Source organism: Neomonachus schauinslandi, chromosome 7, assembly GCF_002201575.2.
Source record: "Neomonachus schauinslandi chromosome 7, ASM220157v2, whole genome shotgun sequence".
Taxonomy (NCBI): Eukaryota; Metazoa; Chordata; class Mammalia; order Carnivora; family Phocidae; genus Neomonachus; species Neomonachus schauinslandi.
Window position 1 is genome coordinate 102,973,237 of NC_058409.1, and position 144,179 is coordinate 103,117,415.

The 144,179-nt window shown below is 45.5% G+C and overlaps 2 protein-coding genes across 2 annotated transcripts; one reads left to right on the top strand and one right to left on the bottom strand.

Annotated features, from left to right (window-relative positions):
• The first annotated feature begins 33,045 nt into the window (after positions 1 to 33,045).
• Positions 33,046 to 111,324, top strand: ADAM19 (ADAM metallopeptidase domain 19). Its single transcript, XM_021695569.2, has 23 exons — positions 33,046 to 33,112; positions 35,780 to 35,865; positions 40,098 to 40,168; positions 63,949 to 64,027; positions 69,932 to 70,008; positions 77,764 to 77,956; positions 78,616 to 78,681; positions 83,403 to 83,474; positions 87,051 to 87,217; positions 89,357 to 89,441; positions 90,572 to 90,711; positions 92,447 to 92,624; positions 95,205 to 95,294; positions 98,690 to 98,885; positions 100,197 to 100,305; positions 101,596 to 101,800; positions 102,542 to 102,619; positions 102,733 to 102,841; positions 103,892 to 104,036; positions 105,113 to 105,197; positions 105,517 to 105,741; positions 110,279 to 110,437; positions 111,181 to 111,324. Exons 1-22 carry the CDS (start codon positions 33,046 to 33,048, stop codon positions 110,390 to 110,392), a joined length of 2,637 nt encoding a protein of 878 aa, XP_021551244.2. The 3' UTR covers positions 110,393 to 110,437; positions 111,181 to 111,324.
• A 5,190-nt stretch (positions 111,325 to 116,514) lies between these two features.
• On the bottom strand, positions 116,515 to 129,750 carry NIPAL4 (NIPA like domain containing 4). The gene is made up of 6 exons (XM_021701135.2): positions 129,608 to 129,750; positions 126,153 to 126,392; positions 123,268 to 123,324; positions 121,815 to 121,905; positions 119,716 to 119,876; positions 116,515 to 118,881 (listed from the first exon to the last, which is right to left on the bottom strand). Exons 1-6 carry the CDS (start codon positions 129,642 to 129,644, stop codon positions 118,253 to 118,255), a joined length of 1,215 nt encoding a protein of 404 aa, XP_021556810.2. The 5' UTR covers positions 129,645 to 129,750; the 3' UTR covers positions 116,515 to 118,252.
• Positions 129,751 to 144,179: the final 14,429 nt, after the last annotated feature.

The window sequence follows — 144,179 nt, forward strand, 5'->3', positions numbered from 1 at the left end:
CATGAGCTATTTTTCATGCTCTTTGACTTTATAATTGATTACCTTTCATGTTTGCACAATATTGCTTCAGGCAGATGTGCCATAATTAACCACATGAAAGAGTTAGGATTGTAGTTTTTCCAAATTGGTTTCAGTAATCTGTCCTGGTAATTTCAATGATGTGATTTCAAAGTGAGCTCTCTTACAGACCAGAAGGAGTGTGTGTGGGGGGGGTACCTTTGAGCAGCCATTATTCCAGTGACATGAGGGGTTTTAATATCATTTTAGAGGTCATTTTAGAACTGAACACTGAATGGCCACGGTAGGTAGGCTTATTCTAGGTGGACTTCGGGTCCCAGTATGAAAGATGATAAACAGAGCATGTGGAAAGAAAAGTGTGGCATGGTGTCCCATCCTGCTGAAGGAGACACACTAGTCCGCTCTTCTTGAGTCTACTCTATGACTTACCCTCCCTAATGGCTAATCATTCTTCATATCTCAGCTTAGAGATCTTCCAGTTGTCTCCAATTCTTTCCTTTTCTTTTTTGGTAATAGAACTCTCTATTTTTAGCTATGCTTCATTTCTTGAATGTACCTAAGTACTGGACTATAAGATGTCAAAGGAATTTTCATGAGAAACTTCCAGAATGTACCCTTAAATGGAGAGGTTATGCCCTTCTTTGCTCCTTTGTCCTTCTTGCTGGGGGGAATACAGAAGTGAGGGCTGGAATCTGAGCAATCATCTTGGACCGTATAGGCCTCATGCTGAGAATGATGAAAAAACAAGAGAGGAATCTAAAACACCATACCAGCACAGGATTACTTTCCTCAAGACCTTTATATGACAGAAAAACAAATTTCTATCCAGTTTAATCCACTATAATTTTGTGTTTTCTGTCATGTGCAGCTAATTCTAACTTATCCAGGATTCTTCCCTTCCATAAAGTTTTGTCTAACCCTCACAGACTAAGTTGTTCCTGCTTTATATTCCCACAACACCTTTGTTCACATATCCTTCTAGATTCTAAACTCCTTGAGGGCCAATGGGGACAAATATCCTAGAAACTAGAAACATAAACATATGGTAGCCAGCAGAGCAATAGACACAGCTCTGTATTCTCAGCCTCAGTGACTAATGCAATTCATAGACTGGCTGGCAAGAGTGCTTCTCATCTGATTGCCTATAAAAAAAACTAAAAAAAGAAAAGAAAAGGAGTTTAAAAAACACCCTAGATTGCCAGAATTTGAACATTTGAGGATGGGAGCTGGGAACTGTATCTTTTAAAGGCTCCCCCAGGTGATTCTGAAGCCCACCAGGCAATGGTTGACAAAATGGCACTTGGATATCCTGTAGGAGAGCGTCAGAATTTTCCTCCCATCATCAGTCCATTTTCCTTTCCTCTTCATGTCACTTAGGAGCCAATAGCTTAATGCCTTTCCAAGCTCAAGCTTACTGTAAATGCTGAACTCTTAAGAATGCTCCCAACACATAGATAAAGGGGTGGAGAGAGATTGAACAGGAGGGTTTTAATACCAATAATAAATACAAGCATGGAAACAATTTCATTTTTTTTTTTCTCAAAGTAGTTCTCACCATCTGTAACTATCTTATTTGTTTCCTTGTTTATTTTCTCCTCACCAACCCCTGCTGGGAGAAGCTCCAGGAGAATAGAAACATTGTCTTTCTTTCTTGATTCATGATCCCTGATGCCCAGCACTGTGCCTTGCAATGTATTACATGCTCAGTAAGTATTTGTTGAATTAATTAAAAATAAGCTACACTTTGTTGAGCATCTGCTGTGTGCCACACTATCTGCTATTTTATGTGATTATCTCACTTAATCATCACGAGAAGCTTGTAAACAGGTGTTAGCATCTTTATTTAACCAGTGAAAAATCTGGAGACTTAAAGAAGAGAAGTGACTTATCAAAGGCAACCCAGCAAGTGAGCAAAAGAGTTGACAGTTGAACTCAAGTCTCTCTACGACCAAACTCAACACTCTTCCTGTTTCACCATATTTCCCTTGCTGACAAACAATTCTGGAATAAAATCTACCTCAACTGGAACTCACAGATTGATGGAACTTTCTTCCACCACATATGGAAGCCTGAGCTAGCTTAAGGTAAAAGAAAACATGAAAGGAAGCTGTAAGATTAAAGGGGCCATCAACTCATCTCTAATTTTGTCACCCACCTTCCAGAGCACAATGAGGGACTTCCACATTTTCCCTTTTGGGAATATCACTCCCCACCTGTTCTTTTGGGGATCCTTTGAAGCCAAGTGGCTCTCTCTGGTGCAGGCAATCACAGTAGTGCGTTGGATGCAGTGTTGGGTCCAGGGTTGGTTGCGCTATTCAACAGGCCAGTCAGAGCCTTCACAAGGATTTTTCTAAGTGGACATGGTAGGACAACTTTGCTTCCCTCATTGAAAATGATTTTCTAAGAAATGACTTTGGAGCTGCCCATGGCCATATTTCCTCTCTCTGGGGTAAGGCTCATCTCTGGTAGGAGCAAATGACACCAACACAGAAGAAGAGGCAGGAAGACAGAGAGAGAATCCAGACATTGAGTCTTTGGTTCCATTCACCACAGAGCTTAGCTTCATAACTACCTACACTGGTCCTTGAGCCAGTTAGCTAGTTCCAGCATTTTTTACCCCATGGTGGTAGGTTTTTATTTCTTGCATATTAGTCGGGACAAACACAGGGACATATAAAAAGGCCCCTTCACGTGGTGCAAGGAGCCAGTCAACATCTTGAAACTCAGTGGATACTCTTCACAATGTACTTTTTTTTTTTTTTTTTTTACCTCTGGTGATGCTGTATGGAATAGTGTTTAAGAATTTCTGACAGTTTTGGGAACAGACATAACTAGAAAAGAGTCCTGCTCTGTCACCCTGGAACTGTGTGACATTAGGCAAGTAACTTTACCTCTCTGAACCTGTTATCTGAACAAAAAGAATAATATACATACCTCATAGGATTTTTTGGAGGATTAATGATGGTACACAATGTTGGGGGCATATTATGAGCAGTAGTCATGTCCCTCTTCCCTTTTAGCAACAGCACACAGCACCCCCCTCCCCACTCTATTTTATAATGTCTCTGGGACACCTCCAAGTTGCTAGAACAAGGCTAATCCTGAGAACATGATATGGGGAGGGAAATAAATTTGTCTTACTCAGGTGTCCACCTGCCCAAGTGTTGGCTTCTTTCGCTCCTTAAGATGTGATGGTATAGTTATTGGGAGGGTACTAGCCACTACCACCTCCTGGGATTTGTATAAAGCCAATCAGAACACTTTGCTTTCTCCTTTGAGTTTCATGAAAAGCACAAGGTGAAGAAACTGAGACCCAGAGAACGGCCATTGACTTGTGTCACATCAAGCAGTTCCTCCTTGTTGGAAGAGCAGAACTCAGGTCTGCCAGGGAGAAGTTCAACTTTGTACAGACATAGAATCATAAAGTGCTAGTTATGAAGTTTTGAGACATTTTCTTAAAATGCCTTAATATGAAGCTGAAGTTTACCTGTTCTAAATTTCTTTTCTTTTTTTTTTTTAAAGATTTTATTTATTTATTTGACAGAGACACAGCGAGAGAGGGAACACAAGCAGGGGGAGTGGGAGAAGAAGAAGCAGGCTTCCCGCTGAGCAGGGAGCCCGATGCGGGGCTCGATCCCAGGACCCCGGGATCATGACCTGAGCCGAAGGCAGACACTTAACAACTGAGCCACCCAGGCGCCCCTCTAAATTTCTTTTTACAACAAACTGTACTCTTTGCATGAATTAGGAAAACACAGAAAAGCCCCAAATTCATTCATAAGTACTATCCTTCTGTAACTTCTGTGCAAATATATTTATGCATATATTTTTTTCTAATTGTAAATAGATTTATTGTTGTTTTCTGCTTATAAGAGTAACAATGATTATTGGGAAAAAAAACTCACAGTATTAAACACCATAAAAAAGTATGAATTACTATAATCCGGTCATTCATAATTGATCATAGTTCATTTATCATTTTGGTTCATGCATTTCTGCAGATTCTTTCATATGTATACCCACACAGTTACAAAAACGAGATCATCATGGAACTTAAGATACAACCCCCTTGGGGGGAAATCGGAGGGGTAGACGAACCATGAGAGACGATGGACTCTGAAAAACAAACTGAGGGTTCTAGAGGGGAGGGGGGTGGGAGGATGGGTTAGCCTGGTAATGGGTATTGAGGAGGGCACATTCTGCATGGATCACTGGGTGTTATGCACAAACAATGAATCATGGAACACTGCATCTAAAACTAATGATGTAATGTATGGGGATTAACATAAGAATAAAAAAAAATTAAAAAAAAAAAAGATACAACCCCCTTGTAGACTCTCTTTTTTTTTTTATGTAATATGTCATAAACACTTTTCTGTGACACTAGATTTTCCTCTACACCATGCTTTCTAAAAATTTTCATTATGATAATTTTAAACTATACAAAAATAGTATTAACATTATAATAAACTTCCTGTACCTATTACCCACATTCAACAATTACCAATTGTATACCCCCTACTCCCTTCACTCAATGGATTTTTTAAAAGCAAATTGCAAATATTATATTATTTTGTCCATAAATATTTCAGTGTATCTCTCTAAAAGACGCTTAAAAAAAAAAAAAAAAAAGGATTTATTTATTTGAGAAAGAGAGCACAAGTGGGAGGGGCAGAGGGAGAAAGAATCCGAAGCAGACTCCATGCTGAGCTCAGAGCCCGAAGTAGAGCTCTATCTCAGAACCCTGAGATCACGACCTGAGCCAAAAACCAAGAGTCAGATGCTCAACTAACTGTGCCACACAGGTGCCCCAAGATTAGGACTCTTTTAACTAATTGCAATCATTCATTAGTAGCATCAAATATCCAGTGTTCAGCTTTCCCAATTGTCTCATAAATGACTTTTTTTTTTTTATAATTACATGTTTCAAACAGGATTTAAGCAAGGTCTACTTACTGCATTTGTTTCAGATATATACTAAGTCTCCCTTTCTTTATGTATTCCTAGTGTCACTTTGTTTTGTTTTGTTTTTTGTTAAAGAAGAAGCTTTAGAGTTTTGTAGAGTGCTTACATTCCAAATTTTGCAGATTGTATCCTCTTGATGTCATTTAACATGTTCTTTTGTCCCCTAAATTTTCTATCAATTAGTAGGTAGATCTAGAGTTTTGATCAGAATATTTCCTAGGTGGTGGGTTGGACTTACACCAGGAGGTACCAATCTAGAATACAACTCTTAATGGTATACTCATATAGATAGACTATAATTTCTTTAACCAATCACTTACTATTGGAATTTAAATTGTTTCTTACATGTATTGTAATTACCAGCACTGAGACAACAGCCTTTTAGCCAAAACAAGTTCCTTTCTTTAGACTCGATTCTTATAAGTAAATGCAGAGCCAGAGCTCAAAATATATGACCTTTGAGAAGGTTCCAAGGAGTTAAACTTTCTAAGAGGCTCTCTTGATAACTCTGAACTAGGCCACGTCATAAAGGCTGCCTGGGTTTAAGGGTAAGTGAAAGTATATCTCACTCTAGTGAGGTTGCTCTTTGCTTTACTGTGGCCTAAGCCAGTGACCAGTGCAAAGGCCTCCTATAGAATCCGGGATCCAAGATGGCAGATGCAGCCACCCTCCACCCTCACCCCAGGCACCCATTCCTCATGGGGGAGCTGCCCACACATCAGTCTCAGCACCCACATGGAGTAAAGGGCTGCCAGGCCAGAGGAGACTGTCTAGGATCATTTCCTTGGATCCTTTGTTAGGATTATAATGCCTGGATTCTGGGTTCATAACTTCTTGTGAGACTTGTACTTAGCTTAGCTCTTCCTGTGTGCTATCCTTGTCATACTCAAGGAGTCAGTGTACCAGGCTGGCCCGAGTTCCCTTCACAACTTTGGTTGGGAGCCAAGATGTTTGAATCATTCTGAAATTTTTAGTAGCTCCTTCTCCACTCTACTTTGAAGGAGAAGGGAGGGGGTGACACTCCAGCCTGGGAGTGTTGAACTTTCTCATAGAATGGTGCAGGCCCATGACAAGTAGGGGTACAGCAGGTCAACTTCGGACTCCCCTTGCCCTGAGAAGACAGTCCAGAGCACTGATGAACCCAGAAGCACTGTGTACTTGCAAAATGTCTTATTACAAAGGCAACAAGACCCAGCAGATGACTTTATGGAGCTGAGTAGAAGCAACTTGAGCACAGGCCCTGCGCTCCTGATGCCTCCGTCTTGGGCAGAACCACACTTGCAACAAGTGGGTAAATGTCAGAGAAGACCCAGAAGTAGGTAAAGACACTGAATATAAATGAAGTTGATGATAGAGGCCACTGATTCAGGACACTGAATGCTGCTGCCCTGAGGGGAACACTGAAGTCAGCCTTTGTAACAGTCCAACCTTGTTTAGCTTATCAAATCTGGCTGGAGCAAAAGCCCCAGGATCCACCCACTTCATCAGAAACAAGTCTGAACAAGCCAGGCACTGTCCATCAGATACCCAGGCATTTTGACAGTTCAGTTCTGACCACCAGCCAAATGTAAATTGAGAATGCCAAGTCATCCATCATGGGTTAGCCACGTGTGAGGTTAATGCCCCATCTTCTAGAAGCACACAAAGGGCCATTTGAGTAGGAAAGTCCCACCAACTCCTGCTGAAACACATAGCCTACGTTCGTATCATCTTTCTGAACAGCATCTTGGTTTGGAAAGCACAGCTGTTGCTGAGATCCCTGAATATAGCCTGCTGTTCTCTGTGGAAGCTAGGGTAGATTAGTGTGGTTAACTTGAGATGCAGGAAAGCCCTCCAGCCTGCCCCCTCCTCCAAATAGCCAACCTGCTGGCAGCCAGATGCTGATGTTTGCCAAATTATCCATGGCTGCTTGCTAGTGGGAAAAACTGGGTGGTAGTTGAACTCATCGTTTGACTTTAGGAACATCAGCACCCCTCTCAGGAGCTTGGTTCCACTGAATCAGGGCGGGAGTGGGCTCTACTTCATACTAGAAAGTCCCCTTGGGAATGAGCACTCAACACTTCTGATCCTGGGAGGGTGATGATTGACAGAGTGGCCTTCTCTGACTCAATTCCCAGAGGTGTGGCTTTTAGAGAATTCCATGAAACATGAGACATGCACCAAGGACAAAGCCAGAGTCAGGTTTATGCCTCTAACAGCTGTGGTTTTCACATTGTTTCAGATTGAAGAGGTTGAAACAACAGCTGCAGATTTATTCCTTGTTCTTGGGATGGGAGTGATGGATGCAAATACAATGGAGACACAAAGGCCGTGACTATTTTCTTCCTCAATAAACCCCAAATTATGTCTTGGGTCCCATAAAATAAGATGGAAAGTGAATACATGGTGTTAGGTACCTCCAATCCCTGTGACTTCCCAAATTCAGATTAATATTTTTGCTGGAAGATGCCCCAGGCTCATAGAGTTCTAAGAAACCTTGAAGTTATCTAGTCTATGTATAGGAACTGCATGGTCCTCCTGTGTCATTCCTCATGCTTATGTCCATGACAGACATTGTTAGTCACAGAGCTCTAGCCTGCTTTCAAACATTCACTCTCATCCCAGGGGTGGTCCACGCAGTCTCTAGCAATGATACAAATCTGACACTCAAGATAAAAGTCATTTGCCATCCCTGATCTAGCCCAACTCATGCATTTTCCGTGTGGAAAACTGAGGGCCAGAGAAGGGAAGAACCTGCCCAAAGTCACACAGTGAAACAGCGTTATTTGTGGAAAGCTAACTAAAGGGCCTAGAATTCTTAGAAATGTCAACAAAATATAGGTCACTGCTTACTTACCTATTGTGCTGTATTCTGTTTTCCTAGATTCATCAAACTGTTTCTCTAAATTTTGAGAGCTTTTTCTTTCTAATATAAAAGCAATATATCTCTATAGAAATACAAATAAACAAAACAAAAAACCCACTCAAAAGCAGCACCCACACATAAAACTATTGTGTTAAGCCATGGTCTATAAATCTTTTCTACACGTATGTATACATTTACCCATATATCTATATTTTTATATGGCAGTAAACCAAGTTTCCTTTTTAGAGCTCCTGGTCATAAGAAATTCTTAACGAAAGCAATGTTTCAGGTCATACTCTTGATTGGACCCATATTGTACATATTGTTTTGTGACCTGGTTTGAGTAAATGTTCATCAATTGTAATGTCTAAATATTCATGGAACTTCCGTTGTTACACATTTAGACTACTACCAGTTTTTTGCTACTCTAATATCCACTCCAAATCTTTGCTCACAAGCTTAGTTGTTTTCTTAAGGGCAAACACATTTTAAAGGCTCTTGACACACATTGACAAACTGCTCTCCAATAAAGCTGGAAGTGGGAGGCCCACAGTGTCTCTGAAGTACGTGTTTTTTTAGCAACTTTAAGATCTCATTATTTCTGTTGTTCTTTTATTCTCCCATCAGTCTGCTTTGTGTATCAAGAAAGAGTGTAGACTTTCCAAAGGTAAAACCATACTTCTGCAGTTCCCAGCATAAGAGACATGACTGAACACAGAATAATGAATTAACATTTGCTGAAAATTCACCAAGTGCCGGGCGTCAGGCTTTAACTTATAGGGTTGACAACAGCCCATCTTTAGGGGAAGTTCAGAAGGGTTGAGTAACTTGCCTGATGCTCCATGGGACCAAGCTTGGTTAAGTCTGACCTGCATACCAACCCCTTTGCCATGCTGCCTCCACAGAGTCACTACAGGTAAATATTTGTATGTGGGCCGATGGATTATTTTCCTCTGGTAGAACAGGCCTGAGCAGCTCAGAAGGGCGCAACCATAAAACTAGGCTAAAAACGAAATCCTAGATCCCCTAGTCAGTCCTGACTGGAATAGCCCCAATGGATTTCAACAATGTTTAAGCTGGGTTTGAGGGTATGACCTGAGGTAATATTTTTATTAAGGATTTCTTATGACTGGGAACTCAAAGAAGGAAACTTGAATTATCCCATATAAAAATATAGCCACCCAAGATTATCAGTGGCATTTCCTTTTTATAGTGTTTGGTGCTAATAATAACCCCAAACTCCTCAACCCAACTTTCCAGCTTTTTAAAAGAACAGTACTTACAAGAATGTCTGAATACTTGTGACTGGCGGGATTTATTCCATCCAGTGTTTCCTATGGTTCCTCTGGAGAAAGCAAAGGGCTTGGGAGTTGGTGGCTACACACAGTCTCTGTGCTGCCACATGGACCTGGTGAGTGAGAGCCAGAGAGAGAGCCTCCTAAGGAAGCGAGACGGGGATGTGAGGTAAGAGGAGGAGAGAGGCATGAGGGTTCTAGGGAGAATTCAGAACAAGTTGGATTATCTGTCTTAGGTTCCAGGGAGCCACGTAGGAAAAATGGGCCCCTTTCTCCCTATTGTTGTCCTCTGGACAGCCCTGTTCCTATCAGGCCAGCACTTGGTGTCTGACAGGACCTGAGAAGGGACTGCAACCTCTGAGAGCATGAAAGGTCTTGGCAAAGCAGAGAGTGATTTTATAAACCAAAATGTTCTCTGAAGGTTTCCAGCCCTTGTCTACTTCAACGTCTTCCACAGCATGTCTACTGGTGGAGGCCCTCTCCCTGCCACAGCACCTGTGGAACAATTCACCGTGTTTCAAGGCTCTCTCCTTTTGAAAAAATTATTTTTGGAGATATAATTTATATATAATAAAATGTACTCATTTTAAGGGCACATACAACTTGATAAATTTTGATGAATGTGGGCCCATACAACCACCACCACAAGTGGGATGTAAAACACCCCCATCACCTCAAAAAAATTCTTCTCTGCTCCTTCCAGCCCATCCCCTCCCCCACCCCCACTCTAGACCACCACTGTTCTACTTTCTGTCACTGCCACTTAGTTTTGCCATTTCCAGGATTTCACATAAATGGGATCATAGAGTATGTACTATCTTGGTCATGACTTCCTTCACTAGGCATAAAATTTTTGAGATTCATCAGTGTTACTACAGTTCTTCTGCACTGCTGAGTAATATACTATTGCGTGGATGTATCACAATCTGTCTAGCCATTTGAGCTTGCTTCTTTGGATTATCATGAATGAAGTTGTTATACACATCCATGTAAAAATCTTTTTGTGGGTATATGCATTCATTTCTCTTGGGCAAATATCTTGGAGTGGAATTGCTGGGTCATAGAGTAAGTGTGTGTTTAACTTAATAAAAACCTGCCAAAGTGTTTTCCAAAGTGGAATATCTGAAAGTTCCAGTTGCTTCACACCCTCACCAGTGTTTGGTATTGTCAGTACTCTTAAGTTTAGTCATTCTCAGTTGTATCAAGTAGCATCTCATGGTGCTTTTAATTTGCATTTCCCTTCTAACTAATCGTGTTGAGTATCTTTTCATGTGCTTTTTGGCCATTCATATATCACCTTTTTTGAAGGATCTGTCCAAATCTTCTGTCCATTTTTCTTTAATTGAATTACCTCTCTTTATGGACTTTTCAGAGTTCTTTTTATATTCTTGTTACAAGTCCTTTATCTGATATTTGCTTTGCAAATATTTTCTCTCATACTGTGGCTTGCCACTTCAGTTTCTTAGTAGTGTCTTTCAAAGTGCAGTAGTGTTTTGTTTTGTTTTGTTTGGTGAGGTCTAATTTATCAGTTTTTCCTTTTATGGTTTAAACTTTTGTGTCCTGTCCATGAAATCTTTGCCTACCTCAAGGTTGTGAATATTTTCTCCTGTGATTTCTCCTAGAAGTTTGTAGTTTTAGCTTTTGCTTTTAGCTCTATGATTTATTTCAAAGTCATATCTGTATATAATGAGAGGTAAAAGCCAAAATTCCTTTTTTTTTTTTTCCATATAGATATCCAGTTGTTATATAAATGTGAGTTAACTTCTGGTCCTGCTACTCACTAGCTCCATGACCTTGGACAAAGACTTAACCTCTCTGAGGCATCCTTTAGCTGTAAAATGGGATAATAGTACCTACTTCTAGGGCACTTCATTTTCCTTCAAAGAACGTGTATAAAAGATTTGTCATTGCGCTTGGCACAGGAGGTCATAACTGTGAACTGTTATTCCTGGTCTGAATACAAACATCAATTATATTTACATTTTCCATTTATGAAGCACCCTATTCTTCCATGTCAGGCTTTAAGACCCCTGAGAGAAAAAAACTGCTGGAGAGTCATCCTTACACTTCATCTGTACTCTGTAGAAGTTGTAGGTGGAACTGTGATTTCCTGAAGGGCAGAGGTTGTGTTTACTCTTCTTCACATTCTCCCCAGTACCTAGATTGTGCTGGCCACACACACTAGGGACTCAATGGTAGTGTGATTTCATTTAGTGGACAAGAATTTATCTAAGTTCTTCTTGAAATCAGTTGTGTTTCCAGTCTTTTCTATCATCTCTCTTTCCCTCCACAGAGATCTCAGGGGTTCTGAACCACCTGTGATGATCAACCCATGACTTCCATATCCTACCTTCGGCTTGGCTTGCTTCAGTCCTCTTGTTTCCAGCACCCTCACCCTAAAAAGTTTAAAACCACATTCATTGGTGGTATCCTAATTGAAGCTCTTTTGGTTGCAGATGCAGAAATTCACTCAAGTTAGTTCAAGTAGAAAGCAGTGTTTATTGAAAGTCTACAGGGGGACAATCACACAAGTGAAGGGTAGGAGAGACAGGGGAGCTTGGAGGACAGCTTGCTTGACTTGAGTGACCAAGGAAAGCCCCTCTATTTCATTCTATATAGAAGCATTTGAAATGGTGTTTGAAAAGGTGAACATGGTGTGAGAAGTCTTTTCTAGTAGATGAAACAGCTTGCAAAAATGCAGGAAGATAGAAATGTGCTAGCTAGTTATTCTCAAATACTGCTTGGCACTGTGTTTATTTGGGAATACAACTCATCTTCCCAACTGAATTCTGAATATGAACTTGATATTCTATTTCTTCACATTACTTTAAAACAAAATAATAATAATAACAAAGATTGGGGCACCTGGGTGGCTCAGTCGGTTAAGCGGCTGCCTTCAGCTCAGGTCATGATCCCAGGGTCCTGGGATCGAGCCCCGCATCGGGCTCCCTGCTCAGTGGGGAGTCTGCTTCTCCGTCTGCCCCTTCCCACTCCCACTTGTGCTCTCTTGCTCTCTCTCGTGCGTGCACGCGCCCACAAAAATAAATAAAATCTTTAAAAAAATAATAATAATAACAAAGATTACCATCATCACCACCATCATCATAACCACCACCATGAGAACTATTTATTTAACACTTACGTGCTAGGTACAGTGCTAGATGCTTTTCCATATTTTTTTTCCTAATCCTCAAATGGCTTTGAAATTTTATAGCTGAGGAATCTGAGGATCAGGGAAGGTGTGTTCTTTAACTTGACCAAAGTGATTACTTAAAAGACACAGACAGGGGAAAGACAAATCCAACACAGGTCTGCCGGTTCCCAAAGTCCCTTAATCTTGAAGCTTAAGGCCTCTCAAGAACGTGGTTTCAACTCTTGACTGGCTTGTTGAATGAAAAAGGCTCCCTGTGATTGGTATTGGAAATCCTCCCCCCACCCCTTCCCAGCCGTCTATAACTATTAAGCTGTTAGTGCAGTCCTGAACTAAAGATCCTTAATGATGACTTTGTCCATCATGAAGGTTTCTGGCTCTTTGAAAAAGACAGAAAATCATTATTTCTTCTGACAAGCCCTTCTTCAAATGGGATCTTAATCCTCAAACCTGCGGGAATATTGACATTGGGAGGAAGTCATTGCTCAACCCCAGTTATCACTGCTAATCTTTGGCCAAACTGCTTCTTTTAAAGTCATTTCCTTGGCTTGGTTTTCTATGTAGAGAACTTGGTTACAGAGAATGCATGGGAAGGCCTTTGCAACTGATACTGATCAATAAGCTTCAAGAGGCAGGAAGGAAATGACAGGCTTGAGTGGCCCCTGGTGACCCGCCTGAGCCAAATGCACTTTCAAGATATCTACAACAGTGGCTTTTTAAACCCAGGTCCCTATTCAGAGAAAAATATTAACGTGTGCATTTGTTGCACTCTCTTTGAGATAGAATCCTTAGGCCAGCAAAGGAAACCCTCTCATCTCCATTCTCTGAATCATGGTCCCCATATACCACTGAAATTACAGTCTGTAAGAGAAGAAGCAGGGCTGTGGGGAAGGACCCTGGCCCAAGAAGTGGTATGAATCACTCCAATGTGGTACATGGGGCAACACCCACAGTTGGCATTAAATTCCATCTCTGCCCTGCCCTCAGCGTCCCCTTCCACCGCCTGCTCTGGTGATTTGTCTAACACACAGTCTCATAAACATAGCTCTGAGTTGGTTGCTAATTGTTTGCATCCATATAACTCTTTGTAGTTAGCAAGGCATTTTGAATCATTTATCAATCCACCCATCCATTCATTCAGTGAAAACGTACTTGGTAATAATAGTAATATTACGGGCCCACCATGGGACAAGCATTATGCCAGACATAGAAGGTATAGTGATAATCAAAGAGTCATACAGTCATGGTCACTGCCATCATAGAGTTGGTAGTCCAGGGCAGTGTTTTTTTGTTTGTTTAAACAATTCAGTGAAATTCAGTTGAATTGTGATATAAAAGGTATTTCTTACTGAGGGTCATGGTCAAAAACATGGAAACACACTGGTTTAGTGGAGGTTATTGTCAAGGACTCCTCTAACTATCCTCCTCGAACTCACTGGAGGGTTCATGGAGTCTCATGCAGGAGACAGAAAATATTATTACTATTTTTGCTGGTAATAGTATTCATCAGGCATTGTACCTTGCAGGGAAAACAAAGGTTATCAAACACATCTATCCTTGCCTTCAATCATTTTGGGGTTCCCCATTACCCTCAGGATGAAGGCTCAACATCTTAGCTTGGAGGATCTGGTTTCTATCTCTCCATCTCCCTTTACCACTGTTCATGCCACTTCCCTCCATCCTCCTCAAATGCCCTCCTCACCCCAGCTGCCTGGAAATACCTCCTCACCTTTGAACACTCAGGTTAGGTGTCACTTCCTCTGTGCCTTTGCTCCTTGTTTGGTCTTTCAATGTCACATCTCCCTTTTTCTTCTGGTTATGGCACCCTCTTTTCATTAGGAAGTCCCTTCCACCCTACCACCACCACACTCGATGAGGTGCTGATGATAGGCAGGGCTCATAGGGGGCGCTCCTGATCCAGACCTAGAACCCCATGCAATCCGTTCAAAGATGGTATATAATCCAAGCAAGGCCAGTCACAGTCTGTGAGGCTTTTGTGTTAAGATAGTTCAAGTTGGGTCTCCACATGGTCATGAATATACAATGTCTAACTTTATAGCACCCTTATTTGTCTATAGCGTATCTCCTACCGTTCTGTAAATTCCCTCAAGGCAGGGACTGTTCTTTGATTTAAAAAATATGTGTGTGTCTGACTTTGTGTGTGTATAAAAGTGATTTTTTTTTGTAGGAAAGTGGTGGACAATTTGCTGTAGAAAATTTTTAAAATTTACACTTAAAAAACTGTTGTTAAACACTTGTAATTCTCCCTCTCCCAAAGACTTTTTTTGTTTTAAGATTATTTATCTATTCGAGAGAGAGAGAGAGAGAGAGAGAGAAGGGACAGAGGGGGAGGGAGAAGGAGAAAGAATCTGAAGCAGACTCTGCACTGAGTGTGGAGCCCAACTGATCCACGACCCTGAGATCATGACTGAGCCGAAACCAATAGTCAGATGCTTAACTGACTGAGCCACCCAGGACCCCTTCCCAAAGACATTTTAACAGTCTTTTCATAATGCAGATACATGCAAAACTCACGTTTTGTGCAAGTAGAATATAATTGAACATATGACTTTATAACTCCTTCTTTTCACTGAAGTAATATACTGTGAAAACTTTCCCATGTAATTAGCTGTTTTTCCTCATGATTTTTCTTGGCCATCGATTATTCTTAGTCAGGTGGAAAATGTATCATGGGCTATTCATCAAAACTCTATTGGAAATTTAGGTGGTTTTTACTTCTCATTATTATAAAAAATTCAGTGTCTGATTTATGCCAAAGATGACACTGCAAAGAATGGTCTTTTCATTGAATGATGCTGATCGATGAGATATCCATTTGGCAGGTGTATTAGTTATCTCTTGCTGTGTCACAATATTACCCCAAACTTGCACTTTAATGAAATGTAACATGTTATCTCAAAGTTTCTGTAGACAAGAATTTAGGCATGGCTTAACCAGTCCCTCTGCTTCAGGGTCTCACAAAGCTGCAATCAAGGTGTTGACTAGGGTTGCAGTATTGTTGGAGGTTCAACTGGGGAAGGATCTGCAATCAAATTCATGTGGTTATTGGCAGAATTCAATTCTTTGCAGGCTGCCAAAATGAGAGCCTCAGTTGTTTGCTTTTTAAGATCTATTTATTTATTTTAGACAGAGAGAGAGTGGGGTGAGGGGAAGGGGAGAGGGAGGGAGAATCTCAAGCAGACTCCCCACTGAGTATGAAGCCTGAAGCAGGGCTCCATCCCACAACCCTGAGATCATGACCTGAGCCAAAATCAAGAGTTGGATGCTTAACCAACTGAACCACCCAGGCTGCCCGAGAGCCTCAGTTTTCTGCTGACTGTTGGCTTGAGGCCAACCTCAACCTCCTTGCCGCATGCCTTTTTCCATGGAGTAGCTCAGAGAGAGACTCCTCTCTAGTTGGGTGTTACAATTTTAAGTAACATAATCATGTATATGTAATCACATACATCCTGTCACCTTTGCTATATTTTATGAGTTAGAGGCGACTCACAGGTCCCACCCACACTCATGAGGAAGGGATCACACAAGAACCGGAGCACCAGTGTGGGAATCAGAGGGGCTGCCCTGGACTCTGCCTCAGTGAGTTTCCCAAACTTTCTTGATACATGGCACCTATAATGTCTCAGTAACTTTTTTTCATGGTACCTCTAGCCCAGAAAATATACCTAACATTTTTTTTTAATTAAGCAGTTAGATCCAAACAATTTAGTAAATATTTATATCCTAACAATTTAGTAATCATTTGAAAGAAAAAAATAATATTTTATTTTAATTTTAAGCAATCACAATATTTGATAATGGATTTATACTCCTGTTGGGCACTGTAGGGCTTATCAGGCCTTGAATCATACTGAACACCATTTCACACCTCCTGATTTCAAGGGGCATTTACTTTTATCACAGCAACTTCAAAAAACCCAGCTTTGCCAAAATATGAGGTCCCTGAGGAGAACGTAGTACGATTTAATATTGAAACTGTGAACTACTCCAAGTTAATAGTTTGTGTGATATCCAACAGATGTCACTGTGCTTCTCTCAAAAACGTAAAATATCTCACAGCACCCTGTGAATTCACTATGGCTTCCAAGGGTGACTTGGTACACAGGTTTGGGAACCAGAGCCATATGGAAAAATTTCCTTGACCTTTACTTTATACCCTAAACAAAATCAATTTCCAATAGATTGCAGATCTAAAGGTAAAATGAAAACTGTAAAGCTTTTAGAGGAAGAACATTTTTCTGATCCTGGGGTAGTGCACAATCTCTTGAATAGGATTCAAAAAGTACTAGACATTAAAAAATGATAAATTTGACAATATTAAGAATTTCTTTTCATCAAAAGTGAGTAAAAAGGCACCTTATAAAGTGAAAGAAGGTATTTGCATACATGTATATGACCAGTGGCTTGTAGCCAGGATGTTTAAAGAAACCAATAAGAAAAAGACTACTCAGGGGGCGCTTGGGTGGCTCAGTTGTTGGGCGTCTGCCTTCGGCTCAGGTCATGATCCCAGTGTCCTGGGATCGAGCCCCGCATCAGGCTCCCTGCTCAGCGGGAAGCCTGCTTCTCCCTCTCCCACTCCCCCTGCTTGTGTTCCCTCTCTCGCTGTGTCTCTCTCTGTCAAATAAATAAATAAAATCTTTAAGAAAAAAGAAAAAGACTACTCAGTAGAAAAATGGGAAATAGACTTGAACAGACTTTTCAGAAAAGAGGATAGCCAATGACCAATAATTGTATGAAGAAGTTTTCAACCTCAGTAATCATCAGGAAATGAAAATTGAAACCACACCTCGATACCACACACCCACCAGATGGCTAAAAATTTTTAAAAGTCTCGTCAAGGATATGAAGAAATAGAACTCTTACAAAGTTGGTGGGGGTGTAAACAGGTGCAATCATTTTGTTAAACTATGTAGGACTATCTATCTGCTAAAGTGGATTATATATGATGACCCAGCATGGTCAGTCCCAGATATATACCCTAAAGAAATGCAGATATATCTTAACCAAAATATGTTGACAGCAGCACTGTTTGTAACAGTCTTAGTCTGGAAACTACCCAAATGTCCAAAAATAGCAGAATAGATAAATAACTTGTGGTATATTCCAATAATGGACTACTATACAGAATAAGCAACTTATAACTACATAAACAATATAGTGGAATCTCACAAACATAGTGTTAAGTAAAAGAAGTCAGGACATCCCAAACTTCCTCCTCCCCCCACTCTCCACAATGTAAACCACATTCTGTGTGATTTCATTTATATAAAGTACAAAAAGAGTAAAATTAATCTATACTGTTAGAAGTTAAGCTAATAGTTCTCCTTGGTGGGAAGGGCATCTGTGAGTAGAAAGAGGCAGAAGAGGGCTTCTGGAGTGCGGGGCATGTCTTCTTTCTTGATCTGGGTACCAGTCACATGGCTGTGTTTAGGTTGTGAAAGCAGTTGAGCAGTATACTTATTATACGTTCACTCAATACATGCATGTATGTCGTACATCAATACAAAGTTGAAAAAATGCTGCAACGAACATCCTTATAGCTGCATTTTTGCAGATATACCTGTTGTTGTTTTTTTTTCTCTTTGACTAAATTCCTAGAAGTGGGATTGCTAAATCAAATGGTTTGAACATTTTTACAACTTACAATATATCTTGCCAACTTGTCAGGGACTGCTTTTATTTATTTCTGTCTCCCTGTGCCTAGCATCATGCCACTGACTAGTTGACATTTGAATAGGTCATCAGATGAATAAATGAGGGCCTTCTTTCACTTCCTTGAACGAATCAGGTTTTTTCAAGCCTAAGAGCAGGTCCTGTTTGCTTTGCCCGGAAATCTCGTCCCCTTGTTCTTCATACTGCTGACTCCCACCTTTAAAAATACTCAACTGAGAGCCTTCCCCAACCATGCTGTCTAAAGTACTCCTCCTCTTAGTCTCTGTCTTAGCTTCTCTTGTTTACAAATCCCAATGCAAAATTATTATATTTGATTTATTTGTGTAGTTGTTTGCTTATTGCTATCCTCCCACTGGACTCTAAGTACCACAAAGATAGGAATGACATATGTCTTGTCCACTATTTTTTTTTTTAAGATTTTATTTATTTATTTGACAGAGAGAGACACAGTGAGGGAGGGAACACAAGCAGGGGGAGTTGGAGAGGGAGAAGCAGGCTTCCCGCCGAGCAGGGAGCCCGATGCGGGGCTCGATCCCAGGACCCTGGGATCATGACTGAGCCGAAGGCAAGCGCTTAACGACTGAGCCACCCAGGCGCCCCATGTCTTGTCCACTATTTTAACCCCAGCACCTACCTAGCACAGTGCCTAGGAAGGAGAAAGCCTTTATGTTAATGAGACAGTTTCAGCCACAAGGGTGGCTCAGATGGACTCAGATAGACTTAAACAAAAAAAAATTTTTTTGGCTCATGTAATTGAGAAATTCAAGGGATAGGTTTACTTCAGACATGACTGGATCCACAGGTTCAAATAATATTATTGGGCCCTTGTCTCTTTCTATTTCTTGCCACTATTTGACTTCATTTTTAGACAGGTTCTTTCCTGACAAAGTAGCAAAAGAACTACCCACACAGCCCCAAGCTTACATTGCTAACCATCTCAGAAGAAAAGGAAGCAACTTTCTGATAGGGCTGCCAAGAGTCTTGGGAAGGATGCTCATTGTGCCAGCTCAGGGCCATATACCCATTACTGAGCCCAGCACAGTGGGTATGGGGATGGAGTTCTACACCCAGGCTTTGGTTCCTTGATTGTCTCTGAGTGGGTGGATGGGTGGGAGAGGAGGCTTTACCCCATCCAAACCATAAGCACAGATGTGCAGAGGTGCAAGACCACCTGGGGCTGATTACTTGCCTAACTCCCAGTCCAACTTACCGCTTGAGCTGCAGGGACTCAGCTCTCTCACTGGGCATATGCAGCCATTAACCTAAACCAGGCAGCTGAGACCTACAAGTAATTGAACTATTTTCCAGCTATGTGGGGCCAGCTAAAATTAAGTGCTTCCCTGAATCTTGATTGCCATTTTTATTCAGGCAGGATATTGGCATTCCCTGAATGCCTTCACCCTTTGCAATTTATTTGGGATTTAGGTGGCGGCGGTCTGCCCTTTGTAACAAATATAGGGATAGAGTTCATATGTTACATTTTCCTCCTTCCCAGTCCTTATCCTAAACTAAGTCTGTTTATACAGTTCTCTTGATCTGTTTAAATCTCATGGCCCCACCCTTCTGTTTTATTCACTTCCTTCACCTGCTTCAATCAGATCAACCTAAAGTTGACTGAGCTAAGTGACAAATAGGAATTTCCTCACTGGTATGCAGAGGTACATCAGATACATAAACTCACTGGCAACCTTAGTATTCATTGCCTTCCAGACTCATCACTTTAGACTACCAATTAGGCTCCTTTTTCAGGGTTTGTCCATGACCTTGAGGAAGTCAATTCCCTCTTTCTGGACCTTGGTAACCCTAGTTATAAAATTAAATAATTACCCCATCTGCTGAATAAGATGGTTTCTAAAGTGTTCCCTCAGATCTCTGATCCCAGAATTACCTTTCTCCCCTCCTTAGCAATCTGGTGATGAGAAGGTTACCATTAAGTGTGAGGTGGCTGTGAGACCAGCCACATGATTTGTGGATTCCCATACAAAATGTCCAAAAATTATTAAGAATTTCAAGACAGCAACAGCAAAGCATTAAGCCAAGTATGGGGCCCTTCTGAGAGTTGGGTCCTGTGCAACTGCCTGGGTTGCACTTCTGTGAAGCCAGGCACAGATGACTGAATTAATTAGATAGGATTAACCAGCCATGCTGATGCCCCTCCCCAAAATTCTGCATTATATCTACACTGTCTTTTGCAGCGATAGCAAAATCAAATATCTATAAAATAAATGAGTGATGTGGGCTGGGGGTGGTGGTGACTGTGACAAAATGGAGAACAAATGTTCTCCCTAAAAGAAGCAGCTAATATGGTCTGCCAATTTTCACCATGGGAGAATTAAGGCTTACTATTGTCCAATCTTTTAATGTTTCAAAAGAAACCAGGATCAGGATTAAAAAAACAAAACAAAACAAAACAAAAACAACTCTTGAGTTTTTTTTAATGTTGGTAACTGTTGAGAAAAATTATCTAACATTTGGCAATGAGGCAAAAGGATAATTGCAATTCCTGTTAATGGCATCCAAGAGTAGTGGTTCTCAAAATGTGATTTCCAATCGAAAGCATCAGCATCACCTGAGAACAAAGCATTAGCATATATATGCTTGTATATAAGTGATATGAACAAAAGCAATGATACAAGGGACAGAAGGGAGGAATTGAGATTATTTTGTTGTTATAAGGTACTCACAATACCCTTGATGTGATATAGTGTTATTTGAAAGTGGACTTGTATTAGCCGTAAATGTATATTGCAAACTCTAGAACAACCATGAAAAAAGGTTTTAAAAAAGGAAGTATAATCAATATGCTGAGAGAAAATGGAGCCATATAAGATGTTCAAAAACCCCACAAAAAGCAGAAAAAGAGTGGAAGACAAAAAAAAGAACAAAGAACAAGGACAACAAATAGAAAACAGTAATAAATATGATAGATATTAATCCAACTATATCAATATGCTCTTGGAATATCAATAGTCCAAATGAGCCAATTAAAAAAAGAGAGATTGTCAGAGTGAATAAAAAAAAGACTCAATTATATGTTGTATACAAGAAACCCACTTTAAATATAAAGACATGTATTCATTAAAAGTTAATGGATGCAAAAAAATACACCATGCCAACACTATTCAAATGAAAATAAGAGCATCTATATTAAGTTCAGAGGGAGAGGATATCAAAGCAAGGAAAGTTATTAGGGATAAAGTAGAGCATTATATAATGATAAAGGGGTCGATATTCCAAGAAGACATAACAATCTTTAATGTATTTGTGCCTAACAATAGAGCATCAAAGTATGTGAGGAAAAAATTAATAGAATTTTAAAGAGAAATAGACAAACCACTATCATAGTTGGAGATTTCAACACCCCTCTATCACAAATGGACAGAGTGAGCAGGCAGAAAATCAGTAAGGACATAGTTGGACTCAACAACACCATCAGTCAACTAGATATAATTGACGTCCATAGACTAGTTTATCCAACAATAGCAGAATACATATTTTCCTCAAGATCACATAGAACATTCTTCACTATAGACCACATTCAGAGCCATAAAACACACCTTAACAAATTACAAAGAGTAGAGATCATACTATGTCAATGCTCAGACCACAGTGAAATTAAACTAGAAAGCAATAACAAAAGGATAAATGGAAAATTTCAAAATACATGAAGATTAAACAGTACACTTCTAAATAACAGATGAGTCAAAGAAGAAATCTCAAGAAAAATTTAAAACTATTTTGGGTTAAATGAAAATGAAAAACAGCTCATCAAATTTGTGAGATACAGTGAATATAGTGATTAAAGGGAAATTTATTGAATGTGTATATTAGAGGGAAGAAAAATCAAAAGTTAATAATTTAAGCTTCCATCTTATGAAACTAGAAAAAGAAGAGTAAATTAAATCCAGAGTAAGCTGAAGAAAACAAGTAATAAAAATTAGAGCAGAAATCAATGAAATTGAAAACAAGAAATCAATATAGAAAGTCAATTAAACCAAAAGCTGGTTCTTTGAAAAGATCAATAAATCAATAAGCCTCTAGCCAGGTTAACTATGAAAAGAAGAGGAGACACAGATTACTAATATCAGAAATGAAAGAGGGGACATCAGTACAGATCCTATGGACATTAAAAAGATAATAAAGGAATACTATGAACAACTCTTATACCCACGCATTTGATAACCTAGATGAAATGGACTAGTTCCTTGAAAGACCAAATTTGCCAAAATTGACACAAGAACAAATAGACAAAATGAATAGGCCTATATCCATTAAAGAAATTGAATCAATAATTAAAAACCTTCCAAAACAGAAAGCACCAGACTCGTGGATTCACTGGTAAATTCTACTAAACATTAAAGGATGAAATTATACCAATTCTCTATAATCTGTTTCAGAAGATAGAAGCAGAAGGAACACTTCCTAACTCATTATATGAGGCCAGCATTACCCTTATGCCAAAACCAGGTAAAGACATTACAAGAAAAGAAAACTACAAGTTAAAATCTCTCATGAACATTGATGTAAAAATTCTCAAAAAAATATTAGCAGATTGAATCCAACAATGTACAAAGAGAATTATATACAACGATCAAGTAGGGTTTGTCTCAAGTATTCAAGACTGGTTCAACACTCAAAAATTTTTATTATAATCTGTCACATCAACAGGCTAAAAAAGAAAAATCACATGATCATATTAATAGATACAGAAAAAGCATTTGACAAAATCCAACATCCATTCATGATAAAAACCCTCAGTAAACTAGGAGTAGAAGGGAATTTCCTTAACTTGATAAAGGCTATCTACAAAAAACCTACAGCTAACATACTTAATGGTGAGAAACTTGAACCTTTTCCAATAAGATGAGGTACAAGGCAAGGATGCAATATCATACTGCAAGTTTTAGCTAATGCAATAAGAAAATAAAATAAAAGATGTACAGATTGGGGAAGAAAAAATGAAGTTATTTTCATTTGCAGAGAATATAACCATTACGTAAAAAATCTGAAAGATAGACCAAAAAAAAAAAAAAAAAAAAAAGCTCCTGGAACTAATAGGTAGTTTTTGCAAGGTTGCAAAATATACAAGGTTAATATACAAAAGTCAATCACTTTCCTATATACTAGCAATGACCAAGTGGAATTTGAAATTTAAAATGCAACATCATTTATATTAGCACCCCCTAAAATGAAATACTTAGGCATAAATTTAACAAAATATGTACAAGATCTATATAAGGAAAACTATAAATTTTGATGAATGCAATCAAAGAACTAAATAAATGGAGAGATATTCCATGCTCATGGATAGAAAATTCATTATTGTCAAGATATCAGTTCTCCCAACTTAATCTATAGATTCAAAGCAATCCTTATCAAAATCTCAGCAATATTGAAGGAGAACAAAGTTGGACACTTCTCAACTTCAAGACTTACTATAAAGCTACACTAATCAAGACAGTGTGGTATTGGCAAAAGAATAGACAAGTAGACCAATGGAACAGAATAAAGTTCCCAGAAATAGACCCACATAAATGTAATCGACTGATTTTTGACAAAGGAGCAAAGATTTTTCCTTTCCACAAGTGACACTGGAACAACTGGACAACCACATACAAAAAAAAAAAAAAAAGGGAATTTAGACAAAAGCCTTACATTCTTCACAAAAATTCGCTAAAAATGGATCACAGACTATGTAAATGCAAAACTGTAAAACTCCTGGAGGGAAATATAGGAGAAAACCTAGATGACCTTGGGTATGCAGTGACTTTTTAGATATAAGACCAAAGTCACAATCCAGGAAAAAAGATAATTGGTAAGCTGCACCTCATTAAAATGAAAAACTTCTGCTCTGTGAAGACAATGTCATTAGAATGGAAAGATAAGCCACAGACAATATTTGCAAAAGACATTTGGTAAAGGACTATTATCCAAAACAGGGGTGCCTGAGTGGCTCAGTCGGTTAAGCGTCTGCCTTCCGCTCAGGTCATGATCTCGGAATCCTGGGATCGAGCCTCATGTCAGGCTCCCTGCTCAGTGGGGAGTTTGCTTCTCCATCTCCCCCTGCCTCTCCCTCTGCTTCTCCCCCTGCTCATGTGCTCTCTCTCTCAGATAAATAAAGTCTTTTTTAAAAAACAAAGTATACAAAGAACACTTAAAATTCAACAATAAGAAAACAAACAGCTTTATTTAAAAATGGGCCAAATTTTAACAGATAACTCACCAAAGAAGATAAATACATGAAAAATAAATAAGTACATGAAATACATACATACATACATAAATACATGAAAATACTTTTGACATCATATTTTGTTAGGAAATTACAAATTAAAATGAGATACCACTACACACATATTAGAATGGCTAAAATCCAAAACACTGACAACACCAAATGTTGACCATGGTGTGGAGCAACAGGAACTCTCATTCATTACTAATAAGAATACAAAATGGTACCGCCACTTTGAAAGACAGTTTGACAGTTTCTTACAAAACTAAACATACTCTTCTATTTTTTATTAATTTTTATTTTTAAAACTAAACATAGTTTTAACAATCTATGCTAACCATCTAACAATCATGCTCCTGGAAATGAATTGCAAACTATGTCCACACAAAAACCTGCACATGGTATATATAGCAGATTTATTCATAATTGCCCAAACTGGGAAGCAACCAAGATGTCCTTCAGATAAATAAACTCTGGTACATCAAAACAATGGAATATTATTCAGTGATAAAAAGAAAGGAGCTATCAAGCTATGAAAAGACATGGAGGAACCTTAACTGGATAGTGCCAAGTGAAAGAAGCTAATCTAAAAAGGCCACATATCATTTGATTCCAACTATTTGACACTCCAGAAAAGGCAAAACTAGAGAGACAGTAAAAAGATCAGTGATGGGCAGTTTGGGGTTTGGGGTTTGGGGAGAGAGATGAATAGGCAGATCACAAAGGATTTTTAAGGCAGCAAAACTACTCTGTGATGTTTATAATGGTGGATACATGTCATTACACATTTGCCAAAACCCGTAAAGCATGAAACACCAAGAGTGAACCCTAATGTAGACTATGTACTTTGGGTGGATAATGATGTGTCAGTGTAGGCTCGTTACCTCAGTCATAACAAATGTACTACTCTGGTGGGGATGTCAATAGTGACATAGGCTGTGCAAGTGTGGGGAAGGGGAGTATAGTGAATTCTTCATACTTTGTGTTCAATTTTGTTGTGAACCTAAGACTTCTCTAAAAAATAAAGTTTGTTAATTTGAAAAATATATTTCCTTTAGGGTCCTGTGGTAGCAAACAAATATCAAAACCCCTCTCCCGGCTATTCTGCCAGCTGTGGAGATACCACCCCACTGTGCTTCTGAGAATGGCCTGAATTCAGCCCAATTTCTTTTTAAAGATTTTATTTATTTATTTATTTGAGAGAGAGAGACTGAGAGAGAGAGAGCATGAGAGGGGGGAGAGTCGGGAAGGTCAGAGGGAGAAGCAGACTCCCTGCCGAGCAGGGAGCCCGAAGCGGGACTCGATCCAGGGACTCCAGGATCATGACCTGAGCCGAAGGCAGTCGCTTAACCAACTGAGCCACCCAGGTGCCCCCCCTTTTTTTTTTAAAGATTTTATTTATTTATTTATTTGAGAGAGAGAGACTGAGAGAGAGAGGAATTCAGCCCAATTTCCAGAGTGACAAGGAGGAGATGAGAAAAAATCTTGAAGTTGGGGTGCCCTGTGAACTGGGGCATGGTAGATCCCACAGCCACCTCAGGCAACTTCACCTCTTCAAGCCTCAGTGTGCTTTAATAAGACCAGAGTAACATAGTGGTTACAGACCCTAATGGGTTCAGTGGCTCTGAAGCTCCTCATACTTCAGTTTGAATTTGGGCTTTGTCTCCAACCTAGCAAGTGCATGAGCATGCTTCCATTGCCACCCACCTCTAGCTTCACAGTAGGAATATCAGTAGTACCTATGGTGGAGGGTTGTCCTAGGATAAAATGTGATGATGCACTCGGCACATGGCACATTGTAAGCATTGTGCAATCAATTATAACTATTATTATTAGGTGGACATATTACATTGCCAAAGTTTGACCCTTTCTGACCTACAAAATCAACAATTCCATATGGCTTGACCTTATCTCTTTTATGGGACTGTTATGGGCACTAAATGAGAAAATATAGGCACTGGGCTTGCTACCATTTGAGGTGCTCAATACATGATCATGATTATTATTATTTTTATCCACAATCCCAGGGACGGTACCTGTTGTTGAGAAATCAAAGAACCCAAGACATACATCAAGAAACTTGATCATGCTCTGTAACTGTCATTTCACTTACTTGTCAGTTCCTACTCCCATCTCTCTTTTCCCTCACCTTCCCCTACCCTAATTATTACAGTGGAGACCTTGTCTTAGAAATCTTTGTATTTGTAGATTCTAAAAAATGCTAGGCACATAATAAGATCTTTGTATTTGTAGATTCTAAAAAATGCTAGGCACATAATAAGTGCTCAAGAAATGCTGTCGAATGAGTGATTCCAAGAGTTTTATGGGTTTCCCCAGGGGTTAGGGGATTTGCTTCTCTTGTGGATTACTGGGGCCAAAAAAGGAACTAAAGACTAAAATCTGGAACATAACCAAGGGACTCGAGTAAAAGACCTATTTAGGCTTTAATTCCTTCTGTCAGAATGGATCCAATAATCCTAACCTTGCTCCATCATAGAGTATTTGAATTGCAAGAATGTTGCTGGGAAAATACACATCTATTAGAACGGCTAAAATTGAAAGAACTGATGATACCAAGTTCTGACGAGGATGCAGAACACGTGGGACTCTCATATATTGCTGGTGGAAATGCAAAACTGTACAACCACTTTGAAAAATATACTTTTTGTAGTTTCTTGTGAAGTGAAACATATATTTAATGACAAGACCTAGCAGGTTAACTCCTAATTATTTACTCTAGAGAAATGAAAACTTATGTTCACATCAAACTTGAATATTTATAGTGACTTTATTCATAATTGTCAAAAACTGGAAACACCCAATGTCCTTCAACTGGTGAATGGATAAAATAACTATGGTACATTCACACAATGGAATACTACTGAATAATAAAAAGATGGGAACTCCTAATACATGCAACAACATGGATGAATCTTAAATACATTTTACTGAATGAAAGAAGCCAGACTCAAGCTAAATTCTGAATAGTTTCATTTATATGATATTCTGGAAAAGGCAATGCTATAGGGACATAAAGCAAATCAGTAATTGCTAGTGATTGTGAGTGACAGGAAACTGGAGGGAAGTTTTTGGAGTGATCCTTATTGTGGAAGTGGTGATTTGATTGTATGTATTTGTCAAAACTCATAGTCGTGTACACTAAAAAAATAGAGAATGTTAACGTATGTAAATTAGACTCAAATAAACCAGACTTTTAAAAAAGAGCTAGTTTCTGGGAAAATGGTTTACAAAGCAAAATTATCACTGGGTCAACATTATTACCATAGTAAGGGCCAGTGGAGACAATTCTCCTAAAAGCAACTTGGAAGTGTGCTGAGCCAGAGTGAAATAATAATCATTAAGTACTTAATTTATGATTTATTTAATTAAACATTTATTGTGCCTTCCAAATACTGGGGGGATGAGAGAAGAATCAGGTGCACCTCCTATTCACAAAGGGCTCACAATGTAGTGGGAGTGGGGTAAGGAAAACAAAATTACAGTATAACATGATCATTATCTTTGATAATAATTAAAGAACCAGTATATAATTAGACTCTTCACACATTACACACTTAAAAGGACAAACTAAGCATTAGAAATACACTCCTTACCCCTGCACTTAACAGCAGTAGAATGAGGATAATAAAAGCTAGCATTTATTGACTGCTTACTTCGTGAGAGATGTTATTCTAAGCACCCATTTAAGCCTCACAAAAACCCTATGAGCTAGGAGCCATCATAGAAAAGTTTATTTACCCATGGTCACTCAACTGTAAAGGATCACAAAGAGATTTAAACCCTGTTATGATGGTCACCTCCTAACCATGACAGTATACTGTAGCTAGAGAAGAACACTGACCTGGGTTACCTAAACTCCCAAAATTTGGAACTGGTTGTTCTAACTCTACCTCAGTTTCCTTAATATCAGAGGAGAGACTCAAGCATGCAAAACTCTCTGTGTAAGACACCAGGGCAAACCATTATTCCTCTTGTGATCCTTTCCTGTGCTTGCTATTTACCCCCCCCCCCCCCCCCCTTTCAAAAAAAAAAAGTAATTATTTTAAAAAATGGAAGAAGCAAAACAAACAAACAAACAAAAACCGAGAAACCAAATTAAACAAAAAAATCTTCATCCATCCATAGTCTCACAACCCAGAGGTAAATATTGCTAGCATTTTGGCACATTTCCTTCTAGTATTTTAAAAAAATATCTTTTATTTATATAGCTGAGATCATACTTAAATGTAATTTTGGACCCTGCTTTTTTTCACTTAACATCAGAGCATGAACTCTTCATAAACATTATTTTAAATGGATATATAATAATCCATCATATAGATATTCTACAATTTATTAACTGTTCCTTCACAGTTGGATATTTAGGTTGTTTCCAATATTATAAATAACACCACTATTAACATTCTGGTCCATAAATCTTGTAGGTTATTTTTTTAGGATAGTTTCCCAGAAATGTAATTACTAGGTTAAATGTCAAGAATATTTTAAAGATTACAGTGAGATGTAGTATTCTTTAAAAACAACAAACACATTCTTCACAAACAAATGGAAAGGCTTCTATGGGGTCAAAAGTTGTTTGTATGTTTGTTTCTGTGTATAAGTATGGAGGGGGGTGGATGAGAGACAGATCTGGAAACTTTCTCAGTACTTGGTCAGTGCAGTAACCACGTGACTTTTTCTCTTGTGAGCTATTTCTCAATTTTTAGGAGCACATGCTGATTAAATATTGATCACTGAGTGCCACCAAATGGAAGCAAATTTCATGTATGGAGTTTGTATGCCTTTTGCAAGTATATTGTCCATAGAATCAGTGAGACTTGGCACCTGTGTTTTTCACTAGGCAGAGCATTTTCACTGCCATTATCTCAACAGCTTCTCATAGCTCCTGGGTGAAATGGGTCGGGATAGCCATTACCATTGGTAGGTCATTGGTTAGAAACTCAGGCCCAGAAAGAAGTGAATTACCCAAAGTCACAGAGCTAGTTGGAGAGAGCTGGGACTAGAATTCTAGTCTCGTGGTTCTAAGGCAAAAGCCCCTGTTATGGAGTGAATTATGTCTTCCCCCAACCTGCACCCCCCATCCATATGTTGAAGCCCTAACCTGCAATGTGACCATATTGAGAGACAGGGTCTATAAGGAGGTAAAAAAGATTAAATGAAGTCATAGGATGGAGCCCTGATCTGGCAGGATTAGTGTCCTTATAAGAAGAGGAAGACCGGAGCTCTTTCTCTCTCTCTGCACACACACAGAGAAGAGGCCATAGGAGGACACAGCAGAAGATGGCTGTCTACAAGCCAGGAAGAGAGGTCTCACCAGAAATCAACCCTGCCAACACCTTGATCTTGGACTTCCAGCCTCCAGAACTGTGAGAAAATAAATTTCTGTTGTTTAAGCACCCAGTCTGTGGTATTCCGTTAATGGCAGCCCTAGAAGACTAATACAGATTTTGGTACCAAGAAGTTGGTGGGGTGGTTGTGGGGCGGGGGGTGTTGTTGCTGTAACAAATGCCTAAAAATGTGGAGGTGTCTTTGGAACTGGGTAATAGGCAGAGGCTGGATAAGCTTTGGGGTGCATGCTAGAAAAAAACACCTAGGTTGCCTTAAAGGGACTGTTGGTAGAAATTGAATGTTAAAGATAGTTCTAGTGAGGGCTGAGGAAGAAAAGAGAAGAACTGTTAAAGAAAGCACCTATTATTTTAGAGAAGACTCACATCATCATGGACAGAATGTTGGTAGAACTGTGAATGTTAAAGGTGATTCTGGTGAGGCCTCAGAACATGGAAATGCAGAAGATGGAAATGGAAATTGGCAGAAAGGTGATCCTAATCATGAAGTGGCAAAGAACTTGGCTGAATCGTGTTGTAGTGTTTTGTGGTAAGTGGAAATTGCGAGTGATGAACTTTGATATTTAGCTAAAGAGATTTCTAAGCAAAGTTTTGAAGGTGTGGCCTGGTTTTTCCTTGTGGTTTATAATAAAACGTGAGAGGAGAGAGATAAATGGAAGGGACTGCTAAGCAAAAAGGAACCAGAGTTTGAAGATTTGGAAAATTCTCAGCCCACCCATGTGGCAAAAAAACCAAGAATGCATGTTTTAGGGAAAACACCAAGGGTGTGCCTGGCCAAGCACTCTATAAGGAGGTCACCCATGCAGTTCATCAGACATCTCAGCAGAAACCAGGAATAGAGATGGGATTTATACCAGCAAGAGACACAACCAGTTTGGACCAAAGGGAACAGAGAAGGGACAAAATAAGGAAGGCTATTGGAGTTCTGGGATTCTACAGGACAGGACAGCTGAGCTATTGGGCTGTGAATATGCTTTATCTTTCAAGAGAAGGTAAGAATGACCCTGAAGGTGATTTAGAGATCATCAGGGCTGCCATTCCCACTATACGCCTAGGGCACTCAGCCCAGAGGGCAAGGCTATTTCCTTCTCAGGTTCAGAGGGTAGGGAGTTGGGCCATCCCTGCCTTGTGCTTCAGATGCAGGGCTGCAGCAAAAAGCCACAGGTGTGGGACTGCTGCCCAGAGTCGAGGAGGTAGGGCCACTGCCTAAGACAGTGGGGATGACACCACTGCACAAGTGGGCCCGGACAGCATAACATTCAGCTACAGGATTATGCTAGAGCTTTAAGATTTGGTGGAGTTTGCCTTGCTAGGTTTTGGATTTGTCTGGGACCTGTCACCCCTTTCCTCTTTCTGATTTCTCCCTCTTGGAATGGGAATGTCTATCCTATACGGTATTTTGAAAGCACATAAGTTGTCTGGTGTCCAGGTGGAGAGGAATTCTGTCTCAGGATAAATCATACTTGGAGTTTCATCCATATCTGATTTAGGTGATATTTAGATGAGACTTTGGACTTGGAATTGATGCTAAAATGGGTTAAGACCTTTGGGGGTGTTGGGATAGTGTGAATGTATTTTCTGTACAACGAGCACATGAATGTTGGGGGGGTGGGGGTCAAAGGAAAATGTTATGAACTGTGTCTCCCTCAAATTCACATGTTGGAGCCTTAACCCCCAGGGTGGCTGTTTTTGGAGATGGGGCCTATACAGAGGTAATAAAGATTAAATGAGATCATAAGGGTGGGGCTCTGACCTGATGGAATTAGTGTCCTAATAAGAAGGGGAAGAGAGAAGAGCTTGCTATCTCCATACAAGTACTGAAGATGCCACGTGAGGACTCAGTGGGAAGGTGGACGACTACCTGCCAGGAAGAGAGGGCTTACCAGAAAACCACCAGGCTAACACCTTGATCTTGCATTTCTGGCCTCCAGAGCTGTGAAAAAACAAGTTTCATTGTTTAAGCCACCCAGTCTGCAGTATTTTGTTATGGCAGCTCAAGCAGACTAATACAGCCTCTAAATACAGCCTCTAAAAAGACCATATCTTTTATTTATCCCATGGGTGCCCAATGGTTTTGACAGACCCACCTACCTACTCATCATTTTCAGGAGTGTCTTGTCCTTCCCAATACATAGTATTTTGTTGAGTTGTGCAAACCTGGGTTTGAAGAAAGAGGCTCAGCGAAAGGAACAGATAACAAAAGGTCTGAGGCTTGGTTTCTAGAACCAGGCTTTGCCAAAACTTGCTAAGGGATCTTAGGCAAGCCACTTCTCTCTGATGATTATCATTATCCATCTGTAAAATAAAGTGTGCTGCATCAGACTCTGGAGTTAGACAGATGTGGGCAAGAGTCCAGACTCTGACATTAGTTGCGTGACCTTGCACAAATTACTTAGCCCCTCAGGTTTGGTTTTCTCATCTCTAGAACAGGATAACCCCAGGGATTACTGGGCTAATTAATAGATGATGTATCCAGAGTCCCCGGCACATTTTAAAGGACAATAAAGATGGTTCTTTTCCTAGATTAATTAATTAATTAATTAGCTTAATTTATGCAAAGCGCCGAGGACAGTTTCTGGCACTTAGAAAGGGCTGTATCTGTCTTAGTTACCTTTTTTTTTTTTTTTTTTATTCTAGCAGATAGTAAGTCCTCAGTAAGTAAGGTCCTTATGATTATTTTCAGGCCTCATATCCCTTCATTTCCCTCCAAAGCCCTAAATCCTAATTATACCTAATTCTGTTTTTCCCCCAATACAGCCCGTGGGCTTTCCTGCCCTAGTGTATTTGTCTACTCCGTTTTCTCTGTCTGGTGCTCCATTTCTCTTCCTCTCTCAGAGCTCAGATGTCTTCTCCCCTGGGAACCCTCTCTCCACTACCCTCCTCCCCCCAGTCAGAGGAATGGCTCCTTGATTTGTGTCCTGCTAAGAAAACAACTCCATATAGCACTTAGTTTTTTGTGCCTGGTGGTTCGGTTAACTCTTTCAGAGCCTGCTTCCACGCGTAGCGGCCTCGGGGGCACGGTGCTGGGTGAGTAGCCTCTGGGTGTCACCCAAGACGTCTAGCATAGTGCGGGACAGAGGAAACGGGCCCCTGTGCAGAGAGGGGTCCAGTTTAACTCCTGGAAGCCCGAGCCCCCGACCCTCCCCAGGCCGCGCCCACCGTGAAGCCGGCTCCTCCGTGGGCTCGGACTCTCCCTCCGCTGCTCCCCATCACCTGAGCCGACCCGGCTCCCAGGGGTGCCCCCGGGCTCCTTCCCGGCGGTCCCTCCCGCCCCGCCTCCCCTCCGGGCGGGCGCGTCCCCTCCTCCACCCCGCGGCGGAGCCCTGCGGAGCTGAGGGCGGAGCGTCGCTGCCGATGGCTGGGAGCGGGGTTGGGAGGCGCTGGGCTAGCAGTGGGTTCCAGACGCGCCGCCGCCTGGCCGGGGGGCTGGCATGGCCGCGTGCTTGTGAACGCGGAGCGCGCGAGGGGCGGCTGCCACCATGCCCGGGGGCGTGGGCGCCGTCCGGCTCTGCCTGCTGGCGCTCGCCCTGCCGGGGTGGACCAGAAGTAAGTGGCTGGGCGCGTGGGGGGGTGGGGGGAGGCTGGGGGAGGATGGAGGCGGGTGGGCTGGGTGGCCCGAGGACCTGGGAGTCGCCCCCTGCAACTCCGCGGGGCTGCTTCCCCGAGGTCCCCCAGCCTGGGAACCCGGGCTTTGTTCCCACGTTGTGCGCCCGGGGAGGTGGTGGGGGTCCGGGAGACCCAGAGCAGGCGGAAAACAGCCGGTCGCCTCCCTGGCTTGCCTCCCTCGCCCTCGTTCTCTTTTTCCACTGTTTTTCTGCTTTTGGCTTCTCTTCCCGCTGCTTTCCTAGTCTCTCCTCTTCTCTCCAGTCTTTGTGTGTGTGTTCCTATAAATATATATTGATAAAATTGGAACCATACCATATGTACAGTTTTGTGCCTTGCATTCTCCACTTCACATTATGAGCCCACATCGTTACAGTCTCCAAAAACGTGCTTTTAATGACTGTAGATTACATCAAGAAATCGCAGAAGTGTAATTTTCAAAAAGTTAAAAACATGACTCATACAAATATAGGATGAATGGGTAGCAGAGATTCCTTCAATTCATTAATGAGGCGGTGAGTAGAATGGTAAAGCTGGTTCAAAGCATGAGAGGAACGGATGGTACAAGCATCAGAGAAAATGTTGAAGTCGTGCACTGGGACAGATACAAAAGTGGTCAATGCCCCCATAGGGTCAACCAACCTTAATTCTTAGTTCTCTCTCTACCCTACCGAAGTCATTTGCATCTCTACCAGACAAAAATCTACAGCTAACATGTAACTTCACACAGTATGTTTTTTTTTAATTTGTTTTAAATTTAAAAAGTCAAACCAAGGTGCATTCCCCTAGAAAAATGTGGTGATCTATGGGAGGGCCTGTTAAACAACTCTCCAGTGTGACACTGAAAGGGCATCCTGCTTGCTTTTTGCCTCATTTGCAAGTTTTGAACTATTTTTCTTAAGATGTACTCTGTTCCTCTCTTATTTAGCCTTGCTTTCAGTATTTTTTTTTTTGCAATCATAAAGATAATTTCATTCCTTTAAACATTCCATTAAATATCATATAATTCCTTTTTGTTGCAAAGAATCTAGACTTATCAGAGCCACCAGAGCAGGGATATGCCTCTCTGGTCCCCCCAGGAATATCAAGTACCTAGCATAGTACTTGGTAGATAGTTAAGCATTCAGAAAACACATTATGAATAAATGAATGCATTGCTTCTGATTTTTACCAGTACTATGAAACTAATGCTTGTCTAGTGAGATTATTTTTCAGATATATTTTGATTGAGAATACATTATATCAGTAATCTGAAAGGAACATCAATCACTCATAATCCTGCCACTCTAGCAGCACAACTGTAGCTTTCATACCACTCATTGTATTCTATGTGATCGATGTGGTTGGTTTAGAAAGAATAGATTTTGGAGTCCTCACCCCCACCCCAGGAGTCCTGTGGATTTGGCTCCTTCCTGTGGAGACTAATTTATCTAGGTCTTGGGGAAATACCACTTTATTAAGGTTATCTGCAAAAAGTGTTTGAGGTCGGTGGTACCTAGAACAAGGAAAGACTTGTTGCAGCTCACCTATCTTGGAAAATAGAAATCCTGCTGCGTATCTTGTCTTGAGGATGAAGGGCAACCGAGGGGTGATAGTGATTTGGAAAGTAGGAAGTGATCTACAAACGTAAACTTGCCATTAGGAAGCTCAGGGTAATGTGATGATGCTTTGTGGATGTAGGAGCAGTTTCATGGTGACTCTCCCCAGCACTGCTGTGAGATAGGCAGGCCAGTATCATTGTCTTCATATTACAGATGAGCAAACTGAAGCTCAGGGGGAAAAACCCATGGGCCTGACTTCCAGAACATACCCAGAATCCGACCACTTCATTCCTCTCTACTGAGCTCATTTTAGTCTGAGCCACCATCATCTCTCACCAGGTCTCCAGCCTCGCCTTCTTGCTTCTATTCTTATGCCCACCCCCTCCCCCATTATACCCCCCATCTCCACCCAGCAGGCAGAATAATCTTTTAAAAACCAACTACAGACCATATTGCTCTGTGTCTAAACCCTCCAGTGCCTTCCAAGTCTATTTATAATAAAATCCAGACACTTGCCATGGCCTCTGTGATCTCAGACCCATGTCTCCTACCACCTTCCCTGTTCATTTACTAGATTCTAGCTACCTCTACCTTCTGCTTGTTCCTTAAATGGGCCAAGTCACCTTCTGCTCAGGCAGGATCACTGCACTTGCTGGTCTTTCTCCCTGGGGCACTCTTCCCCCAGATCTTTTAATGGCTGCCTTCTTCCGGTCTCTCAGGTCTCAAATGCCATCTTTGCTAAACATCCTGTCTAAAATAGACACCTCCTCTTCAGTGTCTCTTTATTCTATGACCCTATTAGACCATTTGAGAATATTTGTGTATTGTGCATCTCCCACCTCTAGAAGGTAAACTGTGAGGACTACAGAGACCTTGTTATCCCTGTTTACCACTATATGGCCAAAAACTAGCAGAGTGCCTGACCTATAGTAAGTGCCAAGAGCCTGGCCTCCAGCAGGTGTTCTTCTAATGACCCAATAAGGGGCTTTTTCCCGTTGGCGGTGCATGCCTAGCTTAGCTAGGGTGCAGAGTTCTGGAATTCCAATGGTTGTGCATCCTGTATTGGCAGGAGGAAATGGGGAAGGCAGCGCCCAGCTACAGCATGAACGAATAATACCTCAGTGGAAGACTGCAGAAAGCCCCACGAAAGAAAAGGTAAGACACAAAATATTTCATTTACAGAGCCAGGAGCTGACAAGTCCATTCTGTGAGATGTGGGGCCACCTTCCCAACTTTCCTGGAAGCGTCATTGCTATTAGTTCTGTTTCTGGCCTACTCTATCCTCTCTGTGCATTGGTTTTGAAAATCCCAGACGGGACTTTCCTTCATTGTGTGACAAACTTCTAGAACACTTCCAAATGCTATTAGTTGAGGAAATGAAAATTATTAATGCTGACACAAGCTAAGTGCAAATATGTGTCACAAAAATCACCAGCTCTCAAATGGAATTGATTAAATATTGTCACTGTTATTTTTGCTCTATATAATACATGCTTTACTTTATTGACAAGATAATGTACTTGGAGAGAAAGATAATAATTCAAGCTATTTTTAAGAGACAAGGGAGGAATCTACTACTCGGGGATATATCTTAAAATGCAATAGGCTCCTTGGGCCATGACACCAGCAAAATGCACAGGCTTTATCAAGGGGATTGGGAACAAGACAGAAAACATTATCCTGTTCTGCAAAGAGGACCTGGACGTCCAGGGTATTCTTTGTGGTTCTGGTCTTTACAGTTCAAGTGAGACATGAAAGAGCTAGAAAGGAAGACAGTTGCTGTGTGCCAGTAACCAGCTATGGGACCTTCTACTTTCTGAACTTCAGATTCCTCATTTATAAAATAGGGCTTCGAGGGGATAGGAATAGAGAGGGCTGGGGAGAAGCGATAGTTAATAAGGTCCTTTGGGGCTCAAAGGGTCTATGATTTATTGGGCAGCATATAAAAAAGCAAGATTATAGTAGAAGAGAATGGAGAGAGAGCTTTGTCAGGGAAGATTTCAGACTTTGTGGAAAGGTAAATGGAGAGGAGAAATGCCTGGAATCCTTGAAGTTATGGCTAGGGTAATACACACATGTCCAAAATGCTTCAATTTGAGTTTATTAAGGGAACTTCCAGTAACAAATTTGGGAGAAATGAAAGTAAGTAACATTTTATCCTAAAGACAATAAAGGCATGAACCTCATTTCATCAAAAAGTAGGAAAGGCTGAAAATAGCTTCAGGAAAAATCTAGACAGATTGATGGATGCCTTCCTAGAGAAGGTTATTTTTAAAAATTAGGATCTTGGATAGTCCAACATATCTATTATTGCTCGAGGAATGGCTCCGATACTTTCTGTAGAGGTTCTTTGTTCCTTACAGATGTGGGATGCCCGGCATCCTCAGGAAGGGCCTGAGAAGCAAAGTGGAGCTCCAGATCCTGTCTTTATTCCTAGCCATTGTCTGCCCAGAATCTGGGTCATTGTATTTTGTAGGAAGAGTCAGCACAGTGCCTGGTGCCATAAGTATTTGTTGAATGAACGAATGAATGAATGTCAGAGAGAGAGTAGAAGGTAGGTTTCAGTCAGGCCTCTTATTCTCATTTATGTAATTAATTCATTCATCAAAGATTAATTGAACAGTCACTGAATAATAAGTATTGTACTAGATCTTAAGGTGGGCGGTGCACATATATAGGACAGATTTCTGATACCCTGTGAAGCTGAAGATCTATTTAATCTACCCTTAAAGGGAAAGGAATTTTAACCTTTCCCTGTGGGAAGGATAACCAGTGGGTCGACTCCCTCCACCTCCTAGGAGAGGTGATGTTGCCTCTTCCTAGCACAGAGTGGGGTTGCAAGGGAAAAGTCAACAGGGAAGATGCATAGATCCTGATAGAGCCGTTTCATTGTTTTGCTTGAAGTGTCCCTTGGAAACAAGTGACAACATATTTTAAATATCAGTGTCTCAGCGTCTTCCACACCAGAAAGAAATATTTTTGGATTACCCACTTGTAAATATTTGTACTCAGGTTGCAGCTTGTGTCTCTTTGGAGGAGAGGTGACAGTGCTTTGATTTGTGTCAACTTTCCCTTTTTGTGTGGACTGTCATGTGGACATCTACTCCTTGAATAAGGGAATTGCTACAGCTCTGTTGCTATGTACTTTTCCTCAGATGCCCACTTGGGACTATGTCCCTGATGCTTAATGTCACTGGACAGGGTCCTTGTTCTGGAATATCCCAGGGTAAAGTGGGAAAGGATCAGCAACCAGAATAGGTGTTATCAGAGCTGAATCAGGGCATCAGAAACAGAGGTGTGGATCCCTTAGTGAAAGTTATTGGGCAAACAACCACCTTCCCTCCCCATGGTTTTGAAATGTCCCTTTTTAAGAGAAGTCAATAGGATGAATTAGTACAAAAAGAGCAAAGGACAGGGTTGCCCAAGCTTCCTGGATCAGAATGCAATGCTGATCTCATCGGAGCCCTTGGTGGCTGAATAGCTCAGGGATGCCCAGTGCCTAGGACCCTAAAGGGAACTGCAGTTTGGGGCAGATAAAAAGCGGAGTGTGCTTGGAAGAGGAAGGCCCCTACAACCAGACGTGGCAAAGCAGTGGGCCCATTTTCTCTGATGCTGAAACTAAGCTTTGGGGTCAACTTCAGGAGTTTATCAGTTCCTTGGTCCCAAGTTAGAGAACATGTATTTAGAGATCCTGTTTTTAATATGCTTAAATATGTAAATATCTCATTTCAAATAAATAACTTTTCCCTTCGAAATAAGTTCAACCACCTTAAGTTGAATTGTTGAAGCATGGAAGTTTATTATGACTTGAATTTTTTTTCCTTCTTTTTTTAAAATTAAAAAAATTTTTTTAAATTTTTATTTTTTTTATTATGTTCAGTTAGCCAGCATATAGTACATCATAGGTTTTTGTTGTAGTGTTCAACGATTCATTAGTTGCATAATTTTCCACAATAATAAGGTAAAAAGAGATGGAAATCCCTTTCTATTTTAAAATATAAAAGCAATTCTAAAAACATGGAAAGATGCACAAAGAAAATAAAATCAACCATGGTCCTACTGCTGAGAGGTCACTATGGTAACTTTTTGATTTCTTTCTTTCTACAAAAGTATATTTGAATAAAATATACAGTGTTGTTTTGAGCCTTCGTGTGCTTAATAATTATTATGTATACTTTCTTGATAGTTTAAAAATTATTTAAAGTCATCATTTTTAATGACTATTGAGTGTTTTGTCATATGATTGATCATCATTTATTTAACTATTCTCCTATTTTTAGACATTCAAGTTATATTTCATTAGTCATTATTATAAGTAATGAGCATCCCTGTGTATAAACCTTTGCCTGTGTTTCTATTTGTTCTCTTCAGATAGAGTTTTGTGTTAGAGTCAGACGGTCTAAACATTTAAAAACTCTTGGTCCATCTGTCAAATTATTTTCCACTGAGTTGGTATCTATTTAAATTCTTACTGGTAGGGTCTGAGAGTGCCTATTTTTCAGTATGCTCATTGTGATTTATGGGTTTTAAAAAATCTCTGTCACTGTGATTTTTTTTTAAAGGTATCTAAAAAATTTTGCTTTTTGGTGGAGAGCAGTTACCAGTGATGCTGAACATGTTTTTCATGCTTATTGGCCATTTGTATGATAACTTAAATGATCTCTTCTGGCTATGCTGCTCATTTGGCCATCTGTAAGTTTTTCTCATGTGTTTTTAAAATGTACCTTCTTTTGGACCTACAAAACTTCAGTTGGAGTTTCTCCTAGTTATCTCCTCTGAAATGGTTGGGGGGGTATCCAAACTGAGAGACAAAATGAAATAAAATACGAACTCACTCGGAAGAGGGTTCTCCTGGTATTTTCGATAATAGACAGCAAGTATCAGCGGTTTTCTCTGTGCCAGGCTCTGTGACATTATTTACATATACTGTGTCACTTAATTGCTACAAGATTCCCATAAGGCTGACTGTTACTATCTGTTTTACAAATAAGGAAACTGAGTTGTAGGGAGCTTCAGTAACGTGCCCAGGTTCACACAACTGCAGTGTGAGAGCTAGCCCTTGAATCCAGATCTGACTGCACAGAAAATTTACTGTCGAAGATCGTGTTGTCGAGTGTTTGCCTTGACCAGACCTGCATGGAAGCACTTACATCACATTTCAGCTTGGAGTTTCTTTCCTTTGTGTGTGAGGAGGAGGCAGGTGGGGGAGGGGAACAGGGTCCTTTGGGGGCTGAAGTCATTTCATGTTTGGGCTGGAAATGCAGTTGACCCTTTCTCGTTCACTTCCTGTGGATCGATGTCAGAGCACTATGCTAGATCCTGTGCCTGTTCCTGGGAGCCTTGTCCCCTGCTTTTAGGAACTGACATTCTTTTGTTATTGCTTCTAGCATCCACTCAAAGCTGAGCTCAGGGTAACGGCCGAGGGGCGAGAATTCATCTTGGACCTGGAGAAGAATGAGTAAGTGGACTACTCATTTATCCATAATGAAACAGTTCACTTCCATGTCAACGCCGGATGTAGGTGCCACTGTTTTGGAAGGAAGCAGTTTGTGAAATCACCAAGCGCTCATTCTGGTTCCTTTGCGGGGAGTGTCTTTTTTGTTTGTTTGTTTGTTTTTTGTTTTGTTTTTTTTAAGATTTTATTTATTTATTTGAGAGAGAGAGAATGAGAGAGAGCGAGTACATGAGAGGGGGGAGGGTCGGAGGGAGAAGCAGACTCCCCGCTGAGCAGGGAGCCCGATGCGGGACTCGATCCCGGGACTCCAGGACCATGACCTGAGCCGAAGGCAGTCGCTTAACCAACTGAGCCACCCAGGCGCCCTCCTTTGCGGGGAGTGTCTTGCAAAGACAGCATATCCCCAGTCTCTTGACTTGCTGTGAAATTACTGGACCGTTTAATGTCTTCCTTGAATTTCCTCTGGCTGTATTTCCGGGGCTTCCTAGAGTTCACTGCAGGCACACAGGGGTGTGTGTGTGTGTGTGTGTGTGTGTGTGACGAAGGGCGGGATGGAATGGAGGACTTTGGCAGCTGACATACCAGCTCCAGCACAGCACATGGCAGGAAGTGAAGGAGATTAGAGGAAAACAGCAGAAAGCAGAGAGAGAGGCAGGGCGGAGTGTTGTGGGATTTGGTGCCTCAAACGCAGGCTGCTCCATGTGTTCTGGGTCAGCTAAGTCTGAGATTCTGCCAGTAAGGGCATGGTCAGCAGTCTCCTGGCTTCATCAGGCAGATTCCTCCATCTTCCTAATCTCATTCATCTCGGGTGGCTGCCTGGCTCAGGAATATTTCCACATTGATTTGCCATTAAGCGCATTTGTATCTTGATTCATTTTATTGAGCAGGTGAATAGACATAAGCATGGCTGCTCGTCGGCCATTCCCAATCTGCTTGGCCACCCGAGCGCTCTCCTTACTTGGATGGGGGATGCTCAGGCCTCTGGTATTTTCCCACTAACTAGTTCTGCCTCACAGACCTCGCAGATAAGGCTGCATGGCTCAGAGAACTGCCTGCCTCCTCTTGGCAGCCTCTGGAGTCCCCTGGAAGCAGATGAGTAATCAGATGCATCACTGCCAAGAAAGGGATGGATAGAGACCTTCCCATATCCAGAAGGATGGGAATGGCTGCTAAGCTCGGGTAGAAAGCAAGAACATAAATTATTCCAAATTTGGGCTTTTGGATACTTGCAAAGGAGGGTGAGTAGTGTTGGAAGTGTGGTAAAAGCATGCCTTAAGCAGCGTGTACAGCAATGGGCTTCATCCACATCTTTCCTCGGCCTCCAGTCTATGGTGGCCTCCGGGAAGCTGGGAAGTTGGGCATCTCAATCATTTTTGCTACTTTCCTCCTAACAGTGAAACCACCCCAAGAATGGCTTCCTTTTGTCCCATTTGCCTGGAACAGAATTGGCTGGCTATGGCCCCAGAAGGTGTCGACTCTGCCTGTTTGGGATTTCTCCTTGTGTTGTCTTCCTGTGGTCCTGCAGGAAATGCCTTTGGAGGGTCTCTTCTTGTCGGTCTCTCAGGAACCTGCTTCCATTTCTCGTGGCTCCAGCCCTCCAGCTCCAGGCTGAATGTCTGCTCTTGCCACCTGAGCCTAATCTGTCCTATTCGGCCTCAAGTGGACCATTTGACCCTTCAGCTTCCTCTGGGCAGTCCAAGTGATGGGGGGGGGGATGTCATGGGTAAATGGGATCCCGGGACTCATCTTTCCCTTGTGTTTTGGAACCTGTGCAAGAGGCCATAGGAAGTTCGAGGAGGAAGATGTCTTAGAAAACCCTGGGCACGATGGTCTTATGCATGGTTGTAGAAACTTTGAATCAGAGAGCGATAGGCAGGCACTTGCCGAAGGTTGCCCAACAAGTAATTGAGAGAGGTGAGACTAGGATCATTTGAGTTCTTGGCTTGGGTCTGGAGAAACCGAGGTTTAGTTCCTAGCTGTGTAATCTGGGGCAAATTGCTGCAACTTGTGTAAGTTCAATGTCCTCATCTATAAAATGAGGATAGTAATGCTAACTCCATAGGGTGGTTGTGAAGAGGCAGTGTGCACAAGGTGCTCATAGAGCACACGGTGAGTGATCAGGCACGGTGGTGAGTTTTATGGTCCCACATGAGAGCTTCAGAGCAGGGCCCTCATGTAGTTCTATTGTTGGCTTCTCCAGGCAGCCCTTTGGTTTCCCAGTGAGCAGCGGGGGGCTGGATGTGCTTCCTGGCCTCCTTGAGCTGGCAGAAGGCAGGAGACTTGACAAAAATGGAAGCAGCAGAGCCAAGCTGTATGACCTCACCAGGTATCCCTGGGGGACGGCTTCCTGCTATTTTCGTCTAAATTGGGCTTTTTGTTTTTGAACATGTGTTAGCAAGCGGAACTCTAACTGCACACGACTTCCTAGTGTGTTTATTTCCCCAAGCCTTCTCATTCATGGTGCTTGTGAGTCCGGATTCAGAACAGCTCGGGGGGGGGGGGTGGGGGAGTGAGGCTTTTCTGATTTTTTCAAATTGCTGCATTAAAGTTTTTGTAATCCCATGATACTTGAGGGGGAGCTAGGCTCTGTGCCAGGTGACTTCTCAAGCTCTGGTTCTTAATTTCCTCAATGGATTTATTCATTGTTATTCATCTGTTATGCATCCGTAGCATTGCTGGCCCCAGTGTCAGTACTGGGAACCTGGCTGTGAGTAGAACAGTTCTGCCCTTATGGAGCTTATATTCCAGTGGCAGGAACAGTAAACAAATGAACAAGTGAACTGTGGTATACCCAAAGATGCGCGCTATGGGGGAAGGAGGGGGGGGGGGGGGGGAGGGGTCGGGAGCGAGGGGCTTTCCAGAACGGTGGCCAGGAAAGGCCTTGGTGGTGAATTGATATTGGAGTCAAGACCTGAAGGAGGTGAGGAAGTGAGCCTTGTGGACAGCTAAGAGATGACAGTTCCAAGGAGAAGCAACAGCCAAGTTCAAAGCCCCTGATAGGTTATGAAGTTTCCCTTTCTCCGTAGCTCCGCAGCCCGCATACATTTCCCCATATATTGGATTCTCAGGCCTCTCAGGGCAAGGGCTGTGGGCAAGGGCTTCTGGGATTTGTGAGGGAAGGGAGAGGACATTTCTAATTTATTTTTCATCATCCTGAGGTGTCTGGCCTTCTCCCATCAAGTCAAAGCCCGAGTGCTAATGCATGGCCCAAAATGGCAGTGAGCAGACCTTTAATGGAATTCACACACGGAGAGATTGCCAAGAATGGTGAGGATGGAGGAGCAGGGGGATGGGCCGGGAGAGCGGGCACGTAGCAAACGGGCCTTCAGCTCAGGAGGCAGACACCCCAAGTTGTCTTAATTCAATAACATGACAAGCGGCAGCCTTTTCCTGCTGTGAAGCAACTCAGGATAAATGGTTGGCATTCCCATGGGAGACGCACACCCTCTATTGAGTGCAGGCGAAAAGGACTGGCCTTGTAGGGCTAATCTCAATATGGCTTTCATGTCGGACAGTCCTAGGTTCAGATCCTGACGGCCCCTTACGGAGCTGTATGTTCTCTTTAAGTCTCAGTTTCCCTATCTGGGATATAAAGATAGCCCATGCCATGAGCCATGGGGAGGATGAAATGAGATGGTGTGGGGAAAGCCAGCATGCTGCCTGGCTTCTAGTCCATACTCTGTAAATGGCAGCTACTATTATTTCTTGCTCATGATTTTTTAACTGCAAAAGTAATACACGCTCATTGTAAAACATGTAGCAATACCAAAATATGTAAGTAAAAGAGTGAAAGTCTCCCACCCTCAAGGATAATCCATTGTTAGCGGTTTGGTGGGCATACCCTGGACCTTTTCCGTGTGTGTGAGAACACGCGCACAGATACTCATAAACACAGTTGCACAGAAACTCACATACCGGCTGCTATTTTTGTTGGAGAGGGAGGCACAAGAATGAGATTATACTATGTATCTTGTTCCATACTTGTTTTTTTAGACTCAACTGTATATCTGAAGGTAATATTCTCCTCTAATAAAAGTATGTATAATGTTGCTTTACATTTACTCACATGCATACACATAATCTGCCAAGGTTGGTGCACAGCTGTTATTAGGAGAGCCTTACTTGTGATTGAGGCAGTGTGGTACGTGAGAGAGTACTGAGCTCAGAGACAGATGATGTAGAAGTGATTGACAAGCCAGCTGTCTCTCCTGGGTCTTAACGTTCTCATCTGTAAAATGGGGATTTAGTCCCCGTTGGGCTCTAAGAGCTTTTTCTTGCACTACCTATTTAAAGGACATGGTGTAAGTAGAAAAATGGAAAAGAACTTCCGACCTTAGGGAGTTTGCTCTCCAGTTATAGAGACATCCTTGAAAATAGGGCACTGGGATAAAGGCAAATGCCCCAAAACCACGGACCTTGAAGTTGAGGACAAACTGCTAGCTCAGGACTCACCACTTAGGCAACACAAACACGAGAAGGGAAATGACAGGGAAGAAATTATAGGCTGCTATTTCCACAAGCCACAGATTTGAGGCATAAATCCATAATATTTTTTCTGCATATAATTTCCCCCATGCCCTGAGGACTGCCTCATCAACCCAGAAGCTCTACTAGACAAAAATTTGTTTGCTGAAATCAAATGGAATCTTCCTTAGCTGTAAGCATCTAGGGAGATGAACACCTCCAGGAAGTGTAGGCTCTGGCTCACTCCCTTCTCCCTTCTGTACTTTTTCCCAGGGAGGGCCCAATGAACTGTTGAATCAGCTTGCAGGATGCTCATTGGGCTGCATTACTCGAGGGCAGGATCACTAGGTTACAAGGTCACCTTCAAAAGCACACGAGCAGTTCAACTAGTGGGCACTCTGCCCAGAGGACCTTTGGCCATGCACTTCTCTCTGCTGGTCTCTTGAGCACATTCGGGAACTCTTAATTTCCTTGGTATACTGTCCTTCCCTTGAGTACAAAGGATGATTAAGATTCAGATTTTGGCTTGGGAAAGAGAGAAATATCTTTTGTTCTCACTCCATTCGTTGTGCTCCAGCCAGCTAGCTAAAGGGAGATCCTGTTTGCACGAGTCTAGCTAATAAGAGTGGACATTTGTTTTCTTTTGTGTGTATGTCTACCTCCAGACTTCATGGAGAACAGTAACTGTCAAGGCAGAATTTGGACTTTTAGAGGCTCAGTGTTTGTAGCATCCACCATTACTTCTGACGTTAATCTCTCCTCATCTCTCTAATTTCTTATTAGTCCTTCAGAGATGCCACTGGGAAGGAGACTGCTTTTGTTGTCCTGGAAATCAAGAGAAAACGTGGAAAATCAACAGTCATTCACTGCTAATGGAGTGATCTAGTACCCTAATTTTCTCCTTTTTCCCTCAACTCTATTTGAATTGTATAATACAGGAGGACTGGAGAAGGGGAGAGTGAGCAGGCAGTAAAGGAGTTTTTTAGCAAGAGACAGGCTGGATTAGTTACCACCTCCTAGTGCTCCACTTCTCTTCCAAGGAAGCCTGGTAAAAAATGTGTAACTGATCCAGAGCAAAATCCTGAATACACCCAGGCCATGGCACTCTCTGCTGCCTCCACCTTCCTAGTTTCCTCTTGAGTTGGGAGTAGACTTTAACATCTTATCTAGGATAAAGGACAGCTCTGTTTGACCCTCTCTTGTCAGGAGCTTCATTTGTTGTTGGCAAAATTCAATTTCCTGGATCAAAGAGAAGCTTAAGAAAGGCTTAGACGCTATCCCAATGCTCTTGGTTAACCATGCTTCACTGAGTCGCATTGAAATGAGTCAACAGACATATGGATTACATTTCACTTAAAATACACATGGCTTAAGAAATTAGAGGATATCATTCCTTAACCAAGTATTTGGCAGATCTAAAGCGTTCAAAATGTTTTTCCAAACTCAGCACGCAGCTGGGCTCCCCATTCCCTGCAGTGGAGATCGTGTATCCCAGGAAACCCGGTGCCGAGGAAATGGTTGAGTGGATGGGTGGGGACACCAGAATTTGATGAGAGCTGCCTGTGAGTGTCTGAAATGTACTTCAAATGTTTTCTCAAGCATCAGGAACTGCAGTTAACCCTGCCATGTTGACTCTGAGGCAGTGAATGCATAAGCGGATACAAATTCCAAGCACTGTACTAGGCACCTTGCCCCAAAGACACCTCGTGGTCCTGTAATTTCCAATTGTAGCTTTGCAGACTGAGATTGATTTCATCTACACTTCCCATGTTGTCCAGAACCCCTGGAGTTGCAGACCAAATGGACTGCCAGCCTATCTAATGTGATCTTTTTGCAAGCCAAATTATCACATAAGCAGGGTCTTTATTTATTTCCAAATCACTGGAGGAGACATGATATTGCTATCTTAGGGTCCATTGCATAAATTCAGTTTCAGTAATTAAGAGTGCTGATCTGAAGGGATGCAGCTGTACATTTGCCAGAAGAGAGTATCAGGGAGTGTCTGGAATTGAAATAACCTAGATGTGTTGATTCTGAAGGCCGTGAGCACCTAAACCTGAAACACTATAACCCATAGAGTAGAACAGGCTCAGGCTTTGGTGCCAGAGAGACCCAGATTTAGTTCTAGGCACTGACACTTCCTGGTTAGGTGGCCTTTGGCAAGTCACCTACCTGCCTTCTGAATATTTCTTCATCTATATTCATAATAATATTCACTCCTTAGTGAGCATGTACTGAGAGCCCGTCACTGTGCAGAGGCACTTCAATACTGCTCTATATAATCCTCATGGCAACCCTTCCAGGGAGGTATTACTGTTATTCACATTTTATAAATGAGGAAACTCAAGTGTAAGGAGTTTAATAATTTACCCAATGTCAGCCAGAGCCAGGACTCAAACTCAGATCTACCTGTCTCTTACTACCTTCTACAACATGCATAGAGAGTAGATATTAATACCTTCATTTCAGGGTGGGCTAGGTTGAAAAAGGGGCCCCTCCCCAAGATATTCACGTTCTAATGACTGGGACAGGAGAATATGTTACTTTATATGGCAAAAAAGAGTCTTTGTAAGTGTGATTAAGTTAAGGATCTTGAGAAGGGGAGATTATCCTGAATTATCTAGGTGGGTCTTCAGTGAAATCACAATTATATTTATAAAAGGGAGGCAGGGGGAGACTTGATCATAGACAGGAGGAGGCAGTGTGACCATAGAGGCAGAGACTGGAATGATGTGGCCACAAGCCACAGAATTCAGGTAGCCACTGGGAGCCCGACGAGGCAAGGGATGGCATCTCCCAAAGGGAGTGCAGTCCTGCTGATGCAGTGATTTTGGCTTGGTAGGACTATTGTCATTCTTCTGGCCTCCAGAACCAGGAGGGACTAATTTCCTGTTGTTTAAAGCCACTAAGCTTATGTTAATAGACAGCAACCACAGGAAACAAATACATCTGAGGTTTAGCAGTAATGTATTAGGATGTGCTCAGTACAATGCCCAACACATAACAAGCGGGTTTCAATACACACTAACTTCTACTAATGCAAAAGCAAGAACAAATGTTTTCTGAAATGTCTTGGTAATGCATAGCATTGCATGTGGCCCCGTGACTATCTTCAAGTATGAAGTGACAGAGAAAAACATATTGAGAAATAGTGTGTGTGTGGTTATCACTTATCAGCATTTCCTAAGTTCCGGTCATATTCTCAGATGCTCAGTCTGCCTTCAGGTAACTTCTGGCTGAGGAATGATGGTCACATATTAATAATGATGTCAATAATCATGGTAATTGTAGCTGTTACCATGTAGAAGATGCCTACAGAGCAGGCACTGTTCTGAGGTCTCTAGGTGGTTCATATAAGTGAATTCTCACAACAGCTCTGAGGTGGAGGGACTTGTATTGGCCTTATTTGGCAGATGGGGACCCTGAGGAATGGAGCGGGGTGACTTGCTCCAGGGCCCCTGGGAGGGAAGGGCAGAGCCAGGATGTGAAGCTAGATCTGTTTGACTCCGAAGCCCAGGCTCTTAGCTGTGGCTAGATGTTGCTTCTCAGAGCCTTGTCCTTGCTTAGTATGCTCTGTCTTGTTAGAACTGGTATTACTTCCCCGTCCTACCCTCCCTCGTCCCTTTCCTTCTAACCGTCCTAGGCCCTGATTAGGATCTGGACTAAAGTGTATGGTAGTAGTGTCGTCCAGGTGCGTATGGCTTCAGAGCCTGGCTCCTTGCCCCCACTGGCGATGTAAGCTTTGGCAAGTCACTTCATCTTTGTGAATCTGTTTCCTCATCCACTCGGTGGGGCTAATAATAGTGGCCACCTCGCTGGATGTTGTGTGGATTCAATAACGTCATGCTCCCAAAGGACGTACACAGTGCCTGGTGCACTATGAAATTGCAATAAAGAGTCGCTATTATTTGTATTTTGCAGGGTGGGAAAAACAGTTAAGAATGAAGTAAGAGAGGGCCCCCCGGGGGGCTCAGTCGTTAAGCATCTGCCTTCGGCTCAGGTCATGATCCTGGGGTCCTGGGATCGAGCCCCGCATCGGGCTCCCTGCTTGGCGGGAAGCCTGCTTCTCCCTTTCCGGCTCCCCCTGCTTGTGTTCCCTCTCTTGCTGTGTCTCTATCTGTCAAATAAATAAATTAAAAAAAAAAAAAATCTTAAAAAAAAAAAAAAAGGAATGAAGTAATAGAGAATTTCCCTGAGTTGGTTTCCAAATATAATTTGGGAGGGTTGACCTTAAAGCCCACGGCCCGTGAGAGGAAAGTCACTCCTGCTCTCCAGCTACGGCCAGTTTGACCTCACTGTATCTCATGAATACAGCTTCGCAGGGCTCTCCAGCCAGCCAAACTGTACATCTTCTCTGTGCCTGGGAGTCAGTGCCCAACCGCTCCCTTGGCAAAGCCCTGAACTGTCCGATAAGGAGGTCAGGATGTGTTTGCCGGTTCCGGCTCTCTCTCCTTCCAGGGACCTGCAGCCAGGGCTGCCTGTGTAGCCAGGAAGGATGTCCCTGGTTTTCTTTTGTCTCAAGCTTATTTCTCCTGGCGGCCCTTCAGCGGGAGCATGGGGTAAAATGAATGGGAGGAAGCTGTCAGCTGGCCTTAGATGGACCCTTGTCCGAGCAAAGGGAAGCCGTGCCCTTGGAGGAAGTCAGGAAGTCAGGAGTTGATTTCTTGAGTTTGAGGATCCCTTTGCCATCAGGTTGTTTACCTTAAGATAACAACGATCGCCGATCGATTGCCGGCATCCAGTGTGGGAGCATTTACCCTGAACTTACTATTTGATGTAAGTTTTTTTTTTTTAACCCTTTGTAAATTTCCGTGTAAGCTTACTCAAAGGGGGTTATACTATATCCTCAGTTTTATGTGCATTTTTTTCACTTGGAAATAGAGCACGGACAATCATCAAATCATTTAAAAAATTTTACACAAGAAATTCTTGGAGTGTGTGAAAAGTTTGATAATAAAATTCTAGAAAAAAAATTACACAAGTAATAGAGTTTCAAAATAAACAAGATTATGCTTTATATGCTATTCTGTAATGGGCTTTTTTATTATTTATCTTCACTATCTTTCCATATTAGCATATCTATAGGTCTGTCTCATTCTTTTTAATGGTGCCATAGGATTCCACTAAATGGATGGATCAGAATTTATTAATTTCCCTATTAATGGACAGTTAGGTTTCCAATTTCTTGCTATGACAAATAATGCTGCAGTAATCAGCTGATACATTGTCTTTAAGAACATTTGCAAACATCTCTGTAGGATTGATACCTACAGATTGAGTCGCAAGGTCATTTAGCATATATGTTTAAAATGGTTTAAATTTTCATCAGTTGTACCTCTCACTCCACAGCTTCTACCCCCGAAGGCTGTACCATTTTGCAGTTAGACAGCAGAGTGTGAGAGCATATACAGACACATTTCCATGTAAATTTATCGATGATTTTTTATGTGACAGTTTTTAATGGCTGTATATTACCTTGTATGTGTATGCCGTAATTAACTTTGAAAATTTCTTATAATGAAAAATCATCAAATGCACACAGAGTAGAATAAAATAATGAATCCCCATATACCCATCATCCAGATTCAGTAATAATAAAGATGTCACGATTAATGTAATTACCCCATATTGATGGGCATTCAAAGCTGCTGCTGCTTCTTTTTTTTTTTTTTTTTTTTTTTTCATTTTTAACAAACAGTGTTGAAGTGAACACCCTTGTATTCTTTGGAAGGTTCTTCTAGAGGATCACCTTCTAGGTTTCAATTACTGGATCAGGGGACTTTACATGGAACACATGGATAAAGGCACATTTACTTTGGCTTCTCTCTAAGTTACATCCTATAGTCCTTGTGGAGAGAACTTGTTTTCACACTCTCACCAATGGGTTGATTTTTGAGCTTGGGCACACTCTTTAAGCACAACTCTCCTGCCATTTTTAAAAACAGCTTTATTGATTTATAATGCATATACCATATAGATTATCCACTTAAAGTATACAATTGAATGTTTTATAGAGTTGTGTAACCCCACATGTTCTAGTTTTTGAACATTTCATGACTCTAAAAAAGAAGCTATTAACAGTTTTATGGGTTGAATGTGTCCCCCAAACTCATATGTTGAAGCCCTAACCCTGAGGACCTCAGAATGACCTTATTTGAAAATAGAATCCTTGTAGATTTAATCAGTTAAGAGAAATCATAATGGAGTAAGGTGGGCACCTAATCCAGCATGACTGGTGTCCTTATAAAAAGGGGAAATTTGGCCACAGATGTGCACAGGGAGAACGCTGTTTCAAGACTGAGGTCATGCTGCCACAAGCCAAGGACTCTCAGAAGCTGGGAGAGAGGCCTGGAGCAGATCCTTCCCTGGTGCTTTCATAGGAAGCATGGCTCGCCAACCCCTTGATCTTAGACTTCTAGCCTCCAGAACTGTGAGAAAATAAATCTGTTTTTTAAACCATTCAGTTTGTGGTACTTTGTGAAGGCAGTCCTTACAAACTAATATGAGCAGGCACTCCTCATTCTCCCGCACCCCCATCAGCAATAGGCAACCACTAATCTACTTTCTGTCTCGATTTGGCAATTTTGGATATTTCATATAAAAGAGATTATGCAGTATGTTTGTGTGTGTGTGTGGGTATGTGTGTCTGGTCTTTTTCACTTAAGGTAATGTTTGTGAGTTGTATCCATGTTGAATAGCATTTATAAGTACTTCATTCCTTGTTGTTATGTATCATTCCATTGTATAGATATGCCACATTTTGTTTATTCATTCATTAGTTGATGGATCTCCTGCCTTCTAAGCCAGCTAACTTGGCTCCATTCCACAAGGTTGATTTCAGCAAATGTTGCTTGAGCACATACGTGTAAACTCCTACACTATGTGCTGTAGGGAGTAGATAGATGGAAACACACCATCCTTGCCCTCTGGCAGTTTGCTCTCTGCGGGAGAGAAAACATACAAGCAGCATAATTCAAGGCAGATTACAAATTTAATAATAGAGTTGAAAGTACAAGGCTGAGGAGGCAGGTGGGAAATAAAAATAAATTTCTGACTGGGGATAGAGAAAGCTTCCCTAAGGACAGTTACTTGGAGCTCTGTCTTGCAGGAACAAGGAGGGGAGGCTGTTTTTTGTCTTTTTTATTGAAGTATAATTGGCTACAGTATCCTATTAGTTTCAGGGGCATATGATTTGATATTTTCATACATTATGAAATGATCCCCATGATAAGTTTAGTTACCATCTGTCACCATGCAAAGTTATTACAGTATCGTTGACTATATTCCCTATGCTGTGCATGACATCCCCATGACTTGTTTATTTTATAACTGGAAGTTTGCACCTCTTAATCCTCTTCACCTACTTCAAGCCCGCCCCCCCCCCCGCCCCCCACCAATAACCAACAGGTTGTTTCCTGTATCTATGAGTCTGTTTCTGTTTTTCATTTGTTTTGGCTTTTACATTCCACATTAAATGAAGTCACATGATATTTGTCTTTCTCTGTTTGACTTATTTCACTTAGCATTTTACCTTCTAGGTTCATCCAAAGGAGGAGAAGCTTTGGATGAGGGAGGGAGGAGAGGTGAAAGGAAGAATGAGAAAGGAATTCACACTGAGAAATTAATATATACATATTTGGTCTGGATCAAGGGGAACCGTGCTGTACTGCTAATAATTTCTTAGGAGTTCAGTATTCCAACTAGCCAAATCATTTTCATTCACAAGGGTGTTATGTAGGGAATAGGGAAGGGCTTTATTTTCCTTCCACAGCTTGCTACCCAAAGATTTCAGTGCCTTGAAGCTCAGTTTTTTAGTCTCTTATTTTTTACTTGAGTTGGGCTCTCTTCCCTCAGGTAAAACCATGTGATCAGGGAGGTAGGTGGGGTACTTCTAGGAAAGATGCTTGAGGTGTACTCTAAAGCTAGGCTGTATTTTTTTACACATGGGATGAGAAGAAGCTCTTCCCCCAGGCCTCCCCACTGAAGGAAATTCAGGGTGAGTCCAGTAGATACAGGTATACATGGTGGATGGAGCCATGGAGCCATGGACTGCAGGGGGCTGAGCATAAGACAGAAGCGGCTTCTTCACAACTTAGGGTTGGGGGAAAGCCTCTTGAGAAGTTTTGGTAGCTTGGTAGGTGGGATGCAGATGGATATATGGATATACTTTTGGACTTGGGAGAAGTGTGGAAATCCCACCTTCAAGACCTCTGTTTTCTCCCTAGCTTCCAGGATGCGTCTAGGCTCTTCATCTAGACTCCCTAGAAGTTGGAGGATATTTCCACTCCCCAAACTTTGTGCTTGGGCAATGGAACATGATGATCCCAAGAAAAATCTAAGGGAGGAGGAGGTCAATACTGGAGCTTCTGGACTGGTTCTGTCCTGAGAATGAAACTACATTTACACTTCACCCAGGAAATATTTTGATTTTAAGAGAATGAGCTTACTCTTTCTCTGTGTAGAACTTAGTGCCATACACAGACCTTTAGCTGATACCTTGAATACTAAATAAATAGGCCCTTGGGCAGGCACCCTGGGGCAAGTTGTAGGTCTTGCTCAAGCTCAGCTGGGGGCAGACATTGGGTCAGAGAATCCCTGGCTCTTTATTTATTTATTTTTTAAAGTAGGCTCTATACCCAACATGGAGCTTGAACTCATGATCCTGAGATCAAGAATCACATGCTCTACCGACTGAGCCAACCAAATCATTGGCTTTTCTGATGAGAGTCTCTATTGTACTGGGCTTGAGCTCTGGACTACTCATTGGGAACTCTTCTTGTCTTTCCTTCCTTCTCTTCCTTCATTTAACAAATACTGTGAGTGCCAACCATGTGGCAGGTGTTAAGCTAGGTCGTGGGTGTTCCAGGAAAGCAGTGGCAAGCAAAACACAGTCTCTGCTGTCACGGGGCTTAGAGTTTAGTGGAGGAGATAGCGAATTAAACTATTACAGAATGAGGTAGGGCTCTAGTGGAGGAAGCAGAGGGCACTGTGGGCCCTGGGGAAGGGGAACCTACCCTGGACTGGGGAGAAGGGACAGCTTCTGGGAGGAAGTGAAGTAAGGAAGAAGTAGGTGGGTGGGGGGAGGAGGGTGGTAAGAGTTAACATATTCAAGCTGCACAAGTAGCAGAAACAAAGCCCCCAGGGCAAGAGTAACATGTGGAGATGTAAAGAGGTTCTTTGTGGTTAGAGCAGAGAGGGAGGGGGTGCTGGAGGAAATGGTGAGAGAAGAGGTTGGCCAGGTAGACATAGGTGAATCCTTGAAGGGCCTCAAAGGCTCCTTAAATGGTTTAGCTGTTTATCTTGAGGGCAGTGGGGAACTGAAGAATATTTTGAAGGTCAGATAGAATAGCATCCAAAATGCATTTGAGAAGGATTACTTCAACTGAAGCATAGGATAGATCGGAGGGGGCTAACCTAATGAAGACCCATTCAAAAGTTTTATTATAATCTGAGAGAGAAATTATGGTGATCGAATTTAGGGAAGAGGTAGCTGATATGGAGAGAAGGAGATGCCTTACAGAGGTGTTTACAGGGTAGAATCATGGAGACTGGGAGATGGGTTGACTATGGGCTGTGGGGGGGATGGATTCAAGGGCCAATCTGAGTTTCCTGTGTGAGTAGGTAGCAGAACAGGGCTACCAGTCCCTGGGTTTGTCCTTAGCTTGTGCTGGGACCTCAGACAAGCCACTTCTTTTTTCAGATCTTTAGTTTTCTCATTAGATGAAGATATAATCCCCAGTCACCAACTTTGCAGGATCATGGTGGGGATCCACGCATAAAAACTATGTGTAAAGTAGTGTCCTGTTCTCTTTCCGTGACCCTAGAAGGCCGGGCAGAAGCAATATCTGTCCTTACCCTGGTTATCTCTGTAATTTGGGCTTTTACGTAGTTTTCCCTCCTTATCTGCAATTCTAAGCACTTGATCTCCCAGGAACTGGTGAGACCTCTGCCTGTTCTAGCAGCTGAGGCCTCACTGGGGGCCTCTCTGGGCGTTCTCAAACCCGCTTTTGTTGAAAACAATGATATCATTGAGTGGGTGGAGCTGGGCCAGGCTTTCCTCAGCCACTTTAAGGAGAAATGGGGTCTTTATGACTTCTGTACTTATGGCTCTTTTCCAGTCCCTTCCATAGCTCCCATGTGCCCCACTGCCCCCTTTCCTTCTTTCTCCCCCGAGGTTACAGATTTGAGGAAAACTGGCAGCCTCCACATTTTCTCCTCTTGCATCAGTCTCCCTGGAGAGAGGTCCACATGGGCCAAGGGGTATAATGGCTGCATTATATCAGGCATGGTTCCATTTTCCAAGCCCCCCTCCTCCCCTGAAAGGAAAGGCAAGTCATGGAAAGGGATTCCTTTGGTAGGGAGACTGGAACGCTAGGGAAAGAGGTGATCTAAGTGTTGGGAAAGATAGCAGGCTCCTTGTATTCTAGAAGCACTTTATCTCTTGACCTCTTGATGCTAAATTTGGGGCTTGGGTAAGAGTGCAAAGATTGAACTAGCCTTTCAGTTATGTGGTGGTGGGAATACGGCTGGGGAAAGGAAATCAGAAATGTTGAGTAAGGACCCTTAGTTCCTATTCCTTTACTCCACTCTTCCTCTCTGTCCTCAGCACACACACACTCAAGCACATGGACACACACACACACATAAACACTGATGCACAAGCACCCTTCCTCTATAGCTGTGTCGGCAGCATGTTGGGGGTACTTGGAAGTTGGTTACCTAACTGGTTTGCAGCAATTCCAGGAAGGAAGGAAGATGGGCTGTTTAACAGTGACTTGGCCTCCAGGGACCAGATGGTCATACGCACCTTCTGTGTGGCCTGTTTGTGTTTGCCAAGTGCTTGCACAGCTGACCTTGTAGGAAAGGAAACATCATTTTCCCTCTACCTTTCTAAGTTCTTGGCTGGGAACCCTGTAACAAAAGACAGATTCACAAGAGAAAAACAAACAGAAGTTTATTAGCATGTGTACATAAGAGATACTCAGGGAAAAGTTAGTAGTAACTCAAAGAGTTAGAATTCAGGCTTATGTAGTGTCTTTCCCAAAGAACAATACATCTGTAGAGAAATGACAGGACAGAGGAAAGCAGTTAGGCTTCCAAAGATGGTAAACTGTGGAGAGGTAAACATATGGGAAACTCATGCGAGACAAACGCTAGTCAGTAAAAGTTGCGTAGGTTCTTCTGGTGCCTTCTCCGGGCGGATAGGGCCTGAAGTTGTCTCCAGTGGTTAACTTTCGTCCTTCCTGGTAGAGAGGGGAGGAGGGAAGCCTTTGAAAGTTTTGTCCTACTTTTAGGCAAATAGGGGGAGGGCAGAGAGGTTCTGTTTTTGTTTGTTTTGTTTGTTTTTTGTTTTTGTTTTGTTTTGTTCTGTATCTGCTTCTTCTCAGTTGCCTTCGGTGCAAAATAATCTTTAGGCTAAAGTGGCGCGTATTTGGGGGTGGCATATTCTGCCATCCTTTAGCCTCCTCTGATCTTCATGACGGGAGATGCAGGTGCTAGGTGGAGGGCAGAAAAACCACGCTTGCTTCACTCACATCCCCTAGCATCTTAGCACAGTGCCTGGCACACCACTGGCCTCAGGCAATATTCGTGGAATGAGTAAATGGGTTTACAGATGCAGAGCCTGAGGCTCAGAAGAGGTATTGCAGCTTGGCCGATGACCCAGAGCAAATACGTGATGAATTCAAGCCAGGAGGAATTTGGTCTTCCTGAGGTCTTCCCATATGCCCCACAGTGTGTACTGATGCTGCTGCTTAATAAGCAATTATTGCCTAGATTACACAAACATCCTTCCTCTCTGCCTTCTGGGAGTGTCTGGACGGCCTAAGTCTTGGATTATCTACCACTGACATTTAGCTTACTTTTGTTTATTTAGACTGATGGGTTTAGAAGCAAAATATAACTGTGTGATGTTGGGTAAGTTGCTTTTGCTCTTTTTCAAATTCTTCTATAAAAGTGGATTGAGGGAAAGTATTGGAAAGAGAGGGTGGCATATAAAGATGCTTTTGTTGCAGTCAACTCTGCAATTTATATACTGATTTTGCCCCCCCCCCCCAAAAATACTTTATGGAAACGATATGGGACAACAAATAGAATGTTGGAAAAAAAGCTGAAGAACTAGGGCTCAAAAAGGACAGGGTCTAGGAATTCATAGGCAGCCTCTTCAGGTGCCACCGCTGGGGTGACTCTGCTCCAGCCTTTTTCACCAGATGTCACCTACCGTGGAATGCGGTGAAATAAGATCGTCTTGGCTTGTCACTACTGACTCCAGGCGCCTGCAGCAGTACTCAGTGAGAGGAGAACACTGGTCTCAAGGCAAATTGGGGCAATCTTCTGCCAAGAAGGTGGCAGGGATGCTGGAGGCTGGGATGATAGTTCTCCACTACGATCGAGGAGGGCTTTCCCACATCTGACCTTCTAGATGGAGCCAGAGCTGTGATTTGGGCATTAGGAGGCTAGGAAACATGGGGTAAGATTTTTCAAAGTTACTGGGATATTTAATCAGGCTCTAAAAGGGACCAAGCACTCACATTTAGGGCAGGTTGGTTTGTGGTCTTCCCCCACCGGCTTTTGTTTGTTTGCATTTTTTCATAGGTTGGTCCACCTATTGCCCTCTCTCCTAGCGTATTCTCAGAGGCCTGGTGATCTTGGAGGTTCCTCTTCTTCACTTCCCTCTTTGTCTTCTTCACAGAGTATATCCCTACAACATGCCTGTTACCTCTTGATTTGGCCCTTCCTTCAGGTTGATCTGTTAAACAGGCACGATGGTTATTTATCAAAATTTGGTTGTTAGGGATGCCTGGGTGGCTCAGTGGGTTAAGCTCAGGTCATGATCCCCGGATCCTGGGATCGAGTTCCACATGAGGCTTCCTGGGAGCCTGCTTCTCCCTCTGTCTGCTGCTTCCCCTACTTGTGCTTGCTCTCTCTCTCTCTCTCTCTCTGGCAAATAAATAAATAAAATCTTTTAAAAAATTTGGTTGTCAGAGAGGCTGCTATCAATGTTTTCATTTTTAAAATTTTTCTAAGAAATAGAGATAGCATCCCATTTCCTTTAATGGCGGTGGTTGTTGTTGTTCTTCTTCTCCTCCTCCTCCTTCTTTTTCTTCTTTTAACTGTCCAATAAATACTCATAATGGGCTTTTCAGGACACTGCAGAACAAATCTGTGAACTCTTGGGTGAGCCATTTTGAGGTCCCTTACCTCAGGTTCCTGACAGTTAAGCTCCCTGATCCCAAGAAATCAGCCCTGTTTGCACAGAGAGGTTACTCATTTTTGTGGAGTTAGCCAGGAGGGAGGCATGAAGAGGATTAAATAAAGACCCTGTTGGCCAAAGGAGTAAACAGTACTCGTCTAAACATCCTCTGGTATATAAAAGCAAAACATAGGACCAGGAGCTGGTCGGAAGGATGCCAGGTCTTGTGCGGACTGGGAGAAGATGTAATGGGAAGCAGTTGGTGAAAAGGAGTGTTGATTTAGTGCATTGTTTGGGAACTTCCTTAATAAAAGGTTAAAGAAAACATGCCATGTAGCTTCGGCCTTTTGCCAGGATTATGGGTGATACCATCTTGCCTCAAAGTGTTGCTTCTGGGGCTGGTCCTCAGGTAGGAATGAGACTTGTTCAAGGAAGTCCTTGGGATAGGAGGAGATCCCCACTCTTTAGATTAGGACCGACGCTTAAAGTTCCTCTTTCCTTGGCCTTTCTGTTCCCTCAAAAGGGAATGCCTCTGTCTGTGGGCCCCTGGACTCATCAATCCTTATTTGGCTTTAGGGCCATGCCTTTGGCATGTTGGTTTCTTTCCATTCCTCTGGAGTCAAAGGTGGAATGAGCAGTGGTTTGGAAATCTTGGTTCTGAAACAGCTGTCCCTTCTCCCCTTTACTTTCTCCTTCTTCGAAAACAAAAGAAAACAAAACAATACTTACTGAATTTGTTATTTTGTCCCAAATATGGGCAAACATCGGCCACTACATTAGAACAGCACTCCCGGCTTTTCAAAAACCCTTCCAGTGCCTCCCTGTCCTGGACTATTTTCACTTGATAGAAAGGGGGACTAAAGTCAAATAGCTTGTGATTGGCATAATGTCCCCTAGCTAGTTAAAAAATACTAATACCCAGGGGCGCCTTGGTGGCTCAGTTGGTTGAGCATCTGACTCTTGATCTCAGTTCAGGACTTGATCTCAGGATCATGAGTTCAAGCCCTGTGTTGATGTGGAGCCTACTTAAAAAAAAAAAATTAAGACACATAAAGAGAGAGACTAGTATTATGAACCCTCAGATACCCATTTTCTGGATTTACCAATTATCAAGATTTTACCACATGTGCACCTAGCTATTCCTGGAGAAAATGATAACAATGATTTGTAGAGCACAAATACTTTATACTTTACAAAGAGTTCTTTCATATTTGTTGATTTTACTTGACAAAATTTCATGGGCTTTTGACAGCAACCCTGTGTAGTGGATTCTAAAATTCTTCCCATTTTATAGATGAGAAAACAGGCACAGAGACGTTAACTGACTTGCCCAAGCTCCCCAGAACTGAAAGTGTCAGAGCTAGTGTTCGAATGTCATTTTCTCATTTGATCCTTTTTTAAATGATGCTGTGAGATAGTAATCATTACTCTGCTATTTTTGGTCAAGGACACGGAGGTGGTGTAGGTGGCCCAAGTGAAAAGAAATAGTTACTGGCAGTTAAAATACTAGTGAGCACTTGTCAAAATTTGATTTATCTCATTTCATGGAGCCAGGAAGATGATAAAACTGGTTTAAAAGTTGGATAAGGAAAACATATGCATGTATTTTTTAAATAATGAAAAAATGAATGTTGAGATAAGATCACTAAGTTCGATATAAAACTGGTTAATATCATTTTAGGGGAAATGAAACCATAACCTTTGGAGTTATCTTTTCTACTGGGTAGAAATCATTTGCATCTCTCGTACCTCATTAGCGTTTTACAAATTAACGTCTCTTTTACAGGGTTGTACGAGAGCTGCCTTAATTCATTGTAGTCTCTCAAAGCTACACCTCCCCCCGCCCCCCCAGAGTCCCAAGACCCTTAGCCTGATCTCTCAAGCCTACGAACTCCATGAAATTGAAAGCAACCGTGGTCACCTTTTGCCTCATTTCTGGGGTTTCAAAGGACAGTCATCTAGAGAGTAGTGCAGCTGGTGCTCAAACCAAAGCTTTCTGAGCCTAGACTTTCCCTCTGTGCTGTGCTGGTATCATCTTCAGGTTTGGAAGGGTGATTAAGAGCCTAGAAATGAGAAAAAGAATTTAAAATGTTAATATTGATCCAGTGGAGTAGGAGAATTCTCAGGGCCTGAAAAAATGTATCACCTGGAAAAACTATTAAAAATACAGATTTCTTAGTCCTTCTCTAGAAAATATAATTCTCAGTGGGGCTGGGATGGGGCCTGGGATTTTATATTTTTTCACAGTGTTTCCGGGTGTTGTGCAGTTACTGGGCTAAGTCCCATGACGACGGCATTAAGAGTATGAGCAAGAAATGACAGAGGCTTTGCATTATCATCAGCACGGGTGGGCAGGGTGAAGATCCTCCAGGGAAAATGAGAGGGGCCAGCAAGGCTGTACCTCCCCCAGTATCACCAGTGTTTAAGTGCCAGGATACTCTTTGAAAGACCTAGATGGAGCAAGCTCTGGAGGAAGGAGGTGTCCGTAAAAATAGCCACTGTGGGATGAGCTAAGTAATGTTGACCTGTGCTGAGCATGGCTGCATAGGTTGTTTTTCAAGGTGGTTTAGAAATTGTTATCACTTTGTCTTCACCAGGTGCTTATCTCAAGCAGAGGAAGGAGGGTTGAGCTCAGAGAAGATGTTTGTTTGAGCCCTGCTGCTTCTCCCTGCAGAGGGAGTTTTCGAGATTGAAGTTTAGAGAGGCATTTGAAATGTGTCCTATAGCAAATAGTCCTTAAAGGGATTGTTCTGGTTTCGAAGGTGCTGAACGTTAGGGGAGAGGGGTCAGGGCTGTTTCAGACTGCAGTGTGCTTTTGGGGTCCAGCTGCACCTACACCCAGGGCCCGGGCCGCCACGAGGCAACTGTGTTGTCTTTCCCTGGAGAGCAACCTTATGTCTAGTATTTGGGGGGCAGCTTCTTTTCCCAGGTGGGATTCGGAAGATGCAGGTTTTGCTGGAGGACGTTGGGGTCTGAGCAACCTCGGTTTTGCCCAAAGTGAGCATTTCCATGCTGGCTGCTATTAACATTGGGATACCGTCTCTGTCTGCCTTATGGGCTTGTGAGCCTGGAGGGTGTGTGCATGGAGGCGGGGGAGCATTTCGTAGAAAATGCTTTTCCATCAAAGCCAGAAAAAGGAGGGGGTGGGGTGGGAAATCTTGGACAGTCCTTCTCCCTTCCTGGAGGCACATCACTCACAACTTGTTTCCTGAAAATCCTAATACACTCCAGTGGTGAGAGATGGCTTCCTGCTGATCTGCTGAGCCAGCCCCTTGTCAGGGAGGAGATGAGAACAAGATGTGGCTGAGGAAGGGGCGGATGGGCCAAGCTGGGCTGCTCAGTGGCCCCCTCTCTAAGTCCCGACAGCACTGCCAGGGTACCACATGGACACATAGGCATGGGTGGGCCTGGCTTGGGCAGTGGGGAGGATTTGAAAGTGGTGTTTTGTCTCTCGGTAAAATTGCATGGGTGGTGGTGATGAAACACGACCCTTCCTTTTGCTTCTGGAAAGAAGGACCTTCCTGGCCAACGTCTGCAACCCCATTTGGGGAAAGGGTTGTTGTTTCAAAAAATTCGCCCTGAAGTTCTTATGTATTCATCCTCTTTCTCCTGCCACGTGCTTTGCTTACCCATATTTTTCTCTGCATATGTGCACATCTAATAGCTCATGACATTTTTGAGACATCCTGTATGTCCTCAAGACTACGATCATTACCAACAAATTGTGGTTTGGACTACTGGTTCCTGGAAGTGAAGCTTCCACTTTTTAAGAAAACAGAACAGCAGAGTGCTTAAGAAATATGGTCAGGGCCAACAGACTGGGGTCTGAAACATGGCCCTGACATTGTGCCAGGAGAACTTGGACAAGTTAAATGTCTGAGTTCCCATTGTCCTCAGTTACTCAATGGGGAAAGGATTAGGACCTACCTCAGAGGTGTGTTGTACATAGGTGTGTTAAATGGTTTAACACATAAATATGTGTGAACTGTGTTGATGGAACTTTTCTGGGTTTTTCAAGTTGAGAATGATCCAGGATGTGGTAGAGGCAGGAAGGTGATGGGGAGTGAGACACTTTGATATCTCTGAGGTGTGCTGCCTATCTTAAAAGTAACTCACTAACTTGTGGTTTAGGGTGGTGGTACTGCATCAAAATCACTTAGAGAGTTATTACAATGGATGGTTGAGTTTCTGTCTGCCCCAGTACTTCTGGGTGGGGCCCAACGATCTCATTTTTAACTAATTCCTAGGTGCTGCTGCTGGTCCTGGAATGGCAGTTAGGTAGAAAAGGAAGCAGATTGTTCCATGTGGATTCAAAAGACACAATGAGGCCAGTGAGTGCCAGTTACAAAGAGGTTCAATGTAAGGACTTTTTCTAACCACTAAATGTGTTCTGAAATGGAGTGGGTGGTCTCATGAGCTCTGTGTCACTGGAGATGTCCTATACTGAATGGCCGTCTGGCAGATTCCTACACAAGGTAGAAGGTTCACCCATTCATCCATCCACTTATTCACAGAATAAACATGTATTGCCTGCCTGGGAGGTGCTGGGAGGAAAGGAGAAGTCTTGAACAGAGCACCTGTGCCCTTGTTCTTGGGGAGCCCACAGTCTAGTGAGTTTGGCTAATTGATTACAAAAGTCCCTTTTAACCCTGAGGCTCTGAGAGTCCTATGATGAGATCCTCAGAATAAGAAGCTACAGGATGATGCTTACCCTTTTGAAGACATGGCCAGGGACTGACAAGAATGTGGACACCCCTGAGGTTCAATCTGGAATGTTCTCTTTGGAGCATCTTAATGTCACTGAATGAATGATTCCCCCCACCCCAAGACTCAAAAAGAGGTTAAGAATGTATTTGCCAGGAGTGCATTTCCTGTGGGAAAATTCAGATCTCCCACTGGCACCACTGAACTCTGAACTCATGACTAGCTGTCCCTAATGTTGTCTGTGAAAGCAGACCCAGGAAATGGGGCTGCAGGGATGAGCTAATTGCTTTTTCACCTCTCTCAAGTGATCAACTGGAGCATTAATGGCTGGGGAGAGTTAGGGGAAAATAGGTAGATTCCATCTGTTTTTCTGGGTTCTTCCATCATAATCCCTGAGGAAAGCAATGATGATGATTGCTGACCTTTACTGAGTTCACTCTGTGATGCCAGGCCTGGTGTTAAGCCCTTTTCATGCATTTCCACTTAATTCTTTTTTTGTTAGATTCCCAATTTCTCTTCTCTTAGGAACCTTAGACATCTTTTTGCCCCAGGACTTCAACTTTCTATAGATGCATTTTGCTTTTAATGTGGTTGAGCTATTTGAAACATCCATTTGGCTCTTTTATTTTTCTTTTAACTTTTAGAGAAATTCTAGGAACCTTGTTTGGTGTTGCCTTGCCCTTGGTGAGGGATTCTTAGCCTCAGCCTCAAGGGGTCTGGGGCAAGAGAGAAACCAATGTCCAATTTTAGAAAAGAAAAGAAAAAAAGAATTTATTGTAAGGGTAACACATAGAACTACCAGGTCTCAGGAAATCTGAACCACTAGGTCTCAGAAAAGGCAGGCAAAGGCCATGCCAGGAATCCACGCAGCAAGAACAAAGGAAGAGATGAATTGCTCCCATCTGTTCCGTTTTTGCAACATCACTCCATTGGCTTAGCTTGGATCATGGGCCACCCTTGGCCAGGGCCAGGTGGGACACCTTGATTGACAATCTCACCAAAACGTGCAACAGGAAAGAGGGTTTCCCTTAAAGAAAAACTGGCATGCTGATACTGAAAGTTGGTGGATGCAGTGCTGACATTATCAATGTAGGTATGAAATAGAGTCCATAGACCTTGGGAAATTCTGAGTATGTGTTTGCATGTGTATATTCCTAGGACCCAGAAAAAGTTGCAACCACTGCTTTAGTTTTGTCTACTTCACCTGGTTGTGTCCAAACAAAGTGATGAACCCACTGAATACAGAATTAATCAACTTCCTCCCAGTTTTCTTTTTGTTCCTTAGGCCCTTATGGCGGCTTATTTTCTTCTGCGTGGAGATGCTTGGGTGGTTCTTCCTGGGTCATTTAGAATGACTGGCTACTGTTTCCAGGAGGGTGGAGGCCATCACCTAAAGAGACAAATGCCTGTTTATTCTTTGCAGGCACCTTTTTGCTCCAGCCTACACGGAAACCCATTATACTCCAAGTGGCAACCCTCAAACCACCACGCTGAAATCTGAGGTAAGTTCAGGTCAACAGAGATCTACAGTTGGCCTATCCTGGTCCCACCTCTGGGGAGTGAGGAGATATATGGTGGAGATAGTCCCCCCTCTGAAGGGATTGTTTGCCTTGACCCAAGACAAGGGCATGAATTTGTTGTTTCATAAGGGTACCCTCTCCTCTGCTGGCTAAAATGGTCAGACAAACAATATTTTAGGTGATTGCAGCTGATTAAAATTGGCATAAGTCATTACGAAGCATACATTTTCTTTGTTGGATATTAATCACCCATGTATTATTAAAAGTTTAAGTGAAAAAAATGAATTACTGGTAATCCTGCCATTTCACTTAATTAAGATGTTTAATTGATCCTTTTCCATATAGATGTATAAGGTTTTGTAGTCTGCCTTTTTAATGTGATTTTAGGTTATACGGATTTTCTTGTTTTGCAGCTGTCTTCATATTGGATATTTTTTCCCTCAAAGGTGTTTTTGATTTTAGATATTGGCACAAAGACTTGTCATTTAAAAAATGGTCTTTCAGGGGCCCCTGGGTGGCTCAGCTGGTTAAGCATCCAACTCTTGATTTCAGCTCAGGTCGTGATCTCAGGGTCGTGAGATCAAGCCCTGCATCCAGCTCTGCACTCAGCTTGGAGTCTGCTTGTCCCTCCCCCTCCTCCTGCTTGCGAACACACTCTCTCTTTCAAATAAATAAAATCTTAAAAAAAAAACAAAAACGGTCTTTCAAATGGTTTGTCAGATGGATGCATTTTAGTGTGCTTCACCACATCCCACTGGTGGGCATTTAAGGTAGTGAATTGTACCCATTTCATGGTTTGCTGACTTTTCCTACTGGGGGACCTGTTAGCTTTGGTGGGACCAGAACATTGGTCCTCAGCTAGGAGTGATTTTGCTTAAGTCATTTCTTCTACTTAAACTTTTATTAACGTGTGGGTAACTACTATAATGCAAAGAAAATATGTTTCATGATATATCAATTTTAATCAGCTGCAGTTACCCTAAAATATTGTACTTGTTTGACCATTTCAGCCAGCAAAGGAGGGGACACTTGACAGTGTCTGTAGACAGTTTTGACTGTCACAACTGGGAGGTGGATGAATTCTAGTGGGTAGAAGAGAGGGACGCTGCTAATTGTCCTACAGTGCATAAGGCAGCCCCTCCACAATGGAGAATTATCTGGCCCCAAATGTCAGCAGTGCCCAAGATGAGAAAATCTGGATGAGAGTGATCCTTCTCAGACTGCGTGGATGGAAGGGGTGAAGGGGGGAAGATGGACTCCAGCAGAAGCAGCAGTGGTCTTCTGCCGTTGGGGCAGGACATCATGGATGTTGGTGGCATGCAGATGGGGCAGTGTGGTGTACGGGGCCGCAGGATAGGTCCCTCTGCCTCAGTGCTCCTCTGGCAGCTTCGCATGGGATTGGAGATCCCTCCATGGCCCATCTTTAAAATATCCCTGCTAGAGTGCAGATGGCCAAAAGACAATGACAGCCACTCTCTGGCAGTAAAAGCTCAGGTTCGTTTATCAGGTTCGCCTTGAATGGGGAAAGGGACCCAGGACCACTACGTTTTGATAGATCTGAGAGGTCTGGAGCATAGTAATCTGGTAGCTGAGGAGCTGTGTTCCATCAATGCTGGCTTCTTCACCAAGACCTTTCTGGAGGGGGGAGGAGCAGGCAGTGTGGCCAGTACCCACAGCAGGCAAGGTGGCCGTGTCTTCTCATCGCTGGGGAGGCTATCCAGCCGTGGCTCCACACCTTCATCAGTGCCTCTTGGTCGAAACTTCCTCCATCATCGAGACCTCCAGGGAGAGGGGCAGGCATGCCTCGAAAGCCCCAGGACCTCACAAAGCACAGTCTTCTGAGTTTGGCTCTTGCACTTCTCCACCCGAAGCTCAAGAAAGGGTCTCAGTGCACAAGTTTGCCATGAGCTCATACTTCCTGCTGTGAAAGCCCCCTTGGGTGGCCCCCTCAGGCCGAGAAGCTGAGAAGGAATGCGATGACTTCATGACTGTTCATTTACTTGTTCTTTGTGCTCTCAGCATTAGGCAGAGATGCTGTGAGGGCCTTTCAGAAACAAAGGAGTGGAAAAGAACTTCCCCTCACCCCCAGAACACCCCTCCTTCCTGAAGGTCTTACTGACCGAAGCACATCCTAGCTGCAGCATGGGACAACCCATTCTTGTCATACATCCCCTCCTGTTGGACTCTTGCAAAGCCCCCACCCAGCCTCATGGAGCTCCTACTCAGCTTTCTTATCTGGGAGCTGAGGACTTCAAAGAGAACCCAGAATAGAATACACCATTTAGTTGTGCCTGACCCGAACGTGGAGGGCCACACCCTACTGTCAGCCTTGGCTGGGGGTCCTGGGAACTTGGGGAACCATCAAACTCATCCGCCAGGCATGTAGGAGTTATAGATTTGGGGTCGGAGGCCAGGCTTGTAGACTTGGCTTTAACTAGCTATGTGACCTTAACCAACCCTTTTGACCCCACTGGTGTTGAGTTTCTTCATCAGAAAATTGGATATATTAAAATCTGAGAGCTCAGAGATTTCTCTGAGCTATAGAAGGGTAAGATGAATCACCAATTTTGTGGGAATTTATAAACATCTCTCCCAGCGCCACATTTTACTCATGGGGAAATTGAGAGGAGAAGACACAAAGTAACATGTTTACGTTCAGATAACCAGTGAGTGGCAAGGCTTAGACTAGAATTAAGTCCCTGGAGGTGCCAGAAGAGACTAGGGCTATGGTCAGTTCAGTCCTGCACACTTTCCTGGGGCTGCTTTTGCTCGGAGAGGTTGTCAAGTCTCAGGTCAGGCTGCCCTGGTTCCAGTTTCCATCTGGCTGTGTGACCCTGTGACTGGAAACCTCTCCCACCTTGAATTTCCTTTAAAAAAAAAAAAAAATTCGGGGCGCCTGGGTGGCTCAGATGGTTAAGCGTCTGCCTTCAGCTCAGGTCATGATCCCAGGGTCCTGGGATCGAGCCCCACATCGGGCTTCTGGCTCAGCGAGGAGCCTGCTTCTCCCTCTGCCTCTGCCTCTCTCCTTGCTCATGCTTTCTCTCTCTCTCTCTGTATCTCTGTGTCTCAAATGAATAAATAAAATCTTTAAAAAAAAAAAATTGGAGTTAAAATACCTACCTCATAAGGCTGTCAGAATTAAAGGAAAAAAAATCTCCATTAGTTTTTTATCCAGTAGTCAGGGCTGGATGGATGTTAGCCCTCATTGTTTACAACAGTAAATGGCGGGTATCATTAGCACAGGCAATGATGTTGTGAAAGCCCTTGGTCAATTTAAAGCATGTTACAAAAGTCCGTTGCTATGCTATTTCAGAGAGCACTCAGTGAACACTGTTAGCATCAGCCCAAAGATGGGAAGAGGTCCAGGGATTCTTCATGCCCATCCCTGGATTTGAATTCTCTTGATTTGTAGAGGTACCCAGATTTTTGAAACGGCAGCTGATGCTCCTTTCTGAGCTTTTGGACTCTCCGTCATTCCAACATCTGCGAGTCGCATTTACCCCATATGGGCCTGGCCCCCTCTTCCACCTGTGAATGATCCCGGGTTGTGGAGCGGATGGCGCCATGGCTGGGTTCTGAGCTGGGTGTTTGATGATGCATCTCCACGTTTGGAATCTGGGGGGAGGGGGCAAACCATGTGACAGGCTGGCATCGGCAAGCAGATGGAATCCTGGCTGGAAGGAGGGTTGTGCCTGCCTCACGTTCCTTCATAGGTGCCGGCTCAGCGGCTTTCCTCTGTGCTCCTCTGAAGGTTGGGATCTGGCTTGTTTGAAGTCCAGGAGAGTTTGATGCAAAGAGGGCGTCCGCTGCCTGCGCTCCTCCTGACTGTCTGAGCTTGAATGGGTGGAGGAGCCGAGCCACACGGCTGGCCAGCGGGTTGTCGCCAGGAGAAAGGGCACCAATGGTCTGGACACTGACCCTGAGCTGGGAGCCGGCCTGGCCCGTAGCCTGTGATCTGGCTGCGGGCTCAGCTATATAGGACGCAGACCTGGTGTGGGAGGACTGAGGATTCAGGCCCTTGGTGGGCTTTCAGCTCCCTTGAGGCCACATTCTGCCTTTGACAAGGAGACTTTAATGCCTGTATCATGATCACTAAGGTTTATTGCCGGCCACTCTGGGCTAAGTACCCTGTGCCAGGTCCTTGATGTAGAGTATTCTCACAATGCCTCGTGAGGTAGAGACCGAAGATGCTGGAGGTCTGAGAGAGGCTGTGGAACTGTTTCTATTGCTGGCAGGTGTGGGAGCTTGCATGTAAATCTGGGCTGGCCACGCCAAAATCCCTGAATTTAATTATCAGGCCATACCCCTGCCTGGAGCTGGGCGGGAGACAGGGCCCAAGAATACGGACAAATAGGTTTGCTGTCTCCTGGGTCACGTCCCTGCCGGCTGGGGATTGAGGAATAACCGCAAGCAAGCGTGGTCCTAGTAATGGATCACTGGGACTGTTCTGTAGGCAGATGCCCGAGATTTCTGAGTGGTCCTGCCTGGGCTTTGGGAGGGAGAGAAAAAGCTCCCGCGTCTGTAGCTGCATAGCTCAGACCCTTCCTAACACCTTTGCAGAACCTGGCTCTGCCCTGGGGATTTTTCCTTCTCTCTGTTCTAAAAGCAGCTGAGCTCCCTTGAACCATTTGGGGAGAAGTTTGTAGGAGTGTGCCCTTGTGTGTGTTGGGGACAGTCCTGGGCTGTGCCCATCTGTCTGGTTGGTGCTTCAGTGCTCCCAGCTGTGTCCCAGGTGGCCTCTTAGATGCTCTGGTTCCCCTACTTGTAATACACTCTGCTGGCCCCTCCAACCTTTATTTCAAGCCTCTCCTCAGAGTTTGTAATTAAAGCTCTGTATGGCTTTTTAATTAAGATTGGCTCTTGAAAGACGCTAAGTCCCAGGAAGGCTGGAACTGTGCCTGTTCGCTCCTTGTCGTGTCTCCTGGGCCCAGCCGGGGCCCTGGCCCGGAGCGGCGCTCAGCATCTGCTTGTAGTCACAAGGAGTCCAGCCAGGTTGGGGAGACCAGATGGCTGTGAGACGTGCCGATGTGAGAACAGCATCAGAACTCCATGCGTCCGTGGATGCAGGTGCCAAATCGGGTCTGATCCAGACACACGGGGATTCAGGGGAAGTGGGGAAGTGGGGGAGTTCTCCATTTCCCAGGGCCGCTGTCGCAAAGCACCATGAATTTGACGGTATAAAACACAGTTCCGGAGGCTGGAGTCCAAAATCAAGGTGTCAGCAGGGCCAAGCTTCTTCTGTGGTCTGTAGGGAAGGATGTTTCCTTGCCTCTTCCAGCTTCTGGCGGCTCCTGGCAGTCTGTGGTACTCCTTGGCTTGTAGTTGTATCAACCTAATCTCTGCCTCCATCTTCAAATGGCCCCTTTCTCGCTCTCGGGCTTTCTGTGTCCTCCCCTCTTTTTCTAAGGACACTGGTCCAGTATGACTTCCTCTTAACTTAATGCCATCTGTAAAGACCCTATTCCAAATAAGATCACATTCTGAGATTCTGGGAGGACATGCATCTCAACTCTACAGCGGGTCACGGGGGTGACTCTAGCGGGAGGCAGGCTCTTCAGAAGCCAGCATTGCCTGTGGCCACATGTCACGGCAAGAGCCCTGAACTAGACCTGAAGTCCTGGCTTCCCTGACTAGCAGGGAGACCTTCAACAAATCTTTCTGCTTCGCGGAATCTCAGCTGCTTCATCTGTTCACTGGGGATGATGACATCTGCTCTGTCCCACCTCCCAGCACTATTATGAGGATCAAATAAAAGGGTGTCTTAGGAAGCTCTTTGCAGACTGTAAGTTAGGACGTATGTAATCATCCCTGGCCTTCACGAGACATGAGCTTTGCCATGCTTATCAGTGTCCTTTCGCCTGACCACCCCCCTTTTCTCCTTGCTAGGACCACTGCTTTTACCACGGGACGGTGAGGAAGGCAGAGCAGTCCAGTGTGACACTCAGCACCTGCCGGGGAATGAGGTAAGAGGCCCTGTCAGCATGGGGGGCAGGGCGGGGAGGGGCACCTGGCACTCTCCCCAGGCATGGAGTTTTTAGGACAAGGGGGCTGGCCTTGGGCAGGGACCTTGAGAAGCTATCCATTGAGAGTGTATGCAAACCAGTTCTAAGAAGGCCTGAGCTTGGGAGAGGCAAGGGAAATACCAGATAATCTGCAAATTTACTGGCATTGAGCTTTCTCTTTCTTGAGGAACTTGAGGTTTCATTATTATTTAGGTATGGGAAAGCCAGCAGATCAGGAGATGACTGCCATTGAAAACATAGTTTGTTGTACTCAAGATCCCAAGAAGAGGGGGCACACCACATAGGGAAGCATAGGGGTCAGTCAGGGGCCAGGTTGTAGGGGGTGAGGGGATGCGGGCAAGAGTCTTTGCTGTGGTTTCTACAGGAAGAAACAGGCAAGGCAGGGTAAGCTGGCTTCGGATTGGCCAGTTTGAAGTGGGATCTGGGGCACAGGGGCTGTTCCTAGTTGTCTGGCACCTGACCCTGGAGTGATCAGGGAAGGGGGACTGGCCGAGAGGGTGAGAGCTTGCATTTGAAAGTTGTTTACCATCCCTAGGAATTGGCTAATCCTGAGAAGGGCAAGGCCCCAGCTGTCAAAGCATCGGAATATAGAAAATAAAGGTCATGGTTCAGACACTTGAAATGAGCGTGAGCCCTTATTCCCACTTCTTCTTTGCTCTCCTCTGGTAGAAGAACTAGTAGGTGGTAAAAAAGGAAATGGGCATTTAGTGAGAAGAGGAGGGAGGAAGAGAAGGGAGAAGCAAGGTAGTTTTCAGGATGATAGGCATGGTAGAGAATGTTAAGTGCTATGATAGCTACAGCACTCTACAGACGTACAGGATTATTATCATCTTGTAACAGTGAAGCCATGCTAAGACTTCACCCAGGCTCATATGCAAGGACAACGCTCCTTGTGCTGCAGATCCCATATGTTTGTTTACAAATTGGGCCACGTCTCCTCTGTAAGGCTTCGTGGTGCGTCTGCTGGAGGGAATTAGGCAGGAAACAAGCTTTGGCCGGGAGACCATAACCGTGGCTCCAAATCCCCTGCTCAGATGACCTGGTTGAGCCAAGCCAACTGGTCTCCCAGTGGTGTTTACAGGCCCAGCCACCACCACCTGCAGTCTGCAAGTAAACAATGTCTGTCCCAAGAAGGAAGAAAGGGGACATGCAGGTGTGACTTGTTTCTCTCTGCCTCTTCCTCTGTGTCCATGGTCTGGAGCAGTGGGAACTTGGCTTGGCCTCTCGCAAACTATTCCCGCAGCCGTGCTGACAGGGGGAAACTGGGTGAGCTGCCATGTGTTTGTGTTTTGCATGCTTCCTTCTGGTGCAGGTCCGCCTGTCTTACTTTCCCAGCCTTCTCACTACACACCTTAAGAACTAAAGGGCATCTGTGGGCTTGGCTGGCGTAAGAGCCGGAGACGTATACCAGATGTCTCATTCGGACCCTAGAGAAGGAGCAGCTGCAACAGACTTGAAACCCATGTAACCCTCAAGTCCCTCCCCAAGGCTCATAAAGCCATGCCTCAGTGGAAGAATCTCTGTAGCGATGGTGCTTCTCTCCTGGGAACATGCTCCTTTCATTAGGGAAAATACGTAGGATTTATACCGAATGGAATCTTCAGGCTGATAATACAAATACAGAGGAGTTCCCCTGAGTTTCCAGAGTTTCCAGGTTGCTGAGGGGCCCCCTCTTCTCTCCAAAGCAGTGTTTGGGTGACTTTAATTGAAGCAGTAATACATGATCATAGTAAAAACAAATTCAAATAGTACAAAAGAGAGGGTACAATGAGAGATAGGGTTCTTTTTCTCACCCAGGATTTCCAGGTCTCCCCGCACCCACCAGAGGCAGCCATTGTTACCGGTTTCTTGTTTATCCTCTTAGAAATATTTCTTGTGAAAAAAGAGCATCGGTAGGTAATATCGTGTTTTATAATCCTATTTGGGTCGCTGACACCTTTGAGAATGGCATGGCAGCTATGGATACTTATAAAATACACCAGTAAAAAGATGTGGCATACCATTTCACTAGAGATGGTGGGGGTCCAGCCGCCCCCAAGCCTGTCTCTGATCAACAACTCATCATCTAAATGTCTCCCTGACTTCTTGCATGCACAAATGCTTTGCAGGTATCAGTGTAAGGAGGGATGGTTATCTGTGAGGAAATCTAGACAGTACTGGGATGAAGTGAACGTGAGGGAACCTGTGGGTTCCAGGAGACATGGTGTGTGTGTATATGTGTGTGTATGTCCCTAGCTCACTCTCTGCCAGCAAGAGAGGTATTGATTGCAATAAAACATTTTTTTTTTTTACCTCAACGGTAAGTCATTTATTTTTTTAAAAAAATGCTTATTAAAAATTATTATTGCATAACTAATGTGTTAAACATCCAAATAATCTTCAAGTGTCAAGTTAAAAGAAGTGAAAGTTCCTTATCCCTTCCCACCGTTCCAACCAATTGCATTCCCCATCTCTAATCACTGTTCGGGATATACAAAACTGAAAGACATAACTGTGTGTATGCATGGTGTTTCTTAATCCAAATAAGATTACCCGATACATAACATTCTGTAATTGTTTTCTCACTTAACATTATGTCTTAGGCACACATAGATCTATTTCATTCTTCAAATGGCTGCATAGTGTCTTATCTACAAATGTCCGACAAATTTAATTACATAGAAGGTCTTTCAAGGATATACAATAAGTCATCTGATAGCAGCTCTGTCCTCCAGACTCTGGGGCCCACGCTCACTGTGGTTATACCTGATTCCTCGCCCTGGGACTCTATGAGAGAGGGCAGGAGAGAGAATATGAGATTGAAAATGAATGCTGGAGAATGTGTAAGAATGTGTGCATGATGGCCTGGAAGGAGCTCAGAATTTAGAGTCAAAGGACCTGCGTTTGAGACTCCACACCTCCTGGCAATGTGATCTCTGAGCTTTGCCTTCCCCGAATCATTTTCTCCTTGTCTTTGCCTTGGCTGGACTGGCATCTCCCATGGGCCTTCGTCTGTTTTGCAGACAGTGCTCATGGTGCAGGGGCTCTGAGTGGGCTGTGGGGGTGGGGCTGGGGTCAGGGCCTCACTGGGGAATGAGGAACCTGTTCACCAGAGGACTGGGATCTGCCGCCAGCTCTAACATTAACTCACTGGATGACCTTGCAGGTTCCTTTTCTCTGGGCTTTGGTTCCTCTCATCTGAAAAAGAAAATAGATCCCATCACGGGAAGGACTATTGAGTGTTGGAAGTTCTGCGCTGCAGAGAGCGTATGGTCCCAGGGAGGTGGGCGCCTGGGGCAGAAGGAGGTGGCTCATCCACCCACAGCAGGCCATCACCATCTGCCCCTCTGCCAGGGAGGGCCATGCTCTTCTGCCTTTGAATACCTGGTCTTCCTTCTGAAGAACACATAATAAAGGCTCTGCCTCTGTGTTCCGGCACAGAGTAAGCTCGTGCAGGGCCATACCGCTAAGTCATGACGGGTGTAGATTCTGAAGTCAAACCAGTCTTGGTCTAAAACCTAGCTCCCTAGCATCGGTTTTCTCACCTATAAAATGGGAACAGTCGTGACATCATTGGTGGATTTACATTAGGGCATGAGTGCATTCTGTTGAGAGTAGGGACTCTTTTTGGTCATATTGCCTCCCCAGTGCCTAAAACAGTTCCTGGCACATAGTAGGTTCCATCTATGTGTGCTGAGTGGTTACTGAATGGTTCCCTATTACTTCAATTATCACAGCCACGGTGTGAGCTGGCCAGCATTATTGACTTAGCACAATGCTGGTAGACAGCAGAGCCAGGATTCGAACCCAGGTATGTCTCCCTTCTGAGCTTACGCTCTCCACTTGTGCCTTGCCACCCCATTCCTGAGGGAGCACTTCACCTATGTGCCTTCTTCCTTCTGTGCTGCCTTTGATGCTCCCAGTACCTCTTTCTCATTGGATGCAGATTGGGGTGGGAGGGAGGGGCTGGAAAGAAGGGGAACAGGGTGGTTACCTCTTAGCGCAGCTCTGGATGTAGGGACGTGGGATGTGTCTCCTGAGGTTTAGCGCTGAATGGACACATTCCTAGGAAGCACTTCTTGCCTAGGTCCTTCAAGGGTGCGTTTGGGTGAGTCCTGTGGTCATTCAGGGGTTAAGCACGAATCACTTGCTGCTGCCTGCCTGTCCTGCCCTCCCAGGGCTCCTCTGTATAATTTCATTTATATCAAGCTCTCAACAATGAGCAATAGGGTGGAGAGTGGAATGGAGAATAGCGTGTGAGGTCCCAGCCACCCAGCCTCCTGGGCCCCCCTCCCCTGCCCCGTGGCTGAGCTCCGCCAGTGCTTACATTTAGCAAATTAGATCAATTGAGGCTCCTGGAAAGATGAATGACCCGTGGGTGCTCAGGGGAGAGCAGCTAGCAGGATTCGGGGGTGGTGATAGGGCAGGGCCGCGGGAAGTAGAGTCTAAAAAATCCTCTCCCACCCCGGACCATTGTCAAAGCTGGTCCTCACTGTAAAGTGCTGGGGCTTATGGTAGCTTCTCTAAACCAGGCAGTCGGGGAGGATTGCAGCCGTGCCATGGGCGAGTTACCAGGGACCACAGTAGGGGGAGGGGAGGGGAGCGGCCACGAGTTCTGTGTCCTGCTGAGCCCTAATATCTGCCCACTCTCTGAAACAGAATCGTCTGGGCCTTTGTGAAAAGACAGGCTCCTGACACCGAGCCTGGGCTCCAGGCCAGACTTCCTGAGTGTGCCCGTGCAGGGAATTACCATGGGACTTGTTTACAGTGCAGATGCTCCAGCCCACAGAATCTGAGTCTCCTACATCTGTAGTGTTAACATACACTGCAGAATAGTCTAATAGGTAGCTCTGGGAGCTCTGATCCTGGAGATCTCTGACCCCTAAGTTTGGAGCTCACTGATGGAGGCAGACGGCCCAGAGGCTGCCAGATCTTAAATCCTTGGCTCCAGATACCCATCAGACCTTGTTATGTAACCTCTCTGGGGCTCAGTTTCCTCATCTATAAAATGGGACTCATGATGGTGCCTTATAACACTGAAAAAAGAAAAAAAAAGAATGACGATTGTAAGCACAGTGCTTGGCATATGGTTAACTCTCAAAAAATGGCCTCTAACAATGAAAAGTAGGCTAAATGCCTCCTTCATCTTCTTATCCCCCTGCAGACTGGTATCTTACTTCCGACAGGCCGATCACACCTCCGTGGAGAGTTACTAGTGCCTGTTAGTTGCAGCCATCTGTAAACCGGGGACATCTTTCTGGCCCACTCTGCAGAGCTGTTGTGACAGGCGGTGTGAAAACATGGTTAAGGTTGTGGGGCCTGGAACCAGACTGCTTGAGTTCTTACTACCTGTGTGACTTTGGGTCCGTTTATTAACCTCACCTAGCCTTAGTGTTCTTATTTGTGCAGTGGGGATCAGAAATGTTAGTGTGAAGAAGGAAATACTCAGCACAGTGCCTGGGCCACAGCAAAGCCTCTGTATAGCCACCATGATCACTCTTATTCACCATGGACCAAACTTTGGCCTGATCTCTGCTCTATTTGACCCAGAGGCTTGTTCAAGGGATGCCTGGTCAACTACACTGGAACCTTCACTGGTTCCTTTGTGGAACTTTCCACTCACTGGGTGTTATCTTCGCAGCCACAACCTGATGGGCACAAAACCATCATCTGACTCACTGTCAAGCCCTCTGTTTCCAATGTTTGGAGCCACTGGGGGAAACTGAGGTCATGGGAGGGGCCTTGGTCTGCCGAAATGAGAAGAAAGCTTGGGAACAGGATGCCCATGGTGGCTCTGCCCTCTGCCCTTTCCTGCCTGGACTCGAGAGCGGATGTGACCCTTGCTCTTCACCCCACTCCCACCCCCAGCTGTTCAGGGAGCACCTTTGGTATCCTGCTGAGGGGCTGGTCCCGGATTGCTGTGTCAGCCTGGGTGAGGCAGCCGGGAAGTCGTCCAGCTCCCTGGCACCGGAATGAGGTCAGCCAGGGATGGATGCCAGGAAAGCTGCTGCTGATCAGAGCTTGGCGCTATCCCTCCCACAGGCATCACAGGCTCTTCCCAAAGGGCAAAACCTGGGTGGGGATTCGAGGGGGTAGGGGAGGAGGTGGAAGCTGGGGCAGCCAGGGAGGGGTCCTGCCAGTTTAGAGTGACAAAGACTGACTTGGAGATACTTTAGCTTTTGAACTTTCTGGACAGATGAAGGCCTGCGGTTTTGGAGCCCATGAGATGCTGCTGGTGCCCTGGGGTTTATTCCTGGGCTTCTTCCTCTCCCAGAGCCCTGAGTGCATTCCTTTGCTACAATATTCATCTCACCACATCAAGGATGACAGATGCCTGCTCCATGGGCCTGTACTCACCCTTCCATGGATTATTTGTGACAGTGATCAATAATAGGTCCTGGCGGGGCGCCTGGGTGGCTCAGTTGGTTAAGCGACTGCCTTCGGCTCAGGTCATGATCCTGGAGTCCCAGGATCGAGTCCCGCATCGGGCTCCCTGCTCGGCAGGGAGTCTGCTTCTCCCTCTGACCCTCCCCCCTCTCATGTGCTCTCTCTCATTCTCTCTCTCAAATAAATAAATAAAAAATCTTAAAAAAAAAAAAAAATAATAGGTCCTGGCACTCTTCCTTTCGGAAGCCTCATTGATGGGGTGCCCCCAGGCAACTGTGTCCTATCCATCAGTGTTAGGGGCGATGAAATCTTTTTGCTCTGTTATATACTTTAGTGATTTATTTCCAGGTTCAGAGTCTAAGCTCCATGGGGAGAGGCTCTTTGTCTGTCTTGTTCACTTCTCCATCCTCATCAACTAGTTCGATGCCTGGCACATAGCAGGAGCTCAGGAAATACTTGTGGAATGAATGACTGTCCCCCAAAGAAGCTGTGAATTACTCGAGGACAGGGATGATGTCTAGATCACATCTAGTACAGATTAAGAGTTCAGTGTGTGAAAGAATATAATGAATGAACACATGTCCTTATTCTGAGTTCAGTGCCTGTATCTATAACCAAGAGCCAAGACTAGTCACGCATCCTTGGTTGTGGACATCACTTCACTAAAGAGCGGCCTCACTGGGGCTAGGAGGAATGCCATCGGTGATGCCTCTAGCTTTGGTTTCTTCTGTACACAAAAATCTTTCTATTTAATCATCTGGAGTCCTGTTAAATTAGTAAATTATCATTTGAATTTACACATGGGGAAACTGAGGCTTGGAGTGATTTTTTTTTTTTTTTAGAGATTCATTGAAGATCATTTGACAGCTTAACCTTGGAGCGAAGGCCAGAACTTGGGTCTCCTCACCCCCAGGCCACTGTTTCCTTTCCAGTCACCAGACCATCATTTTCTGAGTCTCTAAGTTTCAACTTTCGATTTTCATATGCCGTGTTTGAGTTTGGGAAGCTTTTTGGAATCCTGGTCTTACCATCCTTTATATTATTAACTGTCCCTGGTGAGCCTTTTTAGAACCTTTGAGCTTCTTTTAATAAGCTTTTAGTACCTGGAATTGTGTACCACCTTTCATATACATGTGCAGATTTCTCTGGAGAGGAAGTCTGAGTTTGCATCAGATTCTTAACCAAAAGGTGCATGACCGCATAATAAAGTTAAGAACCAATGATCAAAACCAACCATGTCATTTTGCATATGGAGAAACTGAGGCCTGAGCAAGAGACTTTTCCAAGACTATAATCTTTGACCAGAGATTCTGTTTCTCCCATTGACAGAGGCCTGATTATGGTGAGCAGTAACCTCAGCTACATCATCGAGCCCCTGCCTGACAGCGAGGGCCACCACCTTATTTACAGATCTGAACATCTCAAGCTGCCCCTGGGGAACTGTGGGGTCGAGTACTCCAAGTCCACCACCAGGGACTGGGTCCTTCATTTTATGAACCAGACCAAGAAACGACCTCGCAGGGTGAGTCTCAGTGCAGGGGTCCTTGAGGATCTTGAGGATGCTCTAAGGATCCTTGCTTTGGATCCAGGAGTATTTCCAAATTAAAGGAGATGGCCAGGAAGGAGGAAATAACGTTTCTCTTTTGTTCTAAGTTACTATCTTGTTCACTGCTGTGTGAGATACCCTTGTATTGGACAGAATAACTGCTTTTGGGAAAAACACTATGACATTTAAAATACCCTGAGATGCTGATTTCAGAAACTTTAAAATGCGAGAAAAAAAAATATGCCTCCCCTTTTGGAATAACCACTTAACCATATGCACAAAATGCTTATATTTATGTATACTGAAAATAGAGGTATGTGGTTTCATTGCTTTTTGGGAACTTGATTGTCAGCATGTTCCCTCACAGTATGGTGGCTCCTGTACTTGCCCACTCAGCTCATTATTTTTTGAGTATAAAGGACTGGACTCATAGTCCCAGAGCAGCCCCAGCGATAACCAAGATGGCGGGCAGAAGGTGTAGTGTGGATAATGGGGACTGTAACCAGCATCAAGTGTAAAATCAGTAAGGAGGTCGGCTGCTTATTAACTAGCACCATTTCTTAGCAGTTTTTTTTTTTTAATGAGGCCACACCCACCATTTCTACAGCTCTGATCTGCTTATATCTCTTTCTTAGATGAAAAGGGAAGATTTACATTCCATGAAGTATGTGGAGCTTTACCTCGTGGCTGATTATGCAGAGGTAAGGGGGAGGCAATGGGTTTTAGTGGAAAAGCGACACTCTCAATGGCTTCCGCTCCAGGCTTCTAACCACTTTAGGGAAATGCTGAAACATTCATCTTTCTCCAGTTTGTCATGTGATTTTGGCCTTAAATCTGACCAACGGCTCTTTTTGCTATTTTAAACATAGTTGGGGAAAAAAACAAGGAAAAAGTCTCTTCTGGCTCAATACATTAAACCGATAGAAAATCGGCAACTAGCGTTATCTGGATTAACATTTCTTAAACTGAGTCTGAAGACCTTTCGGTTTTGGCGCTTATTCTTAGGGAGCCCATAAATTCTCCATAGAAATTTCAAAAAAATTTTTTTGCAAAGATAATAAGTATATTCTCAGTCATCTGATTGAATACAATTTTCCTGTCCATGTATGGGTCCATTTTTATAATCCCCTTGGTGCCAAATGAGAACCATGGTTCCCAAAGCATCAGCGGCACCTGGGAACTTCCGAAGTACAAATTCTTAGGCCCCACCCCAGACCTGCTGAGTCCCAATCTGTGGGGCTGGGGTCCAGGAATCCCTGTTTTAACAAGCCCTCTGGGTGATTCTGGACACAGGCAAGTTTGAGAACTACTGACTAAGGAATAGCTGTTTGCCCTTTAATTCTGTATTTCTCAAATCAGCCAGATTCTCATGGGCCTTATATCGCTTTTAAGATCTGATGAACACTCATCTCTCTCACTCTTTCATTTGTTCATCAACGATACCTTGATTTTCTTGTATGTGTCAAGCACAGTGCTTGGCCCCAGGAGATTAAGACAGACCTATCCCTGACATCAAAGTTTACAGTAGCAGCACACAAAGTCAAGTGTGGTGACTGCCAAGATTGACGTTCCTAGAGGATTAGAGCAAAGATCCTGAAAGGTCTGGCATGGTTTTGGGAATTGGGGAAAGCTCCAAGGGGATGATGTTGAAGCTGACACCTGAAGAGTGGGTTCAGGTCCCAGAGATTAAACTAGCCATATTTCACCTCTAGTTCTCACTTCATGTAGTGACTCAACCACAACAGAACACATCTGGGCAGGGGCAGTCACAATGGGCTGAGCACTCACCGCGTTCTAATGCCGCTGCCACGCCTGGGGCTCCCCTAGGACAGAACTCGTCAGGGCTGCATCTGTCTCATGCCTCATCCAGATGCTGCAGTTACCAGCTCCCCGAAAAGACCTCATCCCAAGGCGGCTTTACCTAGCCTACAGTCTCAAAGCACGCATCCTGGAGCAGTGCGGGTCGTGGAAAGAACACTAGGCTTCGGGCCGGAAGAGCTGCCTTCGAGAGTGTTAGTGGCAGGGGCAGGCGGCCTTGAGCTGCCTTCAGAGACAAGGAGTTGTGCTAACTGGGCAGAAAAGTGGAGGTGAAGGGCATTTCAGGCAAAGGGAACATCATGTCCTCCTTTGAGAAGAATTTAGCTTTGTAATTGATGTAGGTATTGGTTTTTCCAGCAGCCTTTCTTTTTTTCTCTCTCTCTCTTTCTCTTTTGTTTTCCTTTCGAAAGACTGGTGTGTGTGTAGGATGGGGGAGCGGTGTGGGGAGCAAAATCTAAAGCTGATTTAAAAGCCGAGGCTCCATGGTCATGGGGAGAGGTAACGACGCTGGCCTCCGCCTGGCAGGACTGCCTTGTGGTGAGAGGGCCACTGGAAAAAAGCTGAGTTCTTCTGACTCTAGGACATTTTTCCATTTAAGCTTTTGTTAGATGATCTAAGATCATCTCATACAGTGGTCTTGGACTTTCTTTCATATATATATATATATTTTAGCCACAGAATCATTTGTTCAGATAAAGTTCCTAGGACTCCCAAAGCTCCTGATCTAGTGTAAAGGTGGGGTGATCCTCCCCTTTGGCCCTGCACTCTCCCCAGTGGCATCTTGCTGGAGGGTTCTAAAACCTACTGGGTGTGAAACTCTGGAAGCTGAAGTAGTGGGGGTGGGTTAGGGATTGGGCATCTTCAGTCTTGTGACCTTCAGGGTCACAGCAGACCCCCAAGAGGAAAAGTGGCCCCCCAGGTGCCTCAAAGATGGTGGTGTGGTCTAGGACCATCTTTCTGTTCCTGCAGAGAGAGCCTCCAGCACCAGTCCCATAGGCACTGCCAACAGGTTGTGATTCGTGCAGCCTGTGCATCAGGAATGTGCTCACTTCTCAGGGTCCTGGGCTTTGAAGGATTCACTGGAGGGTGATGTAATCAGCCAGGCTGGGTGCACAGGCTGACAAATCCCCTCCTCCCCACACCATCTCTCCCTGACTCCCTCTTCAAGTGGCCTCTCATCCTCTGCAGGCAGAAATGTATTCCTGACAATTAATTAATCTGAGAGGCTGGGAAGATAGGGAAGGGGAGGGCCGCCTTATCTGTGATTTACAACCTGGTGCTGAGACAGGCCAGGCTCCTTCTCTGGGCTCTGAACTCCATCCTGCAGGGAGCAGAGCCGCCCAGAGAGTGAGTTATTGTGGTAAAAATGACCAAACAGCTTCTCACTCCCTGGGCCTAGGTGGGAGGGCCTGGGGCAGCTCTCCATTTATTCATTCCACAGGTGAAATGGGAAATATAGGCAAGGAAAGAGCAAGACAGGATGTTGTAGGAGGATATGGGATAGTTGTAAAAACAGGCCTGCAGAGTGCTGTCATGCTCTAGACAGAAAGTGGGGTAGTTGGCAAAGGCCAGATGATATACCACATTTTACTTCCTGTGTCACCCTAGAAAGTATAAGGTTGAAATATTTCTTTCTTTCAATCAGGGATCTGCAAACTCTAGCCTATGGCCAAAGCCAGCCCACCACATGTTTTTGTAAATGGAATTCTATTGGCATAAATTCTTCCCGCTGTATGTGTTGTCCATGGCTGCTTTTGAGCTGCAGTGGTCCGAGTGGAATAGAGAGGACACAGTATGTCTGCAAAGCCTCAAGTATTTACAGTCTGGCCATTTATAGAAAGTTTGCTACTCCTGCTTGAGGCTGCTCTGGACAACATGGTACATTACTTCAAGTCTGGTGGTATTGTCAAGCAATTGTTTAAAGACAGGATTAATATATTTGAAAAACAGTGACCTCTGACTCTGATGTTCTAATAAATATTCAGTAAATGTTGCAGCCCTTTCTCTGCAGTGAGACCAATTTAGAAATGGGACGACTCTATAAAGAGAAACTTCAGGATTCACAAGTCATAGGTCCAAGTCATAAGGCTTTGCATCGAATTGCGCTCTAGAAAGCAATGGGGAAGTGAGATGATTGACGGTTCTGAAGAAGCCCAAGAAGTCCAAAAGCAGTGGGAGAATAGACACGGCGGTTTTCTTCCCTGTATCATGGCCAGCCACACTCTCATCCCAACAGATATCCCAGGGTGTTTTATCTGGCTGTTCTTTGTGATTCTTGCTTGAATATTTTTGTGGGCTGGGCTGGAGGAAGGATGTGAAGGGTTGGAATTGAAGAACCGTATAGAGTGTGTACAAGGTAAATCAGATGGGTACCCAGATTCTCTGTAACGATGGCAGCATCCAGGACATGCCCATCATTTGCAAATTTAGGTTGCAGTTGTAGCAGATTTTATCTTTACACTGTGAAGCTTCCCTTCATCGTTGCAGCTGAAAGAGATGTATTCCCTTTCAGGCAGGAATGATCAATGCGAGGCTACATACTGAAATGTCTCCCTACCAGTACCGATGGCAGACATTTATAATCGAGCACAGCACTCTTTCCTGCTGAACCCCATGCAGTCTCAGAATTCTTCTCACTGTAGAAGGCACTGCCAATCGATCCGAGTGGCATGCCAGAAAAGCCTGTTTGCCAAGGTCTTATGGTCCTGGTTGCCAGCACCCAAGTGTGTCATTCATGTGGCCTCCCATTGCAGTTATTTATGTGGCCATTTTAATTGTGTATTCCTTAAATACAGAATCTGCCATTGTTATTATTTCTGGCTCTCTTTCTGTTTTGTTTGGTTTTTTTTAAAGATTATTTTAGAGAGAGAGAGTGCAAGCGAGCAGGGAGAGGGGGGAGGGAGAGGGAGAGAATTCCCAGCAGACTCCCCGCTGAGTGCAGAGCCTGATGCAGGGCTTGATCTCATGACCCTGAGATCATGACCTGAGTGGAAACCAAGAGGCAGATGCTCAACCGACTGAGCCACCTAGGAGCCCCTCTCTTTCTGTTTTAATGCAAGGTCCTCTGGGCCAGTACCAGGATCTCACACCCTGTGTCCTACCTAGTGCCAAGCATAATGCTTTGCACATGGTAGACTTTTAGCAGCAATTTGATCAATGTTGATTGATCACATGTAGGGAGGCCTTGTGAGATCCCTGTGATGATGGCTTCATGTTGGAGTGATGACCAATGCAAGGATCAGGTTGGTCCCGCTTCTAAGCCACAGTGAGAGTTTGCAGGAGACCTGGTAATTTGGAGGACAGGAGAGCAGGTTTGACTTCAAGGGCTGGAGGAAGAGAATTCAATTTACTGTACATCTATGACATGTCTACTGTGTGCTGGCATTGAACTGGCAGCTGGGGATACCAAGATAAATGTGACCCAGGTTCTGCCCTCCCTGAGCTGACACCATGGGAGGGGGTCGGGGGAGAGGAAATTGTATAGAAATAATTGCTCGTAGGAGTCTGGAGAAAATAAAACCTAACTGAAAGACAAGAAATGGGGCACAGGAGGGGTCCAGGAAGGGGTTCTGGGGCCTCACCTTGCTCTGCTTGCTCCACTTAGTTTCAGAAGAATCGGCGCGACCAGGACGCCACCAAACACAAGCTCATGGAGATCGCCAATTACGTTGATAAGGTGAGACCAGGTGTGTACTTTGTGGGAAAGGTGCCAGCACCTTAGAGGGGCCACAGGACAGGACATGGCATGGCACCTGAGCTTCCTCAGGGATTGGTCACCCCAGCCAGTTTCGGAGAGGCAATAGCAATGCCATAGAGGCTCAGGGTGGTCATGACAAAGCCCTCAACTCTGTGACCTTAGCCAGGGAACTTACCTTGTTTGGGTTGCAGTTTTGTTTTGTTATGTTTTTAATTTACAAAGTAGAGGGGCTGGCTTAAATCAATGGCTTTCAATATTTTCGTTTTTCTGGTGGAACCCTTCTTTTAAATGAAATCTTATGCCAATGTCTAATACTAAGTCAGATAAAAACAGACTCTTTAAACCAAAGCAGGGGTGAGGATCCAGAGTGCTGTCCTCTTGCTCCTTCCCCTCACCCCTGCAAATGGCCGCCAGGGAACCTAGGACGTGAAAGAGCCCAGTTTAAGAATGCTTTAAGGTTCTCTAAGGTTCCCTCCAGGTATAAAGCCCAGAAGTTTCCTGACTTGGGGGAGAATTGAGGTAGGTCAGCATGGGAAATGTACAGAACCTTAAAAGTTGAGTGGTTTGTTTTGGGCCAATCTGTATAGCCTTCATCTATAAAATGGTTCTAAAATTATTTATCTCTTACAAAGACCATGTGAATGGTTAACTCTCCTAGATCAGGCCCTTTTAAAACATGCCCTTAGGAAATACCCAAATTCTTGAATTTTACTAGAACAGGCTGGTCTGGGACTCGGAAATAACTCTGTTTATATGAAACAGAGTATTTGTTACACTGCAAAATGCAGTAGAATAGATAACCTTAAATTACAGTACTCTCTTGATAGCCTAGTAGTAAATAGTTTTTAAAAACAGATTTTAATACGTTTAAGGTCACAGGTCTCTTTGAGAATCTGAAAATATTTATCGTACAATTTCAGGGCACTCAGCACTTCCGCAGCTTACCTCTGGGCCTGTTAGGAATTCATGGATCCCAGGTCTAAAGGGGAAATTATTTTTTTCTAAACATTAGAAGATAAAGAAGAGACATTAAATATTTTTTTTATGGATTTACAAGCAAATTTGGTAGTGTTCTGAAGTCATCAGGCGGGAGAGTCTGTAGTCTATGTTTTTGTTTTGCCCTAGATGGCTCTGGAAACACTGGTAACAGGTGAAAGTCATGAGCATTTCCTGGAAGGAAGGCCTCCAGGGACACAGCTCAGTCCTCTCTCTAGCTCTCAGTTCACTCAACAATAACATTTAAATGATCCTACATCCCAAACACTCAACATCTGGGAAAACAAGAAAAGCTCATTTCCTGGGGGGTATACAGGAGGCAGACCCTGTTCTCACCCACATGACGTCTATTGTTCTGGAGACCCAGCAGGTGGGAAGCTTGGCTGGGTCTCCCCTTTGTGAACTCCCCAGCTGGTCTGCGTGGTGGAACCAAGGGTGCTGACGAAAAGTGGAAGAGAGGCGACATTACGTCTCAGCCCTTATGTGAAGCCCCTAGCCTTGCTTAGCTGGTCCCTTCTGGCGAGCGGTCTTGGTTTTCTTCTGAGCAGCTGATTTTAGTCGCTGTGGCTGGGGTGAAGGAAGGCACTTTTCTGAGGCTTGCTGACCCAGCTACTTGAACTGAACTGTTGAACTAAAACTGGAATGAACTGCATTAATTTGCTGAATCATGAATCCAATCCAAAAATGTTTTTCCTTAACTGTGAAAAAGCCAAGTTTAAGTCCTTAAAAGCTCCCTCATGAAGCAAGTTAAATTGGAATCCAAACCCTTTATTTTCTATAATGATTGACCTGGCACAAAATGGGAAAATCAAAATTTCCTTTGCAATCAACTGTTATTTCATGGAATCTGGAGCCCATCTGAGACCGCAACTTCTTGGGGGCAAGATGATTCTCTGGATGTGTAAATACACCAGCACTGAAGCAGTGAGAGTCTTGAGTGGCTCTGAGATCTGATCTGATCATCTGGGCCTTCATCCTGGCTCCACTGTCTTCCTGCTGAGACTTTAGGCAAGTTACTGAACTTTTCTAAGCGTCTGTGCTTGGGACATAGAATGTGCTCAATAAACATTGATGTTACGATTGTTGTTTTTAGCTGCTGCAGTACCTGCCAATTTTGGATTAAGATGGTATCTTCCGCTCATGTGGCCTGGGTTTACGTGCAATTTTGTTTTCAGAGTCACTGCCTCAGTAATCTCTAGGGTAGGCCAGTCAAAGAATCCCTTCAACCTATGCCTTCCAGTGGTACTTAGCTCTAAAGAAAACCCTCTTCCTGTTTATGTGTGTATGAGATGAAAGATACCACGTCACAAAGGTCAGGTGTAGCTCTAGTCCAAAGGAACCTGAGAGTCAGGTCTCATTTATAGAATTTCAGGATCTCTGGACAAAACTCTAGAGGGGATCTGGGACCTCTGCAGCCTCATGCTGGCCACCTGTCTGGGACATTCGTGACAAAGCCTGAACACCTCCAGTGGTGGGAAAGGGAACTCTGGAGAATAAGCGTGTCCGTCTACTTGTATATCATGTATACCCATGTACTTCCAAAATGAGTGGGAGACCGCACGCAATAACGCATCCATTTACAATTTGGCATATCCATACTGCGGAATACTATTTAGCAATAAAAAGAATGACAAACTGATGTATAGGCCATGAGATGGATGAATCTCAAAAACATGCTAAGTGGAAGAAGCCAGACACAAAGACCACATATTATGTAATTCCGGTTAGAGGAAACGTCTAGAAAAGGTAAATCTATAGAGGCAGAAAGTAGATTAGTGATCGCCTGGGTCTGGGGGTGAAAATGGGAAAAGACTGTAAATGGACATGAGGGACCTTCTTGGTATGATGAAAATACTCTCTAATTGGATTGGGGTGATCATTTTACGTCTTGGTAAATTTACTAAAGATATTGAGCTGTACACCCCAAATGGGTGGATTTTATGGTATGTAAATTATACCTCAACATACAAGAGGAATTTTGTATAAGAGCACTTTTTAGACATGTATAAAAAAGATAAGTTAGGCAAGTTACTGAACTTTTCATGTAAGGAATTGGGAGAGAGGACTGTACTGGACAGCTGGGTCCAGGGTACTTATCACAGGCAGCAGCAAAGCTTAGCTCTGAGCTTACTTCTAACTAACTTTAGTTACAAGGGTGTTTTGGGGGTTTTTTCCTATTTTAAAATGAAATGGGTCTTCTTGTCTGTCGTACCTATTGGTCACGCCCCACTTTGGGAGCAGTTTAGAAACAGCACTGATGCTGTCTGCACATGAGAGCCCTGTCCACGTGGGGAAGCAAGTCTGTGTCCTGTCCTGTCTCAGTCTTCTTTCCTCTAAGCTGAGTGACTCCAGCTCTGCCTCCAGAACGTTGCGCATCTTAGGATCTCACTGCTCCCTCCTGAAAAATGTGACTCGCAGCCCCTGTTGCCTCCCTGCCCTGGGAGGCATGTGCTGCAGAGCAATCTGGTATCTGCTCTGAGTGCTGAGGTTAGGAAGGGGCACGTAAACGTCGGGCGGTGTTGACAGACGATGCAGTGGCCCTCCTGTGTGCGCTTTCAGTTTTACCGATCCTTGAACATCCGGATTGCCCTCGTGGGCTTGGAAGTCTGGACGCATGGGAATATGTGTGAAGTCTCGGAGAACCCCTACTCTACTCTCTGGTCATTTCTCAGTTGGAGGCGCAAGCTGCTCACCCAGAAGAACCATGACAACGCACAGTTAATCACGTACGTGGCCTTTGTGCATGTGTGTTTCCCCGGGCCTGGCTGCACAGCCCCCGCCTGCAGTGTGTGCACTCTCTGCCTTTTTCCCCCGGGGCTCAGTGTTGGTGGTACCAGCCATCCTGCCTCTCTGGTCCAGATAATCCCTTATTTCTCAGGCATGTGCTGTGCCCCCAAGACACCCAGGAAAGTATTAAAACCCTGAGAGTCATAGACTCTCAGTCAACCCCAAGCAGTGCTGACAATCTAGATGAGAAACTTAGACTTATACATATTCCGTTGAACATCTGAAACAGTTGGGTGTGTATGTGGGAAGTGACTGATCGTCACTTCAGACTTTCTAAGGGGCTCATTCTGGTCTGCATGGTGCTACGTTGTAGTACGCGTGCTCATCTCCCAAAGCAGTAGCTTACTTAGCTTGCCCTTCACTTTGTCCCCAGGGGCTCAGCGCTGAGTGCCTGCACTGGTTTGAGTGGCAGATAGTGCAGGAACCGTGTGTTGGCTGGGAGGGAGACATCGGGGGTGGGGGGAGTTGTGCCGGAATTTCTCCAATCCCGGAGAGAAAAGAATAGATAGTGTTGGGGGTCATGGTGGTACCTGAAGTCCCCCGGAGGTGGAGGGTGAGTATCTGGTGTTTTTAGTGTTGACTTCCAAAGGTATTCTGAGACAGTTATAACCAAAGGCCCATACATAGTAAAACCATTTTGCTTTTGTTCCCTAAAAAATCTCTCTGAATCAATGATCAGTTAAACATTTGTTCACTCTTTAAAAGAAATGGGGAGGGGCGCCTGGGTGGCTCAGCTGGTTAAGCATCTGCCTTCAGCTCAGGCCCTGATCCCAGGGTGCTGGGATCGAGCCCCACATCGGGCTCCCTGCTCAGTGGGGAGTCTGCTTCTCCCTGTCCCTCTGCCTGCCACTCCCCCTGCTTGTGCACTCTCTCTCTCTGTCTCTGTCAAATAAAAAATAAAAAAAAAATCTTTAATAGAAGTGGGGAAATAACTGTACCAAAAATCTGGGCTATGGTTATTTCACAACAGTACGTTCACCTAGGAAATTTTTGGGTTTTGCCTGAACTTTGGAAGCCTGCTGTCCTGCTTGGAATCCAGGTGTCCAGTAAGACTTCCCTAGGGCCGTGTCTAAGTTTATAAAATGACCTGTGTGGCTTCCTAGAGATTTGCATATATTTTATGTGTTTTCTTGCACATTGTTTCTCTGAAGAAGAATCTGCCTTCAATTCAGCAAACACTTATTAAGTGCCCTCTATGTGTCAGATACTATGCTAAGTTCTGGTGACCCCCAAAGAAATAAGGCCATCTTGGCTCTCAAAGGTCTTGTGGTCTCGGTGAGAAGACAAACAGGGAGCTCTGAAAGCACCGCAAAATGGGTTTCCATGTAGATCCTTTCAGTAAATCCCATGTTTGTGGAATGCAGGAGAATACTGGTGTTTTAGTCATCCCCTCTCCTCTGCCCTGGATGGATACAGCTGAGAGAGGGGTGGATTGAACTGGGGGAATGTAGCTGGCTAGTGGCAGGTTTGCATCACAATTGCAAAACAAAAGCAGAAACAGCTCATCTTTGCACCCAGCTGCACTTTGCGAGGCTCCTGATGGGACACATCTGTTTCCTTGGCCCCAAAGTGATGTGGAAATGAAGCATCAGCCCCCACAGCTGCTGCCCGATCCCCCAACCCCGCCCCAATACGCATACCACAGAGCCGGGGATATGGCCTGGGCCCCTGGCAGCTGACAGAAGTGGTCATGAGTCACTTCAGCATCAGAACCTGGGCCACTCTCCCCTCAGCCCCTCCCTCTCTGACCTTTTCCTCTGCAGCAGGAATGGGATGCTGCTTTATGAGCCCTGCCCATTTCCTTCCAGGGAATGGGGCTCTGGGCATACTGTGGGAAAAAGCGACCTTTTGCCCTTTCTATTTCTCTGGAGCAGTGAGAGAGTAGGTGAGAGGAAGTGAGAGGTGTGGTGACCTGGAAGTTGTCCAGCTGGCCTAGAACACCAGGGTCTCTCTCCTTGGGAAGGATCTAGGAATGTCAGCGGGGCCAAGGAACTCCATGATGGCCACCTGTTCCCAGGCACAGTGGAACAGCCCTCCCAACTGCCATCTGAATGACCTTCTCTTGTTCCTTCCTGCAGGGGCATGTCTTTCCACGGCACCACCATCGGGCTGGCCCCCCTCATGGCCATGTGCTCTGTGTACCAGTCTGGAGGAGTTAATATGGTGCGTCTCAACCAGTATGTTGATGCTGTAGAAGGCAGAAAACTGCCTCATGGGACAGGAGGTCATTTTGTGGGGGAAAAAAAAAAAATTATACTTATTATTGCAGGGAAAAAAACCTTGACATCAAGTCAGGCAGTTATTTAAAATGAAGTCATTAAGGGGCGCCTGGATGGCTCAGTCGTTAAGCATCTGCCTTCAGCTCAGGTCATGATCCCACGGTCCTGGGATCAAGCCCCGCGTTGGGCTCTGCTCAGCGGGAAGCCTGCTTCTCCCTCTCCCGCTCCCCCTGCTTGTGTTCCCTCTCTTGCTGTGTCTCTCTGTGTCAAATAAATAAATAAAATCTTTAAAAGTAAATAAATAAATAAAATGTAGTCATTAAGTTCTTTTTTTTTTTTAAAGATTTTATTTATTTATTTGAGAGAGAGAGAGAATGAGAGAGAGCACATGAGAGGGGGGAGGGTCAGAGGGAGAAGCAGACTCCCTGCCGAGCAGGGAGCCCGATGCGGGACTCGATCCCGGGACTCCAGGATCATGACCTGAGCCGAAGGCAGTCGCTTAACCAACTGAGCCACCCAGGCGCCCTAGTCATTAAGTTCTAAGAGATGGAGGTACCTAGGGATAAATTTTCATTTATTATAGTTTATCCCCAATTTTCAAGCTCAGGAGAACCCTGGAAGTGATTACATCTAGTGATGTCACTAGATCTCTCTCATCTCTCAAACCAAGGGCTGGAGAATAGTAAGATAATAGAAATAAAAAAATATTTTTTATCCTCGGTTTTATGTTATTATGCATATCATTATGAAACAAGAGCTTGTCTCAAAGTCATGGTCAGGAAATTATTGTCTTCTTTTGAAATTCTCTCTAGCTTTGTGGGACTGTTTTGATTATTCATCTCTAGCCTGTGAAGTAGATGTCAAGGAGGCCTGCCCTCCATTTGTCTGTCCACCTCTTTATCCCGTATTTATCCACAGATGTAGCATGACAGTTAAAAGCACAGGCTTTCGTCACCGAGTCTGTGGGCGCACTGATGGTGGAACCGGTGGGCAGCTGTGAGGCCTGGCTAAGAAAAGACAGGAACAGGGAGTAGGGAGAGCTGTGTTCTTGACCTGCGCTCTCTCCTTGGGCAGGACCACTCTGAGAATGCCATTGGCGTGGCTGCCACCATGGCCCACGAGATGGGCCACAACTTCGGCATGAGCCATGATTCTGCGGATTGCTGCTCGGCCAGCGCGGCTGACGGCGGGTGCATCATGGCAGCTGCCACCGGGTGAGTCAAGCAGCCAGGTGAGGCGAGCAGAGTGTGTGAGGACAGTACAACCCAAGTGTTCCTCCCCGTCGGCCCTAGGAGCCTCTGTCACCCTCTCTTGGGGGCCTTGGAGAGAAATGCGGTTGACAACAAAGAAATTGGAAGAGAACCAAGAAAGCAAATGTGTGCAAGGAGCTCTAGGTTTGTAGCAGGCAATTTGGTGCTGGTGGAACCCTAGGTATACTTAATTCTGTCTTAAGGTCTTCAGCTGTAAAATTGGCCTGACCACATGTGTCTTTTTCACTTCACGAATTTTTGAAGAGGACCCATTTTGAACAGCCCCAATCCTTAAGTTCCCTTTTGTCCCAAGGGAACTTGGTCAGTGCTGATTCAAAGTTCTGATGTAGCCTACACAACAAGGAAAAGGACAGGGAGCAACGATGCCCACATAGTGACTCCTCAGGGAATTTACAGGTTGCATTTACCGTGAGGAACAAGAAAAGCCAGCTACGTCTTACTGTATCTGTGACGGGTTTTTTAATCAGAGCCTTTGAAAGAAATTCTGGTGACAGCCACAACTCTTAGTCACAACTCTTAATATTTAGTATCTGAACTCATACAGCAGAGAGCATTGGGTTCTTCCAAGACCTGAGTCACTCTTTGGAAGGCATCATGGTAGGAATTTGTGTTCCCTCTACTCCAAACCATTAGAGCCTGCTTATGCTTCTCAGGGAATGCTGTTTCAGTGTCTCTAAGAGGAAATGCAACTTTCTTGGGGTTCCAGTGTCCAGTGTTTGTTCATCGCTTCTTGGCTGTGACATAGATAGGATGATGTTGACATGCAGGATACAACTCCATGGGTCACGCTCAAATCCCTAAGAGCTCACAGTTAAGTCCATCCTTTTCTCTCTCAATCTGAAAAGCATATTTATAGTCATATGGTTGAGAGTTATATTAAGTAATACTCCATTTTGTTTTTAAACTATAAGCAAATATAAACTACTAAAGTAGCTTAAAAATTGTTGGCCACAAATTCCTTGTGACAGACCTAATAACTGTAGGGGACCCTCCAGTGTTTAACTTTAGTTGGTTTAGAGCATTGGGAAGAGGATAACTCTTCCTTTATAGACCCAAATTGTGGTACTGACCTGCTGTTAGAGAATGTATGACTTCTGATTCTTTTTTTCCAATAGTAAAACTCAGGACCTTTCATAATCTTATGATAAAACTATGCATCTGTGAATTGCTGGTTGAGTTTGGAGTGCTGCCTGTATCCTTAGAATAGAGGTCATAAGATTCCTGGCCCAATGAAGAAATTAAACCCATGATCTTGGCTTCTTTTTTTTTTTTTTTTTGGCCTGCTCTTCTGTTCCAAGAAAATCTCCATCTAATATCAGCTTCAGGAAAAGTTTGGGTTGGCTAGTATTTTATTCAGCTCTAAAACTCAGGAAACCTATTTTAACATATTCAATTACCCTTTATTTATTGCACCCTTTCCTACAAAGGGCAAAAATTGCTGCTTCTGATTCTCAAATACCTCCTCCATGCACAGTGAGGGAAAAAAGAACATAATGGGGTGCTTAGAAAGAATTGTAAGATAATGTATCAGTGATGTTCTAATGGGACAGAAAGTGTGTGCATGGGACTATGGGGGTCTGAGTCCAGGTGGAATCAGCCTCATGGGCGGCAGGATTGAGACTGTTCTGGCTGCTTGATGCTCAGATTACCAACTAACTCTAACCTTACTCCCTGCCAGGCATCCCTTTCCAAGAGTGTTCAATGGATGCAACAGGAAGGAGCTGGACAGGTATCTGCAGTCAGGCGGTGGGATGTGTCTCTCCAATATGCCAGACACCAGGACACTCTATGGAGGCCGGAGATGTGGGAATGGGTACCTGGAAGATGGGGAAGAATGTGACTGTGGGGAGGAAGAGGTAAGGTGTCATGGTAGTGCTAGTGGGAAGGGAAGAATGGGCACTGGTTTCAAATCTTAGAGTCAAAGAGAATGCAACTGAATACTTCTTAGTCTTAGGCATTTCCCACATACACATGGCTATCAAAGACCCCCATCACAAATCAGATGTGGAGAGTAAGCCTTCAATATGGACCATTTTTGCAGACTCTTTCAGTTTGAGGTTGGCACTGTTGGTGTCCAGGTCAGGGTGGAGTTCTCCTTGGGAGTTTCTCATCTAACCAAAACCCATCATCTCTTCCCCAGTGGAGTTACAGATGGCTTCCTTGGTCCTCCAGCTGCACGGAGTTTATTCCAGAGGCCACACAGCTGGATATATGAACTTGAACCTGGGCCTTGAGGAGGCTTAAAATAACAAGCTTGGGCTATTTAGGCTGGAGAAGAGATGATTGAAAGAGGATGTAGGAAGTACTGTTAGGTCTGGAAAGGGCACCTGCAGGAAGAATGAACAGAACTGTTTGTGTTCAAGCTGCTTTCCTTCCTTCTGATCTTCAAAATGAGTGGTGGGCATGCAACATAGCGCTGTCATCTTTGGCAGATGTGTGTTGTTCTGCAAAAAGCAGAACTGGATAGTTTCATGTCTATTTTCTAAAGGATGAAATATGTACATTAACATATGCAAAACAGTCAACTGTGTGAAGGGGAGACTGAGGGTATGTATAAGACTATTTGATATTAAAACCTTTTCTATGGTTTGATTTTTGTTTTTTGTTTTTGTTTTGTTTTATTTTTGAGAGAGAGGGAGAGCAGGGGAGGAGCAGGGGGAAAGGGAGAGAGAGAGTCTTAAGCAGGCTCCATGCTCAGTGCAGAGCCTGACACAGGGCTTGATCTCACGACCCTGAGGTCGTGACCTGAGCCAAAATCAAGAATGGGCTGCTCAACTGACTGAGCCACCCAGGCACCCCTGATCTTTAATGTCAGCACCTAACTTTCATAATAAAACAAAAACTAGTGAAAGGTTCTGCCTCCCCCAACACCATGAATTCAGAGAGATCAGTCCAGACTCAAGAGAAAGGAGAGAGTTGTCCCCTCTTACCATGGAGGGTCTAGTGGAGTTGAGGAGCAGTCCATGAGTGGGCTCAGCCAGTTGGCTTATGTTCAGCAAATATTTACTGAGTGTGGGGCACTATGTTGGGTGCTAGGGATAGGATGGATAGCAAAAATAGACATGGTTCCTGTCCTTGTGGCGCATATTATCTCCTGGGGGAAACACACAGTGGCCAAATAATTGCAGAAGTGTATGAGCACAATTTGTGGTAAAGGCTTAGGAGGGCCAATGATATGTGCTGTGAACATTTGCAGTGTGAGGTGGGAGTGTGACTTCTGACCCCATATCTGCAGGCGAAGTTGTGAGTTACTGAGGAGCACAAGGAGATAAAGCACATTTCAGCTAGAGGAGAAGCCACACCCTGAAGTGGGAGGAAACATGATCTGCCTGGAGCCTAGGACAGTGGGAGATTAATGGAAGATTTCTCTTAGGGGAAACAAGTGGATGGGCATCGTAGTCGGGCATGCAGTGTGTCTCTCCAACAGACCAGATCTGGGCAGTTAAGGTTAGGATATGGTTCATAAGCTTGGGCAGGCCGCAGGCAGACATGGCTTGAATTCAGCTTCAGCACTTGCTGAGTGTGTGCCTTGACCAGCATAAGACTTGTCTGAGCTCCATTTCCCTATCTGTGAAATGGGAATAATTGTGCCTCACAAGGCTGTGATGGACCTATGCATGGGGCCTGGCACATTGTCAAGACATGGTTTAGGATAGGCCTATGAATATAATAGGAGTGTGATAAGGACACTCAGAGTCATGGGGGGCGCGTCTCTCATCATCTTTTGAAATCCCATGCTGTACATCAGCAAGTCAGGACCCATAAGGCAAGAAGAAGAGAGGGGAGCATGGAACCCCTAAAGACCTTCTGTTCCAAAAAGGTCCAGGCCAGTGAAGGGTGAGGAAGAGCAGCAGATGGTGAGAGCAGAACTTCTGAACTCAGAAGTTATTCCAGCCTGGCCTTTGCTTTTGATGGCCTTTTCTTATGGGATAAAAGGCCCAGAGTGTAGAAGACATGGTCTCTGGACGTTCTATTGGGGCTGAGAAAAACAAATCCCAGAACTCTTCTATAGTGTACTATTATGCTAAACATCATGTTTTTGAAGAATATGGGATTGCAGGGAGAAACATACATATTAGATTAAATTAAAAAGCAGTGTGGATACTATGATTTTGTAAAATAAGTATGTGTCTACATATGTGAAAGGGAAAACACCTGGGCAAGTAGTCACACCCAACATGTAGTTGTGTTTATGTTGTGATGTGACTGGTGATTGTGCTTTTTATATGTTTTCTGTGATAAATACAGATGACCTTCATGATAAACCTACAAAGCGAATTTTTTGGTAAAGATTTTCTGGGGAGCTTGGGCCCCAGGGGCCTGTGGGGCAGGGGTGGGGAAGTGTGGGAGGTGGGTGAAGGGCTTCCCCCTGCCCTGAGTCCTGTCTCCCTGCTCTGCTGCCCCAGAGCCCATGACCATACCCTCTGCCTCTGCAGGAATGTGAGAACCCATGCTGTAATGCCTCGAATTGCACCCTGAAGGAGGGGGCTGAGTGTGCCCATGGCGCCTGCTGTCACCGGTGTAAGGTAAGAGGCCCTTCTCCTCCCCCCCCCCCCCGAGCCCCAGGGCTCTGACCTGACAGCCCAGTGCTCTGCTGGGGGCTGATGGCTGGGATTCAGCCTCCATCCCTCTGGGAAGTGATGGCAGCAAAGGTTCAGAAACATGCAGCTGGGCCGGCCCCTCAGACAGAGTTTACTATTTCCTATATTACGCCTCACTGGCTTCAAATCATCCTAGAGGGCTGTGCCACCTGGAAGATGGGAGACTGACTTTATTTATTTATTAAAATTTTATTTTATTTCATTTAAATTCAATTAATTAACATACAGTGTGTTATTAGTTTCAGAGGTAGAGTTCGGTGATTCATCAGTTGCATCAGCCTACTAACCATCTGAGTCGAGGTTCCTTATCTGTAAAATGGGAAGAGTGTTAATAACACCGACCACCCACACCGACCACCCAGAGAGACTCGAAGACTCAAATGGGAAACTTAGTCTTTACCATTCCCCACTGTTGTGCTATTGATCAGGTTATTTTTATCTCCAGAAAGAGGCAAATAACTCATCAGTTGCATAAAAACACCCAGTGCTTATTACATCACTTGCCCTCCTTAATGCCCATCATCCATTTACTCCACCTCCCCACCCACCTTCCCTCCAGCAACCCTCGGTTTGTTTCACAGAGTCTCTTATGGTTTGTCTCCCTCTCTGATTTTGTCTTATGGAAGACTTTTTTTTTTTTTTTTTTTAAGAAGTGTCCAGAGAGAGTAGGCTTGATTTTATTTGGAGTTCATAATAATAATCGTCATAATTTTGACTAATATTAATGGACTTCTTCTTATTAGATGCCAGGCACTAGGCAGAGAATTTTATATATATTAGCTCATTCAATCCTCGCAACAGTCCCATGAGATGTATATTAACATCCTCACTTTAAGAGGAGTAAACTGGGGCTTGGCGGGTATAGGACCACACAGCCGGGGGGGGGGGGGGGGGGGGTGAACCACGTTTGCCTGCCTCTGGAGCCTACAGTCCTAGTATTGAGGTGGAAGATATTGCTACTAATCTTACTATAGCTTCACAACCTCTTATCTATAATTCTGAAATTCAGAAAATTCTAAAAGCTGGAAAAAAAATTCTTAACTCATTTGGTGGCAAATCTTACCGGAATTGACATAATGATATTCTTTTTTTAAAAAGATACACTTAACAGGTGGGAGCCAGGGCTTTGTTTTGTGGTTGTGTTTGCAGTTATTGCCGTTTGTTTGCCTAGTTCTCACTCTGGCTCTAACCATTCTATGTAGACTTGGCCAAATTAATGGAACTTTTGTTCCATACTGGTGAGATAAATATTTGTTGCACAAATAAATCAATGAACAAACCTGAGATTGATCTTTGCTACATGACCTTGGCTGATCAATTTGATCTCTGTGCCTCTATTTCTTTGTCTCATGAATTAATCTGAATAAACTCTAAGATTAAAAAATAATAATAAATAAATAAAATAAAATACACACTTAAAGTGAATATTTCTGTTTTGTTGCAGAAAAATTAATGTGTTTGATTGTAGTGTGTTTATATAAAGTATAACCCCAGGCCTTGCTGGGGGGGTCATATAATATACATATGTAATGTATGAATGTATATACATACACATGTATGTACATATATGTAATGTCTACTTTCTGAAATCTGAAAAGTCTGAAGCCCATCTGGCCCCAAAGTTTTGGTAGGAATTGTGGACCTATGCTTCCATCTGCCACTTGCTAAGTGCTCATTATGTGCTAGATACTGTTCAAGTGCTCTGTTTAAAAAGTTTTTTTTTTTAATTTATTTGATAGAGAGAGACACAGCGAGAGAGGGGACACAAGCAGGGGGAGTGGGAGAGGGACAAGCAGGCTTCCCGCCGAGCAGGGAGCCCGATGTGGGGCTCGATCCCAGGACCCTGGGATCATGACCTGAGCTGAAGGCAGACGCTTAACAACTGAGCCACCCAGGCGCCCCCAAGTGCTCTGTTTGACCACAGTCCTTGTAACAATCCCATGAGAAGGTTATTACTCTGTGCTAACCCAGAGAGGTTAAGTAGCTGCTCCAGGCCCCACTGCTGGTTAAGGAGCTGGGATTTGAACCCAGGCAGACTGGCTCCAGGTGTGTCCTTTGGTGGTAGAGATGCATCCTGCGTCTTCCTCCTCCACACATGGCCAGTGCCCACCCTTGCAACTGAGGCTCCATGCTTTTAGCAAGCTGCTCAGATGGGCCCATTCTCTGCCTTCTCTCCTGGGAAGGCCTTGTAGGTGGTATGGGGTCACCTGGGAGTAGGGACGGCACTATTCTCAGATGCAGCTTTCCTTACAGGCCTGGGGAAACTCACCATCTGGTTTCACTCTAGGGTAGACTTGGCATCTCCCCGTGGAGGTTGTGCCCAGTGGGGTCCTTTGAGGCTTCGACCATGGCCTGAGAATAAGCATGGACAATGTCCATTCAGTTTGGATCTCAGAAAGGATCCTCTGGAGAGAAGTGTATGCAGAGACATGAGGCTTGGAGTCTGAAACCTTCAGTGCAAGCCCTGGTAGTGTGATTTGGGGCAGCCTACTAACCATCTGAGTCGAGGTTCCTTATCTGTAAAATGGGAAGAGTGTTTAATAACACTGACCACCCAGAGAGACTGGAAGACTCAAACAGGAAACTTAGTCTTTACCATTCCCCACTGTTGTGCTATTGATCAGGTTATTTTTATCTCCAGAAAGAGGCAAATAACAGCATCTGCCTCATGGATATTGTGAGGCTCACATGGGATCAGTATGTGTAGCTTAGCCCAGTGCTTGGCTCAGTAATGGGGATATATTATTGCTCAAGTGCTTTGTAAATTCAGGGGTGTTGTGTGAATAGTGTGTGTGTGTGTATGTGCATGCACATTTGTGTGTATATATTAGTGGGCCTGGCTCTTTAGCCACTTACTGGCCAGCAGACTTTCGATACCTTGCTTAACCTCTTCTGCCTCAGGTTTCATCATCTGTAGAATAGGGATAATTATATATTACCTAGAACTCTCATGAAAAGTAAATGAGGTAATATTTGTACCAGGCATTAAGTGGGAGCTCCGTAAAAGTAGCCATTATTACTAAAGCACTTAGTAAACTATAAATTGTTGCATAAATATTATTCTTACCTACTTCTTAAAACGGCTAAGAAGAGGAAATGAGTTAGCATTTGTGAAAACACCTTGAAAACCTCTAAGTCATTATTCATATTAGAAGGCTAATGATGGTTTAAGCTAATGAGGCCATGCAAAATAGCGGTCCCCGGAATACTGGAAATGGGAAACTCTGTTCCACAAGAGGGATGCCCACGAGACCTTTGCTGGTAGGGTCGAGGGCATGCGGGAGATTGACTGTTTTTTCCCTCTTGTTCTCTCGGTTCAGCTGCTGGCCCCTGGAACCCTGTGCCGTGAGCAGGCACGGCAGTGCGACCTCCCAGAATTCTGCACGGGCAAGTCTCCCCATTGCCCCACCAACTTCTACCAGATGGACGGCACCCCCTGTGAGGGTGGCCAGGCCTACTGCTACAATGGCATGTGCCTCACCTACCAGGAGCAGTGCCAGCAGCTGTGGGGGCCTGGTAAGTACTCTCCTACAGAATGGCCCTCCTCCTGCCCCACCATTTCCAAGCCAACCTCCCCCTGCAGGCCCTTGGCGTAGCTTAGACCCTTGGCTTCCAAATGGCCTCTCTAGATACTACCTTTCTACTTCCCCTTGACTCAGGGTAGACCTTCAGAGAGACACAGTGAGCAGTATTCTTCCCAGTTCCTTGATGCTTTAAATCCTCACAGTGGGTAAACGGATAAGAGTAATCCAACAGAAAAATGGGTAGAGCATGGAGACAGAAAAGGAAATACAGATGACCCTTAGCTGTGAAAAGATCTTTAACCTCACTCATTAAGTGGAAGCAAATTAGAACTACTATGAGATGGGATTTCTCATATATCAGACTGGCAAAGACTGCAAAGTTAATGTAATAACAATTATAATACCATAACTGTAACAGTAAGAGTGGTAATAATGTAGTGTGGAGAATGTGGGGAATCATATAGGTACAACCTGTATGGAAAGTGATTTGAAGATATCAAAATTCATGGGAGCTTCTCATTGGACCCATCCATTCCACTAGTTAGGAGTGTACCCTACTCTTCTATTTACACATGTATGTGAAGACAGATTTATAAGGATACTGTAGCAGTGTTAGTGATAGCAATAGCAACCTAGATAGCCTTCAGTAGCGACCGATTAAATTAATCCTGGTACACCCATGTCGTGGAACCCTCTGCAGCCGAGTAAAAAAAGGAGGCAACTCTGTATGTACTGAATAAAACTATCTCCTACAATAAATTAAGTGAATAATGCAAGATGCAGAACAGTGAATAGAATTGCTGCCATTCTTTATTAGATTATCTCTAGAAGATACACAAGAATTGTATCTAGAAGATAGAGAGATACAGTTACCTTTTGAAGATACATTGTTAGTTGTGACTGCTTCTCCAGGTTGTGAGGAAGTAGGAACTGGAATGGCTACTTAGAAAAATAAAGACATACTTTATTTCCTTAAAATTTTGTGCATGTATTACCTATTTTAAAATCTGAAATGGGACACGACTTTTTCATTACAGTGAAGGCTGAGCAAACAAACCACCCATAGTTATAATACCTCAATAAGGTATAAAGAACTGATATAAAAGCTTCTGTGAGTAGGTCTTGATGAGAAGTTGGGGGTGGAATAACCTGATGGGGGTACAGGAAGAAAAAGCTGACCATTCCCTCCCCCAAAAACGTTCTTAACCTCATGACTTTACCAAGGGCTAGCTTTGCACTTCGGGAGCTTCTGACCTTTCCTAAAGTTGGCTAGTATGCTGATAAATGTTTCTTGCCCACCCAGGAGCCCGGCCTGCCCCTGATCTCTGCTTCGAGAAGGTGAATGTGGCAGGGGACACCTTTGGAAACTGTGGGAAGGACATGAATGGGGAACACAAGAAGTGCAACATGAGGTGATGACCGTAGGGCTAACCCCATAAGATGAAGTGTGACAGGGCAGTTTCTGCTCTATCCTCACTCCTGCCTAGCTCAGCAGCCTGGGCCTTTAAATAAATTGTCAGAGTCAGTCACCTATTCCAGGCCCGTTGTTAGACAATGTACCATTCAGTCTCGGGAAGTCAGAGGGTGGGTGTGGATGGCAATGCTTCCCAGAAAGCTGCCACACTTCCTTTTGGGACCTTACAGTTGGGCAGAGAATCAGCTCTCTTGGGTCATTTCTGTGGGATGCTAATTATACCCTCACCTGAATAACCTGTCATTCACTCATTCATTCATTCATTCATTTCAACCAGCCATCCACCCATCCACCCACCCACCTATCTACTATCTGTTGAGCATTTGCCATATGCCAAATACGATGCTGAGTACACGGGACTTTTAGTTAACAATACCATGTGATACCAGAACTGAGGCGAGAGCCACCCAAACTGGTCTTAGTAGGTCAAGGTGATGTCCCAAGGGAAGTTAGGTCTAGACTGAGATCTGGAGAAATTATCTAGTTGAGCAGGACGGGGAATGTTGTGGGTATACGGGAGAGTAGATAGATGAGTAGAGAAAAACTGGTGGCAGGAGGAGCTGAAAACAGTTTGATTTAGTTAAAGTATGATGTTGGGGTACAGTCGAGGGGGAGCTGCTGAGAAATGAGCCTGGACGGCTGAGCAGGGACCAGATCATGAAAAGCCATGAAGGCATGACTAGGCCAGTTTGGACTTTGGCTGAGAGGAGTTTGGAAATTAGACTCCAGTGGGGGCAAGACAGGAAGCAGGGAGATCCGACTCTTGGTGTCCAAGTAAAGAAGGGTGGTGATGTGGTTTAGGGTTAATGTATATGAGGGAAGACTGACAGAGCTCAAAAATCACTTGAACCCAGGAGCGAGGGCGAATGGGGCGTTGGGGCTGACCCCAGGCTTCTGTCTGCAGCCCCTGGGTCCATGGGGGTGGCGGCTGGAGCATAAGGGGGCAGTTGCTCAAGTCAGGCAGTTGTCCTTGCAGTAAAGAGGACTTCCTCAAGCTTGTTCTCTGGCCTAGATCTACCTGGGGACAAGGATCATATTTCCTGTCCCAAGTCCAGTTTCACATGAGATCTCTCCTGCTGGATCCCTAGAGCACACTCACGGCTCCCTGGCCCCTCTCCCTTCTGAACCTGCTCTCCTGGTCGAGAAAGACCGAGGCTCTTCTGTGCCCCAGCTCTTCCCCTGCCTCTGATTCCACCTCCTTTTCTCTCTCTCTCTCTCTCTGGCTCAGAGATGCCAAGTGTGGGAAGATCCAGTGTCAGAGTTCTGAGGCCCGGCCGCTGGAGTCCAACGCAGTGCCCATTGACACCACCATCATCCTGAATGGGCGGCAGATCCGGTGCCGGGGCACCCATGTCTACCGTGGTCCTGAGGAGGAGGGGGACATGCTGGACCCAGGCCTGGTGATGACCGGGACCAAGTGTGGCTACAACCATGTGAGTCCCTGCCTCACTCAGGGGAGAGGGGAGTGACTGACAAATGTGAGCTCTGGAGGGAAGGTGTCCGGGCTCCAATCCCACCTTTGCAGCCTCCCCCAAGCCTCAGTGGCTTCCTTTATAAAGCATGTTAGCAATAGCATGACCCACCCCATAGAATTGTCATAAGGATTGCATGAGAGGATCCCTGTAAACCACTTAGAGGGACTAGCTATTATCACTTTTGTCCTCATCATAAATTATTATATGATTTATGAAATGGACTAGACTCTAGTCCAGAAGCCTGGGGAAAATAAGGGCACCTATCTCAGAGTTAACTGAGAACAAAATTATAAAAAACATGTGAGGCGCTTGGTATAGGACCTGGTGCAGAGTTGACTGCTGTCACCATCATTATTTTTAAGGATAATATTAAAATTAGTGCATGTTAATATATAGCGAAGTAACAAACATATAACCAACACATTAATATAGAATGTAATAACATATTTATTATAGTAATATAATGTTTTAATAATACAGCGCTTGTTATTTTCTCCCCGGTCACAAAAGGAATATCAGAATTTAGTTAACTATCATCCTGTCCTGGCTTTTTAGGCCATTTTTAGTTTTTCACTGTAATAAATACCTAAACGGAGTTGCATTTCTGAGTCCTGTATGTTCTAAGTGTAAAACCCCAGCCTCCTGATGGCTACCCAGTGTCCCTTCCGTTGGACTGACAGTTTGGTTTCCTCGCTACAGATTTGCTTCGAGGGGCAGTGCAGGAACACGTCCTTCTTTGAAACGGAAGGCTGCGGGAAGAAGTGCAATGGCCACGGGGTGCGTGTGCCCGGGGTTCTGGGGCTCCTCTGCACTGATATCCGCGGGGACAGGCCCCGTGGGGGACCGCAGCCCTCTGGGCTGCTGACCCTCACGCCCTTCCCTTGCTCCAGGTCTGCAACAACAACCAGAACTGTCACTGCTTCCGGGGCTGGGCCCCGCCCTTTTGCAACACGCCCGGCCAGGGGGGCAGCGTCGACAGTGGGCCTATGCCCCCTGACGGTGAGTGTCTGGCCTGTTCAGGGGCTCTGCCCACTTTTGTGAGGAGGGCTGGGTGCCATGGTGTAGACAAAGAGTGAGTCCGCTCCATTATCCTGCTTTTGTAGATGAGGGGAAAAGAGGGGAGGAGAGGGATCTAAGCGGGAGAGCAGCTGAGGCTGCCGGGCTGGTGTGGGGCTTATCTCAGTTGCTCTTTCTCTTATCATGTCTACTGAGGAGGGTGACACTCCTTGGGTGAGGGAGAGATTAAGAGAAATCATGGGTTATTGAATAATCTCATCTAGTTTTGGACAGTGGGGTGGTGACCAGTCCTTCTCAGCCACATAAAAAGAATCATGAACCTGGGGCACGTTATAGTGGTTCAGATCCCTTGGATGAGCTAAAGCTTAAGATGGAGAAACAGACATGTGGAAAAATTTACAGTTTTTAGTGTAAATCACGGAGATTCTAGCCCTTTGGTTTCCAAGCTTTTTTTCTTTTCTTTTTTTTAAGAGCAAAGTACTTGTATTTGAATGAAATCTTTTAGAGAAGAAACCCCAATATATAAAACAGATAAAAGTAGTGTGTCACTGGTATATATATATATTTTGTACGTTTAAATTTGTAATTTGTGAGAACACTGAGGCAGCTTTGATGAAACCAAATACGAAACTGTGGATTATTTGTGAGACTTCTAGTCTTAGATCAGTCTCAGCCTCCCAGCATTTTGGGTTGGTTGCTTTGTGTCCAGAAAAATCATAATTGGGCTGAAAACTAGTGGTAAGTAATAATAAAACTTGAGCTCCTTGTCTCAAAAGGGACTCTTCAATTAAACAGAAGTGGCTGGAGAAGCTTCTTTGTGAGGTCTGCACAAAGCAAATTGACCTGACTGTTTAAGCTAATATTAGTGGTTTCCTAATGTGTGTGTTTCATTATACTTCTTAAGTTAAAATAAATAACACAAATGAAATGTAAATCAAATATCTGAAGAAGAATCAGGAATACAGTGTTTGAACTCCACTGCTGTGGCCCAAACAGCTTCTGAATTTCTCACTTGGGTTCTGTTTCTGGAAGGTGTTGGTCCTATGATAGCCGGAGTGTTTACGGCCATGTTTGTGCTGGCGGTCCTTATGCTGATCTGCTACTGCTGCAAACAGAACAACAAACTGGGCCAACTCAAGCCCTTAGTCCTCCCTTCCAAACTGAGGCAACAGTTCAGGTATGATGGGGTGCCATGAAGGGCTTGGGTCCATTTATGGGTCATAAAGCTTTCTGCAAGCAGAACATGGTAAAAAAAACAAAAACAAAAACCTGGTGGTGGTGGTCTAATCAGAGAAGGCAAGTGAGCCATCCATGCCACCATCTTCCTTTCTGCCTTGCTTCACCACCATGGCCAACGTTACTAGCTGGTCTTACTGTAAGTACTCTCTACTGGTGGTTACTTCAGAATCCTCAGCAGAATGCCTCTAACCAATTCAAGTTGGAATACAAAATGAAATCTATTTGCTGTCCTCTTTGTAATTGTCTGGATTTCCATTTCAAAGAGCAGGAAACTGGGCGCCTGGGTGGCTCAGTTGGTTAAGCGACTGCCTTCGGCTCAGGTCATGATCCCAGGGTCCTGGGATCGAGCCCCGCATCAGGCTCCCTGCTCAGCGGGGAGCCTGCTTCTCCCTCTCTCACTCCCCCTGCTTGTGTTCCCTCTCTCGCTGTGTCTCTCTCTGTCAAATATATAAATTAAAAAAAAAAAATCTTAAAAAAAAAAAAAAAGAGCAGGAAACTGAGGCAACCCAGATGGACTAACCAGCTTAAGTCAGTCATAGGGGTGCCTGGACATCCACTCAAGACAAAGCCTTCCCCTCCCCCCCCCCGCCCACAGCAGTTCATTCCTTTGGATCCTGGGGGTGTGTGATTTCTGAGTTCCCTATTAAATTATGCTTGTTCTGAAGAGCATTTTAAATCCCAAGCCTACCTGGATCTATGCCTGAAGGGACTTGGTGGATAGCTGGTGACATCTCTGTGTCTCCTTGAGGGAGAAGGTTCTCAAAAGGGTGAAGGGAAGGTGCTAAGGAAAACTGTTTTGTAAGGGCAGCTCTCTTTCCTTGAGAGTTCTCCACTGGCCATACAGTGTCTCCACACGTAGGGAGCCGGGGTTCAGGGGAACTAATCCCACTTTGTCCAGAGACTTGGGTGGGGGGGGATTTAGCCGCTCGCTGGCCATGCTGGGCCAGAGGGAACTCAGGCTCTGACCCTTGATGAACATCCCCCCTCATCCTTCTCCCCCATTCTTGTTACTAGTTGTCCCTTCAGGGTGTCTCAGAACAGTGGAACTGGCCACGCCAACCCAACGTTTAAGTTGCAGACGCCCCAGGGCAAGCGAAAGGTAAGGGCTTTGCACCATTGAACTTTGCTGCTTTTCCTTTATCCCCCAGGCCCCTGCTGGGTTTTCCTAAGAGCTTCTGTGGGCCTGTGGGATTAGTAATAAAAGGCACTTTCTTGGCTTGAGAGAGATTCTGTTGGTCTGACATCCCCTCATGACTCTAAAGATTGTACTTGACCTCTGGGCACCTGGGGGTTTGGCAGGTCAGCACGTCCTCCCTTTGGCCTCTGGCCATCTCAGTGGGACACGCAAGGGCACCCCTGAGTTTTGCAGCATATTGAGGATTCCTGTTTCTCAGGTATTCCTGGTCTTATGCATACAGGTGACCAACACCCCTGAAACCCTGCGGAAGCCCTCCCAGCCTCCTCCTCGGCCCCCTCCAGACTATCTGCACGGCGGCTCCCCACCTGTGCCATTGCTGACGCACCTCAGCAGAGCTGCTAGGGGCTCCCCAGGGCCCGGGTCCCAAGTAGAGAGGAAGGAGTCATCCAGGAGGCCTCCTCCAAGCCGGCCAGTTCCCCCAGCCCCAAACTGCATCCTCTCCCAGGTAAGTGGGTTCTCGGCAACTCTGCACTAGGGCCGCGCTTTCAAGGCCACCGGCAATAGGGAGTGACAGAGGCTATGAAGATGGGACTCTGAGGCCGGAGCGGACCGCCTTGCCTGCATTCTGGTAAATGCAGGGAGCACACAGAGCGTGAGACCGGTGAGCATGGAGAAATTGACTCCCCAGGCGACCCCGAAACTACAGAGGATTTCCTCCGGGGTTGGCCTATTTTATGCCAGACCACTACCTCCCTTCTGGCCCCAGTGAACCTCTGTCAGGTCCCTGTGCTTCTCTTAGTCTCGGCAAATGCTTTGTCTTCTGCCTGGTACCCTCTTTTCTCCTTTTGCATGGCCGGCTCCTGTTCATCCTCAGATCTCCTCCTAGAGGCCACCTCCCCCAAGAAGCCCTCTCTGACCCCCCCAAGCCTGAGTCCGGTGCCCCTGTACTTCTCCCATCATAGTACTTGTCCCTCCGAATTGTACCTTCCACTAATCGGGACGTCAAATGGGGGATGCTAATTCGAAGGCAGGTCAAGGGAGGTGTGGGAAGTGTGTCACCTCCCTGCAGCCGCTTCATCTGGCCTGTCTGCGCTCGGATGGCTCCCACTCTTCTTGCAGAATTTCCCACAGCAGAGACACACACGTTTCCTTGGCAGGGGTCAGGCCTGATGCCTTCCAGAGCCCTCCTATGTGTTCCGGGGGTGACCCCTCAAGTGGGGCAGACGACTTGCTTATTTTCCTCCTAGGATTGCTTTCCTTAGGCATGGTCAGGGGCTCCTCTGGGGTCCCGGCTGACCCCATAAGGTTGGCCCCAGCTCTGGGAGGGTCCCTGGGACATGGGGCAGTGTCATGGTTGGGCAGAGCCGAGAGCATCAGGTTTGGTTCTCCAGCGATGTGAAGCTGCCGTGCTCCCATTTTTCTCATCTGAGGCAGGGGTGGGATGGAAACTGGCCATGCAGAAAAGGGAGGGAAAGGCTGGTAGCGAGAGAGGGGAAGGGAGAAGAGCAAGAGGGCAGAACTGAGGAGAGGAGGCAGAGAGTGCACCAGTCAGTTCGGGAGGCCCTAATTGAGTCCCACCGACCCCCTGACCAGAAGCTTAAACAGCAGAAGGCTATCTTCCCACAGTTCTGGAGGCTAGAAAGCCAAGATCGGGCTGTCGGTAGGGTTGGTTTCTTCTGGCTCACAGGTGGCCACTGTCTCCTTGGGGGAGGGTATGGAGGTGGAGAGCACGGCTTTTTGGGCACAAGAATCTGCTATTCTTCTGTTCTTTGAGCTTTAGTTTCTGCTCTATGTCAGTCCTTCCTTTGTGCCTCGATGTCTCTGTGTCCAGATTTCCTCTTCTCATAACACCAGTCGGGCTGGATGAAGGCCTGCCTTCATGGCTTCATTTTAACATAATTGCCTCATTAAAGTCCCTGTCTCCAAATACAGTCACATTCTGAGGTCTGGGGACTTAGGGCTGCAACATAGGAGTCGGAAGAGCTAGGATTTCAACCCAGGTCTGACTCCAAACTCTTTACCACCCTGTGTGCCAACTCCTGGGGCCTCCCGAGCTGAATGAGACACCACCCTGTCTTGGGGGCATTCATGGTCCAGATCTCAGCTCCACCACTTGCTAGCTTGGTGATGGGACCACCCTGGGGAAGTGGTGGCGCAGTTTGTAACCTCCCTCTTCTATTCTCTACAGACATGTAGGAGCTTCTACTCCCTACTGGGCAGTGGTGAGCAAAGCAGACCCTGGCTGTGCATCACAGGCTCACATGCCACTGGGCAAGAGACCCCAATATGTGTAGTTACACCAGGGATCAGTGCTGTGAAGGAGACGTTCAGGGTTCTCAGAAAGAGAGTTACAGGGGGACTTGAGCTACTCTGGGAAATCTAGGAAGGCTTCCCCGAGGAGGTGGCATTTAAGCTGAGAGCTGAGGGATGAGTAGGAGTTAGCTGGCTGTGAGGGGGAGGAGAAGAGAGAGTTTAACTGGTCCAAGGACCTGCTGATAGGGAGCTCCCTGGGGCCCGAGGAGCTATGAGATGAGGCTGGAGAATTCCTTGGGAAGGGGGTAGTGGTGGGGCATGGTGACATGATCCACTTTGCCATTTATGAGGATTGCTCTTTGGGCTACCTTTTAGGCGGGAGCGGAGTGTAGTGGCTGGGAGGGACCCCCAGATGCTTCTGGGGCCGTTCATCTTCTTTCGTGCCCTGTGTAGGGTGTGTTCATAGGTACATAGGTGTGTTCACTTCGTGATTATTCATCTAGTTGTATATTCATGATTCACACTTTTATATGCATATGATACTTCAACTTTAAAACACTGGTTTAAAAAAATGGAAGGGCATTCCAGCCGTGGTGTGAGTCACTGGTCCGAGGGGCTGAGACTGGGTGCGTGGACGTCCTAGTCAGAAGACTGATGTGCTTCCCAGAGGACAGACGACCGGAGCCTGGAGCAGGGGTAGCAGGAGTGCTGGATTGAAGCTGATGGGAGATGCGTAGGAGAGAAAACGGATGGGACTTGGGGAGTAATTGCCAATGCCCCTGTGTCTGGTCCGTGCAGCTTGGCTGATGGCGGTGCCGCCCCCCGAGTGGGCTGGAGCGCCTCAGAACTGTTGCTGCCTTTGGAAAACTGTGCTGGCTGAGGCCCCTGCAACGTGGCCCATGGCAGGATGCTGCTGTGGGAGGCGGTGTTGCCATGCCCATAAGGCTCCTGCCCAGATACCCGCCCTGCCCCCCGGTTGCTCGTTTTGCACAGCAAACAGCTCGGGAGCACAGCACTTCCCCACAGCTCCCTGACGTCTGCTCCCAGCTGTTGCCTCCCCCAAGAAGGTCTCTGTCCTGGCCTCCAGCAGCCACCGCCATGTGGCCGCTGTCTGGGCTGCAAGGGTGGGCGATTGCACTCTCCTTGGAGGAGGGCATGGAGGTGGAGAGCACGGCTTTTTGGGCACAAGAATCTGCTATTCTTCTGTTCTTTGAGCTTTAGTTTCTGCTCTCAGTTTTCTCATGGGTGAGAAGCTTCTTTCCCCAAATCCCACTTCTCTGATTAGCTCCTGCCCTCTCCCTGTGCTTTGCCTTTTGGCCATTGTTAGGCCTGCTAGTGACCTCAGGAAGGGGAACATCAAGGTCTTCGGGCACTGGGACTCCCAGTGCCTGGAATTGGCTTCTGGCTCATGCCTCACAGTCTTGGGGATCTGTGAGTGGTGGTGCCATGGCCCATTCTTTGCCCTGTAAAGAGAAAAAAATATTTTTTTTTGATCACAGAAGAAATACATATTTGAAGGATTTTGACTAGCTCAGAAATTTATTTTTTTAAGATTTTTTATTTATTCATGAGAGAGAGAGAAGAGAGACAGTGCACAAGCTGTGGGGAGGGGCAGAGAGAGAGGGAGCCCGATGCGGGGCTCCATCCCAGGACCCCGGGGATCATGACTGAGCCGAAGGCAGATGTTTAACTAACCGTGCCACCCAGGTGCCCCTCAGAGATTTACTTACTCAACTAAATGTGTTGAGTGCTTACTGTGTACTAGGTACTGTCTTGGAAGCTTAAGCTCTATCAGTGAACCAAACAGACAAGGACCTCTGCCCCTGCTTCTGGTCTCATTGGGGGTGGAGAGGCAGAAGAGAAGAAATAAGTAAGTTGTATGGTATTTTGGAGGAGGGAAAGTGATACAAAACCCCCCTCAAAAAAAAAGTAGATTGGGATAAAAGGCTCTGGGAATGCTGAATGCCAGAGTGGGGGGTGTTGTAATTTTAAGTAAGGTGGTCAGGGAAGATCTTATTGAGAAGGTAACAAGACAAATATAAAAGCACAAAGTGAAGAATCCCATTAATTGCACCAACCACAGAAAACCAACATGGCAAATGTGGTTTCTTCTTTTAAAAAAAAATTTTTTTATTTACTCAAGTAATACACATATATGCTCATGTTAAAAATAATTGAATGTTCCCCTGGATAACCCCCTCCCCACTCGCACCCCATCCCTAACCTCTGTTATCAGTTTGGTCTGTATCCTTTCTGACTTCCTTCTGTGTCTTTACATTTACATTACATTTACATAGGGGAGGCAGGTGGTGACTTATTTTACATAAACCTGTATGTCAGCTTGCAATGACTCTCGATCATCATTCCACCTCAGCTTGTATGCCCTACTTTATTCTTTTTAACTACCACTTCATTTGTCACTATATAACTTCACTAACTTGTCTATTGTTGGACATTTTGGCTGTTTGTAAGGCATTGCCTTTGCTATCACAAACAGTGTCGCAAGCAACGTGCTTGCAATTTTGTTTTTGTGCACCTATGCAAATGGTAGGAAGCGGAATGATCAGATTGGAGAGTGACCATTTCTCATTTTAACAGATACTGCCAACTTGCTCTCCAAAAAGGCTTTTTCCTGAGCATGTAGACACATACGCACACAATTCGTTTTTAGATAGGACCATACAGTACATCCCTTTTCTCCTCTGATTTGGATCGGTAATATGTTGGGAGCGTTTTCTTTCAAACAGGCCCCTCCGGCCTTTGAGTGAGGCTTGTGGCTTTCTCCCCAGGATTTCTCCAGGCCGCGGCCGCCACAGAAGGCACTCCCAGCTAACCCAGTGCCAGGCCGCAAGAGCCTCCCCAGGCCAGGTGGCGCTTCCATCCTGCAGCCCACTGCCACTTAAGAGGCCCGTCTTCAGCCCCGGCCTCTGGCAGCACCTGTCCCAAAGGTGAGTCCTTGGGAGCCCTCAAGATATAAGCCGGGGCCACAGGGCTCCAGGAGGCAAGAATGTGGTTGAGAAAACAGACCAATTCATGCTTCTTTTGGCAGGGGTGTGAATTTCCAGAACAAAAGCCAAGGACAAAAACTTAGTGTTTCTTGGTGCCTGCGTGAGAATCCCTTAAGTTAAAGTTGGAGTTTTTTCATTTCCTATGAAAGGTGATGCTAGGAGCCTGAACGATGGTGGCTTCCAACCTGGATCTACAACTCACCCACTCAATGACTCTGAGCAGATCACTCTCGAGTCTCGCTTTCTTTCCTCTGGATTGCCCCATCAGGCTGCCGTGAAGGTCAAGGCAGTTAGTTTCTATAAACTGCTGGCCTTCGGGAGGCTATTTACAAATGGCCCCTCTTCTTACCTCTTCCCTGGGGCTGACGTTCTCAGGCTGCCAGTCCGGGAGTCGAGGCAGAAGGGAGGAGGTGAGGAAGCTGGCTGACTGCCCTCGGTTCCCACCAGGCCTGGGAAATCTGTGGGCTGAACTGCAGCTTGTGTTGGGGGCCCCACCTGGCCTCTCACTGGAGGGTTGATAGTCTGGATGCACAGACATGGTGACAGAATTCTGTGGGAAATTGTTCTTAGCCGACGGTCTGTTTATCTTCTGACCTGTCAAAAGCAAGAAGACAGCTCCCGTTGACTCCACCGTTCAGCATTTAGCTGATCTCTCTCTTGCTCTCTTCTCTTTCTTTCCACAGTTTCCTGAATACAGATCACAGAGGGCTGGGGGGGATGATTGGCTCGAAGACCTAGACCCCTCTAAAGGGGCTTCTGCCTTTCCTTGAGGACTCTGAATCCCCCAGAGGATCTGTGGCCATGGAGTCTGGAACAAGCATGTCTGGCCACCTCCAAGTCCTTCCTTCCTCCCCTCTTTCCCTCCTCCTAGAACCACTGCATCTCTGAAAATCTCCTTCTTGACTCAGTGCCTCCTTGGCTTCCTGGGAGGCCCAGAGAGACTACTATCCAATGGCATCAAAGTGTTGTTTTGTGCAATATACTGCCCCGGGGAAGGGAGGAGAGAGCACAGAAGAGGATGAATGGCGGCTTCTTCTCCAACCTCCCTTCAGCTGGCCCGTCACCTCAGAGGTGCCAGTGGGGATGATCTGGGCTGTCTGAGCTGATAAGCCCAGCTGGGAAAGGTCCTGTTCAGCCCTTCAGCCCAGTACTTAGCTTGGAGAAGCCATCCATCCACGTCCTATGGTAGAGGGTATGCATCAGAGCTTTCCATTGCTTCTGTCTTCCTTGATGGTCCCAAGCTAGACAGAGGCCGGATGCTTACTCATCCCTTTTAGCTCTGAGATTGAGAGGGGTCAAACCAGCCTCCACTGTGGTCCTGCCCAGGGCTTGGTTGAGGTTGCCACTCCTGGGCCTGTGACCACACGTGACCAAGAGAAGTCCCCTCCCCCCTCCCCTAAGCCCCCCCCCCTTATTCACACGGGTCCCCCTGACTCTGACAGGTACTATTTGTGGGCAGTGTAGACAGCAGAGGGAGCACCAGGCTTGGGCCTCCTCTGAGCCAATGCCAAAGGTTGCGGCTCTCAACTTGGAATCATTCTTGGTTGCCTTTTATTTTCTTCTCTTTCCAAGTGCTCAGCACTTTTGATTTCTCCTTCAGAAATTTCTTCTTCCCCGCTCAGACCTACCTAATGTGTGGTGCTGCGTGAGTGGGTCTTCAGCAGTTCCAGCCTCTTGGAAACCTGGTGCTTATGACCTACAAGTGAGGATCCTGCTTCAAGGGTCAGCCACTGGATTTCCTAGGTGGTTCCCAAGAGTGCTTCAAGAGCATTGAAGCTTTATTTGCCATTGTGTTTTATGACCTTGGCAGGGCGAGGGTCTTACCCTCTACTCCCTGATGGAAATCTAAGGTAGGTCCTCAGGGATGGCAGCAAAGGGGGCAGCACCCCAGCGTGTCCCTAGGTCTGGTCACTGATTTGAGGCACGATCATTGCCCTCTGAGCGGAGAGCTGAGCTGTCTCTAGAGATCTGTAGAGAAGCAACGGTCAACGGTCTTGACGGAACAGAGTCTGAGCTGGGAACACCAGGCTTTTTATCATCCACTTCCTTGTGTTCTTTCTTCTGGTCACTGCCCTTATCTGACCTTTACAGGAAGAACTTGGAGCAGCTGGGGAAATGCCACTCCAATGGGTACTACCCCCCCCCCCCCCCCCGGAGCAGGGAAGGAAGGCTATGTGGTGCTCTGCTAAAGTGGATGACTTGTCACTGGAGATGTTCTCTGGTGATGGTCTCCCGCCCCCAGAAGGGTGCTGTGCTGTCCCCACCTCCTGCAGTGAGCCGTTGTTCACTCTTGAAAACCTCAATGCAAGGAAGAAGCTTGAGCTTTCCCTCCCAACCACCAACCCAGGGCCCCCTTGCAGTTCTCTACATACAACAGGTGCTCAATAGATGTTCTCGGGTTTTAGACAAGTGGGAGATTTGGCATATGCACCTGGGGGCACACATGGGGTGGATTTAGAAAGATCTCAGGAAAATGAGGCCCTTTTCCCTCAGGTAGTCTGATATTCATGCCTCTGCCTCCCAGACATGGGCCCTGGTTGATCCCCATAGCCAGTTTCCACCTTCCTTGCTGCCTGATTAGGTCAGGGGGCAGCCTTCCATGTCGTTGTGTTGCTCCAAACTACCCCAGGCCTCAAGGTTGGGTCCCAGAAAACCAAAGGTGAAAACGCCCTGGCAAAAAAAAAAAAAAAAAAAAAAAAATCACTCTTATACCCACCTGCATGCCTCACAGACTGTTCTGTGGTATGTCCAGCGTTTCTCCCAGACATGAGGAGATCGAAGGCTCTGAAGTGAAAATGCCACAGCCATTGGGGCTGCATGAGCCTTTCGAACCTGAAATCTGCCCTCCCTGCACACATACCGGAAAGAGCCCAGGGCTGTACTTTCTTGTTTTTCTGTTTTTGTCTTCTGTTATTTTAATACCACCTCCATCCCATAAAATTGTACTGTGAACTGGAAGAAGGTCGAATTTTTAAAATTTGATGGAGACTTTTGGCAGCCCATTCTATTTACGCTTTCACTTCTGGCTGTGTTCAGGGACCAGGAGTCGCCATTCTGGCAGGCTGGGGAGCCTGCCCGGGAGCAAGAGTGGCCCGAGTGCTCCCTTTTCCCTCCTGTGCCCAAGTGCTGCTTTGAGGTGACAAATAAAAGCAAATATGGCCTTAAGAGGGACTTTATTGGAAAGGATTACTGCAAGGTGGGGAAAGGGAATTTGTAGTCCGGGCAGGGGCTCTAGCAGTAGGGAGGATGCTCAGGTGAGCTCCTGCAAGGTCCGCGAGCATCTCAAAGCTCAGAAAGAAGCATCGACGGAGGGGACTTGGCTAGAGAGAACCACAGTTGGGGCGTCCTTGCTGTGGGGGGCGGGGGGGCTGTATGCTGGCTCAGGCTGAGTGTGGGTCCAAGTTCAGAGTCGGATGGAGGAGAGGAGCCCAACTAAAGCTTGGAGGAGTTAACCAGCCCTTTGTTCAGATGGAGCTGGATATAAATCTGCCGGTTTGACAACCCTGGAAATGTTTTTCTTAAGAACCGGGTAGCCATCTCTGAAATGTAAACCTCAAGGGAGCTAACACTTCTGTCTCCCTGTCTCAGTGGGAGTTTTATCCCAGGTGCCTGGCTCCAAGTTGTAACTACCTGCTTGCCATCCGTTCTTTTTAGCCTTGTTGACTTCTCCCTATAAAGGCCCTTTTCTGCCTCAGCTCTGAGATGCTTGCAGATCTTACAGGATTGGGGAAGCCCCTTCTCCATACTACAGTAGCCCCTTGCTGTCTCTTGCAATAATCCTTTTGAATAAAACCTCCCCTTGCCTATGTCCAAATTTATTCTTATTTGGCAAAGGGTATGGAAGACTTGCATATTTTACATTGGGGACCAGTTCAAAAGTCATGATTGTGTTAAATATGCATATAACAGCTCTGCTGGACACCCAAGGGAATGCCAACTGGAAAGGTGCCCCATCCCTAGGGAAGCTTGCTAAGAGGGGTTCTGCAGAATCCAAGCCAGTGTCCCCAAAGTCACCCTTCTGTGCACCCTCTCACACCATCCACTGTGTGTGTATGTATGTGTCTGGGATCTAGGGCAATGTGAATTTTCTTTTTATTTGGCGATCGTTCACGGAAAACAGTTCCTCTTCTCTCTTGTCCACCTATTAATTGTTTACAATAATTGTACATCTATGCAAAATACTTGAATGGGCCATGGTGCCTTTTTTCCTTGTTTGTATTTAATTAAAATAAATTGTCATTTGAAAGTTGTCTGGTTTGGCAATTCTTTATTTGTTTGCTTTATTCTCCCACTGCTCAGCCTGGATAGGAGCCAGCCGTGAGGACTCCTCATAAGAGTTCCCACAAAGACCATCAGTCCACCTGTCAGGCCATAATGGAAGACTTGAAACCACAGAAAAGCCTGGGTTTTCCCATGACCAGTCACGGGGGCTGTTTGTATTTGTGCCTGGACATAGTTGGTTTGGTCTTGGGTCACTAAAGGCAGGAATGATCCTGGGATTCTCTGCTATGTTTCTTTCCTGCTACACTAATGTGTTTAGGAGACAACCGAGATCCTGTGTTCGCCTCCTCATCCTATTGCTAGGTAAGATGCACTTCAAAGTGGGGAGAGACTTGCGCAAGGTCTCTTGGGCTGGGTGGGCAGGTGCCGAGCCAAGGCTGGTGTTGGGTAGGCTTTCGGACTCCAGAGCCCTGCGTGATAACAGCTCACATCCATTGGTGCCTCTGAGTTGCAAAAGGACCTCACCTTTATTGTCTCATTTGACTCCCACCTCAATTCTAAGGTTCTCTAAGAGAGAATCATAATAACCATGAGAGGAGGTAACATTTACTGAGTATTTAACATATGCTGGCTTTGTAGCCTACTTTCTTTATGTGAATGATCTCATTGAATCTTCACAAAAGCCCTGGGAGGTCTTTGGTATCTGATTCTATTTTTCTAACTTCTCAGGGTTTTGAGATTGCCTAAGGATTTCAAAGGCATCAAACACAAATGCTTTACTACAATGCCTGCTCATGAAATCAGCCCCTTACCCAACACCCCTCCCTGCTTAGCTCCATCATCTAAACCAGCCACTAGTCCTAGATTGGTCAGCAACATAATGCATAAAGCCTGGATGGACAGACCTGGGTCCACGTCCCAGCTCTGCTGCTTACTAGATGCGTGAGAGTGTATGAGTTCCAGAACCCTGAGGCTCTTTTCACTATACCTCGGGAATAACACCTCCCTTAAAAGTGTTGTGATCATCAGGGAAGTGCTCCACGTGATAGCACCCACCTGTGCCCGGCACAGGCCAAGGGCTCAGAAACTGCTGACTGCGACAGTTTTAGAGTTGCTCTGCTGGACATGTCAGGGGTTCATTAAGATCTGCTCTGAATCCAGAGCTGGCCCCCAAGAGAGTCTGGGCAAAGAAGGACTATTGGAACAGTATTGTTTCTTCATTCAGTAAATGTTTTTATGAGTACCGACTATGTGTTATGCATTGAGAATAAGCAGCAAATTAAGACCAACTCCGATGGGGCTTCTGTCCAGACAGGGGAAACAGCGCAGATGACAAGAAAAGAAAAGAACAAAGTAATGCCAACCTTCGTTTGGCAACCTTTGGAGAGAGACACTGCCTGGTGGTTAAGACTCTAGGCTTAGATTCTTCTGGCTGTTTGACCTCGGGCGATTACTTAACCTCCCTGAGACCCTTTCCTCATATATAAAATGGGGATAAAAAAATATATCTACCTTGGGGATTTGTGAGGACTTAAAGAATTCACATGAAGCTCTTAGTACTGTGCCTGGTTCCCAGTAAGGGCTCAGGCATTAACAAGGGATGAATATCTTCAACGGACTATTCCCAAAACGGCCTTTCCCACTGCAGTGAGGGTGTGCAGCTACGAAAGCTACCGGAGGGACTTACTTGGCAGCCACAACCCTCCAGGGATTGAGCACCAGCCCCTCAGCACCAGACAAACCAGTTTAATTGTTCCGTATTCAAAGAAGGCCAAGACACAAATATCAAGTAAACATACTCAGAGGTCTTTATTCTTGACCCTGTAGACCACACTCTCAGGGCCCTTAGATGACTGCCATTCTCAAGATCCAACATGTTGCATTGATTTTAGTTACAGACAGAAATCCACATTCATTAAAAACCGGGGTTTTGAGGCTGGAAGTGCAGGAAGCCAGTCTGTGGGTCAGCCAAGCCTTTGGAGCTTCAAGGCCAGCAAGAGTCCGGCCCGGGTTTGGCTGTGCTTAGGGCATGGGACATCAACACAGGACACAGGTATAGGGTTATACAGGGGAGGCTCCGTGCCCACCTGGGGGCTGAGGACCAAGCCTTCCCTCTTTACAGATATACTGGCTCTCTTACTTCCCTTTCAGTGGTCCTTCAACCAACTCCCATACTCTTGGAGCTAGAAAGAAGACAAGAAGGAAATTCTCTCTCTCTAGCTGCTCTTGTGTTTTGAAAGCTTCTGGTCAAATGTGAGGGGACTAAAGGCAGTCCCCAGAGCAGATGGTGGTGGAACAGTCATGACCTGCTGCTTCCCGGGGCGGGGAGCTCATCAGTGGGATTGGGTGCTTGGGGGCGATCTGATCAACAGCCAGAATGCACCCCATGCCAAGCCTGCGCCCCACTGGTCAGTAAAGTTCAAAGCTGATCCCACTGCTCAGGCCTCTAAGGCTACATCCCAGAAATTACCCGGAGCCCCTTCCACCTGGGTTCTTGGTTGGGCACCAGAGTAAACACAAAAGTTAGCGCCAGGTTTCTAGAGGGCCTATGGCTGCTTTCTGCCAAATCCCAACATTGCTCCTCCTTCTCCCCATCTCCCCAAATCATATTTTGGTTGACTCCTTGAGGAAAAGGAAAGTGCGTTCTGCCAAATTCTATCTTGACAGCCAGACTACTTTTAAGAGCAGTGCAAATGCTGTTCTCTTTCCAGAGTGAGGCAAAATGAAACACTGGGTTGCACCAGCAGAGCTTGGCTGTGGAGGATCTTTTGTTGTTGTTCTTGTCATTTTGTTTTGAGTTCTAAGGTAATTGCCCGAATGTCTCAGTGACAACTCCTTTGGCCAGAAAGAGAGATGGAAGGGGCAGGGATTGGGGCAGAGTGGACGGAAAATAAGATGCTGACCTCCAGGCTGGAGTGCTCGGGGAATGGGGTTGGTGGAAATGTTCCTTGAGACATCAGATGGTTTTCACAGTAAGAAGGTCAGCTGAGGTCATGCTTTTGTCTCCAAAGACCAAGTGGCAAAAGCAGCAGGACGTGTTACATTAGTTGTCAGCTCTGGATGGGGGCGGGGGGGAGGCGGGGCATGATGAATTGCTGTCTGGGCCTCTAGGAACCCGCTGCACTTCATCCTTGGGCCGAGGAATGGGATTCAGTCTCAGGAGAACCAGTGCTAAGGATTTCCCGACAACCAGCATCTCAGGGAAGGTCTTGGCCTGTGCTACATTCAGCGGGTCAAATTCTCTCTTCTTCTCACCAACACAGCAATGGCACTGAGGAAACAAGTGGGAAGGGAGGTCCAGGGGACCTGCTGGCACCAATGTATTCAGTCACTGAGGCTGTTTCCACGAAGTTCTGCCACCACCACTCACTGGGTAGGGACTTTCCTTCTAGAAACAGTGATGAGGTATAGATGAACATCTCAAGAAAAGAGAGCCCATTGGTAACAGGGCTGGTGAAGATAACCAGGTGCCTCTGAAATGGAGAGGTCAGGCTGTACCGTAGAGCTCATCTTCTCACTCATGGATTCCAAGCTTTAAGAGTGGATTATAAATACTTTGGGCTTTTCTTCTGGTGATGGGGTGCTGGAGAGTTCTATGCTATCCACAAGGACATTCTTGTCTTCTAGTCTAATGACAGTGGGCTCAGGGGTGGGAGAGGGGGTTGGGTTTTTGTGCATGTGGGGTAAGCTGGTGTGGCTGATGTCCAGGTCTTTGAAAGCATGAAGCATGAACACACCCAGAATGATGGTGACAAAGCCAGAGAGGGTGCCCACAATGTCCACTGCAGACATGCTGTACCATTCCTTGAAGAGGATAGTGGAGGAGGTAACCACCACCGTGGTGAAGAACACATAATAGATGGGGAACACCAGGGAGGTATTAAAAATGTCTAGTGCCCTGTTAAGGAAGTTGACCTGAGTGCTGAGAGAAAGTGCCAGGACGAGGGACAGGATGTAGGGGAGGGGATGCCGCACAACGGGCATTCCCTGGAAGAAGTTCTTAATGGTGATGCCCAGGCCCTTGACGGCGGACACGGAGAAGGCCCCGATCAGCGAGCAGATGACGATGTAAACGAGGATATTCCTTTGTCCGTAGCGTGGGGCGATGACGAAGATGAGGATGAGGCAGAACACCAGCAGAAGCACAGCAAACACGATGTACCCTTCAGAAGGGGTGGGACATGGATAATCTGAGCTGCAGAGGATGCAGTTAGTTTTTAGAGCCCTCTAACCATGGTCATGGGATATAGCAGTAAGGACTTGGGCTCTAAAGTCAGGCAGACATGGGTTCCAGGCTCACGTCACAACTTTTTAATAATTGGGGCAGGTTATTAATTAACCACAAGACCTCCATTTCCTTATTTGTAAAACAGGCCTAATAATAGGACCTTCCTGATAGATCTTTTTTTTGCGGGGTTAAATGAGATAATGCATGCTACAAGACTGTGTCGTCCCCCCAACCCCCGTTAATCCCCATGTGATGGTATTTGGACATGAGGCCTTTGGAAGGTGATTAGGTCATGAGGGTGGCACCCTCATGAATGGGATTAGTGTTCCTGTAGAAGAGACCCCAGAGAGCTCCCTCACCCCTTCCACCATGTGAGGTGAGGCCACAGAGAGAAGTTGGCCGTTTATGAACCAAATCTACCAGGGCCTTGATCTTGGACTTCCCAGCCTCCAGAACTGTAAGAAATACATTTCTGCAGTTTATAAGCCACCCAGTCTGTGGTATTCTGTTATAGCAGCCTGAACAGACCAGGATAATGCATAGAACATATTTAGAACTGTGCCTGGCACAAAATAAACACATGATAAATAACATCAACATGCATCAGCCTGGGAAGCCCGTGAGCTAACCCTAGGACCAGCCCCCCAACTTTCCTTCTTTAGCTTCCTTTGCCTCCAGGTGGCAGCACCTGGCATGGTCAGCCCCCAGTTAGACCTTCCTGGGGTTCATTCCCCAGTGTCTTCCTACTCATGGGGTGGGGGGAGCCTACCTGTGTCTTTCATTTTGGCAGCCATCTCAACAACGGTGGAGACCTTCTCTTCCTCGGGGGCGTGTATCACCATCACTGTGCTGCCGGCCACACAGATCACACAGCCCAGCTTCCCCAGCAGATTCAGATTCTCTCCCAGGAAGTATGAGGACAGGATGGCACTGCACGAGGACATGGGAGAGACGGTTTAGCAGCCAGGCCTGTCCCAGCATTCTGAAGGAAAATGGGGGCTGAGCAAGCATTCGTGGAGAAGAACAGATCAGGACTCACTACTCTTCCCCCAAAACGTTTGAAATAGAAATTTATGGGAGGGTTACAGTGTGTGCTGGAGGAATCGACATACTTGTGGATTTCTTTCACTTCAAAGACTAAAGGGATCCCCAAACAGAAGAGTCAGAAAAGCCCTTCAGGGCATTCTTGTCTAACTTCCTACCCAAAGAGCACATCTTCCCTTAACATTACCAACAGACTGCTTTCAGGCTTGGCTTGTATACTTCTGATGGCAAGCAACTGACCCCTTCACAAAGTAAATGAATCTATCGTAGGTTCATTCTAATTACCAAAAGTATGGTAATTTCTACTCATGGTCCTATTTCTATTCCTTGAGTCATACAGAGCTATTCCTTGTTCCATTTGTATATGCCAATATAAACAACCACAATGACAATTACAGGCACTATGTTTTGGGCTTATATTATGGAGTAGGTATTATGCTAGGAATTTTCTACTTACTATACCTCATTAACATGTCACAACTCTTTGAGAAGTAAAATATACTATCTCCATTTTATAGATGAGAAAACAATCTCATAGAAGTTAAAATAACTTGGCAAGGTCATACAACTGGTAAGTAGCAGGGCCAGGATTTTAGCTGAATTTCTGTCTAATTATAAAACCTATGCGTTTTCCTCTACACCTCATTAAGGAGAATCCCAGTGACTTCCCTGAGTTTTCTCTTTCCTGGGCAAAACGCCTCCAGTTTCCTGCTATTCCTTGGTGATATGATTTTCATTCCCCTCACCTCCTCAGATGAGGTGGCAGAGGTGAGGGAAGAAGGGAAGGAAATTGGGCAAGACAGGTGTGATCACAGGGCAGGTTTCTGTTTCTTTATGAAGGTAACCTGAGCTTACGGTAAAAAGCAGTTGGCTGATCTAGGACTGAATTACTCCCCAAAATTCTGGTTTAAGGTATCAAGAGAGAGGGGATTGATGTCTGAGCTCCTCTGAATGTCTTCCATCTCTCCTCTAAAACCACCCAAAACATCTGCATTCAAGAGAGTCTGGGGGCATTGGCATAGGCAGAGGTCACACAGTGGAGGATTCCCCACCCCTCCTAACTTCCTGGGAGTGGGCATTTGCACATCGTCAGATATGCCATAGTGCTATCTCAGCTACATCAGCCCGCTGTGTCATGTGAGGCATGCCTCTGTTTATTTTCGACTGGGTAAATGTTACAAAATTGTCATCAAGAGGGTAAAACAAAACAGAGGAAACTGTGGGTGCTGGGTGTGGTTCGCTGGGATTTACCAAGACTCCCAGGTTAAGCCAATAATCACAGCCAGCTTCAAATGGGGCTCCAAGACCCCCACGGAGGAACTATGCTTATAGTTCAAGAAGAATGTGGCAATGGGAAGCCCACGTAGTCCTTGAAGAAATGCCTTCAGGTAGGGATTATTAGCATCGCCACTGAGCAGATGGGGAAACTGAGGCTTAGGGTAGTTAAGTGACTGGTCCATGGTAATGTAGTTACTAAGCGGCAGAGCTTAAGGTTAGAGCTCATGCTTTTCAACTTGTATGCTGCGCCTACTGACACACCAAAACGTTGACGTGAGACGTTCAGCTTGGTGGCCCTGGAAGCCCTTCCCACTGCTCTGGGCGTGGCCTGCCCCGCTACTGGCCAGTCGTTGGAGGGCATGCTAGGACAAGAGGCAGCAAAGAATCCAGGGCTCGGGAGCTCCAGCCAGCATAGTGCCTCTTTCTGGGAGCTGGGACCGACCCAGGTCCCTGACTGCAAGTGGCAGGTGACCCCACTCACAGTTCCAGACATCCACAAACTGAAAATAGGAAGGAGGCAGAGACAGCAAGAGAGGTGACGATAACCTTATGAGGACACTCAGCGCTCCCAGAGGCGTGACGACTGTCGCAGGGGCAAATGCGTAGGCCCCGAAGTTGGCAACTTCTCCAGCAGCCACTAAGAAACGAAGGGAGAAAACAGGCTCGTGTGGCTTCGACGCACCGTCTCCAGCCCACACTAACCTGGGTAGAGACAGCTTCATTTAGTGATCAGCCACTCACAGAATCTCGGGCCCACATTCCCTAAAGTCTTGGTCCTTACGCTTTCCCCCTAGCGAATCTGCTTGGACGGTCAGGCCCAGACTCTCCTGATCAAATCCTTCCATTTTATTTTATTTATTTATTTATTTTTTAAGATTTTATTTATTCATTTGAAACAGAGAGATACAGAGAGAGACCGAGAGCATGAGCAGGGGAGAGGCAGAGGGCAAGGGAGAAGCAGGCTCCCCGCCGAGTCAGGAGTCAGACGTGGGGCTCGATCCCGGGACCCCGGGATCATGACCTGAGCCGAAGGCAAATGCTTAACCATCTGAGCCACCCAGGCGCCCCAAATCCTTCCATTTTAAAGATGGGCAAGCCAGGCCCAGAGTCCAAGGTCACACGACATGTTTGTGGAAGGACGCCTTCCTGTTCCTTCGGCATCTTGGCTTCTAGTCCAGGCCACCGGTAAGTGTACCTCAGGGACTGCTCATGTTTGGTCTGTATCTTAAGATGAATTCTAGAAAGTGTTAATTTCCAAAAAAAGAAACATTTAGTTACTGATTCTCCAGGTACCACTTCGTCGTGGAGCCATCTCTCCCAGAGGAACTGTGGGCAGGTGGTTAGAAAGTCTGACGTCCTCACAGGGCCTAATTCTCCACATTTGAGTTTCTAGTTTGCAGACTCCTGCAAGTGCATTTTCTGTCTCTGCTGGTAAAGAATGACCTGGGTCTGCCCTTTGAAAGGAGAGGATGAATGTGGTAGCCCTGGCTAAGACTGGGATCAAAACCTGATTTATAAATGGAAAGCTGGGTAATCTTCCATTCGAAAGAATTAGGGTTTGAAAGCCAGCAAGGGTGATGGAAAGCAGGGGAAATGTGTGAATGTGCAAATCTGGGCAAACTTTAAGTGGCAGACCAGCCATGCTCTAAGTGAGCCAACACACTGCCTCTGGATGGAAAACCTGGCTGAGGAGCCCCAAGAGACTCCAACCGGCAGTGATAACTCTCTCTGTTTCAAGGGAAGTTGAGAAATGACACCTCTAACATTAGCAGCTCTCTACAAGCCTCTCTGGGGATACACGTTTCATGGATGGACTGACTTTGGGTGGAGAATGTAATCTGAAATACAGGGAAGATGTTCTTCCTGCAAAGATTGCCAAGGTTTTCCCATTGAGATTCACACTTTGCACAATGAAGACAGAAATGGCCCCATTCACCCCTCTTTTCATCTCTGCTTCTGCCATCAATGGGTCAGTGTTGTTAGGAAAGAGCCCACTTACTGGTGAGAAATCCAGCCCACCACATGGCATTCTTCAGGTAGCCATACCCTCCATCCACTGCAGAAAGGAATGGACAAAAAGTTAGAGCTTGGCCATGCTTTCTCAGGCACCTTTCCCATCTCTACCTTCACTCCCCAGTCTTGAAGGGTTCAATATATGTTCCCTGTGGTTGGTCCTCTGGGCGTGCCTCTGGGTCCCCTCCTGGGCGACTTTATCCATTCCCAAAGTTTCACATACCATCTTTACACTGGTGTCCTTATTTCATATATGTGCACTGAGCCTTCCTTCTGAGCCTAGACGAATGTCCAATTGCTTACTTGACATCTCTTGGATCTCTCACAGGCATCCCAAACACTGTCCTAAATAGAACTCTTGATTTTAAATGCCACCCACCCACCAAAGGAAATTCAGTAAGTGGTACCTCCATGTACCTAGTTGCTTAAGCCAGAACCCAGGAAATCACCCTTGACTCTCCCACTCCTTCACCTTCTGTGTTCCATCCATCCTGCTGTTTCCCTCTCCAAAGAGCATCTCACATGTGTCCGCCCCACCTGACTCCAAGGCACTACCCCCTCTGGCCTGGGGTGAGGCAACAGCCTCCCCAGGTTCATCTGGTGCCACTCTCACCATCCCTTTATAACCCATTCCCTCACAGTAGCTGATGGTCTTTAAGACTGTAAAGCAGACTGTCACTCCTCAGCTTGTAACAGGCCAATGGCTTCCAAATACTCTATAAAAGACCAAAATCCTAAACAAGCCAGTTCATAGTTTTGACCATGTTCACATCTCCAAAAGCATCTCTTGCCACTCTTCTTACCATTATCTTGCCACTCAGCTTTCTTCTAGTTCCTCCAAACGGATGAGCTCTTTTTGGCCTGAAGACCTTTGCTTTTCCGTGTCAGGGATAGTCTTCTTGATGATATTTGCTTATATCTACACTCACTCTTCAGGACTTTGCTTGAATGTTGCTTCCCCTAAGATGCCCTCCCTGACCCCTTTATCTCTGTTTTTTGCCCTGTTGGGATTCTCTTTCATCACTAGCTCTTCTCCTTCGTGGTACTTATTTATAATTTGAGTTAATGTGTTTCTTTTCTGACATTTCTCCCACTAAAATGGAGACGCTATGATGCCCAGAATTGTGTTTGTTCGGTTCACATGGTGGACTTTCGGACACTTGTCCAGAAGTACAGGACAGAGCAGCCAAGACCATTGCTCCTGACTTCCTCCCCACACCTCACAGCTCTCCATTTCAGAGAGCACCTGGCTCTAGACCTGGGCATCCAACTGCCTGCCGGGCCCTCCCAGTAACGCCAATCCTCGTGTTGACTCTGGGCCAAGCCTCTTTGTAAACACACTACTTATCTTCACAAGAATCCTAGTGGTTGGAACTGTTCTGAATCCCATTTTACAGATGAAGAGACTGAGGCACAGAAGAAAACACTTCCCTTGCGCAGGATCACATCACCAGGAATGGAAGACCTAGAATTGGAACCCTAGGAGTTTGCTTCCAAAGCAGTGTCCCGCAGAACACTACATTGAACATGTCCAAACTTGAACCATCATAGTCCCATAAACCTGCTCATACTGCATTCTTCATCTCAGAAAACAACACCCTCATCTCCCCAGTTGCTCAAGTCAGAAAGCTGAGTCAGTCTCGACTCTGTTTTACCCTCCTCTTGGAGCCAGTCAACACCAAACCCAGTAAGTTCTAACTTCGAAAGCTATCTCTGGACTCCACCACGGTCTCCGTTACCACCGCAATTCTCCCAGCCCAAGTTGTGCCGTCTTTCTCCCCTAACTGGTCTCCTAGGTGCCAGGCTTGTCCCCTAATCCACTGTCCACCCAGCAACCAGGAATCTTTTCAAATCGTCAATTGAACTATGTCTCTCCCCTGCCTAAAACCTTTGTCACTTACAACTGCACCCAAACTCTGTGGCCCAGTTTATAAGACCCTTCACGATCTGGCCCTTCCCTCATCTCTTACCCCCCACCCCCACCCCCAGCCCCATGCTCCAGCCATCCTGAGCTACTTTCAGCTTCTAACATCACTCATGCTCTCTCACCTCGGAGCCTCTGCACATGCTCTTCTTTCTGCCTGGAACACCACATCCTCCTCTTTTCCCCTTCACCTGGCCATCTCATCAAGTCCCAGCTTCCAGATCACCTCTTACAGAAAACCTCCCCTAACCTTCCAAGCCTGGGCCCTCCAAAATATCCCCAAAGCGTCCTGGATTTTCTCCATGACGAAGAGCACGCCAACCACTGTGGAACAGTTGCCTGTGTCCCCCGTGCGGCTCAATGCCCCACGGGGCACTGGGTCCCCACGCCCAGCGTGGGACCTGGTACAGCTGGTATGCAGTGAATGATAATTAAAGGAATGAATTTTTTTACACGTGATTCCTTTTCTCCAGGGTGGGTTCATAGAAATACACCTTCTTTCCAAGCAAACAAATCCTTGTGGACAGAGACTCAGGAATTCTTTTGTGGCCTTGAGTGGGCCTTATCTGGGAGTCCAGGAGGGCACAGTAGTGTGTGACACTGCTCTGGACAGAGGTATTTGTATTCCCATTCAGCTTGCCCAGGATGACAGAGCGGGTAAGAAATAAAACTGGACTAGATCTGGGGTTTCTCATTCTTGGCCCTGAGACTTTTCCTTATCTGTACCCCAATTAACATATCTTGAAGTTCTCCAGAAATGTTGGATTTTAAAGGGAGGTCTCCTGCGGGTGGATTGGATTCCCAGCAGGGTTGACAATGAGCCTTTTGTGACCATGTAGGCCAGGCTCGCCAACTGCAGGGGCCCCCTTGTGAAGGGAGGTTCGTGGGGCTGGTTGGGGGCTCTGCTGCCTAACACCCCACACCCACCCTCCCCTCCAGGACCCTACCGGCCCGTGTGGCCCCAGAGGCCACCAGTCGCTGAAGGCCTTTCTTCTTGAGGATGACGCTGCTGCCGATGAGGAAACTAGACAAGAAGGCCAGGCCCAGACCAATGTAGAAGCTGTAGTTCTGCCTGAACCTTTCCTTCCAGTCGTGAGAGGTGACATTGCTGGGCACCTGGGGGCTGAGGTCACCGACGATCTGGCACACCACTTGGTGGGAGGAGCAGTACACGCTGATCAGGGAACCTGGACGGGAAGACCACCATAAGAGAGTCACGCTGGGGACGTCTTCATGCTTTCAAATACTGGAATTGGCTACTGGTTCAGACCCCATAGTTCAGCTGCAGTGGGCCTCCATCCACACTATGGGCCTCAACCTAACAATAATAAATAACATTCACTGAGTCCTTACCCCCAGCTAGGGGTTTTATTTGCACGAACTCATCCAATTTTTATAACCATCTGTCAGATAAGCGCTGCCTTGAGTTCCCATTTCATAGATGGGAAAGAGAGGCCATGAGAGGTCAGGCACCTTGCCTAAGAACACAGACTATCTGACTTCAGAACTCCAGCACATGACCACTAAGGTGTACTAATGCCCCACACACCAAGCAGGGTCTTCCAGGCTCTCAAGCATCACGGAATCCAAACTCCCACCCTTCCTAGGCATCCCCTCCCAGCTTCTGGACCTCCAACAGCTCAGGATCACACAAGGATTCTCCCCTCCAAGAGGCCTCTTTACTTCCATATCCCCACCTCTAGCCACAATGGAGACTCCTGAGAGTTAACATGAGGGAGTGAGGCTAGAGAGCCCACAGCCCCTTCTAGGCCTGAAGATAATTAAATATAAGCAGCCTACTGGTTAGAACTGACCATTCCCGGGCCTTATTCTAAGACCTCTGATGCCCGTGGTCAGTGGCTGGGGCCTCCTTGAGGCCTCAGAGGGATCGCTGTCCCTGCCGTCCCATGGAGCGTCTCTTTAGTTTGCCTTCCAAGTCCTAGAGATCCTGAGAGCCCAAGTCAGCCCTCATGCCCCAGAACCCGCCAACCCTTGCTTGCCCTCTGGCACAAACGCCAAGGATAATAGGACAAACTTGGGCCCGAGGGGCAGACCCTCCGTCAGAAGAGCTAAGCTGCCCAAGTTCAGTAAAACCACGTAAAGCACAGCCAGTAATCCCCCAACGCCAGGACTGCATGCTCCTCCACTCTGGGGCTTTGCATGAGCATTCCTATCATGGAAATGGCACAGTGATCGTGTCCCGGTTTTAGCGGAAGAAACCGGGGCCCTGATAAGTTTGGTAAGCTGAGTAAGACGACACTGGTGGTACACAGTGAAGCCAGATTGTTCCCGAAGCCCGTGTGATGCCAAAGCCATGCACTTAACTGTCACCTACACCCCACGGGGCAGGCAGCAAGGCCAGGCTGGGGTTCCATTTGGCCTCCTGAGGGTTGTTTTAAACTATGAATTCATTACCAACATTTTAAAATCCGATTTCCCATGAAAATTCAGCTTTTGAGCTGCCTCTGTTTACCTCATCGAGCACACCTTCCCAGAGCTGACCACTGACTGCAGATGAGAGTGGCTGCCCCCACAAAGGGACATGTCCTTTGCAATGCCCCAGTGTCCCTATCTGCTTCCCTTCAGTCATTTTGGTTATGTGCTCAGCCCCTGTAGGCATCTGAGTTCGTGACCTCTGGTGGTAGAAGGTCTTTTTCAAACTGGAATTTCAAAACTGTGCCAAGGATGTAAGCCTGGGTGGCACTTCTCCTCAGAGCAGTGAGAACTCCAGGCTGTACTGGGCGCGCCCTAATGGTCAGGCAGCTCTGGCATCAGTGTGTCTGGATCAGAGAGTGGCATCTGGGTGGAATAAAGTAAGGGCGACATTGACCTTTCTTCCATGGCACAGAAGCACAGAATGGTGCTGGGAGAGCCCCGGGAAGACAGCCTGCCTAACCCTCTTACCTGCAGCCAGGAAAACTGACGCCCTGAGAAGGGGAAGGACTTGCTTGAGTCTCACAAAAACCTAGTGGCAGAGCTGGGCCTGGAACCCACCAGGGGACATCCATGTGTCTTTGGCCATGGGAGATCTCTCTTCCTGACACCTGTCTCACAATCAAGAGAAGGTGAGACAAGAAGCCATCTCCATCCCTACTCAGATTTGGTCTGACCTCTCACTCCTGTTCCTCAGCTTAGACCGTCAAGTCTGGGGAGTTCCCTGAACACAGGAAATGAGCCAGAGCCAGGACATGGGCCAAGGAAGGTGACTCCCAAGAAGAAGGCCAATCCCATTCCTACCCCCTTCCCCTGCCCTCCCGAAGGTGCATCTCCAGGAGGTGGGGCCAAAGGGTGAGCTTGCCTGTTTTGGGGAGGCCTGGAGCACCCAGGGGCGCAGTAGCCTCCACTGAATTAAGTTTTCCCATGAGGACAGAAAGAAAAAGAGAGAGGGCTGATGGCCAAAGAAAGTCCAGTTCTGAGGAGGATGCTCATTAGACAAATGCGTGTTGGGCCCGGTGATTCCCTCTTCTTTTCCAGAATATGCTAGGACCAGGGAACGTATTCTTCCCCAGGGGAAGGTGAGGCTGAAAATGGACTGCATTGTTGGCCAGGAGACCAAAGCCAGCCAACACCCACAGAGCTGGCTTTGAACACTTCACTGGGAAAAAGAAGTTAGAGAAACAGGGCTATCCGACAGGCTGCCATTGCAAGAGGAGATAGGAACATGCAGACATACCAAGAAAGGAGTACAGTAGTATGAGTACATGTTTGAGAATCCAAGAGCTCTAATTTTATATTCCACTCCCCCCACTGCAGTAGCTTGAGCAAATTATCAGGCTTTTCAGAGCCTCGGTTTCTTTCTCTTCAGAAAGGAGACAGCAAGGTAATAATACCTATCTGCCCTTTAGGGTTAAGGGTTAAATGAGATAATGCAGGTAAAGGGCCTAGTCTACCACCCGGTTCCTGGTAAGAACTCAACTTAAGCTCAGGGTCTTTCCTTATCCCTCCCTGGGTTGTTCTTTCCCACCTACAGGGTGCGGGTGGGTTTGGAGGTGGTGAGTGTCTGCGCCCCTCTCCCTTGTCTTTGGTGGGCCCCAGGGAGACAACCAGACCTGGGCAGGTGCGAGAATCTGAAGCAACGATACATAAACTACCGTGAAAACCCCCACCTCGGGCTGACCACCTCCAGTTAATTATGCCCCCCTCTGCCCCCTCCCTCCCCACGTGTGCCCTTCCCTCCCAATCGCCCTCTCAGCTCCCCAGCCTCAAAGGTGGGGAAGTCAGCCAGAAGCCTGCTCCCCCCCACCCCCCCCTCCCCCGCCAAGACGGGCCTGACCACAAGCCGCGCTGACCCCGCCCTCCCCGGTTTGGGCCCCCGCAGGAGCAGACGCGAGGGAAAGGAGCGGCGGGGAAGGGAAGGCGCGAAGCGCGCGGCGCACCCGGGGCTCCTCGGGCCCGCACGCACCGTTCTGGCAGCTGGTATTGCTGGCGGGCAGCTCCATGGGCCCTGCGCGCACCGACCGACGGACCGACGCGCGGGCGGCTGGCGCCGGGGGCTCCCGGGCTCCGGAGCAGGTGGCCGAAACTCGTCCCGGCGTGGCCGGCGTGCGAGAAGCTGCCGGGGTTGGCCCCAGGGGTGGAGAGAATGACGCGCCCCAGACGGGGACGGTCCCCGGGGAGGAGTCACCCGGCGTCTCGGGCAACTCCCTGGGTCGGGGGCCCAGCGCCCGAGCTGCCCGCAGAGGGGCGCACGCCCTCCCGGGGTGCGGAGGCTGCCGGGCTTCCCGAGAAGGAGTCGCCGCGTCGCGCCCCCGGCCGGAGGCAAGGAGGAGGGTCCCCCGGCGCCGCCGCTCCGCGAAACGTTCGAACAGCAGCCAGTTGCGTCCGCAGGGACAGAGTTGACGGGTCCCGACAGGTGGGAGAGGGGGAGATTTTTTGGCCGAGGTGGAAGTGGGAACGTGGGGGTTGGAAAAGGCACTGCTGCCAGTTGGAGCCCTCTCAGGCGGGGGTGGTGTCTGAGACCCTGAGTTTTCCCCTTCTTGCCTGCCTCCCTGCCTCCCTGCCAACATAGGTCTGAAATGGGCACTGGTATACCACAGGCACACAGTAAGTAGGTGCCCCCAAAATGGCCACTATGTCTGTGTGGAATGAACGGATGATAGACGCTTGGTAATGAATGAGAGAAGTATATTTCTTCTTCCAAGCGATGGGAGACCAAAATGAGTTAGACATATTCTCTGTCCCTGGAGAACCTTCTATATTAATGAGAGAAACAAAATGGGATTTACTATCTAGAAACTGGTGTCTTCCAAATCACCATGAAAAAAACCTGTGGTATGGAAAGTATATTGGCTACTATGGGTAATAGTACAAATAAATTAGAGAAACCCTATCTTGGACCATAAACACACTTGTGCCGTGCTTGCTATAGGCCAGGCACTGTTATTAGTGCTGAAAAATCCCCGTTTATTTAACCCTCATGACAACCACATCAGTACAGACTTTTATTATTTACAGAAAGGAAACTGAGGCACAGAGCAATCAAGTAACTTGCCAGGTTTCCCAGCTAGGAAGTGGAAGAGTGAAGATCAAGAGCATGCTCCCACTGGCCACACTAAATGCCTGGCATTTAGACTGAAATACACTCCTGTTCCTGTGTAGTGAAGACATGGGACCACCAAGAAAGCAGTGGCCAGTTCCAGCAATGGTGGCCACTGACCTCCTGGAGGAGGTAGCTTTTAAAAAGTTACTTATGGAGTATTCACTATGAGACAGACCCTGTACTAAACCCTACAGAGGGGCGCCTGGGTGGCTTAGTTGGTTGAGCTTTCCACTCTTGGTTTTGTCTCAGGTCATGATCTCAGGGTTGTGAGACTGAGCCCTTCTTCAGGCTTCGTGCTCGGCTCAGAGTCCACTTGAGAGATTCTCTCTCTCCCTCTCCCTCCCCCTCTGCCCTTCCCCCTGCTTGTGCTCTCTTTCTCTCTCAAATAAATAAAATCTTTAAACCCTGTACAGACATTATCTCATTTGGTAGATACCATTACCATCTCCATGGTACAGATGAGAGAAAACTGTACTTAAAAAAAACCTTTTGGTTTTAAAATAACTTTAGATTTACAGAAGAGTCATAGGAATAGAAAAAGCCCATATTTGAAATACTCTGAGAAACTTGCTCCGGAGGTCCCACAGCTAGTGAGGGCACCAGGAGTAAACAGGCTCTGCCCCCCAAGCCTGTCCTCCCCCCATCACTCTCCACCCTCTACACGTAGAGTATAATACACTTCTAGCTGGGATACAAGGGATGGGTTCTCCCAGCATGTGGCTTCCCCCAACTTTCTGGGTGACTTTAAACAAGTCACATACTCTCCAGGAGAAACAGTTTCCTCATCTGTCAAATAAGAGAGCTCCTTTCTCTCTTTCTCTCTCTCTTTCTGCGTGTGTGTGTGTGTGTGTGTGTGTGTGAGACCATGGGTTTGGGGGCAAGGTGGGTAAGATAGAGCTTAGAAGGAAAAGGAAAATCATACGTATTACTAACATTACACATCCAAGTTCAAGGGGCCCTAATGCACCCAGACCTTCCCCTCACTTTGGGGGGGATGTGGCACCAGAGTCCACATGGAAGTGAGTACCTCCAAGTCCAGTATGAATTGGAACACAGAGAAGCCGGAAACTGGGTGATCGGAAATGATAGTTCATTACAGAGGCAGCTGTGCTACCTGAGACGGAAGATCGGACGTGAGAATTTAATTGGCCTTTTCTCTTACCTGAGCAATTTCTGCTGCTCAGATCTAACACGTGCTACAAAACAGCGTCCATCTCTGAGGCTGGCAGAAGGGCCACCCTCAAACACTCACTGCCTTCAAACTCGGATTGCGTTTGTTCCAAGGACACAGAACAAGAGATCTGTGGTCTTTCTTTCTGGCCTGGGCTTTTTTAATCACAAGAGAGGATGTTCAGATCATGGTCACATTGTGCCAGAGCTGAGCCCAGATCTTGAGAGACAGATACACACCTGTGTTCTTTAATAGATATGTTTGTGGCTGGGCTTGTGATTGGTGGGGCCGCTACATTTCAGGGTCCCGGGCAGGGGCTCCCTTGCCCTGGGTTAAGGGCACTACTGCCTTCCCCCTGTGCTTCGGACAAGGCTTTTCAGAGTTAGGGGAGTTTCATGTTTTAGGGCAGTGGGCTGAGGGGGAAGGAGCTGGGATCTACTGAAGGGCCTTGCACATCCTCTCTGGGCCTCAGGCTCCCCATTTGTTCTAGGAGGAGGCGGGGCTTCCCCAGGGCTGGCATCAGCATCCCGGGAGTACAGATATAATGAGCCCCATTGACCCGCAGTCTCCTGGCCTGCTGTCCTGACAAAGCCCTTTTCTGCCCAAGCCACAATAGCACTGTCAGGCAGGTAGCAGGGCCTGAAGCATTGTCTCCCCAGAAAAGAACAACAGGGTTCAGTGTCTGTCCCAGGGTCGTCTGCCAGGGGAGGGCGGTGACTTTGGAAGGGTCTGACCAGCCAGAGATAGATGGGTTCTGTCCTTAGCCAGCCAGACTCTGGTGAACCAGTCACATCTCATGTGGCCAGTTATTCCTGATGAACAGAAAAACTAATTTACCAAGACCCAAACTCCTAAAAATGTGGCCCTTCTAAGTGCATGTCTGAATGTTTTATGTTCTAGAACTGCACTGTCCAATATGGTAGCCACCAGTTCCATGTGGCTATTCAGGATGTGGAAAGTGGCTAATGTGAACTATGCTAGGTGTGTAAAACAGGCACTGTTACTATTTGGGGCCACATAATTGTTTGCTGTGGGGGGGCTGTCCTATGCACTGTAGGATTTTTGGCAGTGTCCCTGGTCTCACACCAGTAGCACACACTGCTGCCCATTCCCAGGCTCCCCTGGTTGTGACAACCAAAAGCATCCCAGACAATTGCCAAAATCTCCCCAGGTTGCAACCCATCCAGATTTCAAAGACTTAATAAGAAAAAAAATGTAAGCTATTAATAACTTTTTAGTATTGATCCCATGTTGAAATGATAATATCTTGGATATGGTAGGTTAAATGACATTTACTACCCAAACTAATTTTCTCTCCTTTTTACTTTTTGTAAAGTGGCTATGGAACGATTTAAAATTATATGGGGCGCCTGGGCGCCTGGGTGGCTCAGTCATTAAAATTATATGGGGCGCCTGGGTGGCTCAGTCGTTAAGCGTCTGCCTTTGGCTCAGGTCATGATCCCGGGGTCCTGGGATCGAGCCCCACATCAGGCTTCCTGCTCCCCCTGCTTGTGTTTCCTCTCTCACTGTGTCCCTCTCTGTCAAATAAATAAATAAAATCTTAAAAAAAAAATAAAATTATATAGTGCCTCACGTTATATTTCTATTGGACATTGCTATTTATAGAGGACTTGTTATATGTTACATGCATAGAAGTTATCTGTATATATGTATATGCATGCTCATTTAATCTTTGCAGCAATCCCAGGAAGCAGGTTTTATTATTATCCCCATTTTCCAGATGAGGAATGAAGGCCAGGGAGGTCACTGAGCCTGTAAGTCGAGAAGCCAAGAATCAAACAGATAAATTTTTCAATACTACACATGCTAAGTGTCCTAGGTCTAGTAACATCTCACGGGACTTGGGTAGGTTATTCCCCTCCCGGCATCCTAGCCCAGGTAGACGGGCTGGACAAGATGCAGGCTGTGGTCCTTTCCAGCCCTGCAGAGCTGGTTTTCTGGGCAGGGTGGGGAAGGACAGATGGCTATCACCTCCTTCAGACTGCCCTGGAATCATGGGAATCCTGCCTATTGGCCTGCAGAGGTTGACCAACTCCTCTTCTTTGGGTGGGTCCCCAGGATGACTACTGTTCTCATAAGAAGCTTTGTTGTCACTAGAAAGAATACTTGGAAAGGTCACAAGTGCACTCAGATTGGCTCTGAGCACATGCCCAGGGATGAGTCCACATGAAGCTGGCATCAATAACGATGATTAAAACAACACGCCGTTACGGACTTCTTCCTCCGTGTGCTAAGAGCTGTGCAGGCATTGGCTCAAATCTGGATGCCATTTTAGGTCCCATTTTACAGATGAAGGAACTAAGGCTCGGAGAGGTGAAGTGACTGTACCAAGGTCACACTCAATGGTAAAGACAAAACCTCCAGCTGGGCTTGAGTGTCCCCAGAGCAGCTCTCTTAACCAAAGCACTGGTTTAGGGAGGTCAGAGGCTTCTTCCCAGACCTCTTCCTGGCCCTGCTCTGTATGCGTAGCTGGGAAGACTGGGGCCATCCAGAAGCCACACGGGCGGCCATACAACCTTCAGAGTTAGAGCTGAACTAATCAACCCTTTTAGTCTGCCGATGGGGAAACTGAGGCCTGGAGAGGGGAAAGGTCATGCCCAACATTGCTGCTAATTTGTGGCAGAATCAGAACTTTACTGATAATCACTCCAACCCCGATCCAGCACTTTTATCTCTCACACACTTTCTTTATGAGCAGAAAAGGTTGACCTTAGGGCAAATAATAAGAGTTATTATTTTTGGCCACTTTTTAAGGATGAGCCAGTGCACTAAGGATTTCACACACATTGTCCCATTTACTCCTCACAATAAGCCTCTGAGTCAGGCGCTGCTATGATTGCCATTTTAGAGATGAGAAAACTGAGACTCGGAAAGGCTAAGGAACTTGTCTGCAATTAAACAGTGCAGCCAAGATGAAACCCAGCAGACTGATTCTAGAGCCATTTCTTGACCGCATTCCTCAGGCTGATCACACTGCATTTAGGGGATCCCCTATCAGAGGATCTGACCACAGGTGGAAGACGTTTCAAATTCCTACGGAGGGCAGAGCTCGCTGGGAGGAATATATGTGGAAGGGCAGCATTGCTTGGCCTTGGTGTGGATGTGCAGAGAGCCTAATGCACTTAATTCATGGAAAAGATCTTCAGATCTTATCAAAAACGAGCTATCCTTCTCATACTACTAAAATGAACTATTGCTGCGCAGGTTCTCTACATGTATGAACTCTGATCCTCAAGGCAGTCCCACGAGGCAATGGAATTACCCTAGTTTTACAGCTAGCCAATGACAAAGAGAGTCTGGGAGGGCTGGTGACTTGCTCAAGGTCACGCAGATAATAAGTGGCTAAGCTGGGATTTGAGCAGGTCCTCAAAGCTCTACTTCAGTCTCTTCCTCCTTCCCTGCCTTTTGCTCATCTGAGTCACTGCTCAGGCTGGCGACTCAAAGCAGGGGGTCTGGGGGACCATAGTGATGCTCCTCTCCTGCACCTGTTTGTTTGTGGGAACATTTGTTGTGTGGGAACAGGGAGGGCAAGGGCATCGTGCGCTCCGTGGCCAGAGGGAGGCCTGCTTTTAAAGTGGGAAGAGTCACCTTGAAAAGGAAGGACAAACTTAGGCTCTGTTTTCCCTTTTGAGTTTTAATAAATTAACCCATCCCAGCCTTTGATATCTGAGAGGTGGGTATTAAAGGGTCAGGTGATGTGAGTTCTAGTCCCCATTCTGCCACTAATATACTGGGACCAGAGACAGGTCCTTCCCATCTGGGTCTCTGTCTCCCCAATACGTGCAATGGAAATGAAGGCCTAGATAGCGGTTTTTAAAGCTTTTTTTTTTTTTTTTTTTAATGAGATGGGGGTAGATACCAAACTTTTTCCCAAGTAGAAAGTTAAATGGGAGGACAACATACACATGTCCTTTAAGAGGCATTTCTTTCACTGACTCAGGGCTGGAGCCTGGAAACTTGTCACCTAGGCCTCCATGTTTTCTCCCCACTGCCCCTTCCCCTGCAGCGGCCACTGAGACATCCCCCACCCATGCTAGGACTCGGAAGGTCCTATGTTGATAGTGGGGGCCTGTGTGGCCTCCTGAGCACACAGTGTTTGCATCTTATGGGATGCTCCCACAGAGCTGGTTTGGGGTTCAGAAGAATGGCCGGAGACTTTACTGCATGGGGAGGCTCTTGAAGTGATGCCTGTGGGCTCAGGACCTTCGTTCTCCAAGCCCATTTGTAAGGGTCCTGAGACACAGTCACGTTGTTGCCAAGTGGGTCTGAACCCTCCTGCATGGGTGGTACAGCCTGAGTCCCGGGGGGGAGATTCCCACACACTCTGGAGTGGCATTCCATGTGAGAGGGCTGTAGGTGGTGTGGGGTGGGAGATGTGTTTTATTTGCCAGCCTGTGAATAGCTCAGCCTCCTTCAGGGCTTCTGGGGAGGAAGAGCAAGGTTGGGGTGTGTATGGGTCTCACCTCCACCACACACAATGGCTGTGTGGCCTGAGGCAAGTCACTTACCTTTTCTGGGCTTCAGTTGTCTTATCTGTAAAACAAGGATAATGATGATGATAATGATAATAATACAGTCACCTCTTACTGAATGCCTGCTCTGTGCAGATTCTATATAAGTGCGTCCCATCTATTACAACAGAGCAAATCCTCACGTTAGCCTTATGAGGCGGGTGTTGCAGGATCCATTTTACAGATGTAGAAAGTGAGGCACTGAGAAGTTAGACGGCTTGCACAAGGCACACAGCTACAGCTCTCACACGGCAGGCAAACCTTGTTTTTCTGACTCCAAAGCCAACATTTTCACCTGCCACATTATACTGCCGTCTTAAATTAAGCCTGCCTCAGAAGGCTGCTTTGAGAATCACAAAAGACACCCTATGTCATAATCACAGGCATGTAGTAGGTGCTCAGTCAATGGGTTCTGGTTCCTCATCTCCCGCTAAATGCCCGGAAGGTCTCCCTCAAGCCAGAAAGAGTTGGTGAATGTCCATCTACAAGTCCCTCTCGTCCAAGCAAGTCAAAGTGGGAAAAGGGAAGATAATTCTACCTGATCTCAAGAAAAATTACCTTTCTCCTGCAAAAAATGCTTCTTTAATGAGTGTTTCCCAAACTACGATCCATGAAACACCATTCCACATTGTCCCATGTTCAATAAAGTTTGGGAAATGCTACATTCTCAACCCTCCTCTTGGAGATGCTCATTGTCTATTAGCACATTAAAGGCACTGAGAGGTCCTGCCTGTAAAGAATCCTGCTCAGTTTCGTTTAACCCAGACTGTTCCATATCCCCCTGACCATGGAATTCCCATGCCTCACCCCTATTAATATCCTATTAACATAACACCTATTCACATCCTATTCTAAAGAACACTCTTGGGAGGGAAGCTGATTCTTTCCCATTTATGCAGATAAGGTAACTAGAGGCCAGAGAGCTTATTATGTGGATTATCCAAAGTCATACGGCTATGAGGGTAGAAGCTCTATCCTCAAACTCACTACTGAGGCACATGCAGGGCAGAGTAGTGGTTAAAAGCAGGAACCTGGAGTTGGACAGACTGGGTTTCTATCCTGCCTCTACCATCTCCTAGCCAAGTGTCCTTGAACAGGTTATTTCACCTCCCTGGGCCTCAGTTTCCTCATCAGTTATATGGGGGACAATATGGCATATACTTCATCAGGCAAACTGGGGGATTCAGTGAGTAGATAAAAGAAAGGTGGTCAGAATAGCATCCGGCATAACGTAGTTAATGATCACTGTTCCTACTAGAGTTTGCATAAAGTGAAGTTTACCCGTGTCCGTTGCCCCGGGGGCGGGTGGGGGGGGTCCATTGCTAGTTTAGAGAGTCGGCTGCTGGCAGCCAGGACTCACCAGGGCCGGGCTGGGGGAGGCCAGGGATTGCTGGCAGCTCTCAGGAGCCCCTGCTCCAGCCAAAGTTCCCACCTTCCCCTGGGGCCAGGCCTCTTCGTGTTGCCAGACCGAATAGTCCACGTGTCTGCCTTCTCTCCCTGTCTCTTGTCTAAGGTCAGAGGAATCCTTGCTGGAATTGTCACTTTGCAAAGCTAAGACAGGTCCAGGAAGGAAAGCTAGGGAAAGCAGTAAGCTTCGTGCGAGAGACACCGGCTTTGGAGCCAGACGGTCCTTTTGCATCAGGCTCTGACATTTTCTCCTTTCGTGATTTTAGCCAAATCACTTAACTTCTCTCAGTCTCAGTTTCTTTGTTTGTAATATGGAGATACTAATGGTACCTACTTTCTAACTTTGCTGTGAGGTACCAAGTAATAATAACTAATGTTTAATAGGTGCTTGCTACATGTCAGTTCTAGCAGCCTGGGATGGCTAATGTCATAATAGACAAGATCCTGCTCTCAAGGAGCTTACATTCTAGAAGGGGTAGACATGCTACAAACAAGCCAACAAATAAATAAAAAATATATCAGAGTATAATATTTAATATAGAGAAAATAAAATAGAGCAAGGGTCAGAGAATGACTGATGAAACGGTCTGGGTAGGCCTCACTGAGGTGGCGTTATTTAAACTGAGATCTGACTGACAAGGAACGAACCATTAAAAAAATCTGGGGGAAGAGCCTTCTAGACAGATGGAACAGCTAGTACAAAGGCCCTGAGGTGCAAGCAAACTTGGTTTGTTTGAGGGGCAAAAGGAAAACCCTTTTGATCAAGGTGGAGGAGAATGGTACAAAATAAAATCATCCACTCCTAGTGTAGACCTAAGAGAAATAAAAACACAAAAACTGTCCCACAAAAACTTGTACAGAACTGTTCATATCAGGGTTATTCACAATGTCCAAAAAGTGGAAACATTGCAAATGTTCATCAACTGATAAATGGACAAAGTTTGGGACATTCATTCAATGGAGTATTACTTGGCCATAAGGAGGACTGAGGTCCCGATACATGCTACAACATTCATGAACTTTGAAAACGTTATGCTCAGTGGAAGAGGTCAGACATAGAAGGTCATGTATTATATGAAAGGTCCAGAATAGGTAAATCTATGGAAACAAAAAGTAGATTAATGATGTCCAGGGGCTGGGGTGAAGGTCGGGGAAGAGATGGGGAGCAGAAATATGGAGTGATTGTTAATGGGTATGGGGTTTCTTTTGGGGGTGATTAAAATGTTCTAGAATTAGATGATGGTGATTGTTGCACAACTTTGTGAATATATGAGAAACTGCTAACTTGTATACCTGTAAAGGATGAACTTTATGGTAAGTGGATTGTATCTCAAGTTTGAAAAAAATCGGAATTCTAGGCAGGGGCCAGCTTGGAAGCTATGCTTAGGCGTTCAGGGTGGATACTACTGTTAAGTCCATTATTACAGAAGAGGATCCTAACACACACACACACACAAGAGTACACAACCGGCCCAGGACCACACAGCTACAAAGTGGCCAAGCTGCGATTCACACTTTAGCCCTCTGATTCAAGCCCCATTCTCTGACGTAAAGCTTGTGTATAGCCCAAGGCCTGGTGTCCAACATGCACTCAATATAGGCAAGTGATGAATGTATTTAGGGGTTGGGGTTTCAGTTTCCAGATTCCTGCCCCTCAGGGCCTTCATTCTCAAGGCTGGCCTCCACTCTCTGAGCTGCACCTCTCCCATCTGTCTCATTCCAAGAGAAAGACCAATGACCAGAGTCTTGGCCTGCCTCCCGTGGGTGGATCCACTGCAGTGGGCACCCAAGCCTCCTCCTCTGTTGCTCATTAGCTTAATGCCAACACAGTCACACTGGAAATTCTGGTTTGTGAGCCGGGCCTGGATGAAGAGCCCCAAAGGAATCCAGAGCGTGGGTTAAGGTTTCTCCAGGACTTGTCAGGTGGGAAAGGGGACTCAGCCGCCGCCCCTCCACCAGAGGGCCTCTGCCTCAAGGGGACAGGGATGGGGATGTGGGGAAGGGGCTGTGGGCAGAGCCACGAGCCTCCGGATTGGCTGCAGACCAAGGCCCCTGGCCAATAAAAAGCCACGCCCTTTTTTTTTTTTTTTTCAGTTGAGCTAAAGATCCACTGGTGATAATCATCTGCGTTTAGCTCTGCAAAGAAAAACGTAGATGTTTGTTTTGCGACCAGTCCAATAAATATGTTTGTGCCTCCCCAGCTCATGTCCTGCTTTCCCAGAAAGGCTGGTCTGTACAGAGTGGTCGGACCTTTAGTCCGTCACACCCCAGCTGAACCAAGAGTGAGTGGTCATTTTAGGGAAGGGTCTGACTGGTGGTTTTACTTTTTTAGGGGCCCCCACATCCCTTTAAGACCCTGACAAGAATGGTGAATACTTGCCCCAGAAAGACGCACCTGCCTATCTGTACATACTCCTCACTGAATTTCAGGGGGACTCAGGTTAATAACCCTTGGCTTTTGGCCAAAGGGGAAAAAAATCCTCAATTTTTGAATGTACATTTCATAAAAAATAGTGAAGGCTGGGAGTGTTCTATATAGAATCTGGATGACAGCTTCAATGTATACACGTACAAATCCATTTATCTTCACACTTAGCATGTTAAGCCTTGAAACTGCCTTCTCCGGTTAAGTCACTCTTACTAATAATCACAACTTCAAGTCATTGTGCTGCACTTAACATAACGTAAACTCTCACATCAAAGGTAAGCGGTATTATCACATTTCACACAGAGGTTTACTGAGGTTAAGACCAAGACCACAAAGCTGCTTAGTGGTCATACCGGAATGCAACCCCAGACCTATGGGACACCAAGGCTCCACAACTGTATACTAACTGTCCTCTTTTCTTGGCTCTAGTAGCAGGAGGAGGTGGGGCAGGAGGAGGTTGGGAGCTGAAGTTAAAGAAAGAGGAGGTGTTTTTTTTTAGATTTTATTTATTTATTTGACAGAGAGAGCACAAGTAGGCAGAGCGGCATGCAAAGGGAGAGGGAAAATGCGGAATTCGATCCCAGGACCCTGGGATCATGACCTGAGCCCAAGGCAGATGCTTAACCGACTGAGCCACCCAAGTGCCCGGAAGAGGAGATTCTTGCTCTCCCTCATGCCTCCTGCTCAGAGCTTCCTAAGGATGCCCTCAGAGCTGTGACCCCGCTCACACTCATTTTTTGCTCAAAAGGCTGAATTTCAGTTGAAATGTATAGGGTTTGGGGGAAAGATTTTATTTCTTTTTAAAGTTATCTCTAAACCCAACGTGGGGCTTGAATTTACAACCCCGAGATCAAGAGTTTCATGCTCTACCCACTGAGCCAGCCAGGTGTCCCTACCCCTAAATGTATGGTTTTTAAATTACAAAACTCATAATAGTTTTTAATTAAAAAAATTGTAGTTTAGGAGGGTATCAAATGAAGGATAAAAGCCCACTGGCTAATCTATAGTCAAGAGGCAGTCACCACCACTAATAGATTCTCTGGTATCTATCTAGAAATGATGCGCACATACCCACAAAAGTGTGCATTCATTTTAAAAATGGGATCACGTTATACGGATTGTATTTCAAGTTGCTTTTTCACCTTATAAGGTACCTTGCAGACTTTTTTATATTAGTATATATGAATATACTTCATTATATTTGGAATGCTCCTTTTTAGAATATCCCAATGTATGACTATTTCATAACTTGACTACATTTCTACTGATTATCAGTAGGGCCAGTTGTTTTCTAGTTTTAGAATTATAAACTCCGCTATAATGGACATTCTTGCACATGTATCTTTACACATGTGGCAGTTACGCCTGGAGGAGAAATTCTGGAAGTGAAATTGCTGGGGTAAAGGGTTTGCTTATTTAAAATGTTTCCTCCCAAAGGGCTTGTGGTAGGCTGAATATTAGTTAAACATCCCCTCCCCATATCCACATCCTCAATTCTGGAATCTGTGAATTTGATTCCTCACGTCATAACAGGGACTTTGTAGATGTGATTAATTTAAGAATCTTGAGGCGGGCAGATTATCCTGGATTATCTGGGTGGCCCAATGTACTTACTAGAGTCCTTTTAGGAGAGTGCAGGAGGGTAGAGTCAGGGGAGAAGGCCCTGAGAGGATGGAAGCAGAGACTGAAGGGATGTGGCTATGAGCTGCAGGCTCCAGAAGCTTCAAGAGGCGAGGAACATGTTGTTCTCTGCAGACCCCAGGAGGAACCAGCTCTGCTGACATCTAGATTTTTAGCCTAGTGACTAAATTGGAAGGCTTTAGTTTTCTGAGGTCCATAATTGTAAGATAATAAATGTGTATTGCTTTAAGCCATGAAATGGGCAGTAATTTGTTAAAGCAGCAATAAATAGACTATTTCAGGGCTGCAGCCTCTTCCGACCAGAAGTTGTTAACCTGTTTAGATTTCCTTTCGGAGTATGAGGCTGTCTATGAAGCACTCTCTCTAAGGAAGAAAAAAAATGCACCTTGTATGTGTCTACTATTTCAGAGAAACCACGGACCCCCCCGCAGCTTGTCCCCGGACCCCCTAAGGTTAGAGCTGTCCTTTTAGGGCCTCAGCTTTCTCTTCCCTCGCCAGTTTCCCAAAGGCAGGCTGAGATTCATATCTGCGGTCTCCATTTGGGAAATAGCGGATTGTTGACATAGGAGGAGTCTTTCGAGGTCATTTGGGGTACCACACTCATTTTAGAGATGGAGGAAATGAGGCCCGAGGTAGGAAAAACTAGAACTAGACCCCGATCACATGATTCCTAGTCCTGGGTACTCTTTGGTCTGTATATCCTTTGTCTGCAAGGGAGGACAAAGTTTGGGAAGCATTTCTGGGCTCAGCTGGAGTGTTGGAAATACTTCAAGTTACAGGTGAGGACAGCTTTCTTAACCAATCAGCCGCAGGCAGTTAAGGCCTCCCTTAGGCTGCCCTTCCGCTCTGTTGGGGTGGGGAATGGTCCCATAGGAGACCTGTTCAGGGACCCGTGACCTCAGGCTCCAGGTCCTGTGAATTCATTCTGGGTCTCTCTTGGGAACTCAAGGGCCTTTCAAAAAAAGGGCTGGGATGGGGAAATAGGCCCTGCCTTCTCCCCTTTGTTTTTTAGGAACAACCCAATCTGATTTCCTGGCTTCCTGATTTCTGGGACAGTATCCTCCACCTGGTTTCTTCTCCCTCCTCTAAGCTTTTTGGTTCTTGAGTCTGTTGGAAAATAGCTTTGGACTAAATGGGAAGAAGTGGTGATGAGGTCTTCCAAGATATGCTTTGACCTTCCCTGGGGAGTCCTGAGTGGAAACCCAGGTGGGAGAGAAGGAAATAGGGCCCCAGCTGCAGAGGGGAATAATGGAATAATGAATGACCCTGGCTGGCTGAACCCCCTTTTCTCAGTCAGTTCCAGTCACTGAGCACTGACAATGTGCCAGACGCTGTGCTAAGGTGATTTGTGCATCTAGCAGTCCCCCCTTAACCACAAGGGATATGTTTCAAGACCCCCAGTGGATGCCTGGAATCGTGGATAGTACTGAACCCTTTATATATATTATGTTTTTTTCCTACATACATGTGATCATGCTTTACTTATAAATTAAACTGTAAGAGATTAACAACAACAATAATAAAATAGGACAATTAAAGCAATTCACTACAGTAAATGTGAATGTGGTATCTCAAAATGTCTTCTTGTGCTGTACTCAGCCTTCTTCTTCTTGTGATGATGAGAGATGATAAAATGCCTACGTGATGAGATGAAGTGAGGGGAATGACATAGGCGCTGTGACGTAGTGTTAGGCTACCATTTGGCTTTCTGACAACGCATCAGAAAGAGGATCATTTGCTTCCAGATCACAGTTGACCATGGGTAACTGAAACCGTGGAAAATGAAATCGCAGATGGGGGGATACTGTAATATTATTCTATCTTTGCCACAACCCCAGAAGTAGGAATTATCACTGTTACTATTCTTATCCATAAGGAACCTGACATTCAGAGACCCTGACAGAGCTGAGTTTTCAGAAACCAAGCTTTTAACCAGTTACTCTATTTTGTCCCCATTCTTGGCTGAGAAGGGTCCCAAGAGAGAGAAAATCACCATCCCCACCACCAACGGCTCCCAGCAGGTTCTGCCTGCATGCAATCCCCCAAGCCTAACACCCATCCACTACTCTGTTTCTTTCCTGTGTTTGTCCCTGCCCTCCTGCTTCTGGCCCATCTCCACAATGCTCCCCACAGCCCTGTAGGGTACAACTAGAATGCTTACTGTCTACACTAGACAATTAGTCCTTTTTCCTCTTCTCTTATGATAGCTGCCATTTTGAGGCAGGCTAACTTGTTGACACCAATTGCATGGCAAAC

Coding starts and splice junctions, on each gene's coding strand:
- ADAM19 (XM_021695569.2), top strand. CDS start 33,046: ATGCCCGGGGGCGTGGGCGCCGTCCGGCTCTGCCTGCTGGCGCTCGCC. Junction 98,886..100,196: donor CCAGCAGCTGTGGGGGCCTG/GTAAGTACTCTC, acceptor TTGCCCACCCAG/GAGCCCGGCCTGCCCCTGAT. Junction 104,037..105,112: donor AAACTGAGGCAACAGTTCAG/GTATGATGGGGT, acceptor TCTTGTTACTAG/TTGTCCCTTCAGGGTGTCTC.
- NIPAL4 (XM_021701135.2), bottom strand. CDS start 129,644: ATGGAGCTGCCCGCCAGCAATACCAGCTGCCAGAACG. Junction 126,393..129,607: donor CAATACCAGCTGCCAGAACG/GTGCGTGCGGGC, acceptor CTTCCCGTCCAG/GTTCCCTGATCAGCGTGTAC. Junction 118,882..119,715: donor TGCCAAAATGAAAGACACAG/GTAGGCTCCCCC, acceptor CCCCTTCTGAAG/GGTACATCGTGTTTGCTGTG.